This window comes from Cydia amplana, chromosome 8, assembly GCF_948474715.1.
Source record: "Cydia amplana chromosome 8, ilCydAmpl1.1, whole genome shotgun sequence".
In the NCBI taxonomy this organism is placed as follows: Eukaryota; Metazoa; Arthropoda; class Insecta; order Lepidoptera; family Tortricidae; genus Cydia; species Cydia amplana.
Genome location: NC_086076.1, coordinates 11,256,905 through 11,378,800, shown reverse-complemented (window position 1 = coordinate 11,378,800; position 121,896 = coordinate 11,256,905). Strand labels below are relative to the sequence as shown.

Below are 121,896 nucleotides of genomic sequence, written 5' to 3'. Positions count from 1 at the left end.
CCTTCAATATCCTTGAGGACACTATACTATGATGATGACTTTGTACAGTCGCCATCAGATATATCGGAGCGGTCAAGGCGCTCACAATTATCTGGACACGCCTCTATTGTCAAGGCATTAGAGTGCGTGTTCAGATATTGTGAACACCTTGGCCGCTCCGATATATCTGATGGCGACTGTACTTACAGCCCAGGCCAAAAGTATGGAAACAACGTTGTTTTCTCTAATATCTCATGTTTCTATTATTATTCGTAGCTTTATTCAGGGACCATAATCTTAAATATCTGCAACGCAGGCTTCGTCAGGTGAACACAAACTCGCTATCAGATACAGGCATCGTCACAAAATTCGTTATTATTAGTGTACATATATAGATAACCAAAAACTTACAGGCAACCCTAAGCATAAAAATCCAAAATTTATATAAAATAAAAGTTTGAAAAATGGACATATCGGACTTTTGAATTGCCTTACAAAATTTTGAACTGGCAATTATTGTATTACTTACCAGAATTTGAGTTTTTTTTTTAAATTTTGTATTATCATTTTTGCTATTGTCATATAGGTAAGCTTGCTTGTGCTTGCTTGTTTTCATCCTTCTGGCCTGGGATGTAAACATAAACAATCACGTAACTTATTCTTACCTTATTACAATTACGCTATGTACTAGTACTTATAAGTAATTACTGAAATATATTCCATTTAAATTAAAATGAAATCGGCTTTTTAGAATTGTCTCTGCAGGAAAATTTATTGGAAGCGCGAAGTTGGGCCAACTGAAATAAATTGTCAAAGGGTTAGCTTTATGCGCCGGTACCGTACTGTGCCGGTAAGGCTTTGTCGTATATTTTATAGGTACCTAGGTACTACCGGTACTACCTACCTATACTACCTATGGTGAAATTTTGACAAATTTGGACTTATTGCAACTATTAATGTCTATATAATATATTTATCCACATGAAAATGATATTTTGCAAGTAGCAAATTAAAAATAAAATATATCATTTGCTACTCCGTCAAGTGGACGAAAACTAGAGCATGGGCGGAAACTAGCGCATTGACCCTATAAAACCAGCCAAAAAGTCAGTCCGTTTCTCCAGTACCGTCCTATCTACCGGTCCATAGAAGTCAATTGTTTTTAATAGGGGATTTGACTACTAGTCAAATGAGTTCCTTTTTTCGAACTGTCAAAACGATTTTGCTACTATGGAATTTATATGCAACACTAGCATGTGACGTGACAATAAAATTACCTTATACTCTTTATAGTTTTATACGGGTATCAAAATAGAAATTGTGCCTATAAATAACTGCTGTCTACGTTTCTCTATTAATCTTTTGGTGCTTTATTTCATGCATGGTGTAAAATAATTTATTTTAAATACAGTCAAATACCTTATTGTTATTTAATAAAGATTAGTTAACTAATTACCTCTTTAATTATAGTGATCTATCCCTAGGAAGTAGACTTTTTTTAAATAAATACAATGGCAATCACCTGCTACAATTTAAATTAGGTACTTACTCCTAATTATAAGTACATAGCGCTAGCACTAGCAAAAGACGGGTCTAGTCTACACATACGGTTTCCAACTAATTAATACAAATAGAGCCAGCTATTTATAATTATTTTTGTTGCCGAAATGAAATTTTAAACTACCTACGTTAAGTATATACTATATGGCATATTGTTCAGTCTTAATTAACTTGGAATGCAGTGAATAGCGTTATCTCATAATTCAATCAATGGCGAGTATTTAAGATTAAAAGATTTATTATTATGACGTCAAAGATTTAATATTATTTTCTTGGAAAACTTAATGCAGTCGTGCCCCTTATCAATCGTGGCTTGATTGTAACTGTTTTTACACGTACAGTAATTAAATATTACTACATTTTACTTGAACGTTGGCTTTGGTTATGCATGCAATTTAATATAATTACCGCACTGAATAGCTAACCCTTGTCAACTTTTATGAAGGTTAAGTATATATAAATATAATAAAATAACGGGATTTGCTTAAGAAATTATTTGAATTGTAGTACCTAATGTTTGATGAAATTTATATTTTCACACCAAACGGAGTTTACGATTTTTGTACTATCACGCTCCGGGATTGTTGCGCCATTTAGGGTCCTATTAGCTAAACGCTATAGAATTTTCAATTTAGCAAATAACCTAAATGGCATAACAATCCCGTGTGGTGACTGGTGACTGTACATTAACACTTTTACCATAGTATTAAAATATGAAAATGTTTGCGCTAATATAATCCAAATTTTTACAGACAGTGATTTCGATAAATCCATCCTTGACGTGAGAATATTAGGCGAGTCTGCTACGAGTACGACGGCGCTGTGCTCAAGTCATGAATTGGAAAAAGTGAGCCATCGAAGATTTAACCACACGAGCAGCTGCCTCAGTTTCCACGAGAACATAAAGCCTCATCTTTCAATCCACCCGAGCGACCAACATTCGCAATGCCATAAAAACTATTCTGTCCCATCACCGAACTCCTTTTGTCTTTTATCTATCCTCAATCAGTGTTTACATATTTAGACGGCTTGCTCCACGTCATAATAATGTCCCTATTAGAGTACAAAGCGAGATTTTCAAAGAACCAACAGCAAAAAATGACAAAAATATCTACGTCGAGCGCAGAGATTACACGAGAGCAAGGCCATCTGTGGATATTGAGACCGTCTCACACGAGATAGCTTATCGGTCGATCTTGACTCGGATTCTGTGAAGAAAAAGCGAGAGAAAAGGCTCCTATTTATAGATGAAGAGCCATAGAGTACTGAGCCACAATCGCATTACCTTGCCCGACGTCAAACCTAAACGATGATTTGAATTTCCATTGTTTATGGTGGCAGACATGTGTCAAAGTTCGATTGGAATTTAAATTCGGCTTCTTTGTTATTTTCTTTTTTTTGGTGAGTTGTAAACATGGGACGGTGATGTTCCAATTTGGTTACTTGCTATGCTGATGGAAGGCTAGTATCTATGACTTCTCTCTTGTTGGGATGATGTTTTTGACGTCGGTATGCTGTGGATTTTGTTATGAATCATGTTCCAAGTTAGGCAGTTGGTTGTTGTTTAATTAACATATTTTTCTGAGAGCCAAGTACGTTCTGTATTCAATATAATAGATGACACGTAAGTATGTTGGGTAGCCAACTAGCTGCTTGTGTTTGCTAGCGGTGTACCTATGGTTGACTAACACCCGCGTTTCCTAAAGACGGAACATCAAAGGTCGCAGAACATCTGCTAAATTACCAAACTCGAGTCAGCAGCGAGCGAGGGCCCGGCACAAAGCGACTACCATTTTGTTCCGACACTTTTCAAAATTGGAACGTGACGGTTGCAAGCGCTCTCCGCTCTGAGACAATGACATGAAAAGGAAAAATGTAAACGGCCCTATTTAAAATAGGACCACTGCAGCAACTAATATTTTATATCACGATTTTACAGCAAGCGAATAGTGTTGTTTATCACGAGTTACTCCGGGTTCATAGAGTTCAGAATGGGGTGCAATGAAAGTGGGAGTTGCGTCGTTTTACCGCCGAGAGCGGTTAATTTGAAAGTGCGTTCTTGAACCCTTTCAGAGGCATTGTATCTTTGTGCGCTTTGTATACGAGAGATGGTTTATCTGCGTAGGGAGGTACATAAGTGCTGTTTTTTCATTCCGTAATGCTTTTACATTTCAAAGGGGTTAAATATTATTCAGTCTGTCTGGCTCTCCGCTTAGAAAATGAGTGGGTGTCGCGGGACCTGGAAATAGGTACTTTATATATTATATATTTAGAATAAATGCTGTTTTGAATTGCTAGTAATGCCTACCTAGGTAGGTAGTTACGTTATAAACGGTAGTGTTCTCAGACAAATCATGTGATGTTTAGATACAGATGTGTAAGTTGCGGAAAGTTTCAAAAAAGTTAATACAGTTATGGAAATGTAAAATTGAAATTCCCGTACAAGATATATATGTACCTACAAAATAATATGGAAATTTCTTAGAAAAATGTCATTAAATTGTTTCCGGTTTTTCACTAAACTGGCAAACAAGAACATGGTCCGTCGATTGCGTTGTAATACTTGTAACGTAACACGTATAGGAATTGTCGGACAATTTAAAACTTGTTGGTACTAACCTTGATACTGTAGTCAAATTGCAATAAGACACTCACATTTCATGATTTCAGTCACTAACACTAGATGTAGAGCACACCCCGCAAAAACCCGCCCCACTAACCCCTCAAGACGGCATCCCCGTGATTTACACACACCCCTATAAATCTGTCTGGCGCAGCACTATCTCGAGCGCTACGCGGTAATGGTCGTTGCACAACACTAGCTAAGCTTGAATCTGCTTACAAGTTACAACTAAATCTAAATTCAGTGACTTAGATACGAGAAGGTATAGGTACTACCTAAGCAGAGAATGAGTAAATAGTAGGTAATTCATACGAAATAGTTGTTGCTTCATTCCGCACCGACTTCACCCTGCGGCAGAAGATTGACAACAGATTGACAGAATTTCAGTTCGATTAGCGGCGAGAGGTCGGAAAGTTCAAATATATTGTGCCAAGTATCTATGAAATGAAACGAAATGAAATGAAATGCGTTTATTTTGCTAAACATTATGTACTTACAGATAAGTTGGTAAAGTCAATTGTATTATGTCCAGATAATGTCAATACCTTATCTTATACTAATAGGCATGCAAAATATTTTAAAATCTATTTACATTATATTACATAATCAATTACAATAACATTAAATAAGAAATATGGGTGCTTTTGTCAATTTCAAGTAAAGCCTGACCAGTAATATATGATCATTGTCAAGAGGGCGCTGTTATTTTTATGTATAAGGTGACAGTTCAGTATAGTAGGAAAAAATAGTTCCAGTGAAATTCCGCAACATGGCGCTTGATCATATATCCCTGGTCAGGCAGTAGAGTCGAACCAGGCAAACTCGACATGCCATTTGCAATGAAAAAGTGTGGCGATGTCTACATTAATGTCAAATTTCTATGAAATTTAGACGTTCATATTGAGTTATTATTAATGACATTCCTTCACTTTGTTCTATTAAAATCTGTGCAAAGTTAGCCTAGACCCTAGACGGACTCTAGCAATTTTTTTTAATACCTTAAGAAAAGTTCGATTATCTCGAATTCCACGAAACTTTTACTAGACCAACCTATACTCTATTATTAAGTCCTGGACCAGGTATGGTGCCCTGTCGGTGGTTAGAACGATAGGTTATTCATTCATTACTGGATACCGCGGTATTATTATGTCTCAGTCCTGGACACAAACTTCTCTCACTGTACAAGAGAGTTCGTGGACGTCACACACACCTGACACACCTTTGAATTTCTCCGCAAACTTTTTTTCATACCTACCTATTTTTTTTATTTATGTACAGAAAACTCTAATTTTTTTTACAAAAAAAATAAAAATTCATGTACCTATGGGTTATTGACACCACACAATAATGCTTATTTCCTTACTGCTACTAGTACCTAGGTATTTTAATAAAACTTACAACATTGTTAAGGAGTCTTTATTCGGTGGCCCCAGTCCTTTTGAGTTGCGCTTAAAAAAGACTCAATTGGGATTTTAGGTATCTACTTGAGACAAAAGATTCGGAAGTTTTTTAGCACAGTCTCATAAAAACGAGTCGAGTTCTTTAAATTTAGACTCAAAAGACTCGAGTTCCTTTCAAGACTCTACCGTCAAAATAAACCAATCTACTTTTTTTATAGGTATTTATCAAATATTTATTTCATTAGATCTTAGAACTTATTCTTAAAAGATTGTTAATTTGTTAGCGATGCCTTAAAAAGTATTGTTTGATTAGTTAAGTACTGCATTCTAAAAGCATAAATGACTATTTTCAAAGCAATTACTTATTAATTTTTATTACTTCAATATAATTTTATAATATACCTACTATAATTTTATTTTATAATGACTTGATTGATTGATTGGTTTATTTATTGGTATAATTTGTTGTTTTACAAGCCAAGATTCTTTACTGCAGCATTACACCTAAATAATTTCAAAATTGATGATTAAACTTTTGTTTGCGTTCGTCCTTGTCCATGAGTGTCCTACCTATAATCACCCAAGTCACTTTAAATAACACGTTGAACAGGTACCTATTCAAACTACCTATACCTAACGGTCACTGAATTTGAAGGTTTGTCAATTTCCGATTCTATGTAATGACATTAAGTTTAAGGTTAAAAAGTGATAAGTAAACCTTCAAATTCTGTGACTGCCATTGGAGGTAAGTACCTACCTAATAAAATCTAACACAACTAACATTATATACCTAGGTAACTAACATAATATTGCACGCCTTTGTAAGGTAGGATATGGAGAATAACATTTGTAAGACATTTGTAAGCCCATAACCATGCAATAAAAAACTATTTTTAAATAAGGTAGAGACTAGAATTAACTCTACCTTCTTTCTACCCTAAAGACAAATAAATTCATGATATGGTAAGTATTTAATTTGACGAATAGGTAGGTATATAGTGACAATATTTGTCAGCAATGCAATGACTCACTTCTGCACCTTTAATTTCCGCAATTTAATCTTAAATTGATCACTTTATTTTTAAAGGACTCGCTTCCAGGTCATAATAATAATTGTAAAATAAATTATAAGTACTGAATACTTCCAATTAAAAGATAGGTAGGTACCTACTTACATCTAGTAATAAAACTTGTGCAATATAAAGTTAGAAGATAATTAAGTTGAGTAGGTAATTGCTAGGATGAGTAATAGGCAAAGTTGTCAATGTACTTAACTTTAGCTATATATAGCCTATATAAAGGTAGCCTAAAGCCTAAGGTAGGTAAGCCTAAAGGTAGTAGAAGCATTAGGTACCTAACTATCTGATACTAAACTAAGTATTCCTATATACCTACCTACTATGAAATGAGTAGGTAATAGGGTGGTAATCTACTATAACATGTTTAAATATCTTACATAAATAAACATCCGTTAATTAGGCACTGGCACTGCCCAAAAAATTTAATCCAATAAGAGTTATCAAAACGAATATGTATGTAGTAAGTATCTCCTCGTAACTGTTATGACAAAAGTAGACATTCGTATATGAAACCATATTATGATCTGTCACTCTGAGAACTCGAATGGGCCCCTAGGTACCTACTTATCGACACCTACATTTTTATTGTTTTAGAATTTAGATAGTCATATTATAAATTTCCTATTATAAATTTCCTAAGAAGCGCTGGTGGCCTAGCGGTAAGAGCGTGCGACTTGCAATCCGGAGGTCGCGGGTTCGAACCCCGGCTCGTACCAATGAGTTTTTCGGAACTTATGTACGAAATATCATTTGATATTTACCAGTCGCTTTTCGGTGAAGGAAAACATCGTGAGGAAACCGGACTAATCCCAATACGGGCCTAGTTTACCCTCTGGGTTGGAAGGTCAGATGGCAGTCGCTTTCGTAAAACTAGTGCCCACGCCAATTACTGGGATTAGTTGCCAAGCGGACCCCAGGCTCCCATGAGCCGTGGCAAAATGCCGGGACAACGCGAGGAAGGTGATGATATTATAAATTTCCTAACAGAATTTATAAGATCAAATGATCTTATCGGACAAGTCAATTAAATTTTACGCTATTAATGATTAATTAGGTACGTGATAGCAAAAATTATGGTACCTATCAATATCATTCAGATAAAATTGTTTAAAGTCATCCGGCATCCATGACAAAATTATAAAAGTGCTTCCATTGTAACCACCGTCATCCATCACGCGCGCCGCGCGACTAAACGCACACTATCGCACTCACGCCCAAAAAGAGAAAAAGAAAATTTAAAAAGCAAACACTCCCATTCCAACGGCAAACCCCGCCCACCTAGGCCGCCCGTGGGTGAAAAGGACCAATCGGGCGACTGGTATAGCCGAACGGCGGTTGGAAATGCCGAGTAGAGCCGAGAGAGGCCGATCGAGCGCGCGAACAACAAAAAGTGTTGGGACTGGTTTAGTGTCGGGCCGCGTCCCAACGACGCCGCTCCCCGGTCGCTGCTCGGTGCGCAAGCGCATACTAACACACTGTTTTGTTATTCCAAATTCTAATTGCGAAAGGATCAAACAATACAGCTCAGTACTTGTGTGTGATGAATTTTTAATTGATGAAAATGAAACTGCAAACGGAATGGAGCGCATGATTTCAGTGTGTTTTCTATACTCAGTGATAACCAGTGATTGTGATCGACAAAGTGATTCGCATTTGATAAGGGAAATACAGGTATCTATATTATATAAGCAAAATGTAAATTAAGTACGGTTCCATGTAGACGATCTTATCGACCGATAAGAATCAATAACACTAGGGAAAAGGATGATATTGGCAATCTTCACTTTCATCTTAATACGGATCACTATCATATCATATCTCATTAAAATAAAACAATGCTTTGGTTGCTAATTTACTCGTTGCTAGTATTAGAAGAGAATAAGTTTCATAATTTTGATATAATTATATTTATTTACCTACAACAATGTACGTACTTATTGATAAATCTATAGGTTAGATTTGACCATGATAAAAATCAGGTTGATGGTATGATAGGTACTACCTAATAGTTACGACTCGCTTTATCAATTAGATGGATTATTAACGTAGTATTTCCATAGGTTTAAATATGTTATACACGGCTCAACCGTAGAATTAGATTTTATTTGTAAACTACAAGCAATAGCGTTTCGCTCCTGTGCGGCGCCCGACGGTAAGGAATATGAGGTGTAGAAGAAAAACGTTCTTCACTTGTTTATACCTATATAATATGCTTTTATTAAAATATTTATATTTATGTTTTTAGCAATCAAGGATCAATAGTTTAGTTACAACTAACGTGGGTACTTTATTTGTTTTGTTTGTCCTAATTAGAATATTAATATCAAACAAGAATTAATAGCTATTAGCATTACAATTAGGCAGTGATATCGGTACCTATAATAAATAAAATAAATACTTATTACTATACTTACATTATTTATTCATATTCCCAGTACAAGAACAGGAGGTTTACTACTTAGTAAAATGACCAATATCTAAATCATCTAAAAATAATAACAATCATAAACCAGGTATGTAAATACGACATACTTACCCATAACAAGGACATATGAAATTATGGTGTAATACACGAAATTATATATTTTATATAAATTAAATACGTATTAAGGCCGTGCATCGAAAAATAACAGGATCTTAGAAACGTGGCAGTGGCTAGCCCCGGAAACAAACAGTAGTGATTTTCGGATATATGTTTCTTGACTATATGATAAGTGATTTCGTAGTAGTCGAAACACGAATGCTTAAAATTTTCTCGATAGAAAATAAATCCAAACTTACGTGTTCATTTTTCGGTTTTAGCTTCGTGCAACTAGAAAACACATCCATATCCAGCACAATCCACCTTACAGCAAAGGTTTTCATCTCGTCTTAACTTTCAAAGAACTAAATATTAACTTATTATCCTTTACCGATGGATTTATTATCGATTTTTGATTTTATGAATTCAACAGCAAACGCCCATTTTACGCAGTTCGGTTTCTCTTTCCGTCATGCGTCAAAGTCATAAATGCATCCTTTATGCCAGTAATGTTAGATGGCCGTCGTGCCTCAAAGAGGTAAGACCTATGTCACTTCGCGCAGCGCTCCGAATTACGTAAAATTTTAATATCCAATAAACGTTGAGTCGTAACTCCATTGAGTAGTAACGGAATCGGAGGTAAACCTATGATGGTGCCTTCTTACAGGCCTATACGTTACGCATGTGTGCGTGTTTGCTTAGCTACGTCATGCTACGTCGAAATCTATACTCTTTGTCAGTTACAACGGGTTAGGAAATTTCGACAGATATGGAAATGTATCGGTAGCTGTTTGGTATTTAGCCATCAGAATCTAACCGTAACTTTTTGCTTTATTTTTGTTTGAAAATAAAATATCTATAAGAATATATTTTTTGCTTTTTTCTATTGTAATGATAAAAATTATTTAGTATTTTTCATGCTCAAATAATTTAAAATAATTGAATAAATATTAAAAACTAATTGATATTATTCGTTTTAATTATTATATTATTAAGTTTGAATAAAATATTTTATTTCAATAATACGAAAAGTTATTATATTTAAGTACCACTAAAAAAGGTCCCTACTTACAAAAACTCACTTGCACGGGCCGGGGTTCGAACCCGTGACCTCCGGTTTGAAAGTCGCACGCCACTACAATTTCACATAAGTAATTTACAATGACATGATACCGTGGAAAAAGTGAATATTACAATGTACTGTGTTACTATCATTTTATAGTTTATTTTGGCTTGACAAGGAGGAATGAGAAAAACGTGCAGAGCGAGAGGATTAAATCTCTCTGTCCCTTTCTTAAAGTAGCCAATCCTAATTATGACATCTGTTTTGATATTAATTCTTTGAACATAATTTGTCGATGTTCTTTTTTATATCATCGAGAAAGATTTTTATTAAAAAAAATTGTTGAATTTATATGTTTTATTTATGTTTTTTTGGCATAAATTTCATTACTTTTGACAAATTTTGATTGTGATGACAAACGATTTGATGTGATGTGTGAAACGAACCATGTGATCAACGATTTATCTAATAAAACTTCATTTAGTCGAAAAAAATAGTTGCCTACTACCGGGTGGAAAAAAATTATGGGCCCTGGAGGGAAAGTGCCTTAAACCTTAAGTTTGCTCATTTTACTTAAATGAAACATTATTGTTTTTTAAACAAACAACTGCATTCAAAGATTTTTGAAGTGAAAACTTCTTTAGCGGCGCTAGGCACTTTTTGAAGTGGGGAAAAAATGATAAACTCGAGACAGCGTAAGGCGATCATGTGACCGTAAGGTTTAGATGGCATTTAAATCAATAAAGAAAAACTCAATGACATTACATGAAAAAGGTTATAATCTTGTACGGGCTGAAATACGAGGATCTCACAGTATTATAACTTTATATCACTCAAATATAATTCAATAAAGCTACATCTTGATGAAATCGCTAATAAAAGTGAACTCTAGTACTGGTGAATAAAACTCAAAATATCATGACCAAATATATTTAGATGCGAGGTCTGCAAGGTAACTTTACAATTTCTATTCGAATTTTAAACAATTAACGCTATAAATTTGAATTTCGAATTTTAAACAAGCTCACTGACCAGCAATTTCGGAACCAAAAGTTTTCAATAGAAAGGAGGATGGGTCAATTATACATAGTACTGCAGACATTTTGGACTAGTCATTGAGTTTTCACTTCTGTCGGCACTCCCGGAATGCAACACGTTGTTTTTTTTTTAATTCGCTTAGTCGCGCCCGGGAATCGAACCTACTTTTTCCACACTGTATAAAAGAACACAAATGCTTTTCTTCTGGTAACTTAAATGTTCTATCTATCTTGGTGATATGTCAATGCAATCAAATAATCTGAAAAAATAATAATAACCCAAGTTATGAATTCCGTTCCTTCAGAAAAATGCGAAATGTACGTACAATTTTTAGGGATATCGTACTTTTCCCAGAGACAAATTTAGTTGGCTAAGACACATTTTCACTGATTTGGGGTCTGTACTAAAAATCTAACATAATATGATAAGGACTTAATCGTTTTAAGCTCAAGAGTGAGTTTTCCTAAAGCTTTTTCTAAAAATTATGTCTTTATTAACGTTAGGAGTGCACTGCAGCATGTCAAATGTATGCCAAAATGTCAAGGGAGAGAACAATAAATTAAGTTTAAATTCCACTTCCACTCATCAGCAAAGTGATATAAGTATATCAGCAGTTTAAAGTTATTTTATATTACAAAATTAGCGCATCAAAAAAATCAAAGTGCATAGAAAAAAAGTCTCCTGAGTCATAATAAAATTGATGTCTCTTGGGTCACCAGAAAAGTCACCAGGGAGAACGATGACCCAAATCAGATTTAAAAGAAAATGTAAATTTTGTGTACTACCTACGAACATTTTTCAAAAAACTATGTTTTTATAACATATTAGACCCAGGATAGATCTAATACCTCTTTTCGTACCTCGGATAAAATGGTCGGCGACTAAAAAAGTAACTGAAACGTTACGTTATTAGGTTCATGATGCTGCGTTGTACCCTTGCCTTCGTTGCGATATGTTTGGTAAGTCAGGAGACTTAAAAAATGACCCATGATTTTGGGACATATTAACAAATATTTTTTGAATATATATGAATTTTAGCGGACTTTAATAATTTACCAGTTAAATTAGATGTAAATACCTTTTTAGTTAATCGTTAATATGATATATTAGTAGCAGTAAAACACTTTATTGTACAAAAAGACACATAAAACATGAAAAAACACACATCCTTCGTATATGGTAGAATATATTTTTCACACTTATAAGTAAAAACCAAAACCGATACGCGATTGGGAGACGCTCTTTTTGTATGGGATAAAAAAAAATTCTCCTGGGTCACCAAGAAAAATCGACATATTAAAATAATTCAGTTCGTTTTTAAGTTCTAGTCACATTGACTTTTTGGTTATTTGAGATAAACATGATTTGAAAAACATGATTTTCTATTTTGTTGCGATCGACCCGGGTAATAAAAATACGGCGAATTTGAACTTTTGTTTGTTGTCGTTGTAAAATGTATTAAAAAATAATGTAGGCACCCCTGACAATTGAAATTCAAAATTATCCAGAAAAAGCGGCCAAGTGCGAGTCGGACTCGCCCATGAAGGGTTCCGTATTTAGGGGATTTATGACGTATTAAAAAAAACTACTTACTAGATCTTGTTCAAACCAATTTTCGGTGGAAGTTTGCATGGTAATGTACATCATATATTTTTTTTAGTTTTATCATTCTCTTATTTTAGAAGTTACAGGGGGGGGGGAACCCATTTTACCACTTTGGAAGTGTCTCTCGCGCAAACTATTCAGTTTAGAAAAAAAATGATATTAGAAACCTCAATATCATTTTTGAAGACCTATCCATAGATACCCCACACGTATGGGTTTGATGAAAAAAAAAAAATGTTTGAGTTTCAGTTGTTCTAAGTATGGGGAACCCCCAAAAAAAATTTTTTTTTTCTATTTTGGTGTGAAAATATAATGCGGTTCACAGAATACATCTACTTACCAAGTTTCAACAGTATAGTTCTTATAGTTTCGGAAAAAAGTGGCTGTGACATACGGACGGACAGACGGACAGACAGACAGACAGACATGACGAATCTATAAGGGTTCCGTTTTTGCCGTTTGGCTACGGAACCCGTAAAATGAGTGTTTCAAAAAGGCACCCTGTATTCCTTACATACCTAAATAATCTCTTATTCAATAAAACATATAATTACTAAACACTGTGATTTATTTCAAATAAATTCAAATCGATCGGATAAAAGATATTAATACCTACCTATACAATGAATACGAGTACAGTCAGCTGCAATAATGTGTTACACACCGAAGGCCGTTTTGCGGTAGATCGTGTTAGATCTTATTTGTAGAGCCATAAGAGCGTGTCACATATTTTTGCGGCCGTCGAAGAGTAACATATTATTGCAGGTGACTGTACCTATGAAAAATTCGAGGGTTCAAAAGCATTTATAATAATAACGACTATGGACGCCTGCAACCCCAGGGGTATTGTAACCCCATAACAATAAGGTTGAAATTTGCATTTAGTGACCGAAAAGTCAGGTGAGCGTAATCAAGTTTTCATCATATTTTATGAAAAATAATCTCTTTTCTGTTCTTGTGCTATTTTCTTATTATCAATAGGTACTCTTAACTTATATGCTATCTACGCTGCTGCTTCTATGCTGTTAACATCTTCCAAAACAACAATAAATATGCAGGTTTATGAATTAATTATTTTATTGTTTGCTATTATGAACAAGTAACAACTCCATCTGTTTCAATTTTTTCCGAATTTAAGTTTCTGGCCGACCGCAGCGACCGCGTATAATGGTAGTTAACTTCTGTAACGTTAGATGGTGCTAAAAGGTAAAACAAACTTCACGTGCGGCGCGAAGCGTTTCCATGTGTGCGTGTTAGCGGGGAGGGAAGAACTAGCGGGCGTGGTTTACGAAGCGCCAGACGCGGCTGCAGTAGGCCCTTAAAATAAAATACTATACTTACGGACTACCATGCATTTATGAATATTGCTAACTTTGATACAAATAAAGAAAAATAATGAAATTAATAAATTGTTTACTTGACTAATACGATAGGAAGGTCGTACCTAGATATCTAATTTGACTTGTAGGTAGTTTAGTTATATACGTAAGTACATTGCCATTGCAACGCCGGTTGGTAAGTAGGTAACTACTTACACTAATCAATCAATACTAATTCCTATAAATCTCTTTAAAAATAGTCACTATCCCAATTGCTAAAAAAGTTCGAGTAACACCCAGATAACAAGTTTATCTTAACTTACCTAAGCATATAGATAATATAGATATAATAAATCACGACCATCAGACAGATATCATCTATTTGCGTAGGTAAACAGATTAGGTATCTATGTTGAAATAACAAGTGTAACAAAATAATATCGGTAGGTAGCTACTTACCTTAATATGTGGAGTTATGATGATGATGATATGTGTTGGTATGATATGTGGTATTTTTAAAAGTAATTGTTCAGAAATCTAAACAATTAGGGTTCTATTTCAGTTAAATATGTCTTGAATATTAACGTGAATGCAGTAAATGTTAAGCAGGTAGGTAACTAAATAAAATTAAAAAAATAAACTTATTAGATTTATTATATCTAGATAATAATTTATGATAAATAAATAGAATGTTTTAACATTCATATATGTTCGACTTTATCTAGTAAGATAAGTAATATCAACTAATCAATCTAATGAAATCAGATAACTATTATGGAAAAAATGCCAAAAAAACTTTATCAGCACATTTATATCGTGTTTCAATCGATCGTCGAAGAATAGTTGATATATTTATTATGCATAATTATAATCATAGCTTTATAAGAAGCCACTTGTAATTAAAAATGCGGTGAAGAGGACTAATACCTAATCAAAACGATTGTTTTGTTAGGACTTCTTATACCAGCATACAATCTATCTGTAGGTAGTTAGGTAGGTAGGTTTCGGTGAAACAACTTTTTCTTGTCACTCGTTGCCATGGTTACGGTCGCCTGGGTCACTTTTAAAACTCTACTTTTATGGTATTTCAAATATACATTTTTATAGAACTTCTAAGCACTTTTCACAATAGGTCATCTACATAGCACATTAGTAGAATGTAGGTACTATAACATTTCTTCTAACAAACCATAATTAGGTAATTAATAATATTGTCTCCTGGCTGATGGGACAGAAAAAAAAACAACTATGTTACAAAGGCTGAGAGGCAAATGGCCGCCTACATCCTTTATTAACCAAATGCTTTTTCAGTTTGAACAATTCAAAATATTTGTATGCCAACAGCGACTCAGTTATAAATAAAGTAACGATATGTAAAAGCTATATCGGATGCCAATGTCAATGTCATCCCACACAGTTTTCCGAGAAGCCAGCGAGGCTCCGAGCTCGCATTGGTCGACGAACGTAGTTCCAAATTTGAATGCGGCGCAAGATGCGCAAACGCCGATCGATTAGATTCCGATAAGCTTGTGTGTTATATAATGTTTGAGACGTCCGCCGGATATTGCTATACAATTATTATGAATATCTGGCCTGGCCATGTACAAAAGTACACGTTTATTTACTAAACGTCAATGTGATTGAATAAATCACGGATATTGTGAGCGGCAAATTATAAAAAAAATCTATTGTAAAATATGCGGACACGTTTAAAAGGAAACTAAATGATTTAACGAGCTATACATATTTTGTTTTTAACATACAAAAATTAGATGTACCTTATCAGAATGTTTTATGCTAACCTCACTCAGTGTGTGACAGGCAAGATTGGTTTATGTCAACTAAATGGTAATATTTTGTCATTTTCCAGTTGACGTCTTTCATAATGATTGGCATTTTATACCAGGTTCACCAACAACATGTAGGTAGCTGATATGTAGGTACTGTATATCTAATATAATATAAAACTAGTGGCTCTGTGAGCTGTAGACCTCGCCAGCATAGCTTATTGGGACCGTGCACGATGATAGCGCCACACAGCGGTTTGATCAATCAACAATACATAGATTTTAATTTATTTAAAAAAAATACGAAGTTTAAGTGAAAAAAAAATGCAAAAAGTTAAGAACCCAGACTTTCTGTGTGCAAACAAAAAAAGCGATTGTTTGCAAAATGCGCCATGATAGTTCTTAGCTAAGCTGACGAAATTCGGCTACTCATTCTCGAGTACAAATTAAATATCTAAATACCGCCTAAATCAGCGATACAATTTTTCTGCATTTTTTGCCATTTACTATGTAATTATGTCTCAAAAAGAAAGTACTCTTATGATATCTATACGACTAAATGTTTAAGCACAAGGTATCACAACTCCTCCATTTTTGAAAATGTCCAAAAGCGGGATCGATAAAAAAAAAATATTTACTCATAGAATCTGGTCACAAAATTTCACAAGAATCGGTTGAGAATTGTGACCTGTAGAGGAGAACATCCGGACATACAAAAGCAAAATGCCCGAGTCAAAACGTAGGCCTTCGCTACGCTTCGGTCAATAACAGACGGACAAATTAAATTTGGCACATGAGGCTACAATAATTAAATAATTAACTTTAACATGAGTCTTAAATTTTAATACTTTACTTTAATTTACAATACGCACTCTGACACAATTACATTAATAGTTTGATCTATTTCACCTATATCTATCAATCTACCCATCTATCTTATTTAATTTAATGTAAAATCTACCAATGTAATTATGTTGGGCGTATAAACATTAATCGATGATACATTTTCTATGAATAAAACAAAAAGAAGCATAACTAATCAAGCGTTATAGGTTTAAAATTGATACTCTTACCGTTTTAATCCATTGATGATCGCTCCAAACAATTAATCAATATTCAAACAATTTGCTAAACACCAATCAACATCGTATTAAACGTATTTCATTATAGAAATAAATCAAAGTCCGTATAAATTATTCAAGCCGTTTAAGGCAGCCATCAGCCCTATCGGTTCATGTCGTTTTTAACTTAAAATTGTCTTTTATCATATGTTAGCAGTTTTAAATCCTTAAATAGTATATTTAAAAGTTTTCATATTCATTTCTAATTGCATTGCTATATGTATTAAAATGCCTTTTACAAGTGACAGTAGACATACCTAATATTTAGACATGACTACTTTTTAACCGACTTCCAAATCTAAAAGGAGGAGGTTATCAATTCGGTTGTATGTTTTTTTTTTATATTAGAAGATGTGGTGTGTGCTAAATTCATTTCTGAATCAAAATCCTAACTAAAGATTCAATATTTCAAAAGTTTTAATTGTCGAGAACGTTGGTAGGCAGTAAGGCTCTCGGTGTGACCCCAGTATCCGGGTCCTGCTAATCCAACTTCCAAATGTGGTTTTAAGAAGGCTTACCCGCTCTTTGTCTCTAGAGAGAGCTATTATTATGACAACTTGAAACGCTTATCGAATGATACTTTTACGTTATCCTGTTTGACATCTATAAGGTCAGAGAATGACTTGTAATTATGATAGAAAGTAAAAAAATAAAAAAAAGTAGGTAGCGGTAGAAATGTTTAATAGTAATGGTACCTAGGTACCTATGCTTATTAGGTACCTAAATTTATCAAAATAAAAATGCTAAAACCACAAAAACTACCTGTAAAATATATTCTAATAAAAATCAGTCCTTGCTGAAAAAAAAATGATTTTATTGCTTTGCAAATTGTAGTACCTTTATACCTTGCCTTATCCCTATCTTTATTTTGAAAATAATTTTATTAATAATGAACATATACCTATATCTATTTATCTTAAGTTCCTGTAATTAAAATAGATAGGTAGTTAGCTTCTTGTAACAAATTAAAAAAAAATACACCTCTAACTTTTTTAACTAATTTTTCTACTCCAGCACTTAAATGTGTCAATTAAATGACTGACAGTGATATCTAAAGCAATGTCATTTGAATGCTTTGTCTATAGGCTCATAAGATGACTGCTAGCAGTCATCTTATGAGTATAATACAACTGCTTTATTTTTTTTAAAGATACAAGTTCCGATCATCTTGATTGAAAGAGGTATGTTTTCATTTACAATAATAACTCCTTTTTTTTTAAATAATAACTCAATTTTTTTTAAATAATAACTCTTTTTTTAATAATAACTCTTTTTTTTAATAATAACTTTTTTTTTTATTTTTTTTTTATTTTTTATTATTTTTTTTTTTTTGCTGCAGCTGTCATAGAAAAAGTAATGTATGCAACAGCTCATAATTGGTTCTTAAAATTCTCGGGTCTTTTTTTACAAAACTCGACTACGTCTCGTTTTGTAACTTCGACCCTTGAATTTTAAGAACCCTTATTATATCACTGTTGCATAAACTACTATTATATGTAGGTACCTACCCAAAATTCAATTTTAAGGTTGTAAGTTGTAACACTTTCACGGTATATTTTTATTTTAACATTGATGCTAAGTTTACTCTGTAAAATATTTTTTCTACTTCCGTACTTTTATTTGTCATTTAAAGGGTCGTGCACACACCTTTAAACCCCTATCTTATAGTTGTCAAGACAAGTCTTTAGTCTATTCCCCAAAAAAGTATTTGTGCATGTGCATACACGCAGTATCTTTTTGGCACTTTTACGATACTTCGTGTAATCACCGCTTAAAAAATATTGTATGAAATACATTGTTGCCCAGTGAAAGCATATAACTGGAAACAGCTTTTGGGAACATTACCGTTCAAATTATCGGGCCAAATTAGCACACATACACAATTACGCCTACATTTAAATAAGACGATACGTTTACAGAGCCTGTCTCTATTACACTAACGTACACAGCTAAGTGTAGATGAAATGCATATAATGTCAATAACTACCAATCAGCGACATTAATCCGCTAGTAACCTTCTTGCTGTACGTACTGGCCGTTGAGAGTTCGCGGTTCATATTTGATTAGAATATGACTTGGACAGGGATAGGTTTATGCCATACATTGAAGAACCAGTCAAATAATTCACGTATAATAATTTAATGCAGATTAAAAGATAGCTAGTTAAAATGTTGTTATGAAAGTAAATGACAGACTAACTCAACATAATTAAATATTCATTGTTGTATAAATGTATTCTGCTATAATAAGTATTTTGTATATTTTATTATCAATCTGTATGGCAGTGCGAAGTCACGTTCAGAGCCCGTACCAGTCACTGACAGTGTCAAAACTGACATTTACGCTATCGAGAACGTAATTTACGTTCTATACATCTCGTTTGCACTAACATGCGAGTACGAGCGAGATGAATAGAAAGTAAATTACGTTTTCGACGGCGTTTATGTCAGTGCCAAACTGATGGTAGCCGTACTGGTATAGTCTGTCCGTTTTTCTAAGATCAAGTACGCCATAGTAAATGTATGGCGAACTTGATCTTAGAAATCGGACAGGCTATACAGCCTGCAAAATTGACATGGGTACACGAATCGCGTCAAAAATATTTGAACAGGCGGAGTCACAATAAATCCCCACGTTCAGTTCCAATGGAAATATTTTATATGTATATAGCCGGTCAAGCAAGTTTGTCAGTAGAAAAAGGCGCATAATTACAATTTTGTATGGGACCATAACCGTTCGCGCGCTTACATTTTCTAAATTTGCCGCTCTTTTCTACTGACGGAAATGGCTTCATGTCTCTCTAATTGGACAGCTTTTTTCCATAGTTCTCTGCGAATAGCATCTTGTGAAAGTAATGTAAAATGACAATACCAAATTTGATTATTAATTTGAAATAACTAGGTAGTTTTTTTATGAAATAAAAAAGGAAAATACAAATCTGTAAGAAGGAATTTATTACTACATTTATAATTACAGTGGAATTCGTTTATTATGACTCCGCTTATAGTGACCAACCGCTTACTATGACGCAATTACTGTGCGAAGTTTGGTTTTCATATGAAATTATTTATGACAAAGTCGGATAATATGACTTCGCTTATAGTGATAAACCGCTTACTATGACCTAGAAATACTATTTTTATGGAATTATGTCCGGTTATACTGACAAATTCGCTGGTTTTCGTGGCCAGCCCCACATCTTTCCCTGCGAGGACGTCTGTGGCGTTTAAATTGTTTTAGTTTTTACTCTCGGTGAAAGTTGATAATTGGTATAAGGTTAATAAAACTCATCTCTCACAAAATAGTTTGAGATTAATTTGGAAAAAATAAAATAAAAAGTTTATCAACTATGCTTTATATGACATCCGCTTAGTATGACATGTTTGTCACTTCCCTTCAATGTCATTATAAGCGGATTCTACTGTATATAGAAAATACCTAAACCAAGCATAAGTTAATAAAATAGTCTACTTCATTTGGCATAAAACCATCCCTATTATCCTCGCAATTTAAAAAGTCGTATGTTGTTATGAAAGTCGTATGCAGTTGTTACGTTTTAGCTTAGCACGGTAGTATTGAAAAAATTTCCTCATATTTATTCCAAATTTTACTGAAGTTATCTGTTTACTACAAGTGAAAAGTGATTCCACTGTCCTTGATATGAACTAAAACAACTTCTGCACCACTTCACGACATATGAAGACATTTTTAATTACAAAAAAACGTAGTTTTTATAAACCAATTTAGCCATCCGTCACTGACTGTCATCTCGGCCGAACTAAATTTGCCAATCGAACAGTCTGTAAGCACCGCCTATAGAATCAAGTATTTTATTCTATATACAATCGAATAGTTTACGTTAGGTCATAATTGAGCGGACAGAATACTTCCATGGTTTATATGCGTTCACTGTTGTTGCCAACCTAATTTTAATTGTCATCTCTGACAGATGAGTGTACCATAAACATGTTTTTTTATTTCATTCATTCTTTTCCCGCCCGTACCCTCCATTCTTTGCTACTTCTTGAATGAAAAATATTTATTAAATTTACAATTTTATTTCAAAGTAAGTTCTTGGTCGTAGAAAAAGTATTGTATGCAACGTTGTTTAACTGAGTCAAAAAATACTCGTGGCGTCTTTATTAACAATTTTCGGCTTCGCCTCAAATTGTTATTCACGCCACTCGCCTTTTTTGACCTCTCTTAAACAACGGTTGCATAAAATACTATTATACTATTTAGCGCCACATGCACCATCCCACTTGTATACTTTTAAATTCTATAAATGTCTAATAAGAGAAGATGTCCTAAAATAGTTACAAATCGTATAACCGAGGCGTTATAAAGCCACGCCACGTGTGCCGCTATCAGCTTATTAAGATTAGGGATGCTCCAATTAAGATAATTGAATCTTACGGACCTCCCGTCGGATGGACAAAAAACAAGAGGAAAAAATATAGGTACTTTGGTATGTTTATTTATAGAGGACACACAAGGGAACATACCTATAGAGGTAACTAAGTAGGTACTAAGCTAGAAAGAAAATAGGTGTATGTACATATTTTTTTTAAATATTTCTGTCTTTAACTGAAATGGCACAGAATAAAATTAGTAGGTCATAAATGTCAGAATTTATTTAGGTACTAAATACAGGATTACAGGTGGTTATTAATTTACACGCATTTGGAAAGTTTTTTCATAGACTCGATTTGTATAAGTAGGTAGGTAATATTATATTTTTAAACATGTTTTACCATAATAACTATAATGGGCATTAATGAAAATTGCTGTAGGTAGGTAAATAATTAGTATAAATACTTACATAAATTGAAACCATTTTTGATGTGATAGTAGGTATGTACTTAGTAATTTATATTTTATAGTAAAATACTAAGTTTACTGTTTTTCTTTACAAAACCTAACAATATTAAATTGATATAAAAATCAAATAAGCGTGTTTAAAAAAGCTACGGCTAAATTTTCTTTTGAAATACATTTTGACGCGCATGAAAACCTAGACTATTAGACGTGGCATTATCTGCCACTTGTGAAAATTGCGACGAGAAAATAATCGTATTCATAAAATAATAAACAATTTACGGCAGTGGGTGTAAAATCACAATGTTTATCATTGGTATCGAGATAAAGGCGATCAAGATGATTTATGTAGCTAGATGGGCTACTGCTTAGGCTTGATCACTCGATTGTGATCACATCCGATAGTGGTACGATCGCCCGCGCATCGATCACACGGTACGCTATCGTGCCGTCGAGAGGCCTGAGCAAATAAAGCAATGCTATAATAGGACATTATGTGGTCGTGCGCCTTTAATAGTTTTAGATCACACTTGGAATACCATTCCTTGTGCATTAAGATAATTTTGGGTTTTGGTTTTTTGTTCTCAATGTTTTCTTATGTTTACTTATTAATAATATTATAGATTGTAGGTCCAAAAACACCCTAAAATAATTACAGATTATATATGAATAATCATATTGCAATAATATAATCATATATAGAACATAAGTTCTGCCATCCCTTTATAATTGCAATACCTATTCAGACGTCATAGACAATGAATAATTTCGTCTTAAGGTCAAAACGTCAATGACCATAAACATTTATAGCTGGTCAACCAAATCTTGACAGTAGAAAAAGGCGCGAAATTCAAATTTTCTATGGGACGGTATCCCTTCGCGCCTACATTTTTCAAATTTGCTGCCTTTTTCTACTGTCAAGATCTGGTTGACCAAGTATAATTTTAAATTTAACGACGCATTATCAAGCACTGCAGGTATTTTCCTTTTGATTCCAAGATTTATGACACTTATCGTAGATATTGTGGAGATATCACTACCAAAAATGTAATTTGCGATAAAATTGTGATTTCTTTATTACTTATCACCATATCCATTCCCAGTCGATCGTCAGATAATATTTAAGTAGGTTGTGATTTGTCGATCTGATTTTATTTGGGGCAATATTTATATCCTCGGCAGTGGTTAGATCTGTCGGATAGTAACATATTACTTATCTGATCTAATATTGGTAAGTGTTTATTGTCTTTATCGGTATTTAACCCACGCAGCCTATGCACTATGATGCGTAATATATTTATATTGGTATACATTTATGTTTATTTTAATACCCAATTAAATTTAGAAAAAAGTATTGTTCCACGTGTCTTCACTCCCGCGCGTAAACATTTTTAACCTTTTTCAATGGCTAGGATTCAAATTTCATTATATTAAACTAAACATTACTTACTTTTTTACGGGAATAAGAGAAACAAAAACTTACTAAGAAATATCATAAAATTTATTCACATATGGTATTACAATAACCGTACAAATACCTACTAAACTAAATTAATAACTAGCTTCAATCTAAAATAGGCCCTTCAGGCATTGTACCAAGGATGCTGGCGGCAACTAAGAAATAAATCTAACCCATTCTTAAAACGAAATCTACCAGGGTACTTATTATTATTATTATGCAAAATAATGCTTTTGGTCTCGTAGAAATTGTGTTTTGAAACGTGAATTTGACCTAAGAATCATATATACGTTAAAAAAACTTATCTAATTTTGTTAATCAAAAGAAAAATGTGTCAATACGGGCCATCCACTAAACGCAAGTAGCCAATGTATGTACTCGCAATAAACACTAATCAATGTGTAAACAGGCCCCTGAAACGTGAAGGCCAGCCACACTTACCCTGCAGCCACGCTTCACCTACCCGTATTGAGCTTAACTCAAAAATTAAGTGAATTCGTAAATAGTTTTAACTGAAACATTTTGTCTTTAACAAGCATCATACTTGCATGACGTGAGACTTGCGTCAAACGTACGAACTGACGCAAGTATTGGGAGCGCTCAAATGTTATCTGCTATAGGTACACTTGATCTCAAGTCGTGTGAACTTATTGTTAACCGACTTCATTATAAATAAACGGATTTTTGTCACAATTTGACTTTCCATCGTGGGATATAAATAGATTACAGTTCAAAATGATTAGTTTACAGTCCAATTAGAAGTGGCTGCCATATGTCCACTTAGAGTAGGTTTTATACCTGAGAAAATTTGCCATTAGTTCATAGGTTTTTGTGTTTTATGTATAGGTACATATTAAACAAGTCATAATTAGCTATACCTACTCATCTATAAAACAGTTAACAACGATTTAAAAAACAAGAAAATTATTTTAATATAGTTGATGTGTTGTAATGTAAGTTAGATGTGTATATTGTATTGTAATTAAAAATTAATGTTAACTATTACTGTGCCCATACTTACATACATAGGTGATTATAAGATTTATAACTTTTATAAGAAATGGTTACCTAAATATTATATGTGAATGTTATCAATAATTTTAAGGATAACAAGTAGGTACCTAATATATTAACATTTTCTACGCCGTTAGAGGCAGATTAATATGATATGACGCACTTACAATAAACAGATTATGATTGTTTGGCAATGTTGCAACTCACTATTTCCGTGAGTAAAAATTTAAAAATAACTTTCGCTATAATAATAAATAAATAAACCTGAATAACTGGCGGCAATTAGTATATTTTAGAACATAATTTAGCACTTAGGATCTTAGTCCGCGGCGCCGGTGGTGAAAAACGGCGGCGTTTGATTTCCGAACCTTATCGAATCAATGACTTCTTTATCTCAAGTATTGTTGCACCTCTTCGAAACATCTAAAATTACATATATACAAATGTGTCTCACTTGTATTTTTGGAAATGCCATATACTTAAGTATGATAATAAATATCTACCTACCTAGACAATAATTAAATATGAATACCGTATGTTAAACTTGTATCGAGAGCAGCAATACGATCCGGGCATGGTGCTTCAAAAAGCAGAAACTCAAGTTTCCTTTAAAAAAAAATTACTTAATGAATTTTAATTGAAAGGTATCTATATTAAGAATATAACATAAACGACCCTTTATCTCGTCCGTATTTTTGGTTGATTGCACCGTAGTGTAGTGACAGTAGTAAACGGCCCAAAGAGCACAAAATAGGCAAATATGTATTACCAAACATTTTTATATTATAAATGGGCTTACTCATGGCCACAGACTAGCCGAGGCGAAGACGTGGCCTACGATGGAGCGAGCCTGCCGAGAAGGTGCCTGTTCACACACACACACACACACACACACACACACACACACACACACACACACACACATCACATCACATTTTCTTTATTAAATATGTTTTCGAATATCGTCTCTAATTTTACAGCGTTTTTGTATTCAGAATGCAATAGTAATTAGAATAAATTATATTGCAGGCGAATTCTCGCAACATGTTCACTGTTGTGTTTACAAAAAAATCTAATAAATCACTTACGTTACACTTTCAGACTTTTTCAATGGTAGATTTTGAACACTTGAAATAAATAAGAGTCCGTTGTCATACTATTTGAAAACTAAAAACGCTAATAATTAGGAAACGCCTTTTTTATGTAAGTAGTCAAATTGTTATTGCAATTTAGTCTTGGCAGATTATTTGGAAATTAATTAACACAATTAAAAATTAGCTCATTTATTCATTCAGAGTTGAATTTTTTTTTCTATTAGATGTAGATAAGTACTTACCTACACGAACTACGGGAATTCTTTACTCTTGATGTAAAAATATAAGTATTGTACTAAGACATTACCTTGTAATATAATACTGTTATAATATGCGTGTCATTGCGTGTATCACAGACCGTAAAACGGGGTGACTTTAGGAAATTTTGGGGATACTTTGATAGTTTTAAAACTGCCACTAAATTATCATTATTCATTATTTTCTCGAACTGTTCGTGTAACAAGTCAGATTATTATACATACTTGTTTACCTACTACTAAAAAATCCGAATTAAAATATGTAACGGCTGAAAAACTGAAATATCGAAGTCGCCCCTGCAATTGAAAGTCACCCCGGTTTACCTAACAAAATTGAAATAAGATCTTATTAAAGAAATCCGCAAGCGTCAGAACTTTATTGGCAAGGTGCGAAGTCGGTGGAGGGGGAAGTGGCGCTGATCGTCACAAACACAGGTAATCTTATGGAATGTCCGCCATTAGTACTAGCGGCAGCCGCTTGAACTAATTTTACTCCATAAGATTTAACGTAGAAAGTCCGCCAAAATGAGGGCAGCACCAGTCGTGCACCTAGCGAATAGCTATCATAAGAACTAAAGTCTATTTTTTAGGGTTCCGTACCCAAAGGGTAAAAACGGGACCCTATTACTAAGACTCCGCTGTCCGTCCGTCCGTCCGTCCGTCCATCCGTCCGTCCGTCCGTCCGTCCGTCCGTCCGTCCGTCCGTCCGTCCGTCCGTCCGTCTGTCACCAGGCTGTATCTCACGAACCGTGATAGCTAGACAGTTGAAACTTTTACAGGTGATGTATTTCTGATGCCGCTATAACAACAAATACTAAAAACAGAATAAAATAAAGATTTAAGTGGGGCTCCCATACAACAAACGTGATTTTTGACCGAAGTTAAGCAACGTCGGGCGGGGTCAGTACTTGGATGGGTAACCGTTTTTTTGCTTGCTTTTTTTTGCTCGTTTTGCTCTATTTTTTGTTGATGGTGCGGAACCCTCCGTGCGCGAGTCCGACTCGCACTTGGCCGGTTTTTTTTAAACGGTAGACTAAAATGACATTTCATAGTATGAAATGACACATGATGTTCATACTATGAAATGTCATTTTAGTCTGCGGAATAAAAAAATAGAATTTAAAATGTAAAATGTATAGCGTTTAATGAGTTTATAAATAAGAATAAGTGTTGATACACCACGTTTATTAAAAATTCAGCTATTTGCGAGAGCGTGTACCTTGATTCATTTCTAGCATTAAAATATTTAAAAATAACACCGGTTCCTATTTATTTTAAATGTCCGTGTTGCTGTTTAATTATATGAATAATTCTCATCAGCTGTTGCAATTAACTCCTTTCAGTTAATTTTCTTAGTCATGCAACAAGGTTTTGTTGTAAGTAGGTATGAATTATAAAGATTCTTAAAAACTTCGCCTTCTTCTTCAACAGTGCAGTTAAATGTTAATCTCTTACAAATGAATGTTTAAAAATCGATACTAGCCCGGGTACGGGCTCACTGATATCTTTAGGAATTTAGTGGCAATAAAAATCACAGCTCGGTTGGCTAACACCGTTTAATGCGCGTTTATCGCTTATCGCCGCGATATCGCCTTGTTCGCATAATCAGTTAATCAAAGTGCAAGCGACCCGATAGCGCTGACGACTTTCGATAACGCACCTGTATTATCTTAATTGATTGTCTCTTTTTGACAAAACACTGGCCCGTGAATATTATTGAGTTCTCTTTGAAGTTGCGCAAGGACAAGCAAAACAGTTACATAAACGTGTGATACCTAACTCAGTTTATCTTTGGTTTCAGATAGGGGGCATGGACTGGCCGAGTACGTGAATTTGCCCGCGATGTTAGCACTGAGTTCGGTTACGCGTCTGTAATCGAGTCACATTAGACTGACTGTTGAAATGCGGATAGGGGAGCGGACTTATAGTGCGTGTGTGTAAAAGCGATGCATGGTTTGTGAGGTCGGAGCAGCGGTCATGGACATGAGCGGAGAGGGTGGCGGAGCGGGCGCGGGAGCGGGCACGCTGCAGCAGCGCTGGTATGACAGCCGCGTGAACGGCAGCCCGGCCGCCGGCGACGTCAACTCGGACGCGAACGGGGACGGGTTCTTCCACTCCCCGCTGGAGGGCGGCCATCACAGCCGCGCCCGCTACTACCATCAGCAGATGCACCCCTCCTACTCGGCCGCGGTCAGCTCGCATGGTAAGTATTATACCTACTCACTTTGTAGAAAGTAGTTGATGGCAACATTGAAAAAAAAAAACCTTCGTTTTTCGTATAGTTCTAGAACGATTTTGAATGTCGTAGGCTATTCAAGAAGTCCAAAATTTAGGCCAACTTGAAAATTATTTATTTTGGCATTTGTTTAAGTATCTTACGAGAACCTGTTTAGTTGCTATGTCATTTTAGCGAAATTCCGATTCGCGAGGAATCTCAGCGCGGCAGCGGAGACGAGCAGGTCCTACCGCCGGTAGGCAGCATTGGGCCTTATCGTACATCAGACTATATCTCTTCAAAACTCCTCAATTAATTCAACGGCCCGGACAACTCAAACTCGCCATTCTGTAGGTGACAAGTTAGGTAAACACGATTTAAAATGGACCCACGTCCCTTAAAAAAATGAGATGCGTTTTGTTTTTTCTTTTGAGGCTTAATTTTATGGAGGCTATAAAGTTTTTCGTGGAGACAGGTGGCTCTTCTTTATAGTTTAACGACTCGGTCGGGCACGGAGGAAAGTTCATCTATAGCGGGGTGCTTAGAGGCCAGATTGGCGTGCCCGCGCGAGGGGGCGATTAGAATTTATTTAGCAGTGCGTCGGTAGTGATGTGACAGTCAAGAAACTGTGTCATTTCTCGGAATCGGAACAGGGAATTGATTTGGTCGCGTTCCCGGCAGTAACGTGTGTTGGTTTATGCGGGCGGGGTTTGTCGTTATCGTGTCGTGTCGAGTGTCGGGCTTCTTGTCGCCCTGATTACATCTGGATTTGGTGAATTCATTTGTGAAGCCCACGACCGGTCACTCCATTACACGTTATTACTCAAGACATCGATTTCCATGAACAGATTAGGTCAACTTTGTTATTTAATTAAACTTTTCCATCTGCGCCATGAAAATGTCTGAGTAGTTTTAAGATCCTGGATTATGTAATTGAAAAGTGTCCTTTAAGTTTCTTTGTTGATGGCCTCCTCAAGGAGTGATAAAAAGTATTTTTTAGTGTAGTGAGGTTCACATAAAGTTGTTACGATGACAACTGGGATCGTTTACACTGCGGACAGTTTACGACCGCGCTGTATCTTCGCCTGACCACCGTCTTTATACCTACTCGTAGGTATCGGCTTTGTTTATATTATTTTTATATCTAATTTACCGCAATGTTATGTATGATCGTAGAACATGGTCTCTGGGAAGAAGTAACTACTGATTAGATGTGGTCTCAACTGTCGCGCCAGATTCGCTTATGGATAATATTAAAATGACTAAGCATATATTATTGAAATATACAATTTCAATCGAACCTGCTTATAAATTTTGATGAGATTGGTTGAGAAGTAAGTACGTCTTGTAGGTATGTCGAGGATACGAAAACAATTTTGGCTTGATAGGTGCCTAATATAAAAGTAAATTTTGAGTTTTTTGTGGGATAAAGGCCAAGTACAACTTCGTTTAGTTTTACATACTTACATAATTGTAATAGCTTTCATTTTGAATAAGTTTTATGTTTTCTATGGAAATAGGTTAGTGCTGACTTCTTAAAACAATTTTCATTTTTGAACCCTTGGTAGTGTTTATTATGGAATGACCCTTTTACATGTTTTGTTACCGTTTTTGGACACCTACGTAAGAAAAGTAGTCGCGATGATAATTGCACATGCCTTATTCGCCTTAATGATCTTTTTTGCCGAGAATATTATGCTGCAATTATACACACTCTTTGGAATGTTGTTGGCGTGAAATATACTAATAGGTAGGTACCTAATTAATGAGGTTTTTGAAAGGGATAGAAATGCACCAAGTGAATACTCGTCGTTTATAATTATTTCAGTCACTTTTTTTCATTTTTTGTAGACACCTACTTACACATGACATTGATTCAGTTATACGTTTATGTAATATTCAAGTGTGTTGTCATTTGGCTTTTCTAATCCTGAAAGTTTAGAATATTGGTGATAAAAATGACAACTCGTACAGCATAAATAAAGTTCACTGTTTAATAACGGATGTTGAACTGCAGATAATCAAAATCAAACCATCCATCGGCGAAAAAAAAACATCGTGAGGAAACCGGCCTAATTCCAATAAGGCGTATGTTCCCCTCTGGGTTGGAAGGTCAGATGGCAGTCTCTTTCGTAAAAACTAGTGTCTACGCCAATTCTTGGGATTCGTTGCCAAGCGGAACCCAGATTCCCGTGAGCCGTGGCAAAAAGCCGGGACAACGCGAGGAAGATACCTATGATGATGGTCAAGAACCATGCCATTGTTCTTTGACGTATCTTTAACGTGTCCTCTTTTGAATCGCATGGTTTGTTAACTTTGTCCATCCATTGCGCCATGCCGGCCGGCGAGTATATTCATCGACCGCCAGGTTTCATCAAGCATCCCAAAAGCCGAGTTTACCCGTTGAAGCGACCCCTCCTGTATTTTATTTTTTAATCGTTTACAAAGTTGTGATGGGAACGCTGGCTGGGTAACTCGATACAAGGTCCTCCATTTGACACGTTCGCTTGATTTATAATGTACTCACTCGATTGATCATTTGGAGAATATTTGTTTTTTTCAGTTTACAATTCACTTTAATGGTTATTTTTATTTTAGACACGTGACACCTTGGGCTTGTAGAAAATGTTGAAGTTCAAAACATTTTGATATAACACACAAATAGGTGCCTACCTACTTAAAGACGTTAATGATATTCATAAAATACAGATTGAATATGAACAAACCGAAACTATTTTTTAACCGGCTTCATTTCCAACTGCTAGAAAATATTTTACGCTTCACCATCTAGGAAAGGCTAGCTAATTGAAGCACTCTTTACGAAACCAAGGATCAAATAATTTTTTTATGGTTCTCATAATTCTGGGAAGAAAATGACCGTGATGAATCCTTTTGATACTTTTGTTTGGCAAATGTGTTTCAAAATTTTGTCTGTAAATAAACAATAGGTATCTAACATTGTTGTTTTTTGGTTTAAAAAACATAGGTAGGTACTTATTATTTAGCATTTTTTTTTTCTATCTATAAATAGGTAAACCTACCTACCTATATATTTTTTACATGTGATAATGAACTGACTCAAATTGAGCATCCTTAATTCACTTCAACATCCTCCAAACTAAAAGAGCGAAAACAAGTGAGCACCACATTCTTTTTGCCTACAAGTTTAGGCGACTAGCTAGACAGCAAATGAGATTTTTCCAATTACCCCGTACGAACAAGACGGACTGTCTGTTTCATCAGCCCTTCACTATCTGTGGCCGCACACTGGATCGAGTTGCACTTTTATTGTAAACGTTCACTTGTGCTGGAAATTGGGAGCTGTGCTATCTAGTTCCAATTCACGTTCGTTCAATCAATGCTGTCAACTGTTTTTATATGTATATTGTGCTTTACAACATAGTTCTGCTGCAAGTCCCAACATGCGATCGAGGTTATAAATAGGTATGTAAATGTAGAGCTTTGTAACTAATAGGTAAATATTTTGAACGGTTAAAATTTATACTTATTTGCACGATCGTGAGCAAAATTGCATAGTAGGTAATAGGCATTCGCTTTATTATCGACTATTTGATGAATAATAAAACTTAATATAAAATCCTGCTTTTATAAATAAAATAGACTTTCTTTCCGGATACGAGTATTGATCAACTTCTTTGATCCTTACAGTTAAATTAAAATAACATTTCACTAGTTACAATGACTAAGAACAACCTAATCTCCCATTAAAAAGAAATACTTAAAGAAGACCTCATTTGAATAGTTTCTAATTCTATGCAAACACGCCTAAATAGGGCACTAACAATGCTGCATTACATAGGACTATCGTGGGATCCATGGATCCTAGCTCCTTTGTGGTTTGGCAACGTGCGTGTCACACGTACACGGTGCGTGCATGTGAGCCCCGCGCGTGTGTGCCGCGCACACGGACCCGCAGATTGGTGCAATTAGCCAGGAGGCGGGGCCTGCGTACGCGGCGACATCTCCTCCCCGGCTGTGTGCGTCGGACGCTAAATTATTTAAATTAATCGATTATTTAGTCTTATTGCGATCCGATGGGCACAATTGGTCGTGTGTTATAATGATGTTAGGTACGTCTGGAATCGAAATTCCGACTTAACAAGGGACTTTATTGCAAAAAAAATGGCAAATGTTTTGGTGATGGTGACCATTGAAATCCGATAAGAGAAAATTACTTAATATTCCAGACCATATAGTATCGTAAAATGGGGTGAGTAGGGTTCGCGGGGAGAGTTGGGTTATGAATGGGGAGAGAAGGGATGAAAGGAGGGTGAGATGGAATTTTAAGGCTACTGCTACAAAAATAATGTACTATTACAATTTAAAATAGCTATAGTAATACTCATAATAAAAAAAAATCGATCCAACTATCTTCAAAAATCACTTTTGTATGAAATTCCATCTCACCCCAATTACGAGAGACTACGGGGTGAGGTGGGATTTCCTCTTTATCGTCAAAGTTATGAAATGGAACTACCGAAAATAAAATAAGAACTAAAATACAAACGTCCGGAACACTTATTATATACACCATTCAGTTTGGATATGTAAAAATAAAATGTTATCGAGGTTTGAATGTCAGTTTTGTCCCTACTCATCCCATTTCACGGTATTGAAATAATTATAAGAAAACATTTAGCAGTAAAATTAAATGAGTAGGTACCTAAATCTATGCTGATTATAAATTCTAACGCCTCTATAAACATGAGCCTAAACGAATAAATTAAAACAAGCAACACAACTTGAAAATATTCAGTTAGGGGCTGGCTGGGCATGCATAAACAAAAGACGGCGCGACTCGAAACAGCCAAGTGTAATGAAATAACACGAACTCGCTAAAACACATGTAGGTAGAAGTTATCTCGACAATACGCACCAATGCGCCAAACTTAGCCAATTTACATCGGTACAGGCGAGGGCACAAGTCATTCATAATTAATATCTGTAACAAATTCATACCCTAGAGATATACCTATGTACCTAGTACACCTAGGTACGTGGGTAGATCAACTATTTCAGAAAAAATGTTGAACCTTGTTCTACCAAAATGCTAAGTAGATGGCCCATTATGGAAAGAGCTCACTGCCACAAAAAGTCATTTTTGTTTAATTTAAATACCAAATACCTAGGTTATTAGACGACCCAAGGCAACGCACCTACTTAGGTAACCATGGCAACGAATGACAAGAAAAAGTTGATTCACCCTCCTAATGCCATAATTACCTACCTATTGTTGATAGAATTGTAGGTAGGTACGAAGTTTAAAAATAATCTCAATAACGGAAGTAGGTATTTTAACTTATATTGTACTGTATAATCCACTGCAGTCTGCATGATTTTGTGATAATGCTTATCATTTTCTGAAAATAGCAATAGGATAAAGATTGTCACACAGGTTTTTATTTAAAACGGGGTTTTAGGAATATTAAGAAAACAGTGTAATATATTTATACAAATGTGGAACAGGTAGGTAGTGCCTAATTAAATATAGGTATTATACTTAGTGGAACTAACAGTGGATGAAATTAAATTTAAATATAGGTAGTATACATACATAGGTATATATACACCAAAAAAAGTATATCGTTATTTTTCTTATGTTTAACATGAACTTTCATTTGGTCTATGGTATCTACTTGCGAACATGGACGAAAAATTTTAGCCTATTCACACTTATAAAAGTACTAGCTTTTGCCCGCGACTTTGTCTGCGTGGAGTTAGTAATTTGGGTAGTTTATTTTTACCCTTCTGCTTTTTATCGATTTCCCATACAAACTTCCACCCCCCTTTTCACCCCCTTAGAAGGTGATTTCTGGTATAAAAGCTACTCCATGTCCTTCCCCGGGACTCAAACTATCTCCATACCAAATTACAACTAAATCGGTTCAGCGGTTTAAGCGTGAAGACAGACAGGCACACTTTCGCATTTATAATATTATTAGTATGGATAATATATTTTGTACCATTTTTGTTTTTACATCGCTTCGAACTAATAAAACTCAAAACATGAAATGAATAGGTACCTATATCTAGCACTTGTGCGCTCGCTGGTACGCAGGCATAGCTCACGCGAACGGAAATGGAGTATTGCTTAACTTTCCAGACGCGGCCGAATTTGCTGCCAGCCACAGATCACCATGCTAATAGATAGTGCATATAAGACCGCGGAGTGCGGGCCTCGGCGCAGTATTTTACAAGTAGAATAGCGCATATATGCTACGTAGTCTTAATAAACGCTTCATAATGCGGGGTCTGTGTGAGGTGTGGTCTATGCTGTACAGACGAGCGCAACCTTTCCTAATTTACCATGTTATGGCAAGCGTGCAAGTATATGGCCATTTAAAGTTCTTTATAATACGCCATAAGACCTACACAACCATACTTATATACCTACTATGTTGGTACCAGTACCACCATCAAACGCACAGGTTTTAATACCACTAATAAACTTTGAAGGTTAATTAAACAGCACAATAAAGGTAGGATATCTAAGAGTCTTTCAGCTAGTTTTCATGACCGATCGACCGGCATGACATGATTATTAAGAAAAAAATGTAGACCTATTCGAATTCGAGCCTATCAGGAGCCCGTCAGGGGTAAAAACTTTTATTAGGAATAAAATAAGTAGATAGACATAGCTAATTAAAAATGTAATATATAGATAAATAAGTATATAGGAAAATCTAAACCATTACATCAAATCAAACCATAAAACCAAACAAACTAACCAATCAAATCAAACTAGTGACCAATACCATTTATAAGTACTTTTTTCTAACACTCTCTTACACTCGGTCATCAGTTGCCCATAATATAAATAAGGCATTGTTTTCCCAATATATTATCGCTCTGTAATATCTATTATAATAGGTACGATAGATATCAAGTTAATTGATATCGTGAGCACGTCTTTAAGTAAAAATCCGGTAACTGCACTGTTACAATACCTGTCCGTTTTCTAACACACTTTTAAAACACAACCATTCGGGTTTAATCATGATAATGAATTTATTTTTAGGTAGTATACATACACATAGAATTGTAGGTCTTACCACTTACCACTTATCCCAGTTGGTAAAGAAGTTACACGCTCGTTTTCTAGTAGAAGGTAGCACATCGTTTTAGGAGTAAAACTAGTTCATATATTACATTACTTAATATACTTAATCCCAATCAGCTATACAAGCAGCTGCTTTTAATCAGCCATAATAACTTCTAATCAGTTAAAAGGTAGAGTATAATATACATTTGATTTGTTATCGGAGTGTCAGTTTTTCATATTTGACTCTACTATTATAAAAATTGCAAATAAATAATCTGTTATTCTATACCAGAAGCAGTTACTAATTTTATGTTGAATTTGTAATTAGATTTCTTCGTAAGACGTGAAATCGAACGCTGTGCCTAACAGAAGCTCACCAAGAATAATTAAGTGTAATCTGCCGTTAGCCATTAAAGCCGTTTACTGGCCGTCACAATACATTAACCGCCTCTTCTCAGTCGGATGATGTGACGCAACGGTCCCATTATGGACTAGCAATGACTGATTACATGAACTAAATACGATAATCCCATTAAAACTTCACGAAGAAGTTAGTTTTTTTTAAGATGTCCGTATTTTAGGAAGTGCTCATAACTGTCTTAACCTCTTGTCAGATGATAAGGATCTTGATCGTATTTTTAGTCAGTTTTTTGCATGTTTTTCGAGAACATTTTTTTCTGCTCTATTCAGCACAACCGTGGTTGGAACCCACGATTTTTGACCATCGCACACATATATGAAAACTTAAGTAACACTCCGACACCTTAAGACAGTGCAACTATAATATCATTCTTTAATTATACATATAAGTAACTACCTACGTACCTACTTTAATTTTTTGTGTACCATTCCAAACCTAAAAAAACCAGACACTTATTTTTTAGATCGATATTAAGACCGATAACCGTTATCTATACTTTCATTAGTACTCTCTTCAGTCAGTTCAGTCATAAAAACAAAACAAACAAACAATAATTTATTCGCATAGCAGCTATAGCATACAATGTATCGAATTTTAATTTCTTCTTTCTTGTAATCACCTAAAGACTAACTGTAGCAACTTAATTGTAGTCCTATTATGGCACTCACTGCAAATACTTAGATTAAGTAGGCACACAAACTAGGCTTACCAACCTAGTTTCTTTACCTAGCTTAGTTAGCTTCTACCTACTTATACACTAGACAGAAGGCAAGTTGACTACACCGTGCTAGAAATTACAATCTATTATACCTTTGTTGCATTCTGTAAACATGTTGGCGGCCGCGCGTGGCGGAGGTATCGATTAGTCCCTGTAGCAGTGGTAGTTACAATTAGAAAAATCGATCGCTACCAAATAGAAGAGAAAACAACAGTTAGTTTTATTGCCGGTGCTTACCGCTCGAAAGTTCGCCTGACTCGATCGCCATCTACGTGCGCACTAGGTGCCCTAATTAGTTAACTTTTTCGAATCGGCGTTTTGCTCTAGTTTCCTTCCCATAACATTTGTTGTAATTTACATGGAGTTAAATTGGACATAATAAAACAAGAATGACATCCAAAACTATGGATTCAAATAAATTTCGAAGCGGTAGAGTTTAATTACCAAAACAGGCTAACAAGTATAAACAACCCCCAAAAATGTAGCGTGTCAGTTTATAGTTAGTTAATTTTCTTCCGCCCTTATGACTTTTAATTTATTCCAATTAATATCCTTAAAGTTGCCTACGTCACTACGACGTACTTAATACAATGTCTATAGTTCCCATCGAGTTTTTTTCTAATCGCTCATTATTAGGCCCGATATAAAAAAGGTCCGGCGTCCGCTCGAGTGCACTGGCGTTCGTCCACCAAAGAACTTAATGTATTCATTTTGCTTTTATAGCTTTCGCGTGATTAACTTTGATTGATTGCATCCAAATATTGATATTTGATATTAAAATCTGTGACCGGCGCTGTGTAAACGGGACGGGGTTATGCGAGGTTACTCGGGAGGGAAGGGACCGGCAAACTGTTTATTCTGTATTCAGATGTGATAAGGTAATTGTATTGTAATATTCGTTGAATAACATGGCTTTGCAGCTGAAATAATACCCCTATATCGATCCGTTAGCATTTGTACTTTCCCATTGGGAGTCCAAACTTTACATTTTAAGTTTTTTAATTTTTAACGATTACCTCGGTATGTGGCGTAGTATCCATTAATTGTCTCCATCCAAATTGGAGGTTGGTAGGGTGTACAATGTTTCCGGTCGGTTGGCATGGTGACGGTGATGCGCGCCGAGCTTGATGGATGAAGGTAGCGCAGGCATGCGGCTCAGCCACATGAATTCGTGTAGCGAGCACCACCTTCCAACTACCAATACTAAAACAAAACAACAAGACCTAACTGGAACCATACCGCATGGCCATAAAGCTCTAAATCGCATGTAAACTGATACTCACAAAATGTAGTAATAACTTTGTACGAGATGTACGTAGTGTAGATGAGTCGGTGGTTTTGTCACGATTTGTCATACATTGAGCTGTGGTTACGGACATCCCTCGAGGATGCTTGTTCTGAGTGAGCAGAAGTTATGAGAAGCATGCTATGGGAAAGATCATTCCGGGTAGCCATTATAGATTATGTTTTTAATTGATAATGCTGTGCGGCATTCGCTTAATGGAGGTCGTGCAGGAAAGTTCGCTTTTACATTTTGTAGATGTATACGTTTCGAATCGAGCTAAATATGGGTAATATCTGTACATGTATAACTAATACAAACATTAGGGGTTTGGCTGTTACCGCATACTAACGACCGGCTTCTCGGTAAAGGAGTAATTAAATTAGGAAAAGCTGTACACATTAATAACCTTATTTTGAGCAAACACCGAGTAAATGGGGGCTCGAGGCCATAAGTTGCGTGGTGATGTTAAAGAACGCACCTATAAATCGCCGAGAAATTACGATTTGGGTATGTTTTTCATTAAGGCCATAAAAATTTTTGCTTTTTAAACATTAGGGCTGACCGTAAACGGCGTTAAGCGGCGCTCGGAATGGGAGCCTATTTTCGCAGCACATTACTGAGGATGAATGATTTCCTGGCCGCCATGATTTATTCTGCTGCGGCTGCGCGCCGCGACACAGACTCATTACTAGCCACCAATAAAGAATGGACACTCCGCGCTAAGAAAGAAGATATCGCATTTGTCTTTCTTTGTACATACCTACGTCTGGAGATAGCTATCGGGACGGTTTATCTGCTACTTAATTTCGATTTGTTTACTGGAATACCAAAAGTCACCTTGCGTGTTTGGTGTCAGTGGTTTTTTTGTTTGATTAAATTTTAGTCTGTATTAAAGTGACTTTGGTATGATTTTGATTCGACTTTCTAGTCACTCACATGGACTTGTCGCACATTACTATCTTTCACCTTTTTACTATCGTCCAAAATTTAATTTCAAATACTTATCTATAAGACAGCTGAGGATTGGCACAAGCTGTCATATTAGATATCATAGCACATTTATTAGTTAGTTTGGGGTTTGTGATGGTCTAATTAATCTTACAAAATGTCAGCGAAGCCAAGATTATCAGTTACCTATCGACCAACGCTAATCAAAAAGTAGAATAAAGTCGGGATGAAAGATGCCACGGAAAGTAACGTCATCATTTTCATACATTATTTAAGCTTCAATTGGTGTTTTCTATAAATTATAATCACTTGGCGGGCCCCCTATGAATATAACCTTCAATTGTCCCTTCTGTCCATTACTCGTACTCTATGTACGGAGCCTGCACGCTCGTTTGCTCCCGTTGTTTCGATGCGGACCTCTTGTATTCAAATTAATCGAATTTAAATACACTTGATATTTGCACGTTCTACAATTATTATAGTTAATCGACTTACCGTTTATAAAGTAACTGACAGCTTTTATGTGTGTATTGTGTGTACATACTTTTTTAGTACATATTTGAAGTAGAAGTGTTAGTTACCTACTTTTTAATCAAGTTTGACATAATTTATCACGCCTAATTAAATAATTGCATTAAAATAAAAATAAAACAATTATTTTTATTTTTATTAAATACGTTTTTAAAGTGTGATGCTAAACATGCATTTAATTTTGAAAAAAAAAAACATATGTGCGTTAAGATACCATGGTAGTTCTAATCCAACCATTGTTAATTCTTTTGTATGCATATTAGGCTGTAAAGAAGGTATTTAAATCTTAGTACATATTACTGCTGATTTGTTACGAAGATAGTCTTAATATTGTGATATACATTCCATCTACTAATTCTGTAGTTTTTAAACTAAAGATAAAGAATGACTTGGCTAAAAATAATGGTAATACCTAATTATATGTATTTATCTATTTTTTATCCTTCTGTTAAATAGCTACACGGATTTTTCGGGGCTAAAAAATAGGAAAGAAAATAGTTACCTCACCCTAGAAAATTATGCTACCTATCTATAGGTATATATATTCATGTACCTACATTTATTTATTGTACATTAACACAAGTAGACCTGGTGCACGTTGTGTCCGAGGCTAAAACAATAGAACCGAAGCCCGCGGCCATTATAGTTGGTGAGCTCGCCGATCAAATAACCGTCATCAGTGGCTCTTCGGGCAGGTGCAGTTAGCAGGCACAACCAGGCTTCTATAGGCATACTGTGCTTACTGTGACCTGGGATATGGCCATGATCCGTATTGGAAATTGACTACGTATACAGATGTGCAAGTTGCGGAGTTTACAAAAAGCTAAAAAAGTTCTCGGCAATTTCAGGATAACTTCACAGTAAGCAAAGGAAACTTTCATTTTGGGAATGGAAAATTTTGATTCTTATGAGTACAAACAAGTGAGGAGTTTCCGAAATGTTTTTCATCTGAAAAAAAAAATTCAAACTTTACTACGGCACATCAGTAATTATAATCAGGTATCTCGGTTTTATTTTAAAATAGCACCAATAAAGGGAATATTCCAATAGCAACAGCATTGGAGCGCAATTCAATGCTACGAGATTTATCAAGGACATCGGCGTTGATGATATCATCCAGTACAGTTAATTTGTAGTATATTGTATTTTTCTCTTTATTTCTCATTCTACTCAACCAAGGATCACAACAACGTTCGCTCCAACGGTGTCCCGCAACCTTGATCAGAGCGCTGGTCCACGTGAACCTTTCGGATTATTTCCCTAAATCTACCACTCGTAGACATTAAATTCTACTTGAACTATTACGAGATGAGAAATACTTAAAGTGGGAATCAGGAAATCTCTAAGGAAAGTGGTTTTTGGCCAGCTGCTTCACAACACTAAGAATGTCGTGACAGTAAAGTCAAATTAGATCAATAAGGGCTTCGTGGCTAATGTGTCAAGCGGCTTATCTGGCGCGGTACGGCACGGTCGTCCGTCATCGCCGTCATCGTAATGCTATTGATTAAGTCCACAAGTCTTGGCCGCTGATTTATTAGTGCTGATTACCACCTTACATGTGAGGTTAGATTGTAATTATTTCAGAATAGATGGGATAATTTCTCGCAAAACTTGTTGCTTTTCATCTATTGTGTCTAGGAGTAAACTTGGCTGTTTCCTGATGGACCCCGTTTCTGCTCGATCATGAAACAGCTACATTGTTTATAATATACCTACAATAGATGCATTCTTTTGAGTATAGTTCCTATCTGCTGGGTAAATAAACTGAAAAATGTCCTTTGTTTCTTTTGGTTTACATTCATGTGAGCTGAGCAAAGTGTCTGTGCTTACCTTCGCGCTATCGTTTTTTTTAAACAGAACTTTCCATTTAACGCACGTGTTATAATAGCTAATCAAGCACTTAATAATAATCCTAACCGAATGATACGCTCGGATGGAACCTTCGTTAGCAATAAAACAATTACGCTTCTAATGAAAATTGCACTCGTTATTGAAAAGAAAGAGCCGCGTTAATCTGCAGACATGCATTTGCATATTACAATACAGCTTAATGTGAACGTGGTTATTCATATTTCAGCTATAAATTTCTTCATTGCAACGACGTATAACGGAGTACAGTGTTAAAGTAGCTACTATCCATTTTTATTTCAATAAGCAAGCGACAATTGTGTAATTAGCGATTTTTTATTTAATTATGTTATCGAATACATACTTACTAGTATAACAAAACCTTAACGGTCAAAAGGCGGGTTTGCCCACACGAAGCTATTTCTAATATTTGCATGAATATAATATGTATGACAAAAATATACGTTAGCAAATATTTTCTGAACGTTTTGCGAGCATGTACAAGATAGAATGGGAGCAATAATCAAGCTCTTTGTTATGAAATAGTTTGAAGGTTACTAGACCCTGGTTATGAGGTGAGATTAAGTTATAGGTTGTTGACGATCCGTGAACGGGTTAGCTGCGTGCCCGTGCGCAGGCCCGGACTCAGTGCGTTCGAGAGGATCACTTTCAACAATTTGTATTTATTTATTCGGACTGTATTTGGAACTTTTAAATTATTTCCAGCAGTTCAGTTCCAAACTTTCCATGTAAGGAACTACAAACTTCATAATGTTAATTTTATGTTGATTTAACCTTTATCGCAATAAAAAAAGAATAAATAGCATAAAAAGTTAATGGAAGATAAATCATGATTACTAGTGACATTTTTCGTCGTGGTTAGTCAAAGAATGGAGACCGATCGCGTGATACCTCTCCCCGCTCTACACCGTTTTGTACTTAAGACTAAAAGCATTTAAAATCATATTTTTCTTCTAATTATTTTTACTGTCTACCTACTTCAGTGAGGGTAATTAATGGTGTTTTACAAATTATGTATACATATTTTGCATCGTTTCTTGCACGAACAATCATGTTCAGAGTAATGACCAGTCAAGGTTACCATAGTTTTCTCTCTCGGAAAGCCAAATGATTAAGTCACAAGTGGACACACTATTTATGACTAATTTAATTTACGAATTCGTAAATCTACCCAGCACATTTCGAGGTGTGTCGATCGCACGAATACGGCTCAATCCCATCCGTCTTCCCATGCAAGCTTTGGCTATTACGTTGTTCATTGTGTGCATAGTAGTTGGTCTGACGAAGAGCTAGTTAGTGTATAATCAGGGGTCCTTACCGGCCAAGGATTACATATTGCGGCTCGGCAAATACACATTGTCATTTCGACCCTGCACGTTGTCGAGTATTTTTCTCCGATACCGTAATGCGCGAGTCACGAGCGGTTATGTAAGCAGGCTGCCGGCCGGCGCCGTCATTATAGGCATTACTGCGGGAACACTCGCTCTCTCGCCCCGCCATTGTCAAGATTGTGGGGTCAGAGAGACCCCGACGTTAACCAACTTGTAATTTCGCAACAACTATTCCTGTAACCCAATAAATCGTAGCAAAACAATTTACTTTGGAGATTCAAGAGCGTCTTATATCACGTTTAATGGCAGACATCGTGACCGCTCCACGGTTATTAATTATGGAAATGATTATGACGGCTCATATTCTGCTCATGTCGTGTCTAACGCTATACTAGGTAAGTGAGTAGGTGAGGTTACAATTGTCATAATCCAATGACGTAAGTATTATTTGCGTAGAGTGGCGGCACCTGCTTAGAACGCCGGTCTCTAGGGCACACCTTGCCATTCACCAAGAAGGTATTATTTTTCCTTAATCTACTTGCAGGTACACGACAAGACGTATACTACCGGCGAACTTGTTTGTAGTTATTTACAGAAATTTTGAGCCGTTGTGAGCATGTTTGTCGCGTGTGCAGGCAGATAAGATTTAACGATTGTCATTTAAAGTGGAAGTTGCGGTCATAAATGTTTCAAGTGGTTATTTTAAAGTTAAATAATTTTACGAAGCTAAGACATTGATACATTTTATTATAGCTACCACAATATCATTATATTTGGACTTTGACAATGGAACTAAGTAAGCATAGACCAACCACTAAATTATTTTGGATTTGACCAATTTCTACGTCTGTGTTGGCTTGAGTACCTAATGGCAGGGATCGGAACCGGTTTTTTGCAAAAACCTAGAAATAACCATATTTTTTTAATTATTTTATACTCGAAATGTAGGACTCAGTTGTGTTTTTAGGTTACGATTTCGTATTATTAGATTGCCCAATTAGAAATGAAGTAATTAGCAAAGAACGAAAAAATACCGTTTCCGTTCCCATACAAAAAATACCGGTATCCGATCCCTGCCTAATGGTGTAATGGTTGATGGTGCCAATCACAATGTTTTCCAAGACTCAACAGAAAACGACCGAATTGTTAAATGTCATACGAAGCTATGCAATTTGATGTTTCCTTGTAGGCTTGTACTAATAGCTTATTGCTATGTGATCTAGGCTTTCTTAACCTGTTCATTAGTAACAATACTTGAGCGTCAAGTGGAGCGGAAATTTTCCAAAGGCAGGTTGGCACTGCGCACGCCGGCGGCATAGCAAAGAGCGCAGACGCGGCGGTGGCTTTGATCTCTGAATCACAAGTGTAACGTGACATATCCGTGCGGTCACTACCACCACTGTTTTACGCGTCTATGAACTTGGATTTGAACGGTTAACTGGATCGAGTGGCTCTGATTTGGGTAGAGTTGCTTAGATGAGATGTGCTAGACGAAGAACTTTCGTCGTCCTTTTATATCTTGTATGTGATGTTTGTTTGAGAAAACGGGGGTAGATAAATGTAGAATAGAAACCAAAGAAAGCAAAGAAATGGGTGATGGTGTGTCTTAATGTCAATTAAGGTTTAGATGTACAAAAGCAATTGAATATCTTCGTAAAAAATAAAAATTAACAACACATTTGTACCTACCTACGAGTACCTATTTAACATAAAACTTAATCAATAACCAATATCAGTCAGATTCTATAACGAAAACAAAAGTTTTAACTTCCTTCCTCGCTCCTCGAAAACAGTGCTGTCCATTGACAACTCTCCAAACAATGATAATTTATTAAAATGCAATAACAATAAAATTCGTGTCCGGACATTATTGATGTTAAGTTATTCTCCAAACGCCACTTAATGAGAAGTGATGGGTTCGTATGAAAATAAAATAAAAATACAATGTGGGTTCCAAACACGGTGCATCGCGTATGCAGGGCGCATGTGCTTAAAATTACATGTCCTGTATGCGAGAAATTCCTGCCACGGCAATGGCCGAGAAGAAATTGTCCTATCATCTCGTTAAAATGTAGCCATGGCTACTCTACGCGACTTAGGTTACCTCGTAAAATGCTAGCTGTATAACTTTATTATATGTATGTAGGCATTATATTAGCAGTACCTCGCGGGGCTGAGAGCGTACGTGCATGCAAACAAAGACAGACTGCCGTATTCGAACTTCAAGATATTCACAAGAGAGGACACGTACTAGATCCATTCTAGATACGTTATAGTTTAGATTTCAACTAGTTCTCTTTTGCAGCTCAATTCGGGCAACCAATGTCACTTTTTCGTTAGATAGTGTTAGATATCTATTAGATGTGAATTGGATCTCTAAGTCATATCTTGTGGAAATCGTTCAAGAGTATCTCCAGAATCGCAGAAATGTCAAATTTGACAGGTTAGATCTTAAACATATCGTTATCGTGTCTTGGTGATGTCTAAAAGATATCTCGTAGATGTCTATTTCAAAATCCGAATCGGGCCCACGGACGCTTTTTGCAGGCTGGTGGTGATGAACGATTTTTAAAAGACTGTTGCGAATCGTCTTTATTTGGTCGCCTCATTAAAGTCGCGGATTACCGAACCATTTATGATTATTGCAGTCAACTTAACTTTACATTTAAAGTCGCTTAAGCGAGCATTGGGGTTTTGATTTAATTATCGGTTATCACCGAAACTCTGTATGTTTTAGTGGTGTTATCGTAATGCCATAACCGTTCTATAGCGAGCTATAAATCACTGGGCAGACACCCACGACGATCGACTGACTAGTCGACGACTAATCCGGGCTTAACGGCTTCTGTCGAAACGAATATCGATTTTGACGTACTCGAAAAAACTGAGAGTGGGAAGTAAACGAACTACTCAAACTAGTTTATGTAACGTATTTTATTCACTCTCAGCTCCTTTTTGAGGAAGATGTTATGCAATAAAATAAGTAGGTACCTAGGTACTTACTTAATCATGGGTGTCACCTGGTTTAAACGTGAGATACCTATACCTACCTATTCGTATTTCGAGTTTCTTTTAGGTCTTAAAAGTATAAAAAAGTTGCCAAGGCGTGAAAGTATACATACTATTTATGTAGTAGGCCCCAGGTACACACCAATTTATGAAAAATAAACGATGTCTAAATACGTTATAGGCGTTGTAGCCAACGTTTTACCAATATTTAACAAAAATGTCGAAACACTACTAGCTGGCGTTGTCGCGCTACTCGACAGCTTTTCCGTTCCCGGCACTAGTTGTTATTCCCGCCGTCGCCTGTCACGGCGCTCGGTGGCACAATAATAAGAATTGTAATATAAAAGCATTATAATCCAATCACAAGGTAACGCGAGGAGTGACCGCCCGCGAGCCGCATTTACCATTCGGGCCGCGATCAGACCAATCGTAAAATATTTTTGGCTGTTAACAACCGAAGTATATCACCACTTGACAAAGACACACACATCGTTTCATTTACTATTCATTACAACGCATGTACTATAGATTTGTATGACTGGTTTGGATTACTTTGTTGAAGGAAATCCGCCTAATTAGCGAATACAAATTTTGCCTTCAATCCGTCACGGTTGTATCTCATGCGTTCATTAATGATCGGCCAATTAATATTACTAAAAATAATACTCTGAAAACCAGTTTCGGGACGTTGAGGATTCAGTTGCCAATAAGCTTACATCTATAACTACAACACGTAAGTGGCAAAGTTGTTGGTTGGATAAATGGCTACTGTACGGACACTTGAGGATGATTTGTCTTTTAGTTCCTCTTCAATCAAAGGTTAGATAACATCGTGGGCATCGTGGCGATTAGTTGACTTCTGGACGGAACAAACCCCGTGCCGTGCAACTAAACTAGTCACGCAGGTTCTTCATCCCTGCGTCTTCTGGGCCAGCATTTTTCCTGTCTCATATTTATCATAAAGCTGACTACTAAACGCTGCTTACGTACCTACTTGTGACCTTTTGATTGTGGAATGTGAAATATAAACAGGGTAGCTAATGTTATTGCAAAACCAAAACAGACATCGTTTCAGCTTTAGTAGGCACCTAAAATACTCGGCGTCGATACGACGATCAATAAATTAAAATTAATTCGGCGTGCGAACGCTGAGATCCGATACGCGATACCGACGCCTACATTTATCATTCGCTAACACGTCGGACATTTCACAGGGGACGCTCGCCGCGGGAACGTAATCTTTATTACAACACTATAGAGGTTACGCTGTACCGATGATTGAGCACGTAATGAACTGTCCTCCAACAAAGGATAACACGTCTAAAGACAATGCGTGGAAGGGATAAGATAGCATGCGTGCGGTTGTAAAGGCAGAAGCATACGCACGGCACGCTCGCATCGCGGATGCGGCTGATGTCACGGTTTGCAAATAAACCGCACCAGACTGGACGACGCTGCGGCCTGACCTTGGCGACCAGCGAGAAAGTTCTCACGACTTCAACTCCCCTATCTTTGTCCACAAGCAACAGCTAAATGTAACCACCTAAGTCCCGCTTATACATAAACGAGAGGGTTACAATTCTGAACTGTAATCAAATTGGTATACTTAGGGGAAGTAATTGCACTTATTACCGGAAGACGTCATGCTGTGTGGCGCATCAAGCGCAGGGCATGCGCACATTAGGGGTATTCTACACATGCCGGTTACGAGGCAATTTTAACCGAAGGGGCCATTTTCGCCGCGAGCTAAGGAAAGGAGGGCGCTCACTTTAGTTTTAACCACGCCTTAATATGTTTGTGAATGTATAAATAAGGGACGAATAAATGAAATTAAAACATTATTTTGGTGTTCGTTCTACCTATTAGTCTTATAAATAAGTAATGAGAATTTTACTTGTACGAAACGAATACCGTATTTAACATTCAGTGTGTCAAAAGACATTATAAATTGAGTCAGTTTTAACCCGATTCACTTTAATTGTACACTAACAATGGTAGGTGGTTGAATATGCAAAAATGAAAAGATAAATGATTCTCATGTCTCTAACAGCAGCTGAATAATAGCTAAAAAGATTCGTCAACTGCTAAAGGGGTGAAAACCGTTACAGAGAGTAAACACCCGTAGTTCGTGAAACAACAGGGCCCGGGGCCTGCGGCGCGGTGATAAGATCTGGAGTTGCATCTGCCATGGGGGCAGGGTTCGGTTCCCGGTCGTGCTGTGAGAATCCGCGCGATTGGTTTATGATTTTAGTGAGATTGTCCACTGTGATTAGCAGTACGCGCAGATTACTCCTGCGGAAATAAATAAATAAATCAATAGGTACTTGTCCGGGAACCAGGGAGAACTCGCGCGCGCGGGATGACGGGTCTTTCGTGTACTAAGCTATTTTGTTACAACTAATAATATGTACCTATATAATTCACATTATTCAATACAACTCAGAATATCTGCAGTTCAGACTTACTTGGATATCATCTACTTATCAATATCTACATAGCTAATACAGATATGTGTATACTATCATCATAATCATAAATTCATAACCATGTAATTGTGTAGTTAGAATTCTAAAATTCCAACTCTCTATAAGATATTCAATGCGGCCCGCAGCTGAATGTATTATATTCATCCTTTATTAATTGTTGGTCCCACAAAACCATACTCGAATCAAAACTAAACAAGCTCTCGAGATAACGAGAACGCGTAAAACTAGCATCCTATTCGAGAGGACCACTTAATGTGGGCCATACGAATTACATATGCATGCGAGATTTCCCCAGATAACGCATCTGGAATCCTAATTTAATTTCCGTGCCTTATTTGTGTAGTTTTTGTTTTCTATTAGCCTTGGTGAAATGGAGTACGAGGCGGTACAATCCGGCTGTTCAAATGGCGTATCTAGTACAATGACTGAAAGCCCTTAATGAATAAAAAGCCCGACCCCGTACCACGGTTTTGCTTTGTAATTTGTGTTTTCATAGTTTTTATATGAATGTAACAGCGTTTTTGTAAATCTTTTATGTAATGCCAATAATATAATGGTGATACAGGATACACTATACAGGTGAATTACACTATAATAAAATTATTAAATTTGGTATTGAACTTTTTATATAGGTATTGTTTTAATTGCCCAATTTGTTTCCATTTGACTATATTTCAAGAAACATAAAGTTGTAGAGTTATATAAACTGTAAAACACGATGTTTCAACTTTATTTTATGCTAACTACCCGCCGAACTTACCCTGAGCAACCCTGCGTTTGTCGCACAACTGGTGATTTGGAGCTCCTTGGTACCGGGCAGGTAGGGCATGTGGCGAGATGGCGCGATAACACGAATTATTCATACGCTTATCGTCCGCCATCGCCTGCTATTGTGGCCCTGGCCTAACGCGGGGGTGCGCGGACCTTGTCAAAACGTTGCTGTGCACTCCGCCTAATGCCAAAGATTGATTATTTTATAGTAATTATTGTTTTCTACTGTATTTGTTGTAATGACCGGCAGATTAGGTACGTGATTATGCCAGTAGGAATCGTTCGCTTTTGCATACCTAATTGGCGTGAGCACAGTGCCTGCCTATGTATTACGAAAATACGAAAATAGGCTGAAACAATACGCGACTTTTCAACGCGGAGGATCATTTGTGTCATTCATTGAATTTTTTGTTGTTCGATCGGCTTGTCTAGCTGGATAGCGCGCAATGTACGCCGTACGGGCTCGATAACATCGCTGATAGACGATAATCTCTACTGCGATCGACACCTGGCGATGTGATGCGGGCATGTATGCGACCCTATTGTCTATGTAAGCACGTGTACACAGGGAGTCTTTCCCCAAATTTCAGTTTAGCTATTTCACTTTGCCTCATGCTGTGAAAATATAACGTGTAACATATTATGATTGAATAAAACGCATACATTTAACATATTGTACACAGTGTGTTAACCGTAAGTAACCCAATAGTTGAGTACCCGCAGCGCACTGCAGGACAGCGGGGCGGCCGCGGTAGGGAAGGCCCCTAACAAACCCACCAATCGAACCAGCCCAACAGATATCATTACGGCACCCTTCCAAATGTACACACCGGTACATATGTTCGCCTTCACGTTTAAATAATAATTGTCAAATACAATTGAATTAAAAAGGGGAGGACTGACGCCAACACGAACTGAGCGAATGAAGCGCCGCTACTATTTTTTCCGTTTCGCAAACAGAAGCTTTTTTGAATGGTTTCACGATTTAACCACGTACGCAAACAAATCAACGCGGTGTATAATCAGAACTGAGTACATAATTAATGAAATTTCCAGCTGGCCTACTATTTTAATTGCCCAGTGTTGTGACACGGCGCTTTTGAAACATTTCGGAAAAGAGCGGCCTTTGTTCACGGACGCGCCCGGCCGGCTCGCTCGGAGTTATAACCATTATTTGTTTATCAAATATGCATTACACTAGAATATTCATGACCGCGATAACAATATTTTGAGATGAAGATGTCGTGTGAAAGACCAGTTGTTAGACGCAAATGATATTAATTTAGGTAAGCGCGGGCGGGGTAACAAAACGCCTTCAAATTATCCCTCCTAATGACGGCAAGTTTTGATGTTTCGGGCTCGTGTTACGATGCCTCTCCTATCAGTAGATCTCCGCGACGATAATGGTTACTTAAACGCTCGTAAATTCGAAGAGGTTAAGGGAATCAAAGTACGAATGCTAATGTTGTTGAGCGTTTAAATTATATACGACTTCAGATCTTCATACTCGCATAATCATAACTTTAGGAATCAGTTTACAAGTGTAGAATAATATTTTTTGTGTACGCAGGTCGAACGCTAAGCGGTGGCAGCGGGCAGGTGTGTCGGCCGCACTTCCACACGCCGCTGCACCCATGGCTGGAGTCAAAGGCGCTCAGCAGCGGCGCGTGGGGCGGCAGCTTTCAGCAGGAGGCTGCACCCGCCGACAAGCCCCTATCCCCCGCGCAACACCATCATCCGCACCCCCTGTTCTCGTTTCCACCGACGCCGCCGAAGGACTCCACGCCGGACTCGGTGGCCGCGGCGGCGCTAGGACAGCAAGACTATCAAGCCGCCGTAGCGCACGCGACGGCCATGAGCGTCGCCTTCATGCAGCAGCAGCAGGAGCTGCCGCTGTGTGGGGACGTCAAGCCCATGATGGGCGCACCGCCGTCCAAACAACGCGAAGGTGCGCAGCCGGACTCGTGTCCCCAGGAGTCGAGTCAGCCCTCCGGGGAGTACAACGCTCAGTACAACGCCGCCGGCGGCGACTACTACAACTACCAGGGCAAGGGGTATAGTGGGGCGCAACAGCAGAACAAACCGCGGCCGAACAAGACGCGAACTAGCGCCGGTGAGTCCGCAGGGACTACTCGCTCGCCTTGCACCGCCTCGCCTCGCTGGGACGCACGCGATACTCACACCATCATACAACGCTTACCCGATCACACTATCGAATTAATATATATACAGTTAACAATAACTGTCTAGACTTAAAAGGTTATGAATTGTAGACACGGAGCTGCTCTCTATATCAAATTATCAGAGAGCTTTCACTTATGAGTACTAAATTCACAGTCGTTATAATCGGCATTTAAATCAAATAGCCTGTGAGGCGGTTCAGGACTCGTTAATCGGGAGCCTTTACAAAATGGCTGCCACGATAGTACTCGCGTAATTAGAATCTCAGCTCCATCTATTCGACAATGTCGATTTATTAACTAGATAAGCACTTGTAGATTAATATTTCGTTATTTCAAAATGTCATTGTGCGGTAATAATTATTGGAAGTGGTCGATGTGGTCGGATAAGCGGGGTATCCTGCACCCGGCGCCGGGTTGTGGCGCCACACGTTTGTGTTCAGTACACGGGCTTGGGATAACTAACTGTTCTGACGCTTACCCTAACACTAATACACGGTGGAGGTCACTAACATACGAATATGATCATTAGCATTCACATAATAAAGCAAGGAATCTCGATTGGCAAGTTTGATGTTTAATTAAATCTTCTTGGTAGGTCCGTGCATTGCATAGGTACCTTGGATAATTTCTGATGCGTGCACAAGTTTGGTTGGACGCGGAAGACGCTAGAGCTGCAGTTACGTGTGTAGCTGGATGTTCCCATGCCTCGTCGGTCGCCGTTGTCGTCCACACATAGGGCTGTTAGGCGCGCGGGCGCACAATATTCATTGTTACGTTTAGCATGTGAACTCACGCGGTCTCTTTTGATGTTGACCAAACAAACCAACTGTTTCTCATTACTTAATTGCAACTTACTATTGTCTTTACGCAATTAAACAAATGCTCTAAGTAGATTTCTATTAACTCTCAAGACCGTTTTAGAAATTAGAGTTTAATTGCGAAGTTAACTCACGTCACTTTCGTTCGTTTAAAGAAAAGACCTCGTAGACATAGTTTAATATATTTTTTTTAATGCTGCATTCTCGTTTCGAGATTCGGATAGGAAAGGATTGGCTTTCTGTTATTTACATATATAACTATTGTACAATTGATAGCTGTTGGTTCTGCGAATAATAAATAAATAACATTTCGAGATTATTGATTAAACTGAAGTAGCTGCTAACTATAACAAATGCAACTGGAGTAAGAAATTATGTTTTTTACGAATTCCATCTCGTGTGATTTGTGGATTAGTAACAATGAATAGATAATTAGTAAAGTATATCATTTACTCGTAAGGCTCATTTATTGAGATATTGTTCGTCATGACCTTTACGCTAATGCGTGCATTGTTGCGCCGGTTATTGTGATGCAAACTTTTCGCAATGCTACCCGCTATGGTACGTATTATAACGAAAAATTACTCAACAGTAAATTGTGTTAACACCACATAATGCGACTGCTTTATTTCATACATATTTAAAATTGTAATTATAGCCTCTCACACTTGTTAAGCTTTGACAATGGACGGGAACCAAAAATGGCCGTCCTTTATTGTCTCACATCGGAGTAATGAATGTGCAACATTGCGGCCATTGAATAGCGAGCCTTTTCAATTGTGGGTCCAATATTTAGTGGATTTTCTAATGGATTAACGTTAGCATGGAATCTCACGCGCGCGATTGAAGATCTCCCTGCACTAGTTAGAGATGGTTTCCCATAAGATTACAGCAGGAAAGCGAATGAAAACGGCGCGCTAATTAAAAAGCATTACACGGAAGAATTATTCAAAGACAAGCCACCTAACTATGTAGGTACCTACTTGTCAAAAGTGAATATCACTTCATATACCTATTGCTGTATTATGGTCATCGTAACATGGAATAACGCATTAAAGTGGCCAACGCAAATGTTTCAGGCTCCGCTGTAATTGAAGGTGACTGCAATGCATTATTCTATATGTCAATTTGTCTGCGAGGCAAATGGTAAGATTCCGCCATATAGACTATCCAATTAATTACAGTAGTCTGGTATCCAATTTATACAGTGTTTACGCGTCGTTACTCGGTTTTTGTCCGGTTCAGCGTGTTCTCGCTAATTGTTGTAAAAAACTTAATGCCATACGCTACCATACCTACTAGTTACTGCCCAAGTAGGCACATTTAGCATTTTGTATTACCACATTCATTTTATTCGCACTTGCGGAACGTCAGAAAATTCTTCAGAGCTTTATCGCCGCTCACGTTCCGAGAATGTGGAGATATCAGCCTATAAATTATCTCATTTGTATACTAATCTCCCTAAATATCGTTTTAATGCATTATATAATATGCGCTCTTTTGATCAGAAGTTCACAATGAATTTATTTGCATAAGTTTTGGCGACGATAAAATTCTTCATTGTCGCCGATTTAAAAGCAAGTGGTAGCACGTAAATCCGCGGGAGGTAAGCGCGGCTCGAGTCTCGGGCCGCTGCCGTCGGCTCCTCGGTGGAAGCTTTATGATAATGTGCAGAGGCCGGATGTGGCCCATTCCATTGTTGCCGATCGCCTGACCTCGGACCAGCGCCCCTATCGAACACTAGCTGTTTCCAGAATTAAAGCTAGTATAGTCTTCGTTCAATCGCCATCATCTTCAACAGTTCGACTTAAAGTTAATGCAGAATGCAGTATCGATGGCACAGCTGCCGTATTGTCTGCACTCACAAAAACTGTAGTTAATTGATCTGAACGATACTTTGTTACTTAAGTACTACTTGATTGTTTCTTGTAACCGACTGTTAATTACCGACATTGTGTTATACGGTAAAAACTGCCAGTAACGTCCATGGCGAGGCATGCTTAATACCCGCCATACAAATAATCTAATAATTTAAAAGCGGCCAAGTGCGAGTCGGACTCGCTCATGAAGGGTTCCGTATTTAGGCGATTTAAGACGTATAAAAAAAAACTACTTACTAGATCTCGTTCAAACCAATTTTCGGTGGAAGTTTACATGGTGATGTACATCATATATTTTTTTTAGTTTTATCATTCTCTTATTTTAGAAGTTACAGGGGGGGGGGGGGACACACATTTTCCACTTTGGAAGTGTCTCTCGCGCAAACTATTCAGTTTAGAAAAAAATGATATTAGAAACCTCAATATCATTTTTGAAGACCTATCCATAGATACCCCACACGTATGGGTTTGATGAAAAAAAATTTTTGAGTTTCAGTTCGAAGTATGGGGAACCCCAAAAATTTATTGTTTTTTTTCTATTTTTGTGTGAAAATCTTAATGCGGTTCACAGAATACATCTACTTACCAAGTTTCAACAGTATAGTTCTTATAGTTTCGGAGAAAAGTGGCTGTGACATACGGACGGACAGACAGACGGACAGACGGACAGACAGACAGACATGACGAATCTATAAGGGTTCCGTTTTTTGCCATTTGGCTACGGAACCCTAAAAAGGCATTTACTATTGTCTAGTAATCGGATCGCAAATCACGCCCAGATTTCGGATAAAACCTAACAATTAATGGTGTAAGGAAAATCGTGACTAAAAACTGCCCAAATAGTTGTTCGTACAAAGGCATGTCATGGAAAGGGCATTTAAAACAAATGGGCAACCGCCGCGTACCGACATCTCGAGCACCGTTTAACTCCATACTTTCTAAAAGTCCGTTCATTCAAATGGCATTTAAATTAAACAATTCAATAAATTAATAATCAGCTCTTAAATACTATGCAGTGGCTGGTCCATGTTCATTCCTTCTTTCGATTTCGTACCTTAATGTTAGGGGTTAGAGTATATTTTTCACAGTCAGCTATTATCAGAGTCTTACCTACGACATTTAACCGGGCTTCCTATGGCCGACGATGAAATCCTAACATACGAGATTACGAGTATATGCCAATAAATACGTTTAATTTAGGTATGCTAGGGTACAAAAAGTAACTGTTATCAAATCCGAATGGTAAAACAAAGAAAATAATGACTTTTTTTGCACATCGGATAATGCATGAAATGGGTTAAATGGTTTTGTTTTTAAAATGATCATCAATAGGTTATAGACAACCAAGATATCTAATTATTTGTGTTCCCACAAGAATTATATTAAGTAGGTATACGAAATTTGCATTAGGACGAGCTACAAAAATGTAGCAAATCTAAATTCCTTACTCAAATGCACGATTTCCTCGAAACGACCTCAGATTTTGAAAAAGATTATTTAGCAACGGGATTCCGGGATACAACCCTCAACGCAGGTTATGTCGTTGCGACGACGCCGTTGCATGTGCTTGCGCAACCAATTAGCGTCGCCGTACGTGCGCGCGCGCCACGGCCCGCCGCGCCGCTGGAATGAAGTCCCGACTCCACTATAATATGTTATTATTTAGCATCCATTCTTTCGTGTGCTGCTAACACTCCATATAATAGTTATTCGATGTTTTTATTTACAATAATGTTTGTGCAAAAAGTTGTTCATGGAATTAATACGCTATGGGCACAAAAGAACTCGAGTTCCTTAGCATTTTTCTTATTTGTTAAAAAATATGTTACCTATGTCTCTTAGTAGTTTTTTTTTTAATTAAATAAACGTATCTGCTTAAAACTAGAAAAAGCGTACAGATTGAATGCGTTTTATTTTAGAACAGTAGGTAACACCGTGTTGTTAATCATTTTACCAAGCAACTCTACATCATAGTCGCAATACAACGTGCCTAAAAGCTACTAATGAATATTTTTGTAACAGACATACACACCGAAAACGTGTACGTACTGCGTCCGTCACGCTCCGCCGATGCGGGTTGTGGGTTACAATTGCATTTTTGAAATTTGCATTTTATTTAAGCCTCGGAACTTTAGTGATTAATTCAATTATAATGAGGACAATAGGGTTTTGAATACAATCCTGACAATCGGGTTTAAAAATGCTTTTGATGTAGGTGCCAAAGCCGAGTTAAAATAATGAGTTAATTAGAGGCACTTCCGAAATGCTTAAATTTCCTATGATATCTAGTTATAATTTCATTAAGTAAACGATTAATTACCGATTTATATACGCTATCCATAACGTAGAAAATGTCTTTAGGTTTCGGCATCGTTTTTTATCCACCAATTTCTCTAAAGTGTGCAAATCTAATCGTTAATGAGACATCAAGAGGCGAAATCGCTCTGCTCAGAGGGCCTACCGCGAACCACGTTCGACGTGTTGCCTCCCTGTCACACTTACGTACGAGTTTACAAGTGCGACAGAGAGGCAACACGTCGAACGTGGTTCGCGGTAGGCCCTAAGTGCATGGAAAACGTTTGCGAAAACCATAGCCATGCGAAATTGAGTCGAAGTAACCTCGCGGTAATAGAGTCGTTTATCAATATGCTGCAGTATTTATTACAGATGTATTAGTAAGTGGTGGCTCCGAATGTCTAGGAAAATATTGACAAATGAATACATAGGTACTTGCATTAGCTCTGATTCGACCTACACATATGCGTTCTGTCATATACTGTCGTCGGTGGTAGGCGCTGGTCGGCAGCAGTTGGGTAATTATCGCGGGTTCAGTGCAGCGCTGCGCTCGTCACACGTAATTATCCCCGGACCGTAATAACGAATGCAAATACGAGAGCGTCCGGACGCGGCGCATGGAACGTGAAAAATGGCTTCATTCCTTCAGTCCGAGACAGACAACTGGAAAACATACAATAGCGAACGTTTGAACACACAAATTATAGGTATACATACAAAATACAAAATCGTTTATTTGTCCAACACAGGTATGAATAGATCAGCTAAAAGGCTTGTAGAAAATTCTTGTGCGTCCGCCTATTCATTCTCTGCGTTGCCATACTTACTCGTACCTTAGTCTTATTGTCACACGTAGAGATAACAGCCACGAGAAACTGGCTGATGTGGAGCATGTGACCTGACGAGGAGGACTGATCAGGTCAATGAGAAGATCAGCAGGTTATATGAGGACCATAGCTACCATCTGACATGACAGGAGCTGATGGGATTAAAACATAAACTAATCCTATAATTTCATACCTACTTTAGGTACTTTAGCGTTAGAGGACCATGATCTTCATCAGGCACGAAAGAAAGACTACAGAGTCTCCGCGCAAACCAGCATAAACTCGTGGTTAAATGGGATCAATTTACAAGACCTGTTTATGAATAAACTTTCCTATATAGTCTACCAGCTCGACGTGTTTTACAAACACTTGAACGAGATATCCCTCGTTCTCATTTGCATGCACGAAGACACATGCAAATTTCAATTATCGTTCTTATAATAATAGACCAATATCGTAAGAAAAACTACAGGATTTCCAGCCACGTTAATGCTTAATGAAAGGAGAGGCCTCGCGCGAGATCATTGGCTTCCATTAAAATTTCCTATTTGCATACAGGCATGTAATTAAGGCCTAATAACAGCCTCTGTGGCGCAACAAAGAATAAGTTTTGAGCAATAATGTAATGGTTTGTATGCAAAATAGCCTCACCGTTACGTGTTGATGGGCCGATGCGCCAAGAGCGCGTCACGGTACACGGGAGCGAATTAGTCTTTCATTTAAATTACATTACCCTACTGCACGTCGTGGCTATAAAACTAGTCTAGTTTTTGTGCTGTCTCATTGAGGAGTAACGGCGGCGCCGCCGCCGCCGGGTACCTACGTATATTATGCATCGATAGTTTTTCCTCCATCCCCCGGAGTCGCCGGGTCAACATCACTCGAGGCCGCTCTCGTAAACCGCTGCGTGGTTTTCGGTGTTTTCCCCACGCCGGAGGGCGTGTGAAAACATTGAGCCGAAGTACGCTCGTCTGGAGACTCTTGAAAAATAAAAACCGCCCACTCTGCTACGTAAATATGGCAGATGAAAATCTTTTATCGCGGTCACGTAGCGCGGCCGCGTCACGACCGCCGTCACTCCCCGCAATAAAGAGAATGAACAGCATTCTAATTTTGAACAAACACTGGAGATTTCGCTAAAACTATTTTTCTACCATCAGATATTTTATTTTTTAGCGCTTATTCGCATCAGGTCAATGGTCAACTATTTTTTTATTACCAAAAACAAGCTACAATGGCGTTATGCCGGAAGGCAGTTCAATTATCGTGTAAATAAAGACGTAACTTTTACAATGTAAACGGATCGAAAAACGGTTATCGTGACGATTGAGCCGATCGGACCAGCCTGGACAATTAAATCGGATGGTAATTAATCAGAAATACTGCTCTCTTTAATAATACGTGTAATGTCGAGGCATGAGGGCAGGCGGCTGTAAATCTCTCGCGCCCGCGGCCGCCGACTTTCACAAACGGCTATAGTTTTACCAAATAGAGACGTTACTATTCAACTAAATCAGTCTCAAAGCGAGAAACACTAACATGAAACTTCTCGTTTCGTGTAATATCCTGTTATTTTTTCCTAATAATCGTTATTGGTGTTTATTTATTACAATCTTCGGAACAAATTACAGGCTTTATCGACACAAATAACAAAAAAATAAAGGGTTAGTCCAAAAAGTGAGTCGTCGGTTCGATCGCAATAAGTTTTCGATAAGGTCCGGGCGATTTAATTGCCGGTTGTGATCTGGTTTTACATAAAAAAGATGAATGGCTGCTCTGCCTAAAGCTCGTAAAACATTCTCGGTTCGTTTAACTTATTTTTTCTATCGTATTCGGTCACTTTCACCTTCTCGTTGCGCGTCCTTACGAATATTAATTATGCAGAGGATGGTTGTCTGTCCCGACGTGAATAATCAGATCTAGATACATAATGTTATTATAGAGATACCGATATACGATCTGCCGATACAATCTGTAGGGCAATAAACTTGTATCATTGAATCTATTACCGTCTGTTAGTAAACATACAAATGTGACTTTATTGATTTGGGTATATATTAACGCACAATGCCGGGTCAGATTACATTTTGTACGCATTTCACCGCATATTATTATTAAATAGTAGGTACCTTCGGGACGTGAGAGTAACGAGATGAGATTCTTAATTAGATTGCAGTAAATCATCGATCGAGTAATCGAGTTTAGAGAAAAATTGTGGGCGGGCGCGTGCATCCCATATTGTGAACACATCCTCTCGCTAACCATGTAAATATGGTACCCACATTTGCTCGTTTTGGTGGTAATCGTTCTAAAGTCATAAAAGAAAACTGGTTGCACAATCTCCACGGAGGGTGACTCATCCTGGGGGTTAAATGTATATATTTCATGCATGATTTAAATAGTTAGTGGGCATGAGTCATTTTTGATCCGTAGTATTTTGGAAATCCATGCTTCAGTAGGTATCTGTGCTGTGAAGACAATCAGTTTAATATACTATTGAGCTTGTTTCATCATAGATTAGCAACAAATGGATAAGATGTTATGCTTCAGTGTAATATAATATATATAATATTATATAATATATATAATATATAATATTAGACGTGTTCGTACACAGATTGCGAAAATCAGCATGTACATACATTACCTTATAGCTCTGGTTCCGCTCTGTTTCCCACTAGACGCTCTCGAGCATTTTTGTAACATCATTTATTTTTATAGCGATTAGCTTTTATTATTGCCGTTTCCAAAATTGCTAATTATTTTATGGGCAGGTAATTGTTTACTTGTATTACTTTTTTCATTTTATATTGGTTAGCCACTCTAGGATCAGTTTTCACTACTTTCCACTGAACTTTGGCCTCAGCCTTTCTAAAATTAAACAATTCCAAGGTGAAGCTAGGCAGGTACTGGTTTACATAGTGACGTGTGTGCGAAAACTAAAAATATTCAGCATTTGAAGGGCGCTCCGCTCGCCGCGCGCTAAGTGTAACTTTCTCTTGTTTTCCTTGCGTGTAAAAAATCTTGATAGAATTTTTCCTCCGGCATCACGGTACGCTTTCCCTGGTTAATTGAATATATTACTTACTTTTCGTTGTAAATTGCAATTACTTTTATCGTCTATGAAGTAAAATAATGCTACCGTAGTGTTTGTTTCTAGCCTAATACGTGTCTGCATGCTTTGTTAGTGAAATTTGATTGGTAATGTTTCTGAATGTGTTTTTTTCTCTCATCTCCCAGCCTGCCAGGAGACAGGTAAATCACTCACAAAACACTAACATACTGAACTTACGTTTAATTATTTATATTTGCACTTTTATTGCTTATACCTTTTGTCCTTCATGTGAATCTTTGGTTTCCTAATGGTGTTGATTTTTGTTTTGCTTGTTTGCTATTTTTTAATGATTTATGTTATATGATAGTATATAATTATGTACAAGGTTAAATGTGATAATCCACAAGTTTTTTTAGTATATCATAAAGCAACAAATGAAGTTATACGTAATTTAAATAATTGCAAAAATATGCTCTAAGTCACTACTGTTTATTATCCACCCTCTAGTTTATACTGCTCTCACCCTTAACGAAGCACAAATTGCAGGCTTGCCAAAAATATACTCGCTCATGGAAGGAATCAAGATTCCGGAATTCGAACATTATTATGACATATCGCAGAAACCCGCCCATTTGTGCTCGTGTACTTTTGGCAACGCTTTCTCAAATGTAGTAATTTCCTGAATTTCCGTTACTTGTGTTATTGTAGTTAATGCTATGTGTTGTATGGCAGAGGGTCGGGAGTGCGTCAACTGCGGCGCGACGAGCACGCCGCTGTGGCGGCGCGACGGCACCGGCCACTACCTCTGCAACGCGTGCGGCCTCTACTACAAGATGAACGGACAGAACAGACCCCTCATCAAGCCCAAGCGAAGATTGGTGAGTGTAAGAATCCGACCAATTTGTGTACTCGCCCTAACCACCCGAGCCTTCGAAGTTCACCACGCCGATTTCTACACGCAGATAATTATGAAAACCCATCATTAACTATTCATAAATCTCTGTAATCAAATTACGATTTGACTGCGTAGTGCGTACTTACAAATTGAATGAAGTGTCGAGGATTTGCATTTCTATTAGGAACTCTAGCTGTATCAGACGATCATCTCAGAAACTGCGTTTATCTTCGTACAATCGCGCTTATGTACAAGAAGGCGGTTCGAGCCGGCGGAATGGGTGATGTTTACTGTTACGGGACGCCAATAAAAAGGCGGGGCATGCACGCGGGCACGACAACGCATTAAACGCCACAAATTGGGCTCGTAAGAAGTTTAGCGTTTCGACGAAAACCGCCGAGGTTCGTCGCTCGCCTAGCTCCATGACCGCCATAAATCTTGCCGTTAGACTTCTAATCTGAGGTCGACGCATAAAGCCGAAACAATGCGACATTCGGCCGGCGGGCCTGCACGTCAGCCGCGCGGCTAACGACTGGCCCGTGCGCACAATTGTACAATTTACCTTAATACCCGCATCGCGGACATAAACTAGCGGAATGGTTGTTGCACGTTACATCGGATGATACACCGTCATTCAAGCGGACCGACTCCCTCTGCTCCGACTCCCAACGACAATCTCAAACATTATTTTGGCAATCTTGAACTTACTCGTCATGGCTCTTTAAATTACACCGCTTTGAACAAGGAACCACCAACCACGTTTTGCGGTTTAATTTACATTCAACTATAAAATGTGAATTAAAAAAACGGTTTTTATTCGGTTGGACGGTTGAGTCACGGCTACCCGGATGTCGGTGGGGGTATTTAAACTCAGTGTACTGTAGAGAGGTACCGTTGAAGGCTTGGAAGAGATTGAATTCTCACTTTTATTTTCGTTGTGGGAATTGCGAGACAATGTGCGTCCCGGTGAGATGCAGAGCAGAAGCTAATCCTGAAGCATTCTCGCACGGGAACTGAGCGTCTGTATGAGCGCTTGCATGACTTCTTCAAGACTGCTTGATTCAATTAAATACTACCACATAAATATTTTGTTTCACAAGATACCATGCAATTGAATAAAATATTAATAGTACATTCGAAGCGTAGGTATGAACATGAACTAATACTAATGATATACATAGTTATTGTGGTTAGTAACTTCTAAGGTTGACCTTCACTAATTACGGTAAAACTGCATTTAAAAACGTAAAATATATCTAGCAGTATCGTTGCGTCAGTCAACACATGCTGACGAGAATTAATTAAAAGCCCAAAACTAGTACACGGCAATTAGTGGCTGCCATTATGCGGCGACCTTGTCCACGCACCTAATTGGACAATGCAGCCAACTTAGAACAACAGAATCTAACCCAATCTCATTTATTACTCCAATTTTCCTGCACTTGGCTCAATTTTAAAGGTTCCCACATTTCGACAATACAAATGGTTACGCGACACTTACATGCTTGTTGGGTAATTATTTGTTGCACCTAATAAAATAATTAAAATCTGTCCGCGTTAATTTAGCTCATAATATTTATGAGCTTCACGAGTAATTAGAAGTCGAAAGTAATTTAGTGAACAAGTGACAGGGTCTCATTTGAATATGTTCTAGTGGTTATATAGATACAAATTATGTTTGGACATAGAGGACACTCGCTCTATTTAAATAAATTAATAACTACAAGTCCTGACACTTTTTGTATAGCGGATGGGGTTGCCAACGAGAACATTATCGTTAACTCAAGCTTATTGGGAAGTAATTAAATTATTTATTTTGACAACTTCAAGTTTGTGATGGCCAAATATTCACATTACACACCTACACCTATTTAAATAACCGTACAAATGACATGTATAAATGTCACATTAGAACATGTTCTTATTAAGATAATAAAGCGCGATCGCATGTTGATAGCCGTTACCGGTAGCTCTCAGCGGCTAGTGCGAAATCTTCGGCGAGCCACCGGGCAATAAAACGCAATACCGGGACCATAAACCGAGGTATGCAATACGAGCTATGTCCTATAATATTTCTCCCGGGAGAAAAAGGAACGCGTGAGAACACTGGGAACACGTCCCAAGTTATATTTGTACAGCGAAAATGCCAGCTTCACTTGTAGATGGTCCGAGATAGCACTTGCCACGCTACTGGCCCGTTTCGGACTCGACTTTCAACTAGTGTAATATATAATGTTGTACTCATTTTTTAATGGCATTGTGCTGTTATTGATGTTGTGTTAATTTTAACATACATAATTACTAAATAGGTAGGTAGGACTTATGCACGTTAGTTGCCTTATCAGTATGTAATGTTGCTCGTTCAATTTTTAGGAACTCGGGAGGTTGGAAATAAATCTTCATATTTAAAATACTACGCATGGCGAGGCGGTCATGGAACTTTCCTATTTGGCATGCAGAGCCCCAACTAGTGCCAAATAAACTATCACAATAAGAATTCTGTAGCCTTAAACGTTGACGCAAGTCGGTCCCACACTGTCTGCCTGATTTATAATCGTTATGATGTCATTATTCATTGCTGAGAATTTTACTATCAAATTTATTTTATAGGCGGAAACTTTCGATGTTTACATGACCAGTGTTAGCTACTGGTCTGTTGACGATTATAAAAACGATCTATGTCTACATTATTTGCAATTACCTATAATTGGGTACTTTCCTATACTTAAAATAAATTATTTCACTCCGTGAACTAAATAAAGCACCAGATAAGTATTCGAGAAACACAGATAGCAATTATTTTTAAACACAATTTCAATTTAATAAATCGGTTGGAAGTATAAAAAGTAGGTGAGTTGACTGTGACATCACTAGGTACACACGTTTTCATATAAATTCCATATTAGCAAATCGTTTTGACAGTTCTAAAAAAGAAGCTGATTTGACTAGTAGGAAAGTAGCCAATTTCAGAACGTTTCTTACTCAAACCATTATGCAGTTTTTTTTCGTCATAATTTGTTTATGGTTTCTGAAGTACTGGCCGGATTCGAAAACAAAACAGTAAAGAGTTCAGTGAGTAATTAAATAAAATTTGATTTTGGAACATGGTATTTATTTTAAATTTGGGAACTGTATTCGGTTGAGCGTGTTGTCTCGGTGGCCGGGACAAGACTCGCCGGCCATCGATCACCGCGCGCCGTCGAATAAATTCTGTTCGTAGGTATGGTCCAAGTCATAGACTCTACTCTACATTGTATTAATAATTTAAGAAATCTATTTGTGATGTTCCATTTACGATATTTGTATGTAGGTTGGAGTCGAGAATTTTCTTAGAATGTCACGAGTTAAGTAAAATCATCCGCTCATTAATTGAGTCGATTATAATTTATAATGAAGTCCCACTTGAAAGTTGCTATCTTTCAGGAAGGCATTTATGAAAAACTAAATGACAAAGATAATTTTAATATGTATTAAAAAAAACTTAGTATCTTAAGTCATACTTATCGTCCAATTTTGCCATTTAATTAATTTCATGGACCTACTGCAGCCACTCGCAAAACTCTATTTGGCCATAAACACAAAACAAAAATCGGTGACACAGAGGACACTTAATTTATTCAATTTTGCCTCTTTTGGCACAACAACACAAATGTGTGAAAATATTATTCTTATATCAATATCACGAATGAATCTCGATGGCTACTATGGCCCACACAAAAAGTCACAGGGACATTATAGGGCTCTTATTAGCACAGAGTGCTAAGTGACTCATATCATGTCAGTTGACTTAGCGGGGCGGTTCGATTCGAACGCACGTTTTGCGGTCACTACTGTTATGGATTATGACCAGTTTGATGTGTTGATTTCGTGTAGTTTCTACTTTGATCGATATTAGTAAATAATGTTGTTCTTATTTATTAATACGTCACGATTGTGACGAAATTAATCGTGACGGAAAATATCGAATGCATATGTATGAAGGGGCAATATGTTTGCTAAACTGACATGACAAAAAGGTTTGTTACAAAATAAAATAATTCTAAATGATGATGGGTACGTCGTTTGTTTTTGTTTTTAGAATTATGACGTTGGTTTTTTTCCCTGGCACGGCCACCCCGCACAGTGAGTGACACGCGGCTAGCTCGGCGGGGTGCACTCGCATTTTTACCATTCTCGCACTTGCTTACCTGCTTGTGCCCGGTGCAATGCCGTGCTGCTGTCCAACTTCAGTTTGAGAACATTCTCGGTAGGATATTCCTTGGTCTAACTCTTAAACAAGTTTAATCGTGGTCCGTGAAACAGTAGGTATACAAAAACAGGTCTTAACGAAGAAAACGTTTTTTGGGTCACGCGAGAAAAGTGTAGGTAATAATTAACTACAGATTCATACTGAGTAAAAGGCAAATATATACTAAGTAACATATAGGTATTAGTTTTTATTTGTATCATTATTTTAATTTTATCTATTGCAAAGCTGTGGGTGGGGTATTTTGCTGGAGCCACTCAAGCCTCTTTTATAGCATTTCCATAAACACCGACCCTTTTTTCATCCCACGGCCAGGCCAGAAGAAAAAAAAAGGCTTTTGTCAACGCCTTGATTGATACGGTAACCTTCCCTTGTTTTAGCAATAACCCGAAGTCTTTAGTTTTTTTTTCGCCCTCGTCTCGTACGTTTTTATTTGCCACGTCGAACAGGTTTGACATATCACTAAATTTTGTAAGAAAAATTACAATTCTCAGCATTTTTATACCAGTGGCCGGGTAGCGAGAGGTGTTATAAATTTTAAATGTTTTTTTTTCTGAGTCATCGTATAGAGAATTGAATGTTTTGTGTTGTTGTTTTTATAGTTCGGTGGTCTACCTGCCTAGGCGCCACGGTGACATTTACGGGAGGATATTGGGACAGTATTAATGTTCATATTAATAACAAGGAAACAGGCAAACACGGACTTCATAAATTCTAATGATGGAGTGCAAAGAACTTGTTTTATTTACTTGTTAAAATATGGCTTGATGTTTCTTTATGTTCTGGGAACTGCATTCGACTGCACTGGTGACCGTTTTTTGTCTGTTAGATTGCATCTAGTGATATTTATAGTTAATTTATTGATGTAGTGTTGTCTTAGCAACAGGTCATTGAATAATTGATTGGACCAAGCGGACTATGTTTTTGAATGTGAATAAAGTGACGCGAGGGTATCTTTAATCTTTATACATTAACTTCACGCGGTACTTACTATGTACTAAAGTTAGACCAAGATAAATCTGCAACGATTTTGCACTGCGTGCTCTATAAAAATCGTTGCAGACGTTTCTTGGTGTAACTTTAGTGACATTTTCTACACCTACGTAACTATAACAATTAGTTCAGTAGGTATTTAACATTGGCCAAGAACGTTTAGAGCAGTCGTGCGAGTACTTCTTCAAATATTTACCAGCTTTTAGTTATAAATATTACATTAAACCGTCCTGTAATACTCAAGCCCAAGAAAACAACAAAAAATTGAACGGCGTTCGAAATCACCTTTATTAGCTTACCTAATCACCGTGTGATACTCGAATAGTTAATAGAATAGTGTAGGGCGGTAATCGAATCAGCTATCGATCGAGAGCGCTCGATTTCACGCGCCGAGGAGAATCGATTGCGATGCGTGCTCGAGAGCACGGGCTTAGCTATACACCGTCAAATTGGTATGTCAACTGTCGAAAGTGACGTTCGATGGTTTCAAAAGTAAGTAACACACACTATTTTGCAGAAATCGTAACCTTTATTATGATTTTAGAACCCTATAGGCAGGTATTTAGGTCGATTCAGTCGGATGGTACTAACTATACTATACACCGTATTTAGGTTTCCGACTTGTATTGGTTTGAATCGTATAAAATGTATATATAAATGCGAATTAACTTCACATTACGGAGAAACTCCATAACATAATTGCAGCTTTCTCAAAAATTAAAATTGCTTGCAGCAAAGAGGGCGCAAAAAAGTCATTAAATAACAAATTATGCAAGCATATGTTACCGATATCAAATATTGAAGCTAGCTGATTAAATATGCTTATGATACGGTTGGCATTGTGGCGTCATTAGTCAGGGAGACAGCACCCGACAATTTGAGCGCGCCGCGTTGCCCGAACGCCTCGGTAATTGCTGGCTGCCACCTCGCACCGCTCCTTTTATTTATTTGTATTTATAAAGCATTCGAGTCCTAATTATATTGGCGGTGAGTACCGTGATTCGTGTAATGCTTTTCGGTGCAGTTGGTAGCGTTGACGGGTTAATGACAGTCCGAGCTTCCTGCTATGTTAATTGTGAGGAAGTGGATAGGTAGACGCGGGCGCATCGCATTATTTATTAGATCGACTTTTGGTCGTGTTGCTTGTGCCACTCGGTAGCGACCACTTATCGCACTGTCAGTCGGATTCTCGAGCTCAGCCCGGATTATAACGTAATACGGTAGTGCCCGTCTCAAACGTTCGGCTTGCTTAATGCTTTTAATTGCTAAGTTTGGTCCGAGCTTAAAAAGGGCAAAAAATCTGCGGTTGATTGCTCTGTCAGTTTTAAAAATGCTTTTAATTTGGACTGAGGATCGAGTTGAAGGCATTTTATTCGTTCGATGAAAATATTGTGATACGGTTCAAAAGATCTTATTTAAATTAGAAAACCACCCTCTCAAACCTTGTACTCACTAACAATCTTGTGGAGCTTAAAAAAAGGTAAGGTAATAATCAAACTACTACGTCAACAACATCTAATCTAAACGTCTCAACAACGTCGACATACCCAATCTAATACATTGTAAACGTTTATAAAAACAGAGCTCCACATCTTTCTAGTCCGTTAATAACTTCACCATAGCACGCAGACATAAAATATAGAAGTGTTGATTGTACACGAACTTAAATCGAGAGCGGGCTGCAGCGTGCAATTTGAGGCTCTAAATCAGGGAGGACGTCTCGGCTACCGATAAATATCCCGCCGCTGCGTGCGAGCCGATTAGTTAACAAGAGCTCATTGCAAGAAGTTCAACCACTGGCTAAGTTTTGCAAAAACTGGTTGATCAGGAAGAAAATTCTGCTATTCACTGTGTAAAACCTCACTATTTTGAGCCTCAAAGAAATATGAACTATCGAATTTTGGTTACGATTTTATAACAAAACTGAACTATAAAGTGTATAAGGTCAAGGTATCCTTTGTTTTGGGTGTCTATTCACGGCACCCAAAGTCACCTTATAGTATAGCTTGCGTATAGCTTTGGCTCAATATGAAGTATACATTAAACGCGTGTGTTCTACTATGCACTAAATTCGCAAGGTTTCCAGACTTTAAATCCCCCGTGCGCTCTCCAACGGTATTCAGTAACGTGGGCAAGTTAGCAGCATTTTGTCAGCGTGTGTTATCGCCCACGCGCGCCGCGCCGGCCCGGCCACTTCCGCGTCCGCGCTCCGCTAAATCTAATAGCTACTTGCACCCCTGTTGGATTCGTTTCCTATTGACGTCTAACTGGAATTGAATATACCTACATATGTACGATGCAAATCCATTTGCTTACTATTTAATCGATTTTTCAGTAGTATTTAAATCAAATCCAAATTTACCATAGATTTTGTTGTTGAATCTTAGTACCTACTCATTACAGTTTTCCTAATACGTTACTTGTATTGTTGTGTTGAATGACACCAATCAATTACAAAGTCAAACTAACGCAGTTAATTGTATCAATAACACGTATTTATCGGACGAGGCTTGTTAAACGCGTGAGAACACCTAAGAGAAAAGGCATACTAACAAAATGCTCGGTCAATCTGGGTAAACGTCCAAAGTTTGTCCTGCACAATTGACACGCAGGTCGCTGCATACATACATATGTATGCGACGCGATCGCATCCGATCAATGCGTAATTGACATCCGATTATACCCGCAGAATCGCACGAATCTCAAGATCACGCGCCGGGCGATAGCCTTATCCCCACGATCCACCTGAGCCGTAATGAGCTTACGATTAACATAACACTCATCTAAATATGCAAACGCCTATGTTAACCCCTTTGTTATTGCTAAACTACCTTCACGATTTGTTAATGGTATTTATTGAGATATTAACATTCTTATAACATAAAATTGATAGCCAACAAAACAGTCAGCTTTAAAGTGTCTAACACCATACTATGTTCTCTAGAAGATGAACGGCTATGTATAGAGTGATCACATTGTACGATCGTGTTAAAGACCGGTTGGGCCGCCGTAACGAGCGTTTCGTATACAATAGACCTCTTAGCGTCATGTGGACAGACGTCAATCGCGTAGACGTGGACGTCACCCTGCCGGTGTGCGACGGCCCTTATTGTGCTCCAACACGGTGTACATATATATCTTAGATTGCTCTACCTAGACCAACCGATCTTATCAATTTTAAATCAATAACAATATATGCTGCTGTTATTAATGTCAGACCTATGTAGCATGCACTGAACTGTAGTAAGTAAATAAGTAACAATTGAAAGACATTATTCCATAAACAGCGGCAATTGAATAGAAACTTTAAATATATCATTCCCTCTAAGTGTAGGTGGTTTGTACCAAATTGCACAGCAGCACAATAAATTATGCCCAGTTCTATTAAACTTCCATCGAGCGATAAACGATTATAAAAGCAATCATATACGAGACTCGGTTACATCAACTATGATAACAAAAAACACGGCGAGTCAGTTCGATTCGTATGAAAATAAAACATATCCAGGGGACTGACGTGCGTCCGCCGTCACTTAGCCGCGCTGGAATGATGTGACAGGCCTTGCCGAAACGAATTCCTTTTTATATTTTAAAAATTAAAAATAGAACAAAAAATAACCAACTTTCTGTATCTGTTCCATTGTGTTCACGTTTTGGAAAAATTTAAATGACCGAATGCTGGCCGCTTTTTTGGGAATCGGAATCTCGAATTCGGCGTTTAAATACATACAGTTTCGCGGTTTAGCGCCATGTTTTTTCCATTTTCTGCACATTTCGGCGCGCCGAATGCGACGCGACGGCAGATTTTGTGCGATTAAAGCCCGGGAGGTCGATAGGAGTAAGTTGTTAATGTTAACAATCTAAATCTTTCGTAAAACACCTCTCTGGGCTGCGAGCTTTTTGACGGCCGTGCGAAGTATAAAGGCAATTGTTTGGCAATTACCTCCTTGCTAGCCGGTTTCAACTGCGAATTGTTATCCTTTACATCGTCGTTTCACTTGTATTTATGAAATAGTATTACGTTTTTACTGTATCGGTTTCATATTGATCATACGGTTTTTTTACGGTGGTCGGCATTTGAGAAGCCGAAGGGAATCGATTGAAGATATTTAGAGCGGCAATATGAATGTATTTATTCAGGGCTCAGGGCGGCCTCCGCCTAACAATGCTACGCTTGTCTCTGCCGCCACTTCGTGCAGGGCTGCCACCGCTGTATTACAAATATGACATAAAAATATATTTCTTATGTATTTTCAACCACATTATTCCTAAGAGTCAACTCCGTAAACCACGTTAGAATTCCATCTTACTAAGTTGTGGTGCTATTCTAAGCGTATTTTTTCTAAAAACAACTTTAATGAGTTTTTACTGACTGCCTTTTATCTTTCAGATGATTTCAATCATAACTTGTTAAAAATATATGTGGATTTGTGACAACCCTACGGGCTACTGTCGTGAATCAGGGTTGACACCGCGGCCCGGTGGTCCGCGCGTCACAGCACGCGCGTGCGCTGCGCTCGTTCGCATGTATTTCAGCCTTGCCAATTTACATACTATGAGTCTCTAAAAACAATGCCACATCAAATGTATTTTATTGAAGATTTTCTCAATTTTTTTTTTTAATGAGAAGTGATCATAGGAAATATCCAATATTAAATTGTACCCAGGACCGAAAAAAGTAGATTAATAAACCTGTTAATTTAATAAATAAAAAATACTCGTGAATGGTTTCTAGTCTCTATAATCTCTATATCAACGTGAAAAATCAAATAAAATGACATCCACATTAGTGAGACATTAGTTCAGGTTCACCTACTACTCGTACCTAATAACTTGGGACATATAGCCTTTTCCTAACTCTAATTATCCGCAGTATATCTACAATAAAGGTACCCGATTGTCTTTTATTGAATTTGTTAAGAGCATAATACGTCTCGCTGTACGGCAAAGGAGCGTTTTGCTCGTTTTGCGCGGTTTGCCATTGTGTTTACCGCTTTAACCATTGTTCGGGGGCCAAATAAATTGGGACGACGTTCTACACGGTGACAGGTATATTTGACTCGTCGATTTTGGCCGATAATTAATCCGTATTGTTAAATGAGGGCCCACCCTTGTGTACCAACGTACCGACCGACCGTCTTTTATTAATTGCTAATTACCAGTATATATGAATGTTTTTTTGTAATTAAACACGGTAGTACTAGATGATGTCATTAAATACGTGTAGTCCGATCGTGAGTAAATAACAATAAGTCAATCATAATTATGTTTTAATTAATTCAGATGTATTCCGCGGTTCACACGGTCCTCCGCATAGTTGCTACCACGTTGCTACGGACAGACCGGACTGGCTATACATATAATGCATGCAAATAACACGACACCCCGTCTATTAAGTTCAACATAAAAGGTATGAAAGTAATTAGTGAATTAAATGAAAGCTAATGAATTTGCTCATTAATTGAAACGAGGCAGTTATTTGTCGGACACACGTCGCAAAAACTGTTAAAATGCAGTGAAATAGTGCAAAAAAAGGTATTGGCTTTTCATGTTGAATGTCATTTCACGGTCACTTAGGGCTGGCAGAGGTTGCCTGTAATTAATTAGCTGGTTATATCGCTCCTCCTCTTATATATTAACGTTTTTGCCCAGAACTTACGCCGGGTAAGTAAAGTTGTAGGTATTTATTTAATTTATGGACATGTTAAGTTAAATCTAAATTCCTTTTAGATTGGTGTTAAAATGATTTTAAGTTGTTTGTAAATTCATTTATTTTTTAGACACTGTTTACAGTGTTTACTTTATGGCTCTTACCGCCTGTGCTCTAATTATTTTTTACTGAGTTTCTTCAAGAATAGGTTTAGTTATATTAAATTTTACGGTCGTAATCATAGTAAACCACAGATGCATGACATAATATATGCAGACAGGAAAGATAATCCGTTCGTTACGGATTATGTACATAATTAACTTCTAATTATTCATAAAATCGGTATAGGTCCGTTCCGTAGGTAATAAAGATATTATAATGTTTATAATAACCAGTCAGTATTCATTACACATTAAAATGTTACTTAGTACTAGAATACAACCACAATTTGGTTAGATTTGTCATAATTTAAACTGTAAACATGCCAGCCGAAGACAGCTGACCAGTAATTGAATATCGTGTTAGTTTTGGTCGATTTTATTGGGTGTTATATATTTACTGCATTCTACTTAGCAACCGTCGCAAACCAAAATGCCATCCACCTTAGGCGACCCGCGCACCTGTCCTGTTCTAAACCACGTCCAACCCAAGTAATGTTAGCTGCCATTAGTGAACCTATAAATGTCACTGGCCGGTTACAAACTTTTTGAAATAGGAACAAAATTATACTGATCACCGGTTTTGTTTGATATGTTACGCGATTCAGGTAAAATTAGTAAAATACCTACTAGAATAAGCTTACCAAACTGGATTATTTATTTTTAAAATAAAATCGATTCATGTTATACAGGGTGGCCCATTTAGATCGGTCAGTATGGGAAAATCTGAAACTATAAGACATACGACGATCTCTTCTTAGGAACCATGTCATCGATTTTAGTAACAAGCAAAACTGCATTCATACATAAAAAAATATATATATAAAATGTATGAAAAAAATGGTGGTCATTTCGAAAACTTACTAAAATAAATTAAAGGATATGAAAACAATGCATTTAATTCATTTCAGACATCATGTTTCATTGTAACATTTACTGCTTAAGACCTACACAATCGATATCTAAATAGAAATAATTTTAGTTTTGTTTTTCAAAACGTCCGGGTTCGATTCCCGAGCTGAGTACACATTTTTTTTAAACGTATGAACGCAGTTTTTCTTGTTACTAAAATCGATGACATGGTTCCTAAGAAGAGATCGTCATATGTCTTATAGTTTCAGATTTTCCCATACTGACCGATCTAAATGGGCCACCCTGTATATATAATGTAAATTACAATTATTATTGATGTTTTGCGGTTAATATGAACTCAAGCGTACTATGAATAACTATAATGACGGAACTCAAATGGTATACGTAATTGAAAGGTGATGAAATGATTTATATCCCATCAAAATACGTTCATATTATGCAATTAACTTACTCAAACAGTGAGATTAATACATATGAGAAAAAAATGAAGGTTATCATAGTAACTCTACAATCATAGGTAATGTAAATTAATAATAATCATGTTACCAACGTCCTAAAGCCCTAAATCTTCTCGAGACGCAGTCAGCCTATTCGCGGGCATACCAACATCCATGTTCTTTTACAGTCTTTAAACCATTAAATGATAATTTATCTTAAATAAATAGATAATAAACGTCGGCATGATGAAGGGAGCCAGAAGAGCATGAGGAGCTGTCAAGTCGGCTAGCGGCCCGACTACTGTCCGACAGTACCCGCGGGGTGCGTGACCTTTAGTAGCATATGAAAAAAATAATACAAGTATTTCGCTAAGTAATTTCTATTCTAACTGTCGGTGTTCTTTGACGTGATGCCATTTGGAAGAGGTTAGGTTATGGGCTTATCTTTTGTTTTTGCTACTTATGCTTTTTTGTTTACCTATATGATTATTTGATGTGTATATTTCGACTGAGATATCTCATTTCAATTATTTTAGTCGGTGTTTACATTTAATTAACTGTTTGTCAGTGTCCGAGCGTAATGTTTGTGTGCTTTAAATATTACTCATTTAATTAAAAACAACAAACAAATAGCAAATAAAATATAATGAGTATCACATAATACAGTATGTCTCTGACCATGGGGCTTTAAATCCAGGGCTTGATTTTACTCGCTAAACTGAGCCACTTTTACTATGTGACCAACCCTAAAATCGGGGAAAATGTTTTGGCTTTTCCATAGAAAACGTCGACATCGGATCAGCCAAAATGTATGAAAAAGTAAAAATTTTTTTCGGGATTTCGGGATTGGTGCCATAGGTAATAAAAGTAGCTCAGTTTAGCGAGTAGAATCGAGCCCTGGATTTAAAGCCCCATAGTCAGAGACACCCTGTATAAATAAACTATAAAAACGGACGGTTACTTTATGACAAGCCACGGACCCAACTTGACGTGACATGATAGTTTAATGCTTGTCTATGCTCCGAGCAGACAGCTCGGCTCTACCACGAGCTTCTACACGAGTGTGTTCACATTCCACAAAGAGGTTCCCAGAAGTCTCATTAAGCGGACGTGCCACCAACCTCATATTACCCCGCGCAATTAATTTGCAAGAACGAGAACCCCGTTTAATGATCTTGTCTCACCCTTCATCGACGCTTATCATTTCTTGTTAAAAAAATGATCCAATTAAACGGGCTCGCGGAGCTTCAATAAGTTACCGAAAGCGAGTTAAAAATCTCGCGCACACCCATTGTAATAACGCATGCGCTCTCAATATTAAATTTTAACAAGGTATTAATTAAAAAAACTAAAGCGAAATATCTTTAAATTTTCTCAGGGCGCGCACGGCCCCCTCGCGTTATTTTATTTTTAATTCATTTTATTCGGCGTTGGCCGAGCGCGCCGGTACGCCCATCGGTGATTTAAAATTTTGATTTATTGACGCGCGCAGGCAGCGCGGGAGAGCTGCGCGGAGCGTGCGTGCAGTAATTATAAATATGACGCGGTGGTAAACTGACCCGCGACCCGCGACCCGCGGCCGCGGGGTCACCACGTTACCACTATCGGCGCATTTGCAATTTCGCACTCCTGCGTACCACCAATAATTCTAACAACTGCGTGTTTATTCATTATTTTGAGGGCTCGAAGTACGTATGAACAGCCGTGAGAAAATAAGCAAGTGTATATTAGATACAACTATAATTTTTAGGTACGGGGCAAGATAGAGTAAAAACCGTATGATTTTTTTTTAACCAGATAAAACCGTACCTAATTTGCTTACGAACTTCAATGCTCAGTAGGTAAATATCATAGCCTTAATAGTTCTAAAGTTCCTAGTTTAAAGATTACCGTCTTGCGGCGAAGATTCTAAAATTCTAGGGGATGAAACGCCAATGCGACGGAGGCTTCCTGGTTAGCGCTGAATAGTATTTAATTATAAATAGAGGAAAATAAGTTCAATGAACTCTGACAAATTCTATATAACTTTCCTTGTACATATGCATTTTCCAACATTGTAAAGGTGTAGTCACCTGTGTAAAACGCTTTGCCGCGCAAGTTCGCTGGCGACTGGCCTTAGATCTACCTATTTTATAAGGAAAGTTCAATATGCTCGATATAAAGTGTCCTCCTACAAAGTAGGCAATCGATTTATGGTTAGCAGAGGCTCCTAATTTATGGATTAACGACTAATTGAAAACGGCCCCAAGTAATTTCAATAATTGTAGTATTAACGAATGTCTCCAGCATGTTAAGTGTATCAGCAGCTGCCGTATTTACGACTTCCCCGGCGCGGGCGCAGCTTTACTATGGGACCATTCACTTGCACTGTTTTATGCACCTGTTGTATGTGATTAATTGGTAAGGCGTCCATGGCCGCGGTGTCATATAATAATAGTACTATGGTCTAGACTTCTAGAGTGTCTAGACGTTCAGATATTAAGTCGTAAAGGTTAATGAAAGTCTACATTAAAACTATCTTCTTCAACCTAGCGTTTTCCCGGCCTAGCGCCAGGGTCCGCTTTCCTGCTCAGTCTTCTCCACTTTGCCCGGTCTTCGGCATCCTTAGGTGTCACATTGATCTCTTGCATGTCCGCTGTCACGACGTCCAGCCAGCGCTTCTAAATTAAAACTATACCTAAATTAAATTTCAGAAACCCGTATTTCAACAGGTAGCTAACCCTTGCCAGTCTTGACAGATGACAATTGATGAAATAATATACGCCAACAGTCTTGATATTTTAGTCACGTCATTCGGCAACCAGCATATTCTGTCCCCTAAATATTTTGGTAGCTTATAATTTAAAATGCTTAGGCGCAACGTACAGGCTATTTTTCGCTACATTAAGCTAGTTCACAATATAATGACATTTAAAAAATATTCAGTAACGTCATGCTAGTAAACAGATTCCGGATATTCAGGAATAGCAATTATCGTTCCAACGAGCACAGTATCCATGCTTACCTAAATGATATAATAAGCACAGTATCACGTGACACAAAAAGGCATATTCAGATATCATTAAAGTATCATTTGCTATTTGATTTCAACATCCTTCCATTAATACATGAGTGCAAGCGTGCCGCACTGAGGTTCTAATGAAATTTGTATTATATTTCAAAATATTTGAATTTGCTTCTAGCACGGTACGGCAGGGTACGGCGAGGCCGCTGATCAGGGGCTATAGATTATCAACAAAACCTTTCCACTTGGTGATAAACTACAGTCCAGTATAATTGGACCTCTAATCGGAGGCTAGATTTTATGTAACTTATACTGGTTTATAGCAACGACGCGGTCGGTAAATGTCGAGAATAACAACCCCGTAGCCGTGTTGCCATTCAATGCAAATTCACACGTTATAAGAAGCGATTCGAGACAGAATTACCAACGTTTAGTCGCCCTCGGGTCATAATTTTAAGTTACTTTATAATTTTACCGAACTCACGCCTCGTTTGTGTTATTTAGGGGCCCTTTTTCCGTAAATTGTAGGGACAAAGCGGAGTACCTACCAAGCACCTGTCGGGGAAAAAACTTGAGACAACGCCACGAATTAAACGTGTGCTCGGGGCTGCGGTGGGTGAGGTTACAACCCTTATGTTGTAGGCTGTTGTTTATTTATGAAACCTTTTGTGCCTGCGTTAATCACGGATTTTATTGTCAACCTGTGTCTAAACTAAAAATGAAACCTATAAACCGTGTTTATTGAGTGCAGCGCGTTGCTGTCTTTTGTTGACATATGTGTAGTATTTATTATTCTTAGACAAATAAATAATGTTTTATATACAAAACTCTGCCTCCGTTCCAGGTGGTAAATAATATCACGTCACGTATGAAATGATTGTTCAGATAAATTCGGGCCGACCTAACTCTGTATGGCATTTGCAATGACAAAGTGTGGTTTTGGCATCATTAATGGCAAATTTCTATGAAAATATGACGTTTATTATAACACTTTGTTCGGTCCAATCAATGCAAAGTAAGCCTAGACGGACTCTGCAGATATAGTAGAAAGTAGGTAGGTACTTACTGATATCACACGGCAAAAATAAAACATGATTCAATAGGATAATAATAAGAAGGACAATCATCGGAAAAGTGTATGAATATGTAGTTTAACAAGAATACTAGCCACTTAAGGATCTCGAGGCGATGATGCATGCGCGTGCAGTTTCATCGATCAGCGTCTGCGCAGCCTAATAGCGCTCCAATTATCTGTTTGTCAAAGATATACCTACAATAGTAGCTCGGTCATTTTACGGAAAATTAGTCTACTTCATTACCGTGATCGACCGTTATCATTTACGTTTTTTAAGAATTTTAATAAATCCGAATATATAAAAACCAGAAACCAATAAATCAGAAACTAAAAGTAATTTGCCTCTAAGTACGTATTTTCTTTATGAGAAAACATAAAAACTTGCTTTCGCAAACTATGAAAAATAATTGGCAATCAGTCGTGCTCATAACCTACAATACTGGAACTTTCAAATAATAAAAAAAACTACATTAATACCCGTAACTGTTAATTATAACAAATACTTATTTGAATATAAACTTAATTTATGATGCATTTTAGTATTGAATGACTAATAACAATCACCGCTTGAGTTATTCCACGATTTCCACGAGTTAGTTTGCTCACACACAGTACTTAAGTAAACACACAGTACCTACTTGGCTCAGTACAAGCATGCAAATCTGCGATTGTCAAATTATGCTACTTATTTAAATTTTTATAAACATTCAGAATGAATTAAACAGTAAATTGACTATTTTTCACAAAATTTTCTACGTCTAAAACTGTAAAAAACAATGCGGAAATGCGCTAGGAAATGCAAGCACTGATAAAAGTATGTAGTAACTTGCCACTAAAATCGCGGCAGAGAGAAGAAGTAGAAACATCTTATTTGAGTTCGATGAAGTTAACGTACTAATAAAGATGTTTTAACTGTGTAGCTTGGTATCGCGACACGATACCAGTGGCTCCATCCATCAACGTCCCGGCGAACTAATTACTATGTAGTCGCATTATTGATTTTTTTTATTCACTTTTATTGCAGTTATGAATCCGTTTTTATCTACCAGTGACAATAGAATAGTGAAGTAGCCTTAATGGTTTAGCTTGTGGTGTTTTTACAAGCTTTTAGTTTACTTACGTAAGTTGGATTAACATTATAACATGATTGAACTACAGTCGGATGGATTATGGAATTGGAAGGAAGACACAAACTTTTTAGAACCGCCCATGGGAATTATTTTGGTCCGTAGGTAGGTATAGGATATTATTATTTTAGTTAGTCTCCCTGTCGGCATTAAAACTAAATTTTATAAGTTCTTTCGTTTAAATACCTGTTTTAACAGCAGCAGCAAAAAAAGCTAAAAAGCGGCCAAGTGCGAGTCGGACTCGCTCATGAAGGGTTCCGTATTTAGGCGATTTATGACGTACTAGCTGTTGCCCGCGACTTCGTACGCGTGGATTTGTATATTGGTGGTTATATATTCTACATTAGCTTAGAACATTATGCAGCAAGAGATTGCGGTAGGACGGTTAATCATTTCTTAATTATTAATATTATACAACGCATGAGACTTTTCTTTCACAACCTAGGTACGAAGTTTCAAGCCCCTAACTGAATAAAATTGTCCTCGATGTAATCCCTCTAAACCCCCTTAGAAGATTTTCATGTCCTCTATTTAATAAAACCTACTACCTAACTACCTATTTACGAAGTTGCAAGTTCCTAGCTTTAAATAAAATTTGCACCCTAAGACGAACTTTCATCCCCTTTTTAACCCCCTTAGGGGTTGAATTTCCAAAAACGTTGCAATTACTTTTTTTGTAATCGGCTATTATGCCTTTCTAAAAAGTTTCAAAGCATTTGTAATGGATTCAAACTTTCAACCCCTGTTTAACCCTGTTAGGGGATGAATTTTACAAAACGCTGAAATTACTTTTCCTGTATTTTAATAATATCCCGAAATACAAAGATTCAAGTCCCGCGTTCGAAAAAATGTTTGATATCCATACAAACTTTCAACCCCTTTTTCACCACTTTAGGGGATGAATATTCAAAAACGCTGAAATTAGTTTTCTTGTATTTTAATAACATATATTTTTACGAAGTTTCAAGTTCCTAGCTTAAAATAAAATTTGAACTCCATACAAACTTTCAACCCCTTTTTAACCCTGTTAGGGGATTAATTTTACAAAACACTGAAATAACTTGTCCTGTCTTCTAATAATATCATCAAATACAAAGATTCAAGTCCCGCACTCTCAAAAATATTTGATATCCGTACAAATTTTCAACCCCATGTTTTACCACCTTGGGGGATGATTTTTTAAAAACGCTGAAATTTGTTTTCTTGTATCTTAATTTAATACCTTTTTGCAAAGATTCAAGTTCCTAGCTTAAAATAAAATTTGCACCCTAAGACGAACTTTCATCCACTTTTTAACCCCCTTAGGGGTTGAATTTCCAAAAACGTTGCAATTACTTTTTTTTGTAATCGGCTATTATGCCTTTCTAAGAAGTTTCAAAGCATTTGTAATGGATTCAAACTTTCAACCCCTGTTTAACCCTGTTAGGGGATGAATTTTACAAAACGCTGAAATTACTTTTCCTGTATTTTAATAATATCCCCAAATACAAAGATTCAAGTCCTGCGTTCGAAAAAATGTTTGATATCCTTACAAACTTTCAACCCCTTTTTCACCACTTTAGGGGATGAATATTCAAAAACGCTGAAATTAGTTTTCTTGTATTTTAATATCATATATTTTTACGAAGTTTCAAGTTCCTAGCTTAAAATAAAATTTGAACTCCATACAAACTTTCAACCCCTTTTTAACCCTGTTAGGGGATTAATTTTACAAAACACTGAAATAACTTGTCCTGTCTTCTAATAATATCATCAAATACAAAGATTCAAGTCCCGCACTCTCAAAAATATTTGATATCCGTACAAATTTTCAACCCCATGTTTTACCACCTTGGGGGATGATTTTTTAAAAACGCTGAAATTTGTTTTCTTGTATCTTAATTTAATACCTTTTTGCAAAGTTTCAAGTTCCTAGCTTAAAATAAAATTTGCACCCTATGACGAACTTTCATCCCCTTTTTAACCCCCTTAGGGGTTAAATTTCCAAAAACGTTGCAATTACTTTTTTTTGTAATCGGCTATTATGCATTTCTAAGAAGTTTCAAAGCATTTGTAATGGATTCAAACTTTCAACCCCTGTTTAACCCTGTTAGGGGTAGAATTTTACAAAACGCTGAAATTACTTTTCCTGTATTTTAATAATATCCCCAAATACAAAGATTCAAGTCCCGCACTCTCAAAAATATTTGATCTCCGTACAAATTTTCAACCTCTTTTTTACCACCTTGGGGGATGAATTTTTAAAAACGCTGAAATTAGTTTTCTTGTTTCTAATTTAATACCTTTTTACGAAGTTTCAAGTTCCTAGCTTAAAATAAAATTTGCACCCTATGACGAACTTTCATTCCCTTTTTAACCCCCTTAGGGGTTAAATTTCCAAAAACGTTGCAATTACTTTTTTTTGTAATCGGCTATTATGCCTTTCTAAAAAGTTTCAAAGCATTTGTAATGGATTCAAACTTTCAACCCCTGTTTAACCCTGTTAGGGGATGAATTTTACAAAACGCTGAAATTACTTTTCCTGTATTTTAATAATATCCCCAAATACAAAGATTCAAGTCCTGCGTTCGAAAAAATGTTTGATATCCTTACAAACTTTCAACCCCTTTTTCACCACTTTAGGGGATGAATATTCAAAAACGCTGAAATTAGTTTTCTTGTATTTTAATATCATATATTTTTACGAAGTTTCAAGTTCCTAGCTTAAAATAAAATTTGAACTCCATACAAACTTTCAACCCCTTTTTAACCCTGTTAGGGGATTAATTTTACAAAACACTGAAATAACTTGTCCTGTCTTCTAATAATATCATCAAATACAAAGATTCAAGTCCCGCACTCTCAAAAATATTTGATATCCGTACAAATTTTCAACCCCATGTTTTACCACCTTGGGGGATGATTTTTTAAAAACGCTGAAATTTGTTTTCTTGTATCTTAATTTAATACCTTTTTGCAAAGTTTCAAGTTCCTAGCTTAAAATAAAATTTGCACCCTATGACGAACTTTCATCCCCTTTTTAACCCCCTTAGGGGTTAAATTTCCAAAAACGTTGCAATTACTTTTTTTTGTAATCGGCTATTATGCATTTCTAAGAAGTTTCAAAGCATTTGTAATGGATTCAAACTTTCAACCCCTGTTTAACCCTGTTAGGGGTAGAATTTTACAAAACGCTGAAATTACTTTTCCTGTATTTTAATAATATCCCCAAATACAAAGATTCAAGTCCCGCACTCTCAAAAATATTTGATCTCCGTACAAATTTTCAACCTCTTTTTTACCACCTTGGGGGATGAATTTTTAAAAACGCTGAAATTAGTTTTCTTGTTTCTAATTTAATACCTTTTTACGAAGTTTCAAGTTCCTAGCTTAAAATAAAATTTGCACCCTATGACGAACTTTCATTCCCTTTTTAACCCCCTTAGGGGTTAAATTTCCAAAAACGTTGCAATTACTTTTTTTTGTAATCGGCTATTATGCCTTTCTAAAAAGTTTCAAAGCATTTGTAATGGATTCAAACTTTCAACCCCTGTTTAACCCTGTTAGGGGATGAATTTTACAAAACGCTGAAATTACTTTTCCTGTATTTTAATAATATCCCCAAATACAAAGATTCAAGTCCTGCGTTCGAAAAAATGTTTGATATCCTTACAAACTTTCAACCCCTTTTTCACCACTTTAGGGGATGAATATTCAAAAACGCTGAAATTAGTTTTCTTGTATTTTAATAACATATATTTTTACGAAGTTTCAAGTTCCTAGCTTAAAATAAAATTTGAACTCCATACAAACTTTCAACCCCTTTTTAACCCTGTTAGGGGATTAATTTTACAAAACACTGAAATAACTTGTCCTGTCTTCTAATAATATCATCAAATACAAAGATTCAAGTCCCGCACTCTCAAAAATATTTGATATCCGTACAAATTTTCAACCCCATGTTTTACCACCTTGGGGGATGATTTTTTAAAAACGCTGAAATTTGTTTTCTTGTATCTTAATTTAATATCTTTTTGCAAAGTTTCAAGTTCCTAGCTTAAAATAAAATTTGCACCCTATGACGAACTTTCATCCCCTTTTTAACCCCCTTAGGGGTTAAATTTCCAAAAACGTTGCAATTACTTTTTTTTGTAATCGGCTATTATGCCTTTCTAAGAAGTTTCAAAGCATTTGTAATGGATTCAAACTTTCAACCCCTGTTTAACCCTGTTAGGGGTAGAATTTTACAAAACGCTGAAATTACTTTTCCTGTATTTTAATAATATCCCCAAATACAAAGATTCAAGTCCCGCACTCTCAAAAATATTTGATCTCCGTACAAATTTTCAACCCCTTTTTTACCACCTTGGGGGATGAATTTTTAAAAACGCTGAAATTAGTTTTCTTGTTTTTTAATTTAATACCTTTTTACGAAGTTTCAAGGTCCTAGCTTAAAATAAAATTTGCACCCCAGGACAAAGTTTCATCCCCTTTTTTACCCCCTTAGGGGTTGAATTACCTAAAACGTCGCAATTATTTTTTTTTGTCATCGGCTATTATGCCTTTCTAAGAAGTTTCAAAGCATTTGTAATGGATTCAAATTTTCAACCCCTTTTTAACCCTGTTAGGGGATGAATTTTCAAAAACGCTGAAATTACTTTTCCCGTCTTATAATAATATCCCCATATACAAAGTTTCAAGTTCAACACTCACAAAAATATTTGATCTCCATACAAACTTTCAACTCCTTTTTCACCACCTTGGGGGATGAATTTTCGAAAACGCAGAAATTAGTTTTCTTGTTTTTTAATATAGTACATTTTTACAAAGTTTCAAATTCCTAGCTTAAAATAAAACTTGCACCCCATACAACCTTTCATCCCCTTTTTAACCCCCTTAGGGGTTGAATTTTTCAAAATCGCTTCTTATCTCTTGTACACTTTATAAATTCAACCTAGTGTGCAAATTTCAACTTTCTAGCTTTAGTAGTTTCGGCTCTGCGTTGATGAATCAGTCAGTCAGTCAGTCAGTCAGTCAGTCAGTCAGGACACTTGCATTTATATATATAGATAAAAAAAAAACTACTTACTAGATCTCGTTCAAACCAATTTTCGGTGGAAGTTTACATGGTAATGTACATCATATATTTTTTTTAGTTTTATCATTCTCTTATTTTAGAAGTTACAGGGGGGGGGGGGGGGACACACATTTTACCACTTTGGAAGTGTCTCTCGCGCAAACTATTCAGTTTAGAAAAAAATGATATTAGAAACCTCAATATCATTTTTGAAGACCTATCCATAGATACCCCACACGTATGGGTTTGATGAAAAAAAAAAAATTTGAGTTTCAGTTCGAAGTATGGGGAACCCCAAAAATTTATTGTTTTTTTTCTATTTTTGTGTGAAAATCTTAATGCGGTTCACGGAATACATCTACTTACCAAGTTTCAACAGTATAGTTCTTATAGTTTCGGAGAAAAGTGGCTGTGACATACGGACGGACAGACAGACGGACAGACAGACAGACATGACGAATCTATAAGGGTTCCGTTTTTTGCCATTTGGCTACGGAACCCTAAAAATGACTATCTCAAGTCCTTGAACATGTCAATGACCTCTCGCAACCATGCGTTCAAAAAACATTCCAAATTCAAACATTTCCCGAATTCCTTCGAAGTTTAGGTCGGTTCATGAATTACTCGTCGGCGTGACGTCGGCGTGTTGATTACGAGTCAAATGTACGTCGATGGTAATCTCGTACGAGCGGCTGGCGGTTTGATGTGTCAATCGCGCCGTCGATCGGTATCGCCCGATAGCTCCTATTGGGCAACCGCCACGCTTTGTTATCCTAACGGATTTATAAAATTCGACGGCCCATGAACCGAAATCGAACGGACAATACCGACTTTCTTATTGCTGTCAGAGTTGACGTTTCATGATTCGATGTCCAATTCGCAATCGAACTAGTCGCTGTAGATTCTTAAGTTTTATTATCATAAAAACCGAGGTCCGAAATCGCCACTTACTTTTTAGCTGCTTGAAATTCCGATGCCAAAAATGTTTATCTTGTTTCTTTGATACGGTACGCAAGCGGGGGCGACAACCGCACACAAATAAATCGTTAAACGAATTTCCCAACATGGCTTCCGCGGGGAGGGGCGGTGCATCTTCTGTGGAAACTGAAAAATTCCGACGATCTCCTTTGTTTTTATGATGGCCGCAACATTACACCGGCCGGCGATAAAGTCGAGCGTCGATCGACAAAAGCCGATGCAGGCATTTTAGATGTTTTGTTTTCAGTACACGAGACTCAGTTTAATGTCAGCTGTGGCTTTAATATATGTAAGAACTATCACGTTCTTAGCCTGAACAGATAGATGTATACTGCCTTTTGGTTCGTTAAAAAACCAAGGAATCAACTGATACCACTACGGTTTAGTCGACCCTTGCTCTATTCTAAGAGCCTCCCGCAATAACTAACCCCTTTATACCTAAATGACACACACACACGCCGCAACACCACTACATCGCCGCGTTCCTGAAACAAGTGTGGTGTGAGTGAACACGATGAAAATCTTTATTTTCACGCTCTATCTCTCTTTATCTAATCGCTCTGGCCAGATAAGGACGGAGTGCCGGAAAAACTGGTGCGGGGCGAGGGGTAAAGGCTACATCGATTCCGCGCTTTCACTGCTAGGGGCCGTGTAAACCTTTAAAAACAGCGCGTTTGCTGTGCGATTGTCATCTCTAAACTTAAACGAGTAAGAGGCAAATTTGGATGGAGAAATCGCTCTGGTAAATGGATTGCCTCCCCCTTGGGGGTTCTCGTAGTGGGATCTAGATGGCGTAGATAATGCTGATAGTCGCCGCGGTGTGCGTGGCGACGTGAATGTCGCATCGCTGTGTGCGTGACGGTAGGGCTCTGTGTTCCCAGCTATACGTCTACAATCAGTCTTCTAGCTATGTAGTAGCATAGAGAGGTGCTTCCGGGTAGGTTAAATTTTGCTTGTGTTTGCGAATATATGAGGGGATGTCGGTAACCATCCCTTTTTGCAATATAATTTTATGTTTAGGTGTAGATAGGTAGATAGATTAGGGAAGACGGAGGCTGTGATTTGATTAGATTAGGAGGTGTTTGCCGAGGGCCGGGGGAGATAAGGCTGATTGGATCGCGGGGAGGACCGGCTTTATGGAAATATGTTTTTAATGTGGGTGCTTTATTGAATTAGTCGAATTTGTATTAAGTGACGCGTTATAATCTGCTTGTGTGTTCGACGCTGATAAAGTTTGTAAATAAATTATTATGCATTAAATACACTTAACAAAATGTTGTTAGGTTCTTGGAGAGGGGCTGAAACATATGTTGATATTGATTTTGCCTGACTGACTTTATTTGTGTTACTATTAAATATATGTTGGGTCTTTAAAATTGATATTTAATCAACACATACCATGTCGACCTAATTATGTCATTCGGCGACATCAATAATGTGTTTTTCGTAAAGTCCTTTGTACCTAACAATGACAACCGTTTATCTGATTCCCGTCCACAGCAGAGGCACGTAAACTGTCCACCTTATAGGGTCGTGTGTCTATTATAATCCCAACATCGGTCCTCAGCAACAAAGACCTGTTTTTGTTCCTGTCATCCAACAAAGCAGCCCCTTGATATTGTCGCCGCGCCTCTTTTGAGTTTACACAACACTGAAAATTAGAGTACCGATGTCACAATATGCACTGAATTTATCTGTTTGTTTGAATTAGATCTCTGCCGGTATGTTTTGTAGTCGATGTGTTTTTTACGTCTGCGCGACATCGATCCTAGTATGTTGTTGACAGTGAAACGGGTTTAACAATTAATAACCCTCTTCGGCAGCAGGACAAGTGCGCGCATACTCGGCATTCCTTATCTAGATGCCGACGAGGATTTCGGGCCGTATACGACGCTTGCGCACCGAGCCTCCAATAACGAATGACCCAAATAAAAAATAATCTCGGTCATAAAATTTACGAGTTTTCCAGCCATTTCAGCGTTTGAGGAGAGAAAGTAATTCGCTCATAAAATTACGAGTAAACAGCCGTTTTTCCACGGAAATAAAACCGCCCCTCGCGCCGGTTGACTCCTGTAATCGGCTTAGTACCCTCTCTGATTTACTGGGCTCCCCCGGGTCGGGTGATGCACGCTCCCGTTATAACTTGATGAGAAACCTTATCTACAGATTATAAAATCGGTTTCGGGTAATTGACTCATAAAATCTAGACCTAATTTCTACATTATCTGATTCATTGCGAATAAAACGAAAATTATTATAACCACCCCAACCAAATGGACCACGTTGGTAAAGTTTAGAGTGACTTCAATAGAATCCATTCGATTAACTCTCGTAGTGGAGAAAAATTGACAGTGGTCGGATCGGCTAATATGGAGACCTCTAATCTTATTCCGACACAAAGGAGCTGCCATGACGCGGCGAATATTAACGCGAACCATTTAATATTTCGATATTCCAATATGAAGCTATTTCATCTGTGTCTACGATAGGTATTTTGTGATCACGACTTCGTTTAATTTTTGTTGTTTATGTACCAAGAATTTATTATATTAATTGCATTTAATTATTAGCTTTTACAAGGGTACCTACTGATAAACTTAATATAAAAGTTCTTTTAAAAGATATGTACCTATGTTGCTTCACAAACCTATTATGACTTAAAGTAGAGCAGTCTAGAATATAATGCGAAAGCAGCCTAAAATGCGAAGCAGTCTTACAGTAGGTAGGTATTAAAGTTAACAGTGATCTATGGTTCGGCAGTGGGTTGGGTACAGTACATGCCTCTGCTTACAGCTCAAGACGCGGTGTCTTGAATAGTTCCCGTGATGTCTTACGACCTCAATGCTTTTTGTTGGATAAAATGACATGACAAATTAATGGATTTATTATGAGTTGGATTGAGCTCGTTTTATTTTCGTGTCCGTTTGGGACGAATGCATTTTTAATTGAGTGAGGCACTTTTGTGGACTGTATAAAACGGCCACCGCATGCCGTGGTGGCGTGGATATTTTTTTATTTGATTGACGGGTAGTAATGGGCAGGTGTAAGAGTCGGCGATAGCTACCTCGCTTTTTAGAATCGATGTTGGACTGTTCACTTTTTGTCGGTCGCGTCGTTTTGCGACTCGATTCTGTCATGTTTTATGCTGATTGTTTTAGCCAACATTAATGGGGTACTAAATTTGCGTGTGTCAGTTTACATATTTTCTGTAATGGAACGTTTGCTCCAATAAATCCTGTCTAGAAACGCGGGTGTCGTGTGGTAATAAAATTACTGAGTAGTCAGCGGCTGCGGCCGGTGGACTGTGTTTAAGAGTAAATTATGACCAGTGCGGTGTTTTTACCTAGTTAATAAACCTACTAGTTTGTTAAGAGTTTACTTTAGAAAGTAAGTACCATACAGCTGTAGTGCTTCTCGACAGGATATTTTTACGATTGATTTTCATATCTCTGTGTTGATACTTAGTATAGCGGTTGCTTATGTTAGTGATACCTACTTTTTACTACCTACATTTCTTTTGGCCATTGAGGTGAGACGAGAGGACCCAGAAATAGTTATATACAGTTATAATACAGGCAGTGGTTGGCTGGTGTCTTATACGAAACAAAACAGTGATACGAGTATACATAACACAACTATACCCTTATATCTTGTATTATTATTAAAGTTGGTGGTACCTATTCGGTATGTAAAATTATTCAAACATGGATCTTCTTCGAACACCATTGAAACATTGACATATTACATATTTATCTTGATTAGTCAACACAATCAAATCAAAGTGCTCATATTTTTCATCTAACCTGACCTAACCTATCTTGTTCGATTCTCCAGAACAGTGTCGTATTGCATAATTATTATACCGCTTTGACTTCTGACCAACCCCATAAACTTACTCCTTTCGTAAAAAAATCACATCTTTTTCATAAATCGGACTTGTGGATTCTAGGTCTACTTAAGCGTAAGTGCACTACCTGATTGATATTGGCACCAAAGATATCAATCTAAAGGTAATCAAAACACGCTTTAATTACCTTTACATTGATATATTTTTGTTTTTACAAAACATATTATATATATTTTTTTATTTCGACGACGGTCTGGCCTAGTGAGTAGTGACCCTGCCTGTTAAGCCGCGGTCCTGGGTTCGAATCCTGGTAAGGGCATTTATTTGTGTGATTAACACAGATATTTGTTCCTGAGTCTTGGGTGTTTTCTATGTATTTATGCATTTGTATATTAATTATACATATATATCGTTGTCTGAGTACCCACAACGCAAGCCTCCTTGAGCTTACTGTGGGACTTAGTCAATATGTGTAAGAATGTCCTATAATATTTATTATTTATTATATTATTGTTATACCGTTGTCTAAGTAAGTTCCTTGTTGTTACAGTCGCTACAGAGCGCGGCGCGGCGCGCGGGCACCTCCTGCGCTAACTGCAAGACCACGACGACGACGCTGTGGCGCCGAAACCAGAACGGCGAGCCGGTGTGCAACGCCTGCGGCCTCTACTACAAGCTGCACAATGTAAGTACCTACAACAATACTACATATTTATACTAGTTTATATATGTCACCGTAAAATTGTAAACACTCGTCAGTTTATAATTTCGCTAGTTAAATTATAAACTGACGTAGGAAGATTATAATTTAACCTAACCTAACCTACGTTAGATTGTAAACTAACGGGTTCACAATCTTACGGTGTCATATATAAAGGAAAAAAAAAACACCGCTTCGGGCAAGACTCGAACTTCCGAGCTTTCGGTCCGCTCTCAACCAACTGACCTATCGAAGATAACTAGAAGCGTGCGAATCTTTCCATTCCTTCCTGTTTTGTTTACACGCCTTAGGGAGGGGATGAATTTTTCTATTTTTCCTTTAATATAAACATTGGTATTATATTGTAGGTATCTGCTTGATAATAATAATACAATACTTTTTTTTGCACATCTCAGGTTCAAACCAACACTAGGTTACGTAATAACTGATATTACGTGCACACATGTAGAGTTGTTTTAACAACCGTACTTTGAATTGCTACAGAGCGATTTTTTAAAGATTTTTTAGAGAAAAGACAAGAAAAAGAAAATTATACGTGACCTAATGACATGTACATATCTACATGACACGTTTTAATTATAACTTTACATTTAATTAAGTACCTTCTTTAACGTTATTAATTATTTTATACTAATTAGACATGTATCATTAATTCATTACCATTAATGAAGCGGTCACAAATTTATACTTCATTATATTTTTCACCTGCTCAAAACAGTTCAACACGTTTATAATATTTAATAGTTTTTTTTTTACTTTTGTTTTAGCAGACTACCTAAAATGTTCATTCGTGCGGTCTTTCTTCGGGTGTCCTATTTTCCAAAAACATAAAACAGCAAGTCTTGTAAAAGTACTAGGTCGGTTCATTAAGAAGGTATCTCTTTAGGTGCCCTGTCTTCCGAAGCACTAAAATAAAGCTAGTTCTCATGTGACCCATTTGCATACAAGAATAATATATATGCTTTAAATTGTTATGTGTCGTCTAGAATGGACAAAATATCGTAAAATACATACATACATTTCTGTTTGCTTCTGTTCTGGTATTATGATAGATCCGTTTTGTTCCATTTATCGCCCGTTTTAAAAAGATCCAGTCAGTGCGTCTAGTCATAGAGAAAAAAATACATAGAGTGCTCACTCCATACATCAGTTCAGACTATTAATTTCAGTGTCTACATCTAGCATCGAGTAGCGGAACTATCAGTACTGCTACTTGACAATAGATGTAGCATCGACCGGAAAGTCTTATCTCAACAGCATAAGACTTTCCGGTCGGTGGCTACATCTATTGTCAAGTAGCAGTACTGATAGTTCCGCTACTCGATGCTAGATGCTAATAGTCTTTTTGCTACTAAAACTGATGTATGGAGTGAGCACTCTATGTATTTTTTTCTCTATGGTCTAGTTAACCCGGGGCCCCCATGGTCGCTCCCTCGGGATAAGTTGACAGTATCTCGGTGACAGATAACCGGGCAGTCAGGCGCACCCCCGAGCGGCCTAATGTGTCATAAAACCCAATACGATTGTCTCAAATGAATTACGAACGGCGGATAACATCTAATGTTGAATAAATCGGGGTATTTTAATTAAAGTTTAGGGAGTCAATGGGCATCAAAGTTCAAGATAACTTTAAATATTGTAATTGAATTGAAGTTATAAAAATTATGGCTACTAACTACGATATTCATGCTTTGCTACGTTTATTATTGGCAAGGTGCGAAGTCGGTGGAGGGGGAAGTGGCGCTGATCGTTACAAACACAGGTAATCTTATGGAATGTCCGACATTAGTACTAGCGCCAGCCGCTTGAACTAATTTTACTCCATAAGATTTAACGTAGAAAGTCCGCCAAAATGAGGGCAGCACCAGTCGTGCACCTAGCGAATAGGCTACTAAGAAAAAATAGGCTGTGACAGACGGACGGACAGACAGACGAGTGATCCTATTAGGGTTCCGTATTTCCATTTGAGGTACGGAACCCTAAAAATAGGTAGAGTCGGACCAAGCTAAATCTGCATGGCATTTGCAATGACAAAGTGTGATAATGTCATCAATTAATGGCATATTTATATGGAAATATGACGTATATAATGACACTCCCTCACTTTGTTCTAGTCAAGTCGTTGCAAAGTTCACTTAGACGGACTTTATGTGACCGCTCATATGTCATTCCACAGCTAACAATGTTTAAATCTAATAATGGCTTTAAGAACTCTCAGTTAAAATTCAGTACCTATGCAGTCAAACACTTCGTTTAATGTTAATAAAAAAAATAAAAATAAAAAAAAACATACAACCGAATTGATAACCTCCTCCTTTTAGATTTGGAAGTCGGTTAAAAACAAAACACTTGTATTAGCATTTATTCTCACGGCTCTACGAACCCTAAAAAAAGCAATCGAAAATCGCTCGATTCGAAAGAATATCAAACGGGAGAACGCAACAATGACTAAAATTAACTGTCAAAGGGGCTTTTACGAGGGCACTCGACATTTTTTCTCTCGAAATGTATACGACATTGTAAGTATTGTTGCTTGGTCTAATTATTCGGAAGCTACAATGGCGACGGGAGCTACTTCAGAAGCTGGAATAATGACGGGCGTGCATGGTAGCAGAGGTAGCGTACCGCCTTCTCATACATATTTATACGGCCGTGTCACTCGCAGCACAATTGCGACTATTTATAATTTGCCACGCTCTGAAATGATTCTTTAGTTTCCATGTTCTATGCTGCAAAGAAATATCTATGTAATTTTGATTAATGATGGCTTCTATTGCACAACAGTTTCTTAGGCCACGGTTTTCTTTTATCGTTAGTTTAGTAAATACATACATATATAAATTGAAATTAGGACCTACATTAAAAAAAACAGCCAACACAAATATCCTGGACAGAAAGTTTACTGGCTCACAGTATTGTTATAATATTCTTGTTTAATAATTAACTTATTAATTGATCCTACCAATATATCATTGGAAAAACTAATCACAAGTAAATACTCGTACGCACTGTAAATTCACCTCGAAATCAAACATAAATCACTTTAAACGTACAAATTGTCAAACCACCGTCAAAACGTCACAAAAGCAAAAAGGAACAGTAGGCCTACCGCGAACCACGTTCGACGTGCTGCCTCTCTGTCGCACTTGTAAATTCGTACGTAAGTGTGACAGGGAGGCAACACGTCGAACGTGGTTCGCGGTAGGCCCTCAGAATCGATATTGTCGATTTGCTTAGTAAATTTCCGACACAATGTGTAAATAAATACAGTATAATAAGTGGCCTGAGGCGGATGCCTCGTGATCGATTTCACTCAAAAAATGCAATTCATACAACAAAGCACGAGCGTATTGTGATGCCGACGTCACCGCTCTGCACCGGACAAAAGGCTCTTGATACTTTACCTATGTCATAATTATTATTGAAATTTTAAAAAAATATGGAAAATAAGTCCTGAAATTTTGTTTCGTACACCTATGTATACGTACACTTATTTTAAACTTAACATCACTACATACATAGTATAAAACAAAGTCGCTTTCCGCTATCTGTCTGTCTGTATGCTTAGATCTTTAAAACTACGGAACGGATTTTGATGCGGTTTTTTTAATAGATAGAGTGGTTCAAGAGGAAGGTTTATGTATAATTTGTTAACCCGTGCGAAGCCGGGGCGGGTCGCTAGTTAGAAAATACTCTTAAAAAAGGAAAGCTGCATTTTCAAGCCTTAAAATTAGTCATTGCAAAGAGCAAGAAAACATTTAAATAAGTGGTTCTTGAAAATAAAATTTAACTGTTCATTCTTATAGGTAGGTAATTTTTTCAATTAAATAAGAATATCACTTAGGGTGTTTCACTTATATATATGTAATAATAAAAATTACCTACCTACCCATTTTTTTGAATACTTACAATTATTTTCAATACTTCTACGACACGATACTTTTGTAACAGAGAGCTGATACTGATGAGAATAGTTTCTCATGTCTTAAAATATCAAGAATGTTTAATGCAGTATAGTATAGTGCTCAAACAATACACTCAAGTATGTTTACTCCAAATATATCTTTGAAACTACGAGCGTGACTACAGTTGTAGCGAGGCCCACGAGCTCTCCAAGTGCCCCATACAACTCAAGGACCTTGTTCTTTTGCCCCACTCTTTTGTTATTGTTTTCAATAACAACATTTATTAGCTGTATACATTTTGTTTTTGATTGATATGGGAATGCGCTGACCGTGAGTCGACTTTTAACTTTAAGATCCTTATGGGAATGATTATGCAAATTTCGAACGACATATTTACAGCGCGATTTTTGAAATCGGAATAGAATGAAATCCTCAGAGTGGTTGACATGACGATGCAGTTTTAGAATAGCCGCCTTGGGAATAAAAACCCTGTATGTATCAATTGAAAGCGATTGAAAATAAATTATTTATTTGGCCATCCACAATGGGTAATAGGATTACTGTAGGTGCGTGGGTTCGAGTCCCGCACGCCAACCGACCGCAATAAGCCATTACAAAGCTTCGTCCGTCTGTTGAAGTTTTTATAAATTTGTTTATTTAATTTATCACGCTCGTTTATTCGTTACTTCCTCCGACTATACTCGATTAGGTTTTTGTGGTTGGTAACTATTCGATTTTTTTGGGCGACCTTCTTAATCTATCGATGAAATGCTATTTTGGTTTTTTGTGGGTTCGATTGTTTTCTACCCATCAATTCGTTTTGCGACAGGGTAGTTTTTATGTAGGAAGGTACCTACTTATGTATGTCTCTATAGAGATACCTACTTCTGATAATAAATGTTCGCCTTATTCGAAACATGTGCTCCTTTAAAAGTTTAATTGGAATGTAACTACATGTCCAAGATACTAAACAAATTATGTACCTACTACTATAACACATGGGACATTTCGTAACTAACTCGCTGTGTTAAGTGCCTCCCATACAAAAGTATTGGATTACCAACTTGTATTGAGCGCTAGAGAGAGAGCCCATAATAACAGCTCAAATGATACATTTGGAATACAATGGGGCGATCAATTCAATTTTTGAATCGAGAACGCTCTTCTAGCTCTTGCTTTTTTATTTTTTTACTCGTCTAAAGTGCTGTTTTGTTCAGCCAGCATCCGAGGGAATTTGACAGTCACTGTTTTTTCTTGTGTTTTTCTTTTATGCCAGTCGCTCGCACTAAAGGAGCATTAGGTTTTTAATGTTAGGTTATGGATACAAAATAAATCTCTGCGCTCGATCGGGTGAGGTATCGATTAATAACACATCGGTGTGGTGTATATTTTATAAGTGCTATTGAATTTATTTTTTTGACGCACGTGGTTGGAAAATAAAACCTTTCAGGAATGGGAGTAACGGGCAAATAGGAAATAAAATTAAACATGAATGAGAGGCGTAAAATGAGTAAGTAGCGTTAAAATTTACTCATTACATTACAAACAGACTGGCCGGTAGCCAAACGGCCGGTTGGCTGGGCGTATGTTATAATGACATCAATTTGAATATTCAACATTGAACAGCTATCTCATTTACATAAGTTCGGCCGTTGAATTCGTAGCGATGCAAATGTACTACACTAATTGTGGTGTTCATTGTTCCTGAGTTTTGCGCGCTCGATGGAAAAAGTTGCGTCCACTGGGTAGGTACCATTACTGGGATTAACATACAACTCTGTTGCTAACTCGGGCATTTGAATTGTCTTAACTTGTTTATCGAAAAGGTATTGGTTGCATGCTCTCATTTAACCCAGCCAAGTTTGTGCAAACGCAATGCACAAATAATGACCCAAAATGAATTACAGCGAATTTATCAAAGTGGATATATGTAATGTATGTTCGGATAATTAAATCTGTTTCAGTAGCTCTTCGTGGCAAAAGTCACAATGTCGAAAGCGCGATAAAAGTTTTTCTATTAAGAAAACACCTAATTTTGCCAAAAAGCGATCGCGTAAAAACCTTTATAAAAGAAATAAGAGCGGGTGTTCGCGCAGTAGGCCGGAAAGATTTTATCTGTTGGCAATACAGAAAAAATGGCGCCCACCGGAAGTGTCCGAGCGCGGCGCGCGGCGCGTTACTATTTTTTTTTCTTTTTGTTTTAAATGGCTTTTTCCCGGCAGCGTTCGGCCGGAAATGCGTTTGCGTTGAGCTGCCCCACATAGCCGAATATGTCCGATTAACATTATACGCAATTTTGACTCTTCCCCCTACTGTTTAAAGGTACATGTCGTTTGCGGCGGACCCCGCGCTGGCGAGCGTAGCGCTAAATAGAATGTTTTTATTCATGAGTCTTAAGCTCCCATTCTGTTTAGTGAGCGATTCCCAGCTGATTTACCGTCTCAGTAATAAATTTACAGAAAATGGGCGTCGCAATTCTAGAAACTATCACACCGAAAGCAATTAGAACCGTTTTTAAAATTAAACCTGATTTACCGATTTACAGTACCGTAATCGTCACTTTTAGCTAGTTATGTTTCCTACAATTGTAGGTAGTAGGTACAACCTACTTACCTTAGGTTGTATACAGCAGGGAGACCTAGCCAAGGCAATCGTACATCGACAAATGCCAAACGAAAAGAAAAAATGTGTTGGGATGACGGATTCTACGAAAATTCACGTGACTATTTATATACATTATTTAAAAACGCTGGCCTCCACAACCGTGTCGATTTTTACGGTAAATAATTACAAGTCTATTTCTTTCCATACTTAATTTTAAAAATACGAATATAGCAGCTGCACGTCAGTCTGATCGTCCGGGTGATAAGGCTGTGTCCTTGCACAAAACAATTATTGCGCTTAGGTCGGGCGAGATTTCGCAATGCCCACTTTGTCACAAGCTTTTGTCACGAGAAATGGAGATTTTAAGCTTCGATATCGATGCTTGAGAAAAGACCGTTGCGTTCTACATTTATAACAGATTCATGCGGTCGTGATGAAGGCAAGTAGGTATAAGGCGCCCCGTTCAAATAGCGCCCTGACTTTATTGCTTAGAACTTTATTTGCTATTTCTTGCTGATTAACTACACGTCCGTTGCACGAAGGTGTTACCGCAATTTAATGATTAGTATTAATTTTACAAACGTAAAAATTTAAACACAAAAAACCGACGTTTTAATTGCTTATAAATGTTGGTTTCTGTGTGTTGGCTGTAAATGCGTTTGTAATAAGATTCGATCTAACAAGTATATTGGTTTATCTCAAAGTACCTAGCAACAGCGGGCTACCGCGAGGTAATTAGGCGATTAGACACCGAGCGAGATGATCGCAGATCTGGCCCGCGGCCACGCTATCGGCGCCATCTAGCGTGATCTACGGCCGAGAGGAACACATTAAACCCGTTCCATTGCACTTCATTTTTTTATACTGGAAATAGTTACATCCAAAAAAGCTCAACCTCTCCAAGTAGTCGGATCGGTAATGTCAAGACAAAGCAAAGTAATTAACTCACAGTCTATCAAGCCAGCCAACCTATTAGTGTTATGCGGCTGATTGCGTCCACGAGAGAGTTTGGGCCGTTACCCCTCCGGTACATCTGTAAACATCTTCGAGATAAGCATCTGACGTTTGACACAAGCGCGGTTGCGAGAGATACTATCTCGAACTATCCGAGTGCCCCCTCGCTCCCCTACTTCCTCGAGCCGCGTCTAATTATTTATTTATGTCTGCCTATCATACCATCGATGCGCTCGAGTGCTAAACTTTGCGGAGCTCTGGTTTACATGAATTCAAATTTAGAATTATCATCTAGGTGATCTCCGTGACAGTCCAGAGTGAAATTAGCGCAAAGCATTCTTTCTAAATCTTTTCGCTTTTGTGCAAGGAGATTTGCGAGAGGTAGTTATGTCCAAGTGCCACTGTTTACTTCTATTCAAAGCTTTCAAATTGAAAGTGCTCATACCCATTGTCGATCTTGCTAACATAAAGATAAAACTCGTTTGTAACAATGTCTAATCCTTCGCAAGTAACAAAAGCTCGCATTAATACCTTAAGACCTTGTTTTCTATTTCTGAGATTTTTGCAATCAGCTGGATGGATAAACCGACGAAGCAAAAGTGAAGTAGGTAGGCTTTTGTATTAAGCTCGCCACAAAAAATATTTTCGTTTTACACTTAACCGTCAAACGAAAATTATGGTACAAAAACTTTTATGACATCTCACTCGTACAAAGTGGTCGAGTCAAGGTGTAATTTGATTGAAAGCACCAAAAAAGTCTTATAATCATATAATGAGTGGAGGAATAATTACCAAGGGCTTAGAGCAGGTGCGGCAGAGGCGCACGCGCCGCCGCCGGCCGCGCAGTGCCCACCAAATGATTGCCTACTGCCACAAAGAAATTAAATAATTTCAAACTAAGGGGTTTCGTAGACACTAATTTGATCACCTAATATAATGAAAAACAATTACTTCTACTTTATATTGAATCTTTCAAATCAGTTTATACAGTCTGAGTATCTACAGTTAAATAAAAAGGATATTAGCTAAAGCAATTATCAGTGATAGGTAATAAGGTAAGGTAAGGTATAGGTAAGGGTAATAAGTAATTAACCATCAAACTAGAACCAGAACCATACTTTAAAACAAAATCATAAACGGTAAGGATAACACTATCGAGTTTTATAAAAAAATAAGTCAAAACACCAAGGTGTTGGTTAAAATCCAAAGAGTGCAATTTCGCAAAAGGTGCTAAAGCTGATTGCCATGTCATTGCTCGTATCACTCGTATGTAGCTATATGTAATAGTAACCGCGGCTGTACTATGGTGTGAGTTCTATACGACAGTACCTATTATCGTATTCAACCCAATAAGTGTACAATAGCGGATACAATACACAGATACGTCAGATACATAATCTAAAATAAAAATATAAACATGAAATATTCTAGGTAGTCTACATGTCTTTCTTTATTATTATTGAACCTACCAAAAAAATCCTAAATATGCTCAAGAGTTACAAATATGATATGACTACTTATACTACCTATTCCTACTCCTCTTTTATGAATTGCAAAATTAGCTTAACTCGTTCAATCAAGTAACAAAGCCGCTTTTGAGCTGTAACTAGTGTAGTGGCGTCAGCATATAAGTTATCGATGTGCGAGAAGCTGTTTTAGTCTGTGTCGATGTCGACAGTTATGAGTGGTCGTTGGCGGGCCGTATGAATTAGTGTAGCATGGTAGCACTGCGAGATTTAGTGCGGACGGCCAGGGTCTAATTGGACCGGGTTCGAGCCCACGGGCGCAAAACATTTAAATTTATTGTTTTCCATAATTGTTTTTGAGATGTGAACTTAGTGATGTCCTGCCACATATACTATCTTCATTACAAATATGTTAGGAAACTATCGTGAAGATATTTGAAGCAAATATTTCATTTCTTGTTAACGTTCACTATTTCAAAATGTCTGGTACAACCTATTAAATTGCAAATTGCTGCATCGACACTTTGTGCAATAAATTAACGACAACTAACTTGTGTTACTGAAACCTTAATATATTTTCCTTGTTTTTTGGGATTGTGGAAGTGATGAAGCGACACACGAAATCTGAACTTACCTATGACTAAATTAATATCATATCGTTAATATGGGTTAAACATAGTGAAGCTACGATTAAAGCGTGTATTCAGTATACTGGGTATTCAGTATCACACAAAAAAAGTGAAGTCGTTTGGGAAAGTTTTTAAGTAAAGTAAGAAATGAACAAAATGAATTATTGTGTCTTTTTATGTATTTACTTATAACAATTTGGGTTTAAAAATAACATTTAATCGATAACTTTTATCGAATTCTTACAGCATTAATTTACAAGAAATTTATCAATCAGGTTTGATTTACGTTAGCTCCCGTCGGCATCGACACTTGCTTTGTATCGATACGTGAGAACTAATTAATGATTGAACAAAATAAATTTAGTCTCAGAGATAAACGGTTCGGCTTATCTTAAATAAATGGCGTAAATAAAATCGTTGTAAGAGTTAATTGAGTTGCAATTGTGTCCCACGAATTGCGTTGATGTGATGAAGAAATCTTTATTAGTACTTTTTGAGTATTAATGGCTGTCAATAACTTTCAATTTGATTACAACGTTTAAATAAATATCAAAATTATCGCAAATATGTATACTACAGCATACAATTTCCGTTTAAAAGAAATATCATTAAAAAAAACGTCAAATTTATATCAATATTTCCTTTTAAATAAATACCATCGTTTAAAAAAAATCGTCTCAATTCTCAATAATAACGGGGCTCTTCACTATAAATTACCGATGTCGATATATTCGGCGCGTGTATAAATCGTCATTTCAATTACCCCGGGAGCAGCTGTCCGCGCTACCGCCGAGTATTTATTTTAATCAGCTCACACATCAAAACCGCAGTTTATCGACAACTTCGGGCACATCCTTAATTACAAAAATATATTTTTGGGGCAGACGGCTTTTGGAAATAACATACGGAAGTTAGCGGTATCATAATTTGTTTTATTCGTTTCATTCTAAAATAAATACCTACAACAATTTCGTTAGTTAACACTTCAACTTCTTTAGCAACCAAGTAGGTATTTTAAGTGTGTTCCTATAAAAATAAAAAGCCTAAGAATAATTATACCTTTATTAAATTTTTTCCCATATAAAGCTTTAAAAATAGCCCTATTTGTCAATATTTTGTGTAAAACAGCCCGGCGCCAGCAAACGCTCGATTTGAACGCGTGCTAACTGCGTGGAACTAATTTGTTTAAATCATTTTTTGTCATTACACCCGTCAGCGATAGAATTCTTTACTAATGCTGTGTAGCACCACTGGCTTGAACCCTTCCTATTGATAGTTGGGTGGTTTTCAGTAGACCGAAAATGTAGAACACTTCTTTACTGGCTTCAGAGACACATGTTTTCAATGCGTAATGTTACTTTCTTTGTGCAACCATGCAACATTTAATTTTACCGTTTAGTATGTTATCTTAACCAAAGCTTGTCTAACATGGGGTACCTAACACTGTATTCTATAAGAGCTTGCTAACTCTTTTCTTATGAAGTACATATGTACTAAATATACAAGAATTACATATTACTCTGGGAAATCGGGCTTCTTAAGTTTTATGAACCCGTTAACATTTCCATGAATCAAGCGTAATTAATTTCGAAAAGAGAGCGACAGATCGGTCAGTTCCTTGTATTACCGCTCGCTCCGTCTTCCTAACACAAAACGCAGTATGTATTCTCAAGGCTGGTACAAACGAAGACACTTGTAAGTTACCATTATTAAACTGTATTACCTTGTAATAAAGTCCATGGTTGATCAGTTGAGTGTTTTTGATGGTTGCGGTTTTCGCTGCGCCCGCGCGGGTGGCCGCGACGGCCAATTGCGCCAGCGCCGCGCCACGCCACATCTACCCCGTCCGAAACATACGGCTTAATTGCTTATTTTGTTTCGTTTGTTAGCATTTTCATTTAAAACTATACCACTGATGGGTGGTTAGTTGCTATCACAAAACTGACGATCAGTGTCAATCCATATGCTACTACTTCATTTTAATATTCATTTAGTTACTGACTTAAATAGTAACTATGTACTTTTAAACAATTCTCAATTATCGGTATTTGTAAGTATTTATACATTCTACACGTCCAGTTTTTATTTGGATAATTGGGTTGTCATGACACTGTATGGAGAACTATAAGTACCTATTCCCTGAAAAATCAATATTCGGAAACGTCAATTAATTACTTATTTGAAGCAGGTTTAGAAATTGTTTTTTATTGTTTAGTTGCCATACTGGAATACCTAATCAACTCGTAGATATCTAATTTACATAGCGAATTGTAGAGACTTTAATTTTCAGTGCTGTCAGGCGCCTCGCACCATTCACACGCGCCGATAAACTGGAAAAAATCAGAGCCAAGTCTAGAAACTCTTCGCTTGTAATGAGCTCAAATATAAAACGTGCTGTTGCGGAAAAAAGAAATAAAGCTAACGCACGCAACACTTAAGGTGTCGCGAACAAAATGAAAATAGACATTATAAACAATGCCGGCAAATAATTAAGTAAACTCTAAGTAACTGTGAGACAATTACTAATTGCTTTCGTTAATTAAGTTGACAAAACTCATTAGGTACGAGGTACGAGTAAATTGGAGCATTATCGCATAACAATACGATTATTTATGGCTCTAGGAGTTCGATTGTTTGGAGAATGTACAACAAGCGGTTTTACGAGAGTTTTATATTGTTTTTTGTTGATGTTATATTATGTAAAAATTACTTTAGAATCTGCAAGTACCTAATTAGTGGCAAAAAAAGATAAGAAAGATTAAATATTAAATAGATAATAAGGTAGTCGCCTTAACTCTCATAAGTGTCATAGCCGATAGCTAATGGTTGAAGTGACACGAGCGTCTCCGTTCATTCATCATCACGTGACCGCATTATGCCAGTTATTGGGTCAAGTAATTTTACAACTTTTTGTCTCAATAATGCATGCAACGCGTTAAAGTATTCATTCTACATTATTTATTTGTTGTAGGTATTTATTACAGTATTAAGCGATTTGTTTGCATAAAAAAAAAGCGCTGGTGGCCTAGCGGTAAGAGCGTGCGACTTTCAATCCGGAGGTCGCGGGTTCGAACTTCGAACCCCAGCTCGTACCAATGAGTTTTTCGGAACTTATGTACGAAATATCATTTTATATTCACCAGTCGCTTTTCGGTGAAGGAAAACATCGTGAGGAAACCGGACTAATCCCAACAAGGCCTAGTTTACCCCCTGGGTTTGGGTTTGGGTTGGAAGGTCAGATGGCAGTCGCTTTCGTAAAAACTAGTGCCTACGCCAATTCCTGGGATTAGTTGCCAAGCGGACCACAGGATCCCATGAGCCGTGGCAAAATGCCAGGATAACGCGAGGAAGAAGAAGCGATTTGTTTGCATTTATTGTCTACGTCGGTTTTTAAGAAGTTGAAAGCTAGCGTTTGTATAGTGCAAGCCTCTCATGCTAGCGCTAATTCTTGTGACACCCCGTAGAGTAATAACTCTTCATTTGTGCGAATTATGACAATATGATTATTGGTTACGAGAAAAAACAAATTCACACCGTAAATGCGCCGATCAATTTCAATAGAGCAATTCACGGCGTTTTTGTGCCGTAATAGATGTGCACGCTTTTTTCTCGATAATTGATTGTTAATTTATATGGTTCATTGTGAACTTAAACTGCCTGTCTAACCTATCCGATGTTTATCTGTAGCAGACGGTGTATTGAAAAATATAGTAAAATTTAAATGGGCATGTAACAAGCGAAAATGATTTACAAGTCATTGTTAAGAATGCACTTTTATAGAGCAATAAAAGGTTGCAACTGCTTCCCTTTAATTAAACTAGGCTTTCTAGCTCGGAAAATGGTACCGTGAGCGGTATTTTCCATGGCATTGTGGAGTGAGCCTGTTATTTTCCCATTTGAGCGGTTTTATGTGTGTGCTCGCTCGGCAGATGGCTCGGATAGTGTAATAACTTCGTCCCCGATACCGCATCTAGAAATGTAACGTAATTATTCGCACGCACAATAAAGTGCATCGCGAAACTTTAATTTTGGAACGCATTCGTTACGTTTCTATTGAGTGGCTCTCACGTTCGCATACCTATACGCTGCAGGTGAAGATTTCGTGCAAGCACAGACATTCGCATACGTTTTTATGGCTTGATTTCACAAGTGCGTAGTCTACGTGCTGACTGCTTCGCGGCGCGTATCTGAACATCTACCGCTAGTTTTGTTTCGAGTTAGCTCTTATAGAAAACGTCGTTGTTTCGTATTTTATGAAAGTATTGTTTGCATTTCCCAGGGCTGTTCGTATATAGCTTATAATTGGTGGTTGTACACAAATTAGACAATTAATTATTTTATATGGCTTGTAGAGTTTGTAAAGTATTGTTAAGATTATTAGGCACAAATACGTATCTATATCAAAAGGTGAAAAATATTTGGTTGTAGTTACATATTTACATAATAAATCATATAATTCATATAAAATAATTAAGTATCGATATCTTAGTAAGAGCCTAGATACTCGTAGGTACGAGGTAGGTACGACGTAAATTCATTATATAACGCTTATTACAGCGAGAGTAAATTACAATTTTGTAATAGAGGAGTAGAAGTACCTACAATTGCTAAAAATATATAACTTGAGATGAATAGGTACGCTAAACCTAAATCTAATACATCATTGTCATAAGTGCTAGCATGCATACAACATTCAGGTCACAATCCAAGCATAAGCTTGTAAATATCTTTCAGATTTGTAGATTTTGTAGGTGAATGTTCGGTTGATACCAGCAGGGTGGGTCGGCGGCGAATGCGCACCGCGCACGCCACCCGCCCGTGCCGCGGTGCATTGGGTTTTCCTGAATCAATTAAAGTCTGTACTTTAGTTCACAGGTGTAACTATGTGGTTTCATGATTTCATCGACAATGTAAAATCATAAATCGCTTTCATTTTATTTTAAAACATTTCGTACAATTCCTTCGATGGTTAAGGTTAAGTATTCTTACATAGTGATTTTATATTTTCTACACACCCATGCTCCATGGGTAGGTAGAATCATACTCTTTCTTACATAGTACCACTAAATGATAGATTTTTCCAGCTAGATTTTAGTATATACATTCTATTTAAATTGTACAATACGTAGCATTATTGGATTATCAAAAGTTATCGATTTTCGGCAACAGAAAGTCTTATAATACCTATACCTAAATATCTTTATTATTAAAATGTATACTTGGAAATAGTTATCAAGGAAGGGTAGAGGTGGAGTTAGGTATGCACACTGAATTTTAAACTGGCAAGGCAAGTATGAAATATTTGCGCAATTTCAGCAACTATGTTGCGACATGAATTTCAGTCGAAATTTTAGCTTAAAAACCGGAACGGTGACTGTGTTTTATTAGTCCCGGTTTAAAGCAGCACATATCTCCGTGAACTTACGGCTTTTACAGGCCTGGCCAATAGCGCTGCTTTATGTGTCGTCGCTTCACGTTTTCGGGCGCGACGGGGAGTAGGCGCTAGCGGGACGCGGAGCGGACGCGAAAGCGGGGATAGTGATATATGCTGAACCTGAAACTGAGAGTTGAGACGATACTATTAAACTGAACCGTATAAAATCACAGAATCGTGTAGGTATGATAAGATGAAAACTATTTAATGTAAGAATTACAATAATAAACATTATAAGTAGGTACAAATATACATTCAGCACGTGTTTAGCTGACAATTATGTAGTAATTGCACTAAATATATTTATTCAATTATTTTATTTTTTCCTTTATTCATAACCTACATATCATTTTTATACCGTTATAGAATTGTTGCTTACAATTAGATTTTTAACAATGGAACTTTCAAAAGGACTTTATTAGTATGTGTATACATGATGTCCTTTTTATACTGCCAAACGCGCGCACAACCGCACCGTCGTAAAATGCGAATAAAGCCGCTTCAGCGCCCGCTTACGTTTCCGCTCCGCCCGCCTCACTGTCTCCTCGCCGTCACGTGCAGCCCCGTCACGTAGTACACGGGGGCGGAATGTTGCATGCAAAGTGCGTGTTTCGTTTACCACCGCGAACTCGCTGTGCGCCGTATGACCCCCGTATTTCTGCCGCAATTATGATTCTTGATGTTCCTATGTGGCCCTTAGCTTTTAATGGCTTCGAGTTTTAAGCTTGCGGATGTATGTTTGTTTATTTCTCTACAGAACATGTATGTATGCGAGTAATCGTTGCATGTTTCCGGTTTTTGGTCAAAGTTTCTTTCCCTTCTCCCGTCCCTTCGTCAATTATTCCTCTGACACCAAGGGTTATTCATAAATTAGTGGAACATTGTAGTCATACTATCATACATGTAATAATTGCGCTTTAAAGGTTTTTTAGACAATAACGTGCACTAATGCAATAAGTTTATGCGATGAATGTTGTATATGTTTCGTTAAATTATTTTATAATAACTTCTTCCTTATTCGAAGGTAAGTACACAACATTTAAAAAAACATTACATTACTTATATTACATTAAATTTACTCTTTCAAAACGAAATAATTTACAACTATTCTCTTCTTTACGCCCGTCTAACTAGGAAGTGATCATACTCGTAAATATTTTTTCATTGCAGAACCCTGAAACCTGAAAGCGTAACAATTAGACCTGTTAGTATTTCATGCACTCTTTTCGAATTACACGACTCTTTCAGTATGTATACCTAAACTGTATAACCGAGTGCCTATTTACCTTGCACGTACATATACAGTAGAATGGGAACAGGCAGCGACGTAATTAACCTGACATAATGGCCAGTTATTAAGCAATTTCTCTAACATGGCGGATGCCTTATGTCATGTAACATGCACTATATACTGGCGAGCTTCCGTGTGCCGGCTATGGTGTGGTGGTACAGTTATAGCGAGCGTTCCATGTAGGTAGTTGGAGTACTTCGGCTTAACTATACAATTATTGTTTAATTATATTCTATTTAATCGAAAGAAATAAAGAGTCACTCAAAGTAATTAAACGGAAAAAGAGGGACGCTTTGTTAGACATGTAAACTTTACGGGGATTTTCAGGATGACACAAAGTACATTTGTCTACTATACCTACCGTATCTAAATCTACTATATCTTGCTACAGTTATCAAGGAAACTGTAACTAACTTGACCTGTTTCCAAGTTATTAATATGTAAAAGTATACGTTACAAGATGTGTAATTGAGTCGTCAATAAGAAGTCCCTGTATAGACGTTTGTTATGTGCAGTTATCAAGACAGCAGACATCATTTGACCCTATCTCATTCATCTATTCTTAGCTCGAACATCAAAGTGTCCATTAATGCAGCTCGCCATGCCGCTGCAATCGCGAAAAACCTCATACAAGTATCTCGACCTAATTTGCTCTGGCTAAATCTGCCGGCACTAGCTTACTAAAGAAGTTTAACCAGTGGAGATAGGCATAGGCTAGGATATAAAACTCGAGGGCTTCATATTTTGTAGAGCTACATAGAAAAACTTGCTATTGATGTATACTGTGTATGTTCATGAAAAAATATGTGTATTTTGTTGTAATTATTTTAAATCAATAACAAGTAGTATCTTCATGCAGTTAAAGAAGACTAAACTTCGTGTAACTACTGTGCCCACACATCAGGGTTGGAATAATCCGAGTCTTGTTTATCTATCTACTATCTGCCCATGCACCAGGCGCTGGAATAAGTAGTACAAAAAGAAATTTCTCATAACTTTTCAGTTTCACAACTGTTCTTCATTAATCAGTGGACAGAGTGCCTTGTATTAATGCATTTTATATTGGTTCAATTGGAAGCGTCGACGGCGCGGTATGCGCGGCGCGTGTGGGCGATTCGCGGGAACACATTACGGGAATTGGCGCATTGGCCGTTAAGGATGCGCCGGGCTTCAGCGGGATAAAGGAGTCATTTTGGTGGATAATTAGTCCTATTTATTATATAAAATGTGTTTTACCTATTATCTCTAGTTGATCCCTCATGATTGAGGGTTGTGTCCATATACAATTACTCTCCACGCAGCCCGGTTATTTGATAAAAATATTAGACCTTTGCCTTTGAAATGGTAGTCAGGCTACTTAAGCAAAATTGTGCAAACGAAAAAGGAACATGGTCGTAATGGAATTATGTAAAGTATATAATCTGTGTTAAAAACTTTTAAAAATTCCTATAAATTCGGGTAGCAGGTCCAATTAAGACGATAATTCACAACTCAATTTAGTTGTTGCGTCACATCACTCTAACCTCACGTATAAACATGGTCACTAAGGGCCTCATTATCATTTAATAATTTCATCATGTACCGCTCACATGAACATATCAAACTGCATTAGCGTAACAGTCATTGCACATGTCCAAAAAGAAAACAAACAAGATCAGGTCATGCGTATGGCCTGGCGGAGCGATCAAATCGTGCGTTTAGGGCACATGCCGCCTTCCTTGAAGCCGATGAATAACTCATTGTCCGTCCGTCCGTCGTGACGCATGCTTCGCCGAAGTGCCGTGCAGGAGTGACCGGGACACTTGACCCGCGAATTTGGCGGAGGAACTAAAGAAATTTACCGAGTTACGTAACTAATGCACATTATAAACAAACGTTTATCGAGCGCACAGGTTCTTGAACCTTGGTTTATTTAGCATCGAATACCAGGGGCCCATTTCTCAAAAGCTTGTAACTTGTAATACCATTGGAAATCCCTTTCTAACAAAAGCTGTCAAAAAGTGACATCCGCTTGTATTACAAGTTACAAGCTTTTGAGAAACGGGCCGCAGGTTCAACATTATATTGTTGATATTATAAAAACGTTTTGATACACTATGCCAAAAAAAAAGCCTACAAATATCAATAATCATAATAATAATCCGCGTGCGACAAATAATTCCATGTCACAATCTAAAACCATGACCTCTACAATAGAAGAGGACTACAACCTCAAACAAAGAGGTACAAGGTTACCGTCAATTCCCAGCAACTGCATGTGCAGTAATTGGGATGCGTCGGCGGTCGGCGCGTCGGCAGGCCAACAGCTAAATATTCGCAGCACTATTGTGATAGCGTTTTATGGTCTCGGCAAGCCTTTATACTTGTAGTTAGCATTCTAACATGGTGCCGCTGACGTTTTTTCATACCGCTAAATGTCAACGATAAAGTCCTGCCTGTGCGCATGACTCGGAACCCATTTGCGATTTATAGTTGTGTTGCTGATGTTTTACTTCATCGAGGAAACCCGCGTTGTTGGTATTCAAGGTACGCTCTTATTAAAATACAGAATTATACTCTGGATGTAAAAGCAACGGTGTCTTTGTCATTTTAATAAGCGTTTGCACAAAGTTTACGTCGGACGGTTAGTCGTAAAAAAGCAAATGTTACACTAAGTGAATCATAAAGTTAAATGACGAGTGTGCTTCTAGCTTCTATTTGAGTTACGTTTTATCATGTCTGTACTAGGTACTTAATTATACAAAATTCTAAAAGTATGTCAGAAATAAAACAAAATTGTCTACGAAGCATACTAATTTCGACTTTCCATTGTTGCAGGTAAACCGGCCCCTGACGATGAAGAAGGAGGGTATCCAGACGCGGAACCGCAAGCTGAGCAGCAAGAGTAAGAAGAAGAAGGGCGGCATGGGCATGGGCGGCGGCGGCGCGTGCGCGCTGGCGCTCGGCGGCGTCATGGGCGACATGATCAAGCCGCTCGGGGACGCCACCAAGGGCTTCGGGGGATCAGCCTTCCCGTCTGCTATGGATTTCGGTGAGTAAAAAAAAAGATTACCGAAACGAGACTTAGTGTAAGGCCTGAGTGGACGCTCGAGTTGGGCGTGCAGCGGGGCGGGGCGTGCGGCGTGCATGTTAAACAAATGCAAGCGTATAGGAGCGGCCTTAGTGCACGCTGCTCAAATCACTTGTGAGCCCGACGCCACGCTGCACGCCCCGCCGAACGCTCCGCTCCGAGCATCCACTCAGGCCTTACAGGTTGCTCCGACCACAATTGACAGACAGCAAACTATGGAACTCACACTCAGCTGCGAATTTATGAAACTTTTTATACAATTTTTAGCTCATGTTTTAACAGTGCCAGATGGTTTGAAGCAAACAACCTTTAATTGAGTAAGATTCTTTTTGCAACCTCACATATATTTTTTCAACTATAAACGTAACAACACGTTTATAATATCAGAAAATAAAAGGCTCCTTTTAAAAGTTTATGTTTGAGCAGATCAGCACATTCCTTTCCTCATGTACTTATATTGTTGTCTATTACCTACAAGAACAGTTCTATTGAGTTACGTACAATACATATTATATGTGGACATCTGTTTGTGCAGGTCAACACCAAGTGGGGCTGGTGCACCCGGCGGCGGCGCACATGTCCCACTGGTACGGCGCGCCGCACCAGGGCTTCGCGCCGCCCCCCACCTCGCACAACCCCTACCATCACCACCACCTCGCGCAACTCAACTCTATGGTAAGCTAGCATCACTATTACTCAGTCTTATTTTAGCGCTGGTGGCCTAGCGGTAAGAGGGAAGTGCTGGTGCCCTAGCGGTAAGAGCGTGTGACTTGCAATCCAGAGGTCGCGGGTTCAAACCCCGGCTGGTACCAATGAGTTTTTCAGAACTTATGTACGAAATATCATTTGATATTTACCAGTCGCTTTTCGGTGAAGGAAAACATCGTGAGGAAACCGGACTAATCCCAATAAGGCCTAGTTTACCCTCTGGGTTGGAAGGTCAGATGGCAGTCGCTTTCGTAAAAACTAGTGTCTACGCCAATTCCTGGGATTAGTTGCCAAGCGGACCCTAGGCTCCCATGAGCCGTGGCCAACGTGCCGGGACAACGCGAGGAAGAAGAAGAAGATTTAAGCAGTCTTACAGAAAACTACCTGTGCAAAAAAAACACATGCCTTATTCATAACTGAAATATAATTTCTTATTTTAACATACATGTAACAATATTAAATCACATATGTATCGATCGATTAATAGTAGTTTATGCAACAGTGATATAATAAGGGTTCTTAAAATTCAAGGGTCGAAGTTACAAAACGAGACGTAGTCGAGTTTTGTAAAAAAAGACCCGAGAATTTTAAGAACCAATTATGAGCTGTTGCATACATTACTTTTTCTATGACAGCTGCAGCAAAAAAAAAAAAAAAAAAAAAAAGAGTTATTATTAAAAAAAAGAGTTATTATTTAAAAAAAATTGAGTTATTATTTAAAAAAAACAAGAGTTATTATTGTAAATGAAAACATACCTCTTTCAATCAAGATGATCGGAACTTGTATCTTTAAAAAAAATAAAGCAGTTGTATTATACTCATAAGACGACTGCTAGCAGTCATCTTATGAGCCTATAGACAAAGCATTCAAATGACATTGCTTTAGATATCACTGTCAGTCATTTAATTGACACATTTAAGTGCTGGAGTAGAAAAATATGTGTTTATATTCGTACATTTTACAATAAATACTCGCAGATTTCACAACCCATAGAAATACTTAGGTGATTATTTCTCAAAAGTATTTTACAAAAGCGGCCAAGTGCGAGTCGGACTCGCCCATGAAGGGTTCCGTATTTAGGCGACTTATGACGTATTAAAAAAAAACTACTTACTAGATCTCGTTCAAACCAATTTTCGGTGGAATTTTACACGGTAATGTACATCATATATTTTTTTAGTTTTATCATTCTGTTATTTTAGAAGTTACAGGGGGGGGGGGGACACACATTTTACCACTTTGGAAGTGTCTCTCGCGCAAACTATTCAGTTTAGAAAAAAATGATATTAGAAACCTCAATATCATTTTTGAAGACCTATCCATGGATACCCCACACGTATAGGTTTGATGAAAAAAAAAATTTGAGTTTCAGTTCTAAGTATAGGGAACCCCAAAAATTTATTGTTTTTTTTTATTTTTGTGTGAAAATCTTAATGCGGTTCACAGAATACATCTACTTACCAAGTTTCAACAGTATAGTTCTTATAGTTTCGGAGAAAAGTGACTGTGACATACACGGACAGACGGACAGACAGACAGACAGACATGACGAATCTATAAGGGTTCCGTTTTTTGCCATTTGGCTACGGAACCCTAAAACCTGTTATTTAAGGTTAGGCACCAAGATTATTTGGTTATACATTTTAACGAATTTGTTTTCTTTCGTTACAGACTGGTTGGAGGAGTGAGTACACGTGATAAGTCAACCAAACCCAGGAGCCTGCTAATTTATGAGAATATTGTTGAAATACGCCGTCCCCGACGGCCGCAGACCTGCGCCTGCGCGCGAGCAAACACAAAACATGCTGTGATCACACCACGGTCTACTAACCGTATACATTGTAGTTGTTATCCCAATGACACTTCAGCACATCACATAATTAATAAGACTGTATACAGAATTGATGTTTGTAAGATTATACAAACGTTCTGCAGTTTGAATTGAAGATGTGTGAAAAGGTAATATCCCAGTGAAGGGCTAGTCTGCTACACGTCGTTGTACTTATACCAAAATGTCTTGTGAATATTTGGTTATTATACAGACGCAGCTGACTGTAGGTACAGCTAGCTGCAGACTCGATGACAGAGCACGTTGCCCATAAGACTTTGATATTCCGTGATCAGTTTCCTACGAGTATTAAGTAAGGTGTTTTACAATGATGAAGTAACTAGCGAAATTGTACAGTATTATAATATAAGTAAGGTCGGTACGAAGTCGGCTTAGATGATTTATATATAACTAAGTATTGTTCGAGAAACAACATGTGTATTTGTACATATCTATCATATTAAGTTATATTTCGTTCCTGTATAAATTGTTTTCTTTCTTATATTTAATTTGGACGGCTCGGTTGGCTATAGGAATTGTGATGTGTTCAGAGAGTATTCCAGAGATTTCTTTTGTACATTTTATTAGTATAGTTGATATTGAATGAAATGCAATAGTAATTTATGTAATAGGTTTAAATCATGCAATTTGTAAATAATAGCCGTTTTAATTAGTGACGTAATTCAGAACTGATTTTGTGGATATCAGTACATATGTTTCAGTTGTTGCGACCGAAGATGGCCACTGGATTTAATAAGCTCATTGGTATTTATAAATTAAAATATTGTCTATGTCACAAAAGTACTAAACTAAAATTTTACATTACATGCGTATCCTTTGTAAATTAAGATAAGTGGCCATGTAGATCTTGAACAGTTTTGTGGATGAATTGTCAAGTATAGTACCGATCGAAATGAATGAATTATCTTCGGTATTAAAGCAATGCAGATAAAAACATGCGCTTCATGTACAAACTTGTTCTGAAAACCCCAAAATATGTACATAATATGAATGTAAATGAACCTGTAGAAAGAAATAATGGAATCATTATAAGAATATCAAAATAAAATTGTAAATTAGTGGTCACTGCAACACAACCCGTAACGATATCCAGTACCTAAAGTTTTTAGTTTTTAAAACAGGACATTGTGAAGTTGTGTATTTTAAATAAAATTGTGAATAAATTATCAATATTGATATTATCAAACTGTTTCATTACATTTTCACCTACCATGACAATTAGTAACCTAACGCTAAATACTTGTTTGTGTAGGTACACAAATGTAGGATTCGCAATGCACAATGGATGGGTGTCATATCTCCCCTGGTCTTCACACTGGAAACGCATCAATAGTCTTAAATCAGAAAGCAAATCAATTGACCATCCAATTTGGCGTCCTCTTCGTCGGCCGTAAGTCGCCGGATCAATTCCGCTATTCCGCAGAAAAAGTCGTCCAAAACTCGCGTTTATCTCGCGGCAAATTGAAAATGCAGCCGGCCGTGTGATTGTGACGCAACCCTGCTTGCGACATATGGACCTATTCAATTTTAATCGCATTTCAGAAGAATGGCCATTGGATAAAAGTAAAACGCTCCCCGCTCCGCTGTGGTAGTACTCGCAGACTCGGTTTATTTGCGGTTTAATTCAGGCAGGATCCCAAGGGTGCCCTATTGTGTGACACAATTAATGTTTGCAATTGATCTTTTTAAGTCTGAGATTTTGGTAACTTTGTAAGCGATAACGCTTCGGAGCGTCGAAATCACGGGCTTAAAAGTCGATTGAACAAATTCTCATCGCATACTAAACTAAAAATAGATAGTTATAACGAACTTCCGTTTTAGAAGTGACCGTACAATGGCATAGGAATAAAGGTTGAAGGAGACGAGCGGCCAAAAAAGATAAGCGAGCATTTGCAAAAATAGTGGGGTATTTTTAAGCAAGCGAGTTGAGACAGAGGCGCATAAGTCACCTCGCCGCCGTGATATATGCGGTGCTAGCGCGGGAAAAAATGTCCCACAACAAAAAGCAACCATCACTCTACGCGATTTATAGCGCGGCCACTCGCGGAATATTCGAGACTTACGCGATGTTCTTCACACCCGAGGGAATGCACTACCCCCCTCTGTGACGGAACTTCGCACTTCGCTAAATTACGAGTAAGTAAACGCTGCAGGCATTTCGAAACACGGCAAATATGCGAGGCCAGCGCAAATATTTAAGATTGATGAGAGCGCTATTTAAATAAAATATTTTCCGAATTGATGTTATTGATTTAAAGTGTCCGAGACAATAACCTCACAAATCCCTTAAGGAACCAGTCATAGAGAGCGGCGAGTCGTGAGTAAAGGATCGTCCACACTCGAGCGGCTCCGACTATCCGGTTGATCCGGGAATCAATCTCGGACTTACCTTGGGCTTATCTCGCTGACCCCGCGCCAGACTAATGTCACGAAGCATTTGATTTGCTTTCGAATTCATGCTGGCGCTTTTGAATGAAATACATTGTGTGGTCAAGCGTAAAAGTAGTAAGACACGTTGCGCATTTGGTAGCATTATAAAATTTAATAATTAATAAGTTACAATTCAAAAGTTTTGAAGGGCCAACGGCACGGCCGGGTAGTATTTTTCCATGCGCAATAACATATATAACAGTCCCAGTGTAAACCTGTACACATAAGTAAACTTTAGTCCATACATGCAGGCGGATCGATGCAGGTTAAATGCGAAGGGCCCTGCATGCGAGATCCGGTCATCAGTCGGCATGTTAGTGCCGTCCTGCTGCCCCGCGGACCCAGATTACGCTCCAATCAAGTGTGAATGCACCTTTATCACGAACCCTCGACTTTACTAGAAAGATTGCTTTTAGATGAGAATAGGCAGTTACAGCGCTACAAGAAGTTGAAAAAATCGAATAAAAATTGGCTACTTGTGAAATTTATAAAAACATGATTTTTACTTTAAAATATTTCTGTATTAAACTAGTAATTTTTCGAAGAAGAAAGCAAGCTTCAAAATGAATAAAATATAAAGTAGGTAAGGTCGGAAGATAAGGTAAACAACGGAAATTTAACACAAACATTTTAGGAGGATGAAGTGTACACTACTTCATATAGGTACCTAGCTAATTACCTAGCTACATTTTCTTAGCTACTTGTAACAAAAAAGTACCTACTATTTAAAGGTATCGTGGGTTTTATTACAGCGGATGTGCATGAAAGCTGAATAAAATGATTTTATGATAGCGTATCATAGCTTTACGTCCGTAAGCTATTTAATAAACGAATAAAATGATAAAACTATGTAGTATCACATACTGGAATCAAAGAATTTTGTTCTCGGAAATACTCCTATTAGATAACAGATCAAAGATTTAAATTAAACAGGAACGATTACCGGTCCAATGGAATCCTACACTGGAGTAATTTACAATAAAAAACACAAAACGCATGCGACACAGCCGTCGACATCCGAATTATACAGATTATGTGAACGTAAGTTATACGTGTTATAAATGTTATAATACCTTATTTACGTACGCAGCTTATAATAAACAGTGTGTTAGGTATTGGGTGTCCGTAACATAATAACGTTGCGTCCACCTGCCCGCTCCCTCGCACATTAATATTATAATATATACAGAGAAAACGACCCTTAATGCATTCGGCAGACGAACTGCCGTAATTATTATTTGGTAACGTATTGAATATTAAGGTATTGGGGGTAGAATAAAGTTTTTGTACAGAAAGTATGCTAATTGTTTTGTACGACTGAGGTAACGGACTGGAGGGTCTAAGACAGGTGAGGTCAGGAAAGCGGAATTTTGATAAAATTACATAAGTATTTTTAATATCTACGCACATTGAGTTCCTAATGACACTCGCACACGCACTTTGTACTTGTCAACTAAATACAGTGATGAAAAATAAACGGAACAATTGAACAACAAGCCTTGTTGATAACACTTTTTTAGGGTTCCGTACCCAAAGGGTAAAAACGGGACCCTATTACTAAGGCTCCGCTGTCCGTCCGTCCGTCCGTCTGTCACCAGGCTGTATCTCACGAACCGTGATAGCTAGACAGTTGAAATTTTCACAGATGATGTATTTCTGTTGCCGCTATAACAACAAATACTAAAAACAGAATAAAATAAAGATTTAAGTGGGGCTCCCATACAACAAACGTGATTTTTGACCGAAGTTAAGCAACTTTTTTTGCTTGTTTTTTTGTTGATGCTGCGGAACCCTCCGTGCGCGAGTCCGACTCGCACTTGGCCGGTTTTTTTAAATAAAAACAACAACAAACAACCTAGCGATAAGACCGCCTGTTGTTACCTCTATTGTCTTTGTTTATGTTATTGAACATTTATTGTAAACTACGTGTATGTGAGGTGTGCAATAAAGAGTATTGTATTGTATTGTAACTTTAAATGGTAGGTAGGTATAGATTTGAATAATGATATATAGCCATATACGTACATATCTAATTAAGAAAATGAAATAAACAATTTTAACACAAGAGCAGAAATAATTACTTAAATGTATAGATATAAACAAAATATTGTGACGAAAGCAGCAGCATTTACCGAGGTGCAGATTAAGTAGCTGTCACAACTCTGTTTCCAGTTCATCCCCAAGTAAGGTCGGTATATACGGACTGCAACCCGACTGAAAGGGTCTGTATCGTCCCTAAAAATGACATGCAGTAGATTGGCGGCTGTTTAAATTACGAAATATAAGAAAATAGATATAAAAACAAGAGAAAAAATAGATTAACTAAACATAGAATCCTTAACTTAGTTTTTAGTTACGTATCTATTTACTTGGAAATCGCTCTAGAAAAGTAAATCTTATGCGTAAGCATGTACGTAGGAAAAATACTATTGATGAAAATCTGAATTATTATTACCTACTAACTATGTATATAGTATGCATATAGTATGTATTAAAAATACCTACTGTAATTATTGTTTGTAGCTATTTCGTTATTAGGTACTGAACTTTATGAAGATTGCAAAAACTGTAACTTACAGGTTGCATGGTTTAGCCAGGTCTATATTACAGGTATACACATTACAATATATATATACCTAATACCACACCACATGGCAAAGCAGAGTCCTATTAGGGATCACCAACTTTAATTAATATGTACCTACAAAAAATGTAATGGTACCTATATTTTTTAAGGATTTGTCGAGAGTCTGGTTCAATAGCTTTCCAAACCATGTCGTGACAAGACTGCCAAAACATTAGAAAAATAAATCCATCAACACAGCCAAAGGAATAAATTACATTAACGTGTTTAATATTCATGGGGCGAATTATTTAACGAGTTTGACTCCTGAAACCTTAATACGCTTAATGAGTTCATTATGTGCTTTTAATGAGTACGAAAGTTTTTGTTTACTTATAATGGTTAACTTGCAAAACGTCAGAATAACACCGAAATACCACTGCTCGTGGGCTAATACTATTTAGACACAATTAAGACTCCTCACGTGCCCTAAAAATGTACATGCAAAACAAACTATTCTTCGAAACTAAGAGTAATATTATCTTTCTAATGAGAATGTGGCTGACCCATAAACAAACCTCAAGCATTCATAATTGTTTGATTCTTCTAACTTCCTCTACGATTTTGAAGATTAGATGAGGTGGTAGAAGTTACAAAACATCCAGATTATAAATGATTAACATAGTTTTTGTAATGAAATATCTACTTACTAGTAGATGAGTATGTTTAGTTTAGTACTTTAGGTGCCAAGAGATGTTTCCCCTCACACTGAGCAACATTTTTTCGAGCTAACTATAGAACAGCACACTTTAATCAAATGCCACTGACGGCAGCTTCATAAAATAAAATATTTAGCTTATCATTTTTCATGTAATTTTTCGTAAAAATATAAATAAAAAGCGCCATTACATATTTTCATAGCTGTAAGATTCTTAAATTCGGTAATACATAATAATCTTGAAATACATTCCCGAAAATGTCACTGTTTAATTTACCTTATTTTGGATAGGTAAGTATTTTTTACTTGGTATGTTTAACCGTATTAATATATTGAGTGATGCTGTAAATAACAATTTTGCTCGACTTGGCACTACCGTGCCCCCCGATATCTAAAATATAAATAAATATATTAGAAGATACTTTTAAGTTATTTTTTTATGATTGTACATAACATCAACTAGTTGCTGAATAAATATAATTATATAAAAAAAATACAAATATCTGTAAAAAAGTAATTTTCATTTTATTTCAAGAAACTAGGTAATTTCTAAAGCAAGATACCTACTAGTACAATCTAATAACAGAACCTAACACAGTCAATTATTTATCCGTTTTCTCCTCTCATTTTATAGTCATGTTTAACAAGAACACAAGTAGTTAGTAATAATTTCCAACTTAATGAATAGTTGTCTAGTTTGATGACAAAGTTTAATAGCCGGCGGCTATCCTATCATCTTTAGTTTCCTCAATCGCTCAGAATGTCCTAATGTCTAATAAAAAATTAATTGACCGTGTTGGGCCATCATCGGTTGTCAGTCAAGAACTCGTTTCACACTAGTCTTATCTACTTACTTATTGTAAATATAAAAATATATTTAATTAGTAGTACTTACCTATGTGCATTTGGTAGTTAATAATTATTGTTTTCACGAAATACTTACGCTTTTTCTAAAACACTTCAACAAAATTAATGGGAATGGCAACTTTATCTATCTATCTATCTAATACCTTTAAACGAGCAATTCTTGTTTATTTATATATATATATTTCGGTTATCTCGGAAACGGCTCTAACGATTTCGATGAAATTTGCTATATGGGGGTTTTTGGGGGCGAAAAATCGATCTAGCTAGGTCTTATCTCTGGGAAAACGCGCATTTTCGAGTTTTTTTATGTTTTCCCAGTCACCCAGATATTGGTCTTTATGTCACAAACATGATACACATAGTTTATGACATACATAGTGCTTTACTTATACGAATTTAATATCCACAAATCAGTTGTTATAATCATAAAAAACCGGCCAAGTCTGACCGCGCACTAGGGCTTCCAATACCGGGATCCCGGTATTTCGGGATCCCGGGATCCCGTCGTTTTAAACGCATTTTTCAATACCGGTATTTTTAAAGGCAATACCGGGATCCCGGTATTTTAAAATATGAGGGAAATGCGCAGTATAAACCCTTTAAATCCATTATATTCGGCTGTATCAAAAAGCTTACTAAACGTCAGTCGCATCTAGAGTTAGACCAAGAAAAGTCTGCAACGATTTTGACAGCACGCGCAGTGCAAGTGTTATATTAAACGTCAAACTTCTATGAAATTATGACGTACAAATAACACTTGCACTGCGTACTGCGTATGCTATCAAAATCGTTGAAGACTTTACTTGGTCTAACTCTAACTGGTCTCTAACCCGCATTTTATTATTGGAACAAGATCGTTGCCTAATGCGTCAGATAAATATTTGGTGGTTGGTGGTGGATGAATTCTGAAGTTATGTGAGTGATGAATATGATGATAGTGACATTAAGATTAACATAATTAGTTCTTATAATTTTATCAAAAAATAAAACGAAAGAGCAAGGATAACTGTAATAATGGCGAACCAATTTTGACGGAAATTTGAAAAAATGGTGTCTGGTTGGTTAAGTTAAGTTGGACTACAAATGTGACTGGTGAGGTGAAGTCAACAAATTGGATAAAATTATTGCCAACTTGGAGTGTGAAATAAAATTATTGCAGATGGCGGCATTGATTGTTTATTGTTGTAATAGCTTTTAGGACATATTTAGTATTCCAGTGAGCCTTTCTAATTCCCCTTTTTAACAAACTATATATTTTTAAGCGATTCATATCCAATACCGGGATCCCGGGATCCCGGTATTGATGAAGACAGTTTCGGTATTGATACCGGTATTATGAGAAGTCCGGTATTTGGAAGCCCTACCGCGCACGGAGGGTTCCGCACCATCAACAAAAAATAGAGCAAAAAAATCGTGTTTGTTGTATGGGATCCCCCCTTAAATATTTATTTTATTTTATTTTTAGTATTTGTTGTTATACCGGCAACAGAGATACATCATTTGTGAAAATTTCAACTGTCTAGCTATCCCGGTTCATAAAATACAGCCTGGTGACAGACGGACGGACGGACGGGCGGACGGACGGACAGCGAAGTCTTAGTAATAGGGTCCCGTTTTTTACCCTTTGGGTACGGAACCCTAAAATGGCCACGTCGCTTTTGTATTATTTGATGTAAGTGACGTTTCGTAATTTCGGCAGGCTAGCTTAAGTTAAGATTTTAAAATGTAGAGTTATAATTTTAATCTATGAAGCTGGAATACACGAGTTTTCTCAATTATCTTCTAATAACCCAGCAGTCAATACAAATCTAACCAATAATTTACGAACCAGTAGGTACCTTTAGCCCAGTTCGAACGATTCTTTATAAACACAGGCCCCGGCACCTGTTGGCAAAGCTGCGCACGCTTTTATGGCCTCTGATTGCAACCGATGACCGTACGCACCTTTCACTGTTTATTATTTAAATGAGCTCGTAGGATAGGTTAATCATTAAAGGAATAAATACTAAGTTGCCGAGTTTATTTTGGACCCATTTTATGTAGGTGTATTCTGATATTTCTTATTCGTAGAAAATGCATGGCGTTTTTTTTTGTTGTCCCCTACACTTTTTTTTCAAATTTGGGATTTTTTATGTTATTTCTACTCAGAATCACGAGCTCTTTCTATCCTAATAGGAGAAAAAAAGTGTCCCAAAATTTCCGTACATTTTTCGATCTTTCCATTCCGCGACCGCCATACAAAATCTATGAAAAATGGTGACGTAATGGAAATAAAAACCTTAGGACATTTTTTTTCTCCTATTAGGATAGAAAGAGCTCGTGATTCTAAGTAGAAATAACATAAAAAATCCCAAATTTGAAAAAAAAGTGTAGGGGACAACAAAAAAATAAACGCCCAAGTACACATTGTTCTTTAAACACGCCATTAATTTTTCATACTTAAGCTAACTTTTATTGGTATTTGAATTAAAACATTAAACGCTCGTTGCCGAGCTACTGCCATATTATTTTGAACTTTCAATCTTATTTCTTAGTAGGTAATTAAGGTGTCAAAAAAGGTGCTAGTTATAAACTGAAATATATGTCAAATAGGTAGGTACTAAAGAAAAGTGACGAAGCACTATCAGTGTCTATTTCCAGGGTGCTAGTTATTGGAATTACGAGTAGTAGGTACCTACTTATGTCGAACATTGGGATGTTTACATTCAATAAGTACAAAACAGACAAGAACAAACATAAAATTATCTTCAATAAAAGGGGCGGCCAGTATAATTTTTGAGAATCTCCGTTTCTTATTCTGAAAATATACCTATTCGTGCACATTAGAAGTCGTATGTACGAATATGAGTTCATCGTCGAGAACAAAATCATCTTTTTATAGTTTACCTACTTAGTAACTGCAAATAAAATAAAATGAACATTACTTATTACTATTAGCCAAATTTGAATGTTACACAGTACCTTGTGTTTTATTATACATTTTCTAATTAGGTATATTTGACGCATGACGATGTATCTAACCATCTCCCCCACTTAGCACGCTCAGCAATTCACATACTTCATACTTATAATCACCCCCTGGAAAAATCAACTTTTTTACAGACAGGTATCAATGCAAAAAACGGAATTTATTAAGTTTTACATGGCGACTGTCACTTTGGAATTGGATCTGTAATTATGTTGTCAGATATGTTATTGGGAATAATCGATTAAATGGCATGATATCCATTAGCTCTAGTTTAAAAATTTTTTTTAAGTCGATATCGATTGCGTGCCGGAACAAATTGTTTCATTACCTATGAAGTTGGTAGTAGCAAGGTTTAAGAGTATGAATGCCTAACTAAAACTTAACTAGAAGTAATAAAAACAGTTAATTAATCTAGTAACTCGTGTTAATTAAAAGTATTACTTATTTCCTATCCTTTTTATTTGGTTTTCAACTTAGTTACCAATTCCGATTGAATTTCGTTCAGATGTTTTTGGTAAGTAAATAGATGCCAAATAAAACATTAAGCTCATTATACGTAAATAGGATTTTAATACGTGTAATTACTTAGGATTATGTGTCGGTATAGATAGATTAACCGCAGGATAGCGAGCGATAGCAACATGATCCATGCGCGCGCGCCGGCCTGTCTGAGATTACACGCGCCATCGGCGCGCGCACCCGATCTGTCACCGTATAGGTACAGGCTGCGCGCCATCACAACGAGCCATATTACGCTAAAATGTTGCCACAAAAGACGATACAAATAATAATGTAAATTAAACATAAGTGACATAAGTATAAGGGATTGGTTTTAAATTTAAAATTTGATTTTGAACCCCTTCATAATGCATCAGCATCAGATATAGAAAAAATAATTGTTCACAAAGAAGCATCCGCGGCTGTGTAATAGTAAGTTACAACAACAGTAAAAATATACACTCAATAAAAATTCAATTATATTTTCTAATCGGAAACTAGTTAAATCAATTAAATAAATATCTAATTCACATTATTAGTGGTCCCTCACGGTACTGCAAAGGAATATAAAATCATTTTAACTTCTCGCCTGTTAACTTTCCGACCACGCGGGCCCACGTAAAGCGAATTATTAATTTTATGACAGTGTCTTGAGACATTTATGGAGCACCTTGTTTAAACAAATACACCTGATCGATTTTGTTGCACCTTGCTCCGAATGTGAGCGGTTGGCGCACCTGTCCTTTTCCCTCGCTTTTGTTTAAGGCGTTTGTCTTTATCCAACTGAGGTCAGCCAGTGGCGATTATAAAGGATAGATGTATAGCGGATCACCCGTCGGCTATACGGAGTTAACGGACGTTCGAGGATTATCCCCTTATCGTGCTGTAGGAGGGATTGCATTTGTAGTTGGAAATAAAAAACCGGCCAAGTGCGAGTCGGACTCGCGCATGGAGGGTTTCGCACCATCAACAAAAAATAGAGCAAAACAAGCAAAAAAAAACGGTCACCCATCCAAGTACTGACCCCGCCCGACGTTGCTTAACTTTGGTCAAAAATCACGTTTGTTGTATGGGAGCCCCACTTAAATCCTTTTTCCATTCTGTTTTTAGTATTTGTTGTTATAGCGGCAACAGAAATACATCATCTGTGAAAATTTCAACTGTCTAGCTATCACGGTTCGTGAGATACAGCCTGGTGACAGACGGACGGACGGACGGACAGCGGAGTCTTAGTAATAGGGTCCCGTTTTTACCCTTTGGGTACGGAACCCTAAAAAGCGATCAGCTGTGCAATCTACAACAGCAGTTTCAACTGAAGTCAGTTGAAAAACTAGCAAGCAAGTGCTAGAAATACATAATTTTTTAAACTTTTATTAACTAACATACACCTTAAAAAAGTGGATTTTAATTTACAGTAAGTATATGTATACCTATATGTT

General features: G+C 37.2%; 1 protein-coding gene across 2 annotated transcripts; it reads left to right on the top strand.

Moving 5' to 3' along the window:
* Positions 1–8,032: 8,032 nt before the first annotated feature.
* Positions 8,033–111,599, top strand: LOC134650210 (GATA-binding factor C-like). Of its 2 annotated transcripts, none has more exons than XM_063505151.1 (8): positions 8,033–8,312; positions 27,539–27,940; positions 49,955–50,497; positions 60,175–60,326; positions 88,332–88,466; positions 107,603–107,816; positions 108,391–108,530; positions 110,236–111,599. In XM_063505151.1, the coding sequence occupies exons 2-8, from the start codon at positions 27,688–27,690 to the stop codon at positions 110,260–110,262; spliced, it is 1,464 nt and encodes a 487-aa protein (XP_063361221.1). In that variant the 5' UTR covers positions 8,033–8,312; positions 27,539–27,687; the 3' UTR covers positions 110,263–111,599. The 2 variants fall into 2 exon arrangements, with proteins under 2 accessions (XP_063361221.1, XP_063361223.1); XM_063505153.1 differs by having other exon boundaries at positions 8,036–8,312; positions 60,175–60,320.
* The last annotated feature ends 10,297 nt before the right edge of the window (positions 111,600–121,896 follow it).

Bases quoted from the DNA above. Each gene is read 5' to 3' on its own strand.
- LOC134650210 (XM_063505151.1), top strand. From the start codon at position 27,688: ATGGTTTGTGAGGTCGGAGCAGCGGTCATGGACATGAGCGGAGAGGGT. The intron at 50,498-60,174 runs GTGAGTCCGCAG...GTTGTATGGCAG, and splicing joins CAAGACGCGAACTAGCGCCG to AGGGTCGGGAGTGCGTCAAC. The intron at 60,327-88,331 runs GTAAGAATCCGA...TTGTTGTTACAG, and splicing joins CCAAGCGAAGATTGGTGAGT to TCGCTACAGAGCGCGGCGCG.